At 46.0% G+C, this 140,724-nt stretch overlaps 8 protein-coding genes and 1 long non-coding RNA gene across 10 annotated transcripts in view; 4 read left to right on the top strand and 5 right to left on the bottom strand.

The window, feature by feature from the left end:
* LOC140283059 (ADP-ribosylation factor 4) overlaps positions 1-9,701 on the top strand; it is an 11,330-nt gene extending 1,629 nt beyond the window's left edge. The window contains exons 3-6 of the mRNA XM_072377701.1: positions 250-359; positions 8,803-8,874; positions 8,957-9,082; positions 9,215-9,701. Of these exons, the coding sequence (XP_072233802.1) occupies positions 250-359; positions 8,803-8,874; positions 8,957-9,082; positions 9,215-9,301 (395 nt within the window). The 3' untranslated portion in view covers positions 9,302-9,701. The remainder of the gene's footprint in view (positions 1-249; positions 360-8,802; positions 8,875-8,956; positions 9,083-9,214) is intronic.
* A 161-nt stretch (positions 9,702-9,862) lies between these two features.
* lamtor4 (late endosomal/lysosomal adaptor, MAPK and MTOR activator 4) lies at positions 9,863-10,802 on the bottom strand. The gene is made up of 4 exons (XM_072377643.1): positions 10,675-10,802; positions 10,475-10,558; positions 10,152-10,269; positions 9,863-10,078 (listed from the first exon to the last, which is right to left on the bottom strand). Exons 1-4 carry the CDS (start codon positions 10,675-10,677, stop codon positions 9,981-9,983), a joined length of 303 nt encoding a protein of 100 aa, XP_072233744.1. The 5' UTR covers positions 10,678-10,802; the 3' UTR covers positions 9,863-9,980.
* Positions 10,803-11,137: 335 nt separating this feature from the next.
* Positions 11,138-12,776, top strand: atp6v1f (ATPase H+ transporting V1 subunit F). Its single transcript, XM_072377642.1, has 2 exons — positions 11,138-11,378; positions 12,325-12,776. The coding sequence occupies exons 1-2, from the start codon at positions 11,221-11,223 to the stop codon at positions 12,524-12,526; spliced, it is 360 nt and encodes a 119-aa protein (XP_072233743.1). The 5' UTR covers positions 11,138-11,220; the 3' UTR covers positions 12,527-12,776.
* Positions 12,777-23,270: 10,494 nt separating this feature from the next.
* On the top strand, positions 23,271-32,256 carry calua (calumenin a). The gene is made up of 7 exons (XM_072377952.1): positions 23,271-23,352; positions 25,626-25,841; positions 29,923-30,116; positions 30,193-30,359; positions 30,434-30,494; positions 31,519-31,718; positions 31,797-32,256. The coding sequence occupies exons 2-7, from the start codon at positions 25,627-25,629 to the stop codon at positions 31,899-31,901; spliced, it is 942 nt and encodes a 313-aa protein (XP_072234053.1). The 5' UTR covers positions 23,271-23,352; position 25,626; the 3' UTR covers positions 31,902-32,256.
* Positions 32,257-32,536: 280 nt separating this feature from the next.
* Positions 32,537-33,966, bottom strand: opn1sw1 (opsin 1 (cone pigments), short-wave-sensitive 1). The gene is made up of 5 exons (XM_072377953.1): positions 33,627-33,966; positions 33,382-33,550; positions 33,141-33,306; positions 32,768-33,007; positions 32,537-32,629 (listed from the first exon to the last, which is right to left on the bottom strand). The coding sequence occupies exons 1-5, from the start codon at positions 33,964-33,966 to the stop codon at positions 32,537-32,539; spliced, it is 1,008 nt and encodes a 335-aa protein (XP_072234054.1).
* A 3,452-nt stretch (positions 33,967-37,418) lies between these two features.
* On the top strand, positions 37,419-61,550 carry tnpo3 (transportin 3). Of its 2 annotated transcripts, XM_072377104.1 has the most exons (23): positions 37,420-37,681; positions 39,314-39,514; positions 43,558-43,631; positions 43,716-43,872; positions 44,004-44,147; positions 44,225-44,400; positions 44,483-44,621; positions 45,181-45,327; positions 45,450-45,557; positions 45,630-45,721; positions 45,823-45,962; positions 46,076-46,271; positions 52,231-52,318; positions 52,406-52,482; positions 52,561-52,621; positions 52,721-52,861; positions 53,024-53,140; positions 55,011-55,105; positions 57,546-57,702; positions 57,778-57,945; positions 58,018-58,130; positions 58,832-58,915; positions 60,970-61,550. In XM_072377104.1, the coding sequence occupies exons 1-22, from the start codon at positions 37,562-37,564 to the stop codon at positions 58,890-58,892; spliced, it is 2,772 nt and encodes a 923-aa protein (XP_072233205.1). In that variant the 5' UTR covers positions 37,420-37,561; the 3' UTR covers positions 58,893-58,915; positions 60,970-61,550. The 2 variants fall into 2 exon arrangements, with proteins under 2 accessions (XP_072233204.1, XP_072233205.1); XM_072377103.1 differs by having other exon boundaries at positions 37,419-37,681; positions 43,558-43,872.
* A 2,467-nt stretch (positions 61,551-64,017) lies between these two features.
* Positions 64,018-72,497, bottom strand: irf5 (interferon regulatory factor 5). Its single transcript, XM_072377413.1, has 9 exons — positions 72,302-72,497; positions 70,317-70,508; positions 69,643-69,829; positions 67,679-67,704; positions 67,570-67,597; positions 67,172-67,495; positions 66,141-66,530; positions 64,789-64,907; positions 64,018-64,703 (listed from the first exon to the last, which is right to left on the bottom strand). Exons 2-9 carry the CDS (start codon positions 70,488-70,490, stop codon positions 64,515-64,517), a joined length of 1,437 nt encoding a protein of 478 aa, XP_072233514.1. The 5' UTR covers positions 70,491-70,508; positions 72,302-72,497; the 3' UTR covers positions 64,018-64,514.
* Positions 72,498-80,583: 8,086 nt separating this feature from the next.
* LOC140282720 (uncharacterized) lies at positions 80,584-84,773 on the bottom strand. The gene is made up of 3 exons (XR_011909945.1): positions 84,578-84,773; positions 84,381-84,503; positions 80,584-80,660 (listed from the first exon to the last, which is right to left on the bottom strand). It is a non-coding gene; the product is annotated as an uncharacterized lncRNA (long non-coding RNA).
* Positions 84,774-101,714: 16,941 nt separating this feature from the next.
* drd4-rs (dopamine receptor D4 related sequence) lies at positions 101,715-122,550 on the bottom strand. The gene is made up of 6 exons (XM_072377897.1): positions 122,325-122,550; positions 115,259-115,370; positions 114,908-115,185; positions 111,745-111,857; positions 109,541-110,187; positions 101,715-102,590 (listed from the first exon to the last, which is right to left on the bottom strand). Exons 3-6 carry the CDS (start codon positions 115,145-115,147, stop codon positions 102,388-102,390), a joined length of 1,203 nt encoding a protein of 400 aa, XP_072233998.1. The 5' UTR covers positions 115,148-115,185; positions 115,259-115,370; positions 122,325-122,550; the 3' UTR covers positions 101,715-102,387.
* Positions 122,551-140,724: the final 18,174 nt, after the last annotated feature.

Below are 140,724 nucleotides of genomic sequence, written 5' to 3'. Positions count from 1 at the left end.
TGGAAACAGTGTAGTTACTGAGCTGGAAAACACCTGTTACACCTGCAGAGATGAATGATTGATTGATTGATTGATTGATCCCAAGGGAAATTCGAGCATGAAAGTGGCCTCAGAGTGGAACCCTGAGGAGCCCCAGAGTGTGTTCAGTACTCTGTAAACTACAGGAAGAGGAGAAGAAGACTCACATTTAAACTGCTGGTCTGCACATGCTCAGTAGGCGTTTTGCATGTGACCTGCTGTGTGTTTCAGGTTTTAACGTGGAGACGGTGGAGTACAAGAACATCTGCTTCACAGTGTGGGACGTCGGTGGTCAGGACAAGATCCGGCCTCTGTGGAGACACTACTTCCAGAACACGCAGGTGGGTGAGACTCTGGTGCTGATCCAAGGTCAAACCTTTGTCCATTTCTATAGGACAATCATAGGAGACCCGGCGCCCCGTGTCGTTAAGGGACTTGAGAGGAGACCCGGCGTCCCGTGTCGATAAGAGACTTGATAGGAGACCCGGCGCCCCGTGTCGTTAAGAGACTTGATAGGAGACCCGGCGCCCCGTGTCGTTAAGAGACTTGATAGGAGACCCGGCGCCCCGTGTCGTTAAGAGACTTGAGAGGAGACCCGGCGCCCCGTGTCGTTAAGAGACTTGATAGGAGACCCGGCGCCCCGTGTCGTTAAGAGACTTGATAGGAGACCCGGCGCCCCGTGTCGTTAAGAGACTTGAGAGGAGACCCGGCGTCCCGTGTCGATAAGAGACTTGATAGGAGACCCGGCGCCCCGTGTCGTTAAGGGACTTGATAGGAGACCCGGTTCCCCGTGTCGTTAAGAGACTTGATAGGAGACCCGGCGCCCCGTGTCGATAAGAGACTTGATAGGAGACCCGGCGCCCCGTGTCGTTAAGAGACTTGATAGGAGACCCGGCGCCCCGTGTCGTTAAGAGACTTGAGAGGAGACCCGGCGCCCCGTGTCGTTAAGAGACTCGAAGGAGACCCGGCGTCCCGTGTCGATAGGACACTCGAAGGAGACCCGGCGCCCCGTGTCGATAGGACACTCGAAGGAGACCCGGCGCCCCGTGTCGTTAAGAGACTCGATAGGAGACCCGGCGCCCCGTGTCGTTAAGAGACTCGAAGGAGACCCGGCGCGCCGTGTCGTTAAGAGACTCGAAGGAGACCCGGCGCGCCGTGTCGTTAAGAGACTCGAAGGAGACCCGGCGCGCCGTGTCGTTAAGAGACTCGAAGGAGACCCGGCGCGCCGTGTCGTTAAGAGACTCGAAGGAGACCCGGCGCGCCGTGTCGTTAAGAGACTCGAAGGAGACCCGGCGCCCCGTGTCGTTAAGAGACTTGATGGGAGACCCGGCGTCCCGTGTCGTTAAGAGACTCGAAGGAGACCCGGCGCGCCGTGTCGTTAAGAGACTTGAGAGGAGACCCGGTTCCCCGTGTCGTTAAGAGACTTGATAGGAGACCCGGCGCCCCGTGTCGTTAAGAGACTCGAAGGAGACCCGGTTCCCCGTGTCGTTAAGAGACTTGATAGGAGACCCGGCGTCCCGTGTCGTTAAGAGACTCGAAGGAGACCCGGTTCCCCGTGTCGTTAAGAGACTTGATAGGAGACCCGGCGCCCCGTGTCGTTAAGAGACTCGAAGGAGACCCGGCGCCCCGTGTCGTTAAGAGACTCGAAGGAGACCCGGCGCCCCGTGTCGTTAAGAGACTCGAAGGAGACCCGGCGTCCCGTGTCGATAAGAGACTTGAGAGGAGACCCGGTTCCCCGTGTCGTTAAGAGACTTGATAGGAGACCCGGCGCCCCGTGTCGTTAAGAGACTCGAAGGAGACCCGGCGTCCCGTGTCGATAAGAGACTTGAGAGGAGACCCGGTTCCCCGTGTCGTTAAGAGACTTGATAGGAGACCCGGCGTCCCGTGTCGTTAAGAGACTCGAAGGAGACCCGGTTCCCCGTGTCGTTAAGAGACTCGAAGGAGACCCGGTTCCCCGTGTCGTTAAGAGACTTGATAGGAGACCCGGCGCCCCGTGTCGTTAAGAGACTCGAAGGAGACCCGGTTCCCCGTGTCGTTAAGAGACTTGATAGGAGACCCGGCGCCCCGTGTCGTTAAGAGACTCGAAGGAGACCCGGCGTCCCGTGTCGATAAGAGACTTGAGAGGAGACCCGGTTCCCCGTGTCGTTAAGAGACTTGATAGGAGACCCGGCGTCCCGTGTCGTTAAGAGACTCGAAGGAGACCCGGTTCCCCGTGTCGTTAAGAGACTCGAAGGAGACCCGGTTCCCCGTGTCGTTAAGAGACTCGAAGGAGACCCGGTTCCCCGTGTCGTTAAGAGACTCGAAGGAGACCCGGTTCCCCGTGTCGTTAAGAGACTCGAAGGAGACCCGGTTCCCCGTGTCGTTAAGAGACTTGATAGGAGACCCGGCGCCCCGTGTCGTTAAGAGACTTGATAGGAGACCCGGCGTCCCGTGTCGTTAAGAGACTCGAAGGAGACCCGGTTCCCCGTGTCGTTAAGAGACTTGATAGGAGACCCGGCGTCCCGTGTCGTTAAGAGACTCGAAGGAGACCCGGTTCCCCGTGTCGTTAAGAGACTTGATAGGAGACCCGGCGCCCCGTGTCGTTAAGAGACTCGAAGGAGACCCGGCGCCCCGTGTCGTTAAGAGACTCGAAGGAGACCCGGCGTCCCGTGTCGATAAGAGACTTGAGAGGAGACCCGGTTCCCCGTGTCGTTAAGAGACTTGATAGGAGACCCGGCGCCCCGTGTCGTTAAGAGACTCGAAGGAGACCCGGTTCCCCGTGTCGTTAAGAGACTTGATAGGAGACCCGGCGTCCCGTGTCGTTAAGAGACTCGAAGGAGACCCGGTTCCCCGTGTCGTTAAGAGACTTGATAGGAGACCCGGCGCCCCGTGTCGTTAAGAGACTCGAAGGAGACCCGGCGTCCCGTGTCGATAAGAGACTTGAGAGGAGACCCGGTTCCCCGTGTCGTTAAGAGACTTGATAGGAGACCCGGCGTCCCGTGTCGTTAAGAGACTCGAAGGAGACCCGGTTCCCCGTGTCGTTAAGAGACTTGATAGGAGACCCGGCGCCCCGTGTCGTTAAGAGACTTGATAGGAGACCCGGCGCCCCGTGTCGTTAAGAGACTTGATAGGAGACCCGGCGCCCCGTGTCGTTAAGAGACTTGAGAGGAGACCCGGTTCCCCGTGTCGTTAAGAGACTTGATAGGAGACCCGTCGCCCCGTGTCGTTAAGAGACTCGAAGGAGACCCGGCGCCCCGTGTCGTTAAGAGACTTGAGAGGAGACCCGGTTCCCCGTGTCGTTAAGAGACTTGATAGGAGACCCGGCGCCCAGTGTCGTTAAGAGACTTGATAGGAGACCCGGCGCCCCGTGTCGTTAAGAGACTTGATAGGAGACCCGGCGCCCCGTGTCGTTAAGAGACTTGATAGGAGACCCGGCGCCCCGTGTCGTTAAGAGACTCGAAGGAGACCCGGCGTCCCGTGTCGTTAAGAGACTCGAAGGAGACCCGGCTGCCAGTGTCGTTAAGAGACTTGATAGGAGACCCGGCGCCCCGTGTCGTTAAGAGACTCGAAGGAGACCCGGCGTCCCGTGTCCTTAAGAGACTTGAGAGGAGACCCGGCTCCCCGTGTCGTTAAGAGACTTGAGAGGAGACCCGGCGCCCCGTGTCGTTAAGAGACTTGAGAGGAGACCCGGCGCGCCGTGTCGATAAGAGACTTGAGAGGAGACCCGGCCTCCCGTGTCGATAAGAGACTTGATAGGAGACCCGGCGCGCCGTGTCGATAAGAGACTTGAGAGGAGACCCGGCGTCCCGTGTCGATAAGAGACTTGATAGGAGACCCGGCTCCCAGTGTCGTTAAGAGACTTGATAGGAGACCCGGCTCCCAGTGTCGTTAAGAGACTTGATAGGAGACCCGGCGCCCCGTGTCGTTAAGAGACTCGAAGGAGACCCGGCGTCCCGTGTCCTTAAGAGACTTGAGAGGAGACCCGGCTCCCAGTGTCGTTAAGAGACTTGATAGGAGACCCGGCGCCCCGTGTCGTTAAGAGACTCGAAGGAGACCCGGCGTCCCGTGTCCTTAAGAGACTTGAGAGGAGACCCGGCTCCCAGTGTCGTTAAGAGACTTGAGAGGAGACCCGGCGCCCCGTGTCGTTAAGAGACTCGAAGGAGACCCGGCGCCCCGTGTCGTTAAGAGACTCGAAGGAGACCCGGCGTCCCGTGTCCTTAAGAGACTTGAGAGGAGACCCGGCTCCCAGTGTCGTTAAGAGACTTGAGAGGAGACCCGGCGCCCCGTGTCGTTAAGAGACTCGAAGGAGACCCGGCGCCCCGTGTCGTTAAGAGACTCGAAGGAGACCCGGCGCCCCGTGTCGTTAAGAGACTCGAAGGAGACCCGGCGCCCCGTGTCGTTAAGAGACTTGAGAGGAGACCCGGCTCCCAGTGTCGTTAAGAGACTTGAGAGGAGACCCGGCGTCCCGTGTCGATAAGAGACTTGATAGGAGACCCGGCGCCCCGTGTCGTTAAGAGACTTGAGAGGAGACCCGGCGCCCCGTGTCGTTAAGAGACTTGATAGGAGACCCGGCGCCCCGTGTCGTTAAGAGACTTGATAGGAGACCCGGCGCCCCGTGTCGTTAAGAGACTTGATAGGAGACCCGGCGCCCCGTGTCGTTAAGAGACTTGATAGGAGACCCGGCGCCCCGTGTCGTTAAGAGACTTGATAGGAGACCCGGCGCCCCGTGTCGTTAAGAGACTTGATAGGAGACCCGGCGCCCCGTGTCGTTAAGAGACTTGATAGGAGACCCGGCGCCCCGTGTCGTTAAGAGACTTGAGAGGAGACCCGGCGTCCCGTGTCCTTAAGAGACTCGAAGGAGACCCGGCGTCCCGTGTCCTTAAGAGACTTGATAGGAGACCCGGCGCCCCGTGTCGTTAAGAGACTTGATAGGAGACCCGGCGCCCCGTGTCGTTAAGAGACTCGAAGGAGACCCGGCGCCCCGTGTCGTTAAGAGACTCGAAGGAGACCCGGCGTCCCGTGTCCTTAAGAGACTTGATAGGAGACCCGGCGCCCCGTGTCGTTAAGAGACTTGATAGGAGACCCGGCGCCCCGTGTCGTTAAGAGACTCGAAGGAGACCCGGCGTCCCGTGTCCTTAAGAGACTTGAGAGGAGACCCGGTTCCCCGTGTCGTTAAGAGACTTGATAGGAGACCCGGCGCCCCGTGTCGTTAAGAGACTCGAAGGAGACCCGGCGTCCCGTGTCGTTAAGAGACTTGATAGGAGACCCGGCGCCCCGTGTCGTTAAGAGACTCGAAGGAGACCCGGCTCCCAGTGTCGTTAAGAGACTTGAGAGGAGACCCGGCGCCCCGTGTCGATAAGAGACTTGATAGGAGACCCGGCTCCCAGTGTCGTTAAGAGACTTGAGAGGAGACCCGGCGCCCCGTGTCGATAAGAGACTTGAGAGGAGACCCGGCGTCCCGTGTCGATAAGAGACTTGAGAGGAGACCCGGCGCCCCGTGTCGTTAAGAGACTCGATAGGAGACCCGGCGCCCCGTGTCGATAAGAGACTCGATAGGAGACCCGGCGCCCCGTGTCGATAAGAGACTCGATAGGAGACCCGGCGCCCCGTGTCGATAAGAGACTCGATAGGAGACCCGGCGCCCCGTGTCGATAAGAGACTCGATAGGAGACCCGGCGCCCCGTGTCGATAAGAGACTCGATAGGAGACCCGGCGCCCCGTGTCGTTAAGGGACTTGATAGGAGACCCGGCGTCCCGTGTCGTTAAGAGACTTGATAGGACACCCGGCGTCCCGTGTTGATAGGACACTCGAAGGAGACCCGGCGCCCCGTGTCGCTAAGAGACTTGATAGGAGACCCGGCTCCCAGTGTCGTTAAGGGACTTGATAGGAGACCCGGCGCCCCGTGTCGTTAAGAGACTTGATAGGAGACCCGGCGTCCCGTGTTGATAGGACACTCGAAGGAGACCCGGCGCCCCGTGTCGCTAAGAGACTTGATAGGAGACCCGGCGCCCCGTGTCGTTAAGAGACTCGATAGGAGACCCGGTTCCCCGTGTCGTTAAGAGACTCGATAGGAGACCCGGCGCCCCGTGTCGATAAGAGACTTGATAGGAGACCCGGCGCCCCGTGTCGTTAAGAGACTCGATGGGAGACCCGGCGCCCCGTGTCGTTAAGAGACTCGATGGGAGACCCGGCGCCCCGTGTCGTTAAGAGACTCGATGGGAGACCCGGCGCCCCGTGTCGATAAGAGACTTGATAGGAGACCTGGCGCCCCGTGTCGATAAGAGACTTGATAGGAGACCCGGCGCCCCGTGTCGATAAGAGACTCGATAGGAGACCCGGCGCCCCGTGTCGATAAGAGACTCGATAGGAGACCCGGCGCCCCGTGTCGTTAAGAGACTCGATAGGAGACCCGGCGCCCCGTGTCGTTAAGGGACTTGATAGGAGACCCGGCGTCCCGTGTCGTTAAGAGACTTGATAGGAGACCCGGCGTCCCGTGTTGATAGGACACTCGAAGGAGACCCGGCGCCCCGTGTCGCTAAGAGACTTGATAGGAGACCCGGCGCCCCGTGTCGTTAAGAGACTCGATAGGAGACCCGGTTCCCCGTGTCGTTAAGAGACTCGATAGGAGACCCGGCGCCCCGTGTCGATAAGAGACTTGATAGGAGACCCGGCGCCCCGTGTCGTTAAGAGACTCGATGGGAGACCCGGCGCCCCGTGTCGTTAAGAGACTCGATGGGAGACCCGGCGCCCCGTGTCGTTAAGAGACTCGATGGGAGACCCGGCGCCCCGTGTCGATAAGAGACTTGATAGGAGACCTGGCGCCCCGTGTCGATAAGAGACTTGATAGGAGACCCGGCGCCCCGTGTCGATAAGAGACTCGATAGGAGACCCGGCGCCCCGTGTCGATAAGAGACTCGATAGGAGACCCGGCGCCCCGTGTCGTTAAGAGACTCGATAGGAGACCCGGCGCCCCGTGTCGTTAAGGGACTTGATAGGAGACCCGGCGTCCCGTGTCGTTAAGAGACTTGATAGGACACCCGGTGTCCCGTGTTGATAGGACACTCGAAGGAGACCCGGCGCCCCGTGTCGCTAAGAGACTTGATAGGAGACCCGGCGCCCCGTGTCGTTAAGAGACTTGATAGGAGACCCGGTTCCCCGTGTCGTTAAGAGACTTGATAGGAGACCCTGTTCCCCGTGTCGTTAAGAGACTTGATGGGAGACCCGGCGCCCCGTGTCGCTAAGAGACTTGATGGGAGACCCGGCGCCCCGTGTCGCTAAGAGACTTGATGGGAGACCCGGCGCCCCGTGTCGTTAAGAGACTTGATGGGAGACCCGGCGCCCCGTGTCGCTAAGAGACTTGATGGGAGACCCGGCGCCCCGTGTCGCTAAGAGACTTGATGGGAGACCCGGCGTCCCGTGTCGATAAGAGACTTGATGGGAGACCCGGCGCCCCGTGTCGTTAAGACACTTGATGGGAGACCCGGCGCCCCGTGTCGTTAAGACACTTGATGGGAGACCCGGCGTCCCGTGTCCTTAAGAGACTTGATGGGTGACCCGGCGTCCCGTGTCGTTAAGAGACTTGATAGGAGACCCGGCGCCCCGTGTCGTTAAGAGACTTGATAGGAGACCCGGCTTTCCGTGTCGTTAAGAGACTTGATGGGAGACCCGGCGCCCCGTGTCGCTAAGAGACTTGATGGGAGACCCGGTTCCCCGTGTCGTTAAGAGACTCGATAGGAGACCCGGTTCCCCGTGTCGTTAAGAGACTTGATAGGAGACCCGGCTTTCCGTGTCGTTAAGAGACTTGATGGGAGACCCGGTTCCCCGTGTCGTTAAGAGACTTGATGGGAGACCCGGTTCCCCGTGTCGTTAAGAGACTTGATGGGAGACCCGGTTCCCCGTGTCGTTAAGAGACTTGATGGGAGACCCGGCGCCCCGTGTCGCTAAGAGACTTGATGGGAGACCCGGCGCCCTGTGTCGCTAAGAGACTTGAGAGGAGACCCGGTTCCCCGTGTCGCTAAGAGACTTGATGGGAGACCCGGTTCCCCGTGTCGTTAAGAGACTTGATGGGAGACCCGGCGCCCCGTGTCGTTAAGAGACTTGAGAGGAGACCCGGTTCCCCGTGTCGTTAAGAGACTTGAGAGGAGACCCGGTTCCCCGTGTCGTTAAGAGACTTGAGAGGAGACCCGGTTCCCCGTGTCCTTAAGAGACTTGAGAGGAGACCCGGTTCCCCGTGTCGTTAAGAGACTCGATAGGAGACCCGGCGCCCCGTGTCGTTAAGAGACTCGATAGGAGACCCGGCGCCCCGTGTCCTTAAGAGACTTGATAGGAGACCCGGCGCCCCGTGTCGCTAAGAGACTTGATGGGAGACCCGGCGTCCCGTGTCGTTAAGAGACTCGATAGGAGACCCGGCGCCCCGTGTCGTTAAGAGACTCGATAGGAGACCCGGCGCCCCGTGTCCTTAAGAGACTTGATAGGAGACCCGGCGCCCCGTGTCGCTAAGAGACTTGATAGGAGACCCGGCGCCCCGTGTCGTTAAGAGACTTGAGAGGAGACCCGGTTCCCCGTGTCGTTAAGAGACTTGAGAGGAGACCCGGTTCCCCGTGTCGTTAAGAGACTCGATAGGAGACCCGGTTCCCCGTGTCGTTAAGAGACTCGATAGGAGACCCGGCGCCCCGTGTCGTTAAGAGACTCGATAGGAGACCCGGCGCCCCGTGTCGTTAAGAGACTCGATAGGAGACCCGGCGTCCCTATCGACAGGAGACTTTTGACGGGTCTGAATTGATCAGTGAGTGGTTCCGTTGCAGGGTCTGATCTTCGTGGTGGACAGTAATGACAGAGAGAGAGTTGCTGAGTCAGCAGAGGAACTCTCCAAGATGGTGAGTTACAGTTTGATCTTTTAACAGATCTTAGCTTCATGGATCAGCAGCTCAGTCCAACTGAAATCACATGACTCCTCAGATCCAGGAGGATGAGCTGAAGGAGGCGGTGCTTCTGGTGTTTGCTAACAAACAGGATCTTCCCAACGCCATGGGGGTCAGTGAACTCACCGACAAACTGGGCCTGCACAGCCTGCGCAGCAGAACCGTAAGAACCAATCATCTGTCTGCATGTTTATGATACTTTTATCCCAGGGTGAGGTGAAGAACAGGTGGGGGGTTCCTCTGTGGAGAACTTCTTTATGGAGGACTCAAACGTGTTGTTTGCTTGTTGTTTCAGTGGCACGTCCAGGCCACCTGTGCCACTCAGGGTACCGGCCTGTACGAGGGTCTGGACTGGCTGTCCAATGAGCTGTCGAAACGTTAGACCAGCTGACAGGAAACAGGAAGCAGCAGAGTGATGTCACCGTGTACAAACAGGAGGAGGAGGAGCATTTCACAGGACTATTCCTGGTTTTTTCTTGTTTTTTTTTTAAATTATGTGTCTGTAGGAGGAAATGATGTCATGGACTCGGAGCTCGCCTGGTTTCCCATTGTTTTCTTCTTCTGCAGATGTTTGTTAGATCACTTTGTTTCCTTTTAATTTGCATGTTTTAGCTCCAGGTCATGTGATGGGATGTTGTGGGGGGGAGGGGCGGGGCTTATGGCAGGTGACAGTTTGACTCATTCCACAGAGCCGCACCTGACGGCCTCGTCATTCCTTATTAATGTGAAGAAGAAGAAATGCAGAGACGTTGATGATGCAATAAAGGTTTTTTTTCTTCTCACCCGTGTTTATGTGCTTTCTTATTCTGTTCTGGTGTAAATGCTTTTAATCGGACTGTTCACTGAGGTCTGTGGAGCCTTTAGTCTGAGTTGAACTGGTTCTGATCCAGTTTCAGCTCGTAAACAGATTGATTAAATTATTCCTGATCAATTGATCAGCTGCACTTAAAGTGATGAAGACTACAGAGTTTCAACTTGTTTATTTTACAGAAAGTTTACACAAACAAACAGAAATGACATCATCCACAGGTCCCATCTTCATCGTCCTCTTCATCACGGTTCTACACGCTGATTGGCTCGTGCTGGTTGTTGTGCCGTTTGACCACAAACACCTTCTGACCCGAGACCGTCACCGTGTAGACGAAGTCCTCCAGAACCACTGGGCACACATACAAAGGTGAGACGGTCTTTCAGGTGAGACACACCTGACGTCACAGTGTTTTTACCGTTACCTGACATGCGCTTGAAGGGCGGGTCAGCTGATCCAGGTAACCTGAAGCGGCTGGCTGTTCTGACCATCTGCATCATCACACCTGCCGTGTGTTCATCGTTCTCCAGCTCACCTGCAGACTGCACAGGTGAGGATCAATAACCGATCATTTAGCTCGAATAAAGCTCCAAACACTGCTGCTAAGCTTTAATGAAGCACACCGACCACTCTATTCAGAAAAACACCGTGTGACATCATCAATAATCAGTAATCACTTTGCCCAACACGGTCACAGCGTCACCGAACAGGTACACGGTCGGAACGTGACGTCATTTTTCCACTCACAGCCAGAACTCCGTCCTCACTGATGACCAGGTACCCGAGCTGGTCCGGAATCCGCTCCAGACCCGCAGTCAGCGCCGCCGTCGCCTGAAACCACAACAACAGGCTAACTGCTAACAGGCTAATTACGTCCCGTGAACGCCTCAGTGTAATAAATGTTGTGAAAATTTTAAAAAGTCACTCGTTAAACTTTAAAAACTAACCATTTTTCTTCTTCTGTTGCTTCTACAAACTGCGGCTCTGCTGCATTTCCGTCCGTGTGATCCTCACGTGACTGCTGACGCCTTCACGAGCTGTTGTAAAACAGAGGCACCCAGCAGGAGAGTCTTCAGTCTGAGTGTGCGTGTGGGCGCGCTGCTTGTTCGGAGCATATATGGTTTGGAGCTAGTTTGTGGGCGGAGTTGCACGGTCCCCTCCTTCAGGTCGCTGAGCGGCTGCTGGATGAGTGACGCTGTGAAGTTCAGATTTACATACAGCACTTGAATGCATCGTCATTGGTTGCTCAGGCTGAACGTGAAGATTAATTATAAACTCATCAGCAATTTAAAAATAACACCTTAATAGACGAGATCAGCGCGAGCGTTCTGCAGACGGTTAATTTAACGTCAGACATGATGTAAAAATAAGCTCCTCCCACGAGCGGCAGGCGGAAGTGGCAGTCAGCTGATCTGCTCACATGACCGCAAGCCGTCGGTCAGTAAAGCGTCTCTGCTCCGTGACACCGGACTCCAGTCTGTCATCTGTGCGTGATGGCGGGTCGCGGGAAGCTGATCGCCGTTATCGGTGACGAGGACACGTGCACGGGATTCCTGCTCGGCGGGATCGGTGAACTGAACAAGAACCGGAAACCCAACTTCCTGGTGGTGGAGAAGGACACGAGCATCACGGAGATCGAGGAGACGTTCAAGTTAGGCCCATCACATGCGCGCGCGCGCGCACGCACATCACATTATTTAGAAATCTGATTTTTAAGCGACTGTGGTCACGTGTTGTAGATCCGAAACTTGATAAGCAACATGAACGATGACGTCACTGCCGTAGTCTGCAGACCCGAGCGCGTTGTTTTGATGGAAATCTGAATTGTCCGATTTGTTTGGACCCAGCATGTCCTTCTGCTCTGTTACTGTGAGCAGTTCTAATCTCAGACCAGACTCCATTTAGAAATGTCGTGTTTTTAGAAGGACTCATCGGTTCAGGCTGATTGTAAACAGCACGGTGAGAGTCACAGGAATTTATTTCTGTCACTTCTCTGCTCCGCCAAACGCCATCAAAGAACAAAGCTTTTCAGTAGTCCTTCATGGCTGGTGCAGCTTTAGTGCTGATCAGTTTTACACCACCGTGTGCCTTTTAATCATTAGAAGCTAATGGTGATTTGGGTAAAACTTCAAGGCACTTTGGTGCTGTGTTAGTATGAAATTACTTGAAGATTTTCTTATTGTTGCACCTCATTGATTAACATGAGGACCACCAGGTCTGTGAACATGAACTCATCGTCTGCAGACAGTAGCACTGCAGGTGTGAAGATCTACTGACCTCTTTGATAACCATAACCCTGTCATTACATGACTATATAACACAAATACACTCTTTTCTTTAAGAATTGAGGTAATCTAAATAATGTTTGTGTAATTTAAAGATGTTTTCTGGTCTCATTTATACGAAACACACTTTGTTCACGGGATTGAGCCGTAGTCAGTTGTTCAGTTTTGTTCTTCAGCAGTTCTGGTTCTGGTTCCTGCGCTCTTTTTAATTCAAACTTGATTTAGACACGATTCACGTTCTGATAATTCGTCATGAACTGAACCAGCATAAATATTAGCCTGAAGTCTGGCTGAACCTCTTCCTCTCCTCAGGAGCTTCTTGGCACGAAATGACATCGGCATCATCCTGATCAACCAGTTCATCGCTGAGATGATCCGCCACGCCATCGACGCACATATGCAGTCGATCCCGGCTGTGCTGGAGATCCCGTCCAAAGAGCATCCCTACGACGCGTCCAAGGACTCCATCCTGCGCCGCGCCAAGGGCATGTTCTCTGCCGAGGACTTCCGTTAGAGCTCCTCCCACCTCCCAGATGCTTTGGTCTGCTGTCCATCCTCCTGCATGACGTCTCCCCTCAAAAACCAGCAGCTGGTCTCCAGGAAGTGACGGCTCAGCGGTCATGTGATTGATTCCCATTGTGCTGTTTTCAGGTCGATGTTTTCCTTCCTCTCACATCAAACCTGCTGTTGTTGCCCAGAGTTTGTTCCAGATGTGTTAACTTATAAGAGATGTTGGATGAAATAAAAATGTTCCTGGTTGTGAAGTTCTGTGGTTTTCTTAGTCTAAAGGGAGGCTGAGTTCTCCTAAATGAGTCAGTAAGACAGGAGGAAACCAGCTTCTAAATTAAACCCTAACCCAGCTTGGCTGGAATACAGGAAATGGAAATAAGATAAATGTGAGCTAAAGACAGAAAGCAGAAGCAATAAAAAGATTAAAAATGAATAAACTCACCTAGACGAACAGATTAAATCTTTTTCCTTCTTGAACTTCAGAGAAATGGAAAACGGGTTCACGCCTTTAAGCAGAGATGAACGCCTCAAAGCTACAATAAAGCACAAGTTGTGCCTTTAAGAGGTCATCTTGTTTTGCACCGTCCATTTATTCTGACTGACGTGTTTGGGAGCCGTTTCCATAGCAACGCAAACATCGCGTCAGATGAAACAACAAATGGACGAGGTTGGAGCTGCTGACGATTGATTACTGAAACAACACAGAGTCGCCTTCGGCTGCCGGCCCTCGGCTGCCGGCCCTCGGCTGCCGGCCCCGGCCGGCGGCTGCCGGCCCCCGGCTGCCGGCCCTCGGCTGCCGGCCCCCGGCTGCCGGCCCTCGGCTGACGGCCCTCGGCTGACGGCCCTCGGCTGACGGCCCCCGGCTGACGGCCCTCGGCTGCCGGCCCTCGGCTGCCGGCCCTCGGCTGACGGCCCTCGGCTGACGGCCCTCGGCTGACGGCCCTCGGCTGACGGCCCTCGGCTGACGGCCCCCGGCTGACGGCCTTCGGCTGACGGCCCTCGGCTGCCGGCCTTCGGCTGCCGGCCCTCGGCTGCCGGCCCCCGGCTGACGGCCCTCGGCTGCCGGCCCCCGGCTGACGGCCTTCGGCTGACGGCCCTCGGCTGCCGGCCCCCGGCTGCCGGCCCTCGGCTGCCGGCCCTCGGCTGCCGGCCTTCGGCCACATTGGATGGCGTTGGTGAGGAAGGGGTTAACGGTTAACCCAACCCAACCCTAACCCTTTCCTTTCGCCATGCGGTCGGCAGCAGGTTGACATGCTGATGAAAAGCCGTCACATTTGACATTATTGAACAAAGTGTCTGTAATCTAATAAACTGAGTTTCCGGCTGCATCACTCTGGGCCCACCAGCCTCTGTAGAATCATTAATGAGCTCTTATTTTACCGTAGATCTACAACGAGATTATTCTAAAGGTCCTGGTTGCATTCAGACCTCCTGAAACGGTTCTTTTCTTACTCCTTGTTCATGAAATGAAAACTCATCATTTCACACCTGTTCTTGTTTTACTTGGTTTTAAACTGGAGGAGAAACATATCGATTCTCTCATAAGTTTTTAGAATTTCTATTGATGTGAAACTTTGATGTGAAATTGAGTTTTAGTCTTGACCAAAAGGAGGAGGCGTCTCCTTCTGAAACCTTCAGATAAAGGCAATAAAAACAGCTCAGCGACCCTGACTGAAGGAGAGAAAACACAAAGCTGGTCCCAGCTGACCTCGGAGCAGCCGCTGACAGTATAAAAGCGGAGCTTGGTCTGTCTGAGGAAACGTTCGGCCGCTGTTTCTGACCGTGATGATGATGGTGACCATGCTGATGGCGGTGGCCTGCGTCTCTGCTGGGCCGCTTCCCTCCTCGCCTGAACACTCCAGGTGAGATCTGACCCTAACCCATCTGAGGATCCAGTCCAGACCACTGAAGCGTTGTTCTGTTTGCAGGCGTGACGAGCCGTCCACTGACGACCGGACAAACGCCACCAGGTGGGTCAGCGTTACATTCTCCATCTTTGACTGAAAACAGTGAGATGATGAAAACATCTGTAAAAACAACGTTTTGGGTCAGTTGTTCCGAAGCTTCCCATCGTGTGTCTGGACCAATGAGGATGCTTGTTTTGACGGATCACATGACCCAAAAGGTTGCATGTTTGGAACCACCTCCTGATTGGTTCAGCCACACAGATGCAGCAGTTTGCTTTTGGTGGGTATGATGGACTGAGCTTTGCTTTCTGAAGGCTCATAAAATCCAACTGAAACTCTGGAAATGATCAGATTTATGACCTAAAACATATCTTAGAACCAAACTGCAGTCAGAGGCGTTTTAAACGCACTTCAACAAACACCCTGGTTAGTTTCCCAGATCAGCTTTACCAACCTGTTCTGGTTCTGGTTTCAGATTCTCAGTCCAGTTTGAGCAGAATGTCAGCGACACATCGGATCCCGAGAGGTTGGTGTTCAGTCTGTAAACCTGAGGAACACAGAGGCTGGTGAGAAATGAATCCAGTTTGACATGTTTTCTCAGGGACTTTGGACCAGGACCGGGCCAGAAAGTGACCCCTGACATACTCACGTGAGTACGCTGCTCACCTGTGTGTCTCAGAGACCTCTGACCTCTGACCTCTGTCCGATTATCTCACAGCAGCAGGAAAATGTGACAGAAATAACCATAAAGATCCAAAGATAACAAAGCAGTTTAAAGACGAAATGAAACAAACAGAACCAACCAAACATGTTGTCAGGGAAACATGGCGTCCGGCTGCCTTCAGACGCCTCACATTCACATTCACATCGATGTTTCTTACAGGGGCTGAGGGTGGAGGGTTAGGGTGGGGGAGGGGGGCTGAGGGTGGGGGAGGGTGGAGGGAACATCTGAAGCAGTCGTGAAGGTCATGAAGGTGTCAGCCAATCACATTTTGCGACTGACTGCGGTCTGGGCGCCTCGTTTCTGTCGGTCCTCGGTTTGAACCACAACCAGGAAGTGGAAGCAGGTGAAGCACACTCCAGCAGGTCTGAGGTCAGCGACTGAATCTGATCATCATTACCTACATGACGATCAGCTGCGGTCCTCCTCCACTCATCTTCAGCTCAAACTTCCTGCTTCTGGCTGGCAGCGCTCCAACCGACCCATCTGGCACTGGAAAGAAATGAAGATGATTCTCCTCATCTTCTTCATGGAATCAGATGATTCTCCTCATCTTCATCATGGAATCAGATGATTCTCCTCATCTTCATCATGAAATCAGATGATTCTCCTCATCTTCATCATGGAATCAGATGATTCTCCTCATCTTCATCATGAAATCAGATGATTCTCCTCATCTTCTTCATGAAATCAGATGATTCTCCTCATCTTCTTCATGAAATCAGATGATTCTCCTCATCTTCATCATGGAATCAGATGATTCTCCTCATCTTCTTCATGAAATCAGATGATTCTCCTCATCTTCATCATGGAATCAGATGATTCTCCTCATCTTCATCATGAAATCAGATGATTCTCCTCATCTTCATCATGGAATCAGATGATTCTCCTCATCTTCATCATGAAATCAGATGATTCTCCTCATCTTCTTCATGAAATCAGATGATTCTCCTCATCTTCTTCATGAAATCAGATGATTCTCCTCATCTTCATCATGGAATCAGATGATTCTCCTCATCTTCTTCATGAAATCAGATGATTCTCCTCATCTTCATCATGGAATCAGATGATTCTCCTCATCTTCATCATGGAATCAGATGATTTTCCTCATCTTCATCATGAAATCAGATGATTCTCCTCATCTTCTTCATGAAATCAGATGATTCTCCTCATCTTCATCATGGAATCAGATGATTCTCCTCATCTTCATCATGGAATCAGATGATTCTCCTCATCTTCATCATGAAATCAGATGATTCTCCTCATCTTCTTCATGAAATCAGATGATTCTCCTCATCTTCATCATGGAATCAGATGATTCTCCTCATCTTCATCATGGAATCAGATGATTCTCCTCATCTTCATCATGAAATCAGATGATTCTCCTCATCTTCATCATGAAATCAGATGATTCTCCTCATCTTCATCATGGAATCAGATGATTCTCCTCATCTTCATCATAGAATCAGATGATTCTCCTCAACTCCAAACATTTCAATCCAAACACGAACACAACATGACCCTGAGGTTCACACAAAAACAAAAACCCTGAGCTCCATGCTGACCACGACTGGTTCAACAGCCAGAGTCTGAAAAAGTTCCAGCTTCAGGTGAAGATCTGAGCTTCAGGTGAAGATCTGAGCTTCAGGTGAAGATCTGAGCTTCAGGTGAAGATCTGCAGCTGAGCTTCAGGTGAAGATCTGCAGCCGAGCTTCAGGTGAAGATCTGAGCTTCAGGTGAAGATCTGAGCTGAGCTTCAGGTGAAGATCTGAGCTTCAGGTGAAGATCTGAGCTGAGCTTCAGGTGAAGATCTGAGCTTCAGGTGAAGATCTGAGCTTCAGGTGAAGATCTGAGCTTCAGATGAAGATCTGAGCTTCAGGTGAAGATCTGAGCTTCAGGTGAAGATCTGCAGCTGAGCTTCAGGTGAAGATCTGCAGCTGAGCTTCAGGTGAAGATCTGAGCTTCAGGTGAAGATCTGCAGCTGAGCTTCAGGTGAAGATCTGCAGCCGAGCTTCAGGTGAAGATCTGAGCTTCAGGTGAAGATCTGAGCTTCAGGTGAAGATCTGAGCTTCAGGTGAAGATCTGAGCTTCAGATGCTCCTCCTCACAGCTCCTTCATGTTCTGCAGCTGGATGCAGTGACTTAGGGAGGCCGCCAGGTGGCAGCATGACATCATCAGGCTCTCATACTACTGGCCCACGAGCCTCAGTTGCTGCTCCTGTGAATGAGACTTTAAAGTCTCATTAACTCCATGATAACTAACGGAGATGCTTCAGCCTTACAGGTCACATGACTCTCAGAGCTCATCTGAAACACCAACATCATGAAACCGGGAGGCTGTAAAACCATTTGTTCTGGTCTCCAGACCAGAACCAGGTGCTCTGACCCTCATGAACCAGTTCTGGTCAAACTAAATGAATAAAAATGAGTCAAACTGAGTGTTTGCTTGGATAATGTGTGGAAAGTTCCCCTCTGACTGAAGAGAATCTGACTGACAGCCATGATCAACAGCTGCTGGAATTCTCCAGCCTGGCTGTAGATATAAGAAAGATTACGCTTTGTGTGAATTACAGTGACGATGGACGCCATCCTGGAGCTTTAAGTGATGAACAATGAACATCTGGAGGGAAGGAGGAGGAAAAGTAGACTCAAAGTATTGTTCTGGTTCCAGGCTCCTGGTTAGGAGCTGTTGAATACATGATTATTTAGACTGTTGATGTCATCATGATCTGAACAGAGAACCAAAGGTTAACCCTCTGCAGCCTTTTCTTTCAGCTCTGACCATATTCATGACTGATGTACTGGTTTTGCAGGATGTCATATCTGGACCCCTGCAGGCTGGGTACTTGTGCTCTGGTGAATCTCGGTGACAATCTTCAGTCTGGAGGAGATGAAACAGCTGGGAAGTCTTCTTCTGATCCGTTTGGACCTGGGAAATGAGCTCTTAGACACGCCCACCTCTGGCTGACCAATCAGGTTTTGGTTTGTTGGTCCACAGAGAAACTAACTTCAAACTTGCCTGTTTATATCAATAAAGTTTGAACCTCACAGACATCATGTTTCCATCTCACCTAAAAAAACTCCTCAGCCGCCCTCATGGTGGGCGGTTCGCCCCTCTTTCTAAGCTCAGGTCCATCACCAGCGTCCTGGGAGCTCCTCAGGATCTGCTCCCAGAACTCTGATGCTGTTCCTGGGATCTGTTGGAGCCACTCTCCCAGTCTGGCTGTCATAGAGCTCCACTGGTACCACTGCTGCCTTCACCTCCAACATCTTTCCTCCTTCAGCCTCTGGTACTTTTGGAGTCACTGCAGCGATCACAGCCGCCTCCTCTGCAGTTTGTGAACCAATCACCTGCCTATAAGTCTGGATCTGGAAGTCCTGCAGGATCCCTCAGATATACATATATATATATATATATATTTGGCTAAATAAATAGGTTTATGACAACTCATTTATGTCGAATAAATCCAATTTCTGCTCTTAATTTGAAACTTTTGTGAATGTTGCTGTTTATATACGTTTCTCATTTTAATTTAATTTTTTATTTTGGAACAGGTTTCATTTCTTCTTTTGTTGATTTCTTAATCTTGTATTTGTTTCTGAATTCTTTTACTTTACATTGATCCATTTATTCTCTCTAAATTATTCAGTTCTTTATTTTATTTTGATTTTAATATACATTTTAAATATAAATTCTGTAATTCATTTGACTTATAGATGTATTTTCTTATTTATATGCCAAACCCATTTATCTTTTAATTCAATTCAATTTAGTTTATTTATAAAGCGCCAAATCACAACAAATGTCATCTCACGGCACTTTAATAATCCAGTCCAATTCAAGCTAATTAGAGTCCAGTTCATTGTAATCATAATCCAATCGAATCCAATTAATTAAATTCAGAATTAGTCCAATTCAAACATACAGAGTCCATTTAAACGAGTTAAGGAAACCAGCAGATTGCACCGAAACTTCTCTCTGATCCTGAGCTGCACGAGGCGACTGTGGAGAGAAAAAACTCCCTTTAACAGGAAGGAACCTCCATCAGAACCAGAACCAGGAAGAAACCTCCATCAGAACCAGAACCAGGAAGAAACCTCCATCAGAACCAGAACCAGGAAGGGTCCATCTGCCTGGACCAGCTGGGGCTGAGAGGACAGGAAAGAGGGGACAACAAGCAGCGTAACACCAGGCCAGAGACACCTGCTGAGAGAGAGAAACACAAGTTAATGACAGCAATGATGTCATCTGTACATGGAGGGAGGAGAGGTGCATCATGGGAGCTCCCCCAGCAGGCTGGGCCTATAGCAGCAGAACATGGAGGGAGGAGAGGTGCATCATGGGAGCTCCCCCAGCAGGCTGGGCCTACAGCAGCACAATCTAGAGTAACTATATAACTAGACAGTTTCTCCCTGAAGCGCTCAGGTCCAAAGAACAACTTCAGTTTTATCTGAGTTTAAAAGCAGAAAGTTCTGAGTCATCCAGGTCTTTATGTCTTTAAGACAGACTTGTAGCCTGACCAACCTGTAGGTTTCATCTGGTTTCATAGATAAGTTCAGCTGAGTATCGTACTCAGAAGCCTGCTATACTCACCATGGCTGCAAGTCGCAAGAGGAAAGGTTCTGACTGTTAAAACCAAACAGCAGTTCAGATTACCAAGCCTTCCTGGAGTCTCTGGGCTGGGTCCTGGAGCGGTCATCTGGAGATTTCATCGTTCTTTCAGGGGACTTCATTGATGAGGAGAAATGTGTTTTTCTCATGGAACAGAGAAGCAGATCTTTACCCTTTTGACCATCCAGTCTACATGTGTTTTGTAGACTTGGAAAAGGCTCACGGCTGTGTTCACCAACGGACTCTAGGGGATGCTGAGGGGTTTGGGTCCTGAAGTCACTTTTGAGCTGTATAACCAAAGCTGTATAACCAAAGCTGTATAACCAAAGCTGTATAACCAAAGCTGTATAACCAAAGCTGTATAACCAAAGCTGTATAACCAAAGCTGTATAACCAAAGCTGTATAACCAAAGCTATATAACCAAAGCTGTATAACCAAAGCTATATAACCAAAGCTGTATAACCAAAGCTGTATAACCAAAGCTATATAACCAAAGCTGTATAACCAAAGCTATATAACCAAAGCTGTATAACCAAAGCTGTATAACCAAAGCTGTATAACCAAAGCAAGAGCTGTGAATGCATTTTTAGCTGTAAGTCAAACTTAATTTCGGCCATCATGGTGAAGAAGGACCTAAGAGGCGAAGCTCTGGAGTTACTGGTCTATCTTTGGTCCAGTCCTCACCTGTGGACAAGAGAACTGCATCATGGACCATTTCTCTTCGCTTTTCTCCTTTCTCCCCATCTTCCTTTTCCCTTATCTGTCCTGTATTTTCTTCACGTCTTGTTCTGTCTCGTCTCAGACTTCGGTGCCTCTCTCAAAATTAAAATCATGAATTGGTCGACAGAATTTTCTCGATGAGAAGCTCGGGTTCGGGGGAACCCGCCTGCCCCGATGGAAAGTTCGCCGCTGGCTACAGGAGGGACTCCTGGGGGCAGAGGAGGGTCGTGTTCCTGCCGATTCTTTCCGCTGAGGACATCGAGGATCTTTACATATTCGAAACCATGGTAACGGGCTTTCTGCTGATTGGATTAGGCATCGCCCTGGTTTATCGGAAGTGGGAGACAGCGGTCAAAGGCCCCAATATGATGATGATATGATCCTGATATGATGGAAGCAGTGGGCGGAGCTATTGGCTCTCAGACTGAGGTCATTAACACCAACATGGAAACATCTTGGAGAAGCTGGTGGCTTTGAAAAGGCGTTTGGGTCGTTTTTGTGACCAGAATGGATTTGAGTTGGACACAGGCCTGATTAGTCAGACAGCCTTTATTCTGCAGGTTCGATATAAACACCGACCACAGCGCCATCTGGTGGACAAACTCAGCTGTGCACTTTTATTATTGCAGCACACTACATAGAGCCCAGAAAAGCAGGTCTGCGTGTGATTAATAAGCAGTGATGAGCTGTTCTGTCTCTATAGAAAAACGTCTTTCCTACTTCCAGATAACTAAAGAGAGGAATACTGTCACAGTTTGTGTTTTCTGTCACAGTTTGTTGGGATCTTCATGTTTTCAGGTTATGTTCTTGCCACCTGCTTCATTCTCAGCTGCACCTCATTCACTAATCACTGCCTCCACAGCATTTAGTCTCCTGGTTTCCTTTCATTCACTGCAGAATCCTCACCAACCCTTCATGTCACAGTTGTAAGTTAAGGCTGGTTATGCCTCATAGTCTTGCTCAAAGTATTTATTCATAGTTTTGTTTTCATAGCCTGTTTTCCATAGTTTAAGTATTTTTGAAATCCCGCTCTGCCTAACCTTTTGTTGGTGCTCATCGTCTTGGTTGGAATAAACCTTTTGATTTTTGAAAGTTCTGCACCTGGGTCCTACCTTCATCCACCGATCCTGAGACCTGATTAGAACTGGCGGCCGCCATCTTGGGACGAGGGAAGCTGTGTCCACTTCCTGAATTAATCAACCGAGCCAGAGGTCTATCAACCATTAAAATCACCACAACTCACACAATTTTCAACCGATTTTCAAGCTGTTAGGTTGAATATAAACTTCAGACATATATTTGTGATACAACTTAGATTCGTTTGTGTACGATTTTATTTATATCATATATACATTAGAAATGTGATTATTTAGACAAAGATTTCAGGTATTTAAGGATAACTCAATCATGGGTTTTTGTTTTAAAATACCAGTCTGTCTTCTCTGTTAATAGAATTAATAGAAGTGCATTTTAACATCAGGGAGGTGACACTGATGTTTTTAAAGGTTTATATGAGGGTTCATTACCCTAAAGAAACAACTTCTAATAGTGTATTTCATTATCATTTAGTGGGCGCTGCGTTGTGTTCGTGAAATATTAAGATTATATGAATTTATCATGACACGAACTTTGCAAAGACGGTCAGGAACATTAAAAAGTGACGGTTTCACTCCTTCCTTTAAACAGCTGAGTCCAGTCCTGTCAAAGTCTGCTTTAAAGTGACAGCTGCAGATGTCCTTTGGGATTAAACCTCTCCTCCTGAGTGCTGCTGCCCATGCCCGCCTCCCCCAGTTATCTTTTATAAACCTGCACAAAACAGCTCCATCTGAACAACGCTCAGCTCTCCGAGCTTCTGGAGCTACAGTTCAGGTTCAGAACTTACGTTCATGTTGGTGCTGTGGAACCGATTCAATAGATCATTTAGGAACAACACGGCCTGCAGTTATATTCTGTGGCTGATTTCCAAAAGTCCCTTTCATCATCTTACTGATGTCTTACTCACAAAAACAGCTTCTGTTTTCTTGTCCTGACGTAAGCTAGTAATAAGCTAGTTTAATGTATTTTATCTTAAGAGAAACATCAAATTAAACTCGATCATAACAGTTAAATAATATTAAAAACTTCTTACTTGTGAAATGTTTTTCCAAGTTTATTCATTTCGGCACAAAAGTCTGCACAGCTGTCAGAAACCCGTCCCAAGATAATAGCTGATATCTATGACATTTAATATTAATTTAACTTAATATCAGGAGCAGGAAGCTTTCACTGAATCCGTGTGAGATTCAGGGTAAAAATCTTAAGTTTTCCCCAGTTTGCCACGTGTGCACGTGCTGTTCACCTTGTTTATGTGGATATGAACATATATGGGTTCATGTGTGACAAACTGTCAGTCACGTGTTTATCACCACGTGGTCTAAAGAGTCTCAAAGTTTCATGCTCCTCGGTGAACTGAGCGCATTTCCAGCTTTTGGTGAGAGGAAGCTGCATCTGTGTGAATCTCAGAGCAGCTGCCGGATTATTGATCCGGATCGATCATTTCCCGGTTCCGTCCTGAGGACGTGGCAGTCCTGGGTCACGTTCCTCATCGATGACTCTTCCATTGGTCCTGACGCTGCATCCAGCCAATCAGAGGCGCGTGCGGTGACCCGGGCCTCTGACGTCATGCACAGATATGCGGTACTAGGCCATGTGGACCAATCACGTAGAGCGAGGTGTTCTGGGCAGCACGGGATTGGCTGCAGTGGACGCTGTGATGGGGTCAGGATGCGCGATGCTCGGTGTGCGCGCACACACTTCGGTGAAGTGAGCGCGTGAAGGAGACACGGCACGATCAGCTGAAGCCGCCAGGTGTGAGAGCGACACGCGCACAGGTAAGTCAGGGTTGTTTCTGCGGTTCGGGCTGAGCTGGGACCTGTTTCACGAACTTTGACAAGTTTTCAGGAAGAAACGGAACAACAGAAGCTTCATTCAGATCAGATCAGCTGCGAGTTTCTGCTTTTCATATTTAAATGGACTCATTGTGAGGATTTAAGGTGGTTATCTGAGAGTTTAATCCTCCATCCTCTGCTAAAAGATTCGGTTCTGATCCAGTTGAAGGTTTCAGTTCTGATCCTGTTGAAGGATTCAGTTCTGATCCTGTTGAATGATTCGGTTCTGATCCTGTTGAAGGTTTCAGTTCTGATCCTGTTGAATGATTCAGTTCTGATCCAGTTGAATGATTCAGTTCTGATTCTGTTGAATGATTCAGTTCTGATCCTGTTGAATGATTCAGTTCTGATCCTGTTGAATGATTCGGTTCTGATCCTGTTGAAGGTTTCAGTTCTGATCCAGTTGAATGATTCAGTTCTGATTCTGTTGAATGATTCGGTTCTGATCCAGTTGAAGGTTTCAGTTCTGATCCTGTTGAATGATTCAGTTCTGATCCAGTTGAAGGTTTCAGTTCTGATCCTGTTGAAGGATTCAGTTCTGATCCTGTTGAAGGATTCAGTTCTGATCCTGTTGAATGATTCGGTTCTGATCCTGTTGAAGGTTTCAGTTCTGATCCTGTTGAATGATTCAGTTCTGATCCTGTTGAAGGATTCAGTTCTGATCCAGTTGAATGATTCAGTTCTGATCCTGTTGAATGATTCGGTTCTGATCCTGTTGAAGGTTTCAGTTCTGATCCTGTTGAATGATTCAGTTCTGATCCTGTTGAATGATTCAGTTCTGATCCTGTTGAAGGTTTCAGTTCTGATCCTGTTGAATGATTCAGTTCTGATCCAGTTGAAGGTTTCAGTTCTGATCCAGTTGAATGATTCAGTTCTGATCCAGTTGAAGGTTTCAGTTCTGATCCAGTTGAATGATTCAGTTCTGATCCTGTTGAAGGTTTCAGTTCTGATCCTGTTGAATGATTCGGTTCTGATTCTGTGGAATGATTCAGTTCTGATCCAGTTGAATGATTCAGTTCTGATCCAGTTGAATGATTCAGTTCTGATCCTGTTGAAGGTTTCAGTTCTGATCCTGTTGAATGATTCGGTTCTGATCCTGTTGAATGATTCAGTTCTGATCCTGTTGAATGATTCGGTTCTGATTCTGTGGAATGATTCAGTTCTGATCCTGTTGAATGATTCAGTTCTGATCCAGTTGAAGGATTCAGTTCTGATCCTGTTGAATGATTCGGTTCTGATCCTGTTGAAGGTTTCAGTTCTGATCCTGTTGAAGGTTTCAGTTCTGATCCTGTTGAATGATTCAGTTCTGATCCTGTTGAATGATTCAGTTCTGATCCTGTTGAATGATTCGGTTCTGATCCTGTTGAAGGTTTCAGTTCTGATCCTGTTGAATGATTCAGTTCTGATCCTGTTGAATGATTCAGTTCTGATCCAGTTGAAGGATTCAGTTCTGATCCTGTTGAATGATTCGGTTCTGATCCTGTTGAAGGTTTCAGTTCTGATCCTGTTGAATGATTCAGTTCTGATCCAGTTGAATGATTCAGTTCTGATCCTGTTGAAGGTTTCAGTTCTGATCCTGTTGAATGATTCGGTTCTGATTCTGTGGAATGATTCAGTTCTGATCCAGTTGAATGATTCAGTTCTGATCCAGTTGAATGATTCAGTTCTGATCCAGTTGAGGAGAACAGAGCAGCCGGGCTCACCTTACAGGGATTTATTGCTCTCTGTCCAGGTGATGCAGCAGAGATCTCAGACCGTGGTGCCGGACAGAGACTGGGTTCTGGGTTCAGGGTTCAGGGTTCAGGGTTCAGGGTTCAGGGTTCAGGGTCCAGGGTCCAGGGTCCAGGGTTCAGGGTTCAGGCCACATTCTCACAGAATGATATCAGGAAGTATCAGAGCGTCTCACAAAGGTTTCCCCACAGTTCTGTTGGGTTAACCCTAACCTATGGGAATTCCCCACGACCTCGGTTTGTCAGGTCCTCTTATACTTCCTGGTACCAGTCTGGTACCATTCTGGTACCAGTCTGTGGCCTAAACCCAGTCTCTGTCCGGCACCACGGTCTGAGATCACTGCTGCATCTTCATCATCACCCAGACAGAGAATATTCTTCCTTCAGAACTTCTTTACAATCTGTGTAATGTTGGAATAAATCAGAACCAGAACCTCAGAAATGTTTCAGTTCTGGGTATTTTACTGCTGTGTCTCATTCTGACAGGATGATCCGTCTGGTTCTGGTTCTGGTGTTTTTCGTGCTCTATGGCAGCGGTAAGCCCACTGAGAAGAAGACTCGCATTCATCAGGAGGAACCTTTAAGTCAGTTCCAGCACAACGACGATAAAAACTTTGACTATGATCACGAAGCTTTTCTCGGACAAGATGAAGCCAAGACCTTCGACCAGCTGCCGGCAGAAGAGAGTAAACGGAGACTGAGGTGAGTTCAGGGTAACCTCCTCAGATGTGTGGTTCCCTCTGAGGACAGGTCAGCGGGTCCATCCTCAGCGGGTCCATCCTCAGCGGGTTAGGGTTAGGGCGGGTCCATCCTCAGCGGGTCCATCCTCAGCGGGTCCATCCTCAGCGGGTCCATCCTCAGCGGGTTAGGGCAGGTCCATCCTAAGGGGGTCCATCCTAAGGGGGTCCATCCTCAGCGGGTCCATCCTCAGCGGGTCCATCCTCAGCGGGTCCATCCTCAGCGGGTTAGGGTTAGGGCGGGTCCATCCTCGGCGGGTCCATCCTCGGCGGGTCCATCCTCAGCGGGTCCATCCTCAGCGGGTCCATCCTCAGCGGGTCCATCCTCGGCGGGTCCATCCTCAGCGGGTTAGGGTTAGGGCAGGTCCATCCTCAGCGGGTCCATCCTCAGCGGGTTAGGGTTAGGGCAGGTCCATCCTCAGCGGGTCCATCCTCAGCGGGTCCATCCTCAGCGGGTCCATCCTCAGCGGGTTAGGGTTAGGGCGGGTCCATCCTCGGCGGGTCCATCCTCAGCGGGTCCATCCTCAGCGGGTCCATCCTCAGCGGGTCCATCCTCGGCGGGTCCATCCTCAGCGGGTTAGGGTTAGGGCAGGTCCATCCTCAGCGGGTCCATCCTCAGCGGGTCCATCCTCAGCGGGTCCATCCTCAGCGGGTTAGGGTTAGGGCGGGTCCATCCTCAGCGGGTCCATCCTCAGCGGGTTAGGGCGGGTCCATCCTCAGCGGGTCCATCCTCAGCGGGTTAGGGTTAGGGCGGGTCCATCCTCAGCGGGTCCATCCTCAGCGGGTCCATCCTCAGCGGGTCCATCCTCAGCGGGTCAGGGTTAGGGCGGGTCTATCCTCCGCGGGTCCATCCTCAGCGGGTCCATCCTCAGCGGGTTAGGGTTAGGGCGGGTCCATCCTCAGCGGGTCCATCCTCAGCGGGTCCATCCTCAGCGGGTCCATCCTCAGCGGGTTAGGGTTAGGGCGGGTCCATCCTCAGCGGGTTAGGGTTAGGGCGGGTCCATCCTCAGCGGGTCCATCCTCGGCGGGTCCATCCTCAGCGGGTCCATCCTCGGCGGGTCCATCCTCAGCGGGTCCATCCTCGGCGGGTCCATCCTCAGCGGGTCCATCCTCAGCGGGTTAGGGTTAGGGCGGGTCCATCCTCAGCGGGTCCATCCTCGGCGGGTCCATCCTCAGCGGGTCCATCCTCAGCGGGTCCATCCTCAGCAGGTCCATCCTCAGCGGGTTAGGGTTAGGGCGGGTCCATCCTCAGCGGGTCCATCCTCAGCGGGTTAGGGTTAGGGCGGGTCCATCCTCAGCGGGTCCATCCTCAGCGGGTCCATCCTCAGCGGGTTAGGGTTAGGGCGGGTCCATCCTCAGCGGGTTAGGGTTAGGGCGGGTCCATCCTCAGCGGGTCCATCCTCAGCGGGTCCATCCTCAGCGGGTTAGGGTTAGGGCAGGTCCATCCTAAAGGGGTCCATCCTAAGGGGGTCCATCCTCAGCGGGTCCATCCTCAGCGGGTCCATCCTCAGCGGGTCCATCCTCAGCGGGTTAGGGCCTCCTCCACCAATGCGTTATAAACCTTATCACCTTATTTAAACCTGTTTAAATACCTCAGAGCAGAAATCGATGGGCTGACAGTAAAGAGTGTGAAAGGAAGCTGATAACAGCCAATGAACTGCTGCACGTCTACATTTGCTCTACCAACACCCTGTTTACATTTGATTTGCACTATTCAATATATTCATTTATTTATTGTATGTAATCTTTTTGCTGCTTTGCATTCTTGCAGAGAGCAAACTAAGTTTTTATCGTACAAGGAAATAGTTCCTTCTGTGTATATGACAGTAAACACCAGTGGGACAGAGCCGTCTAACAGCAGATAAACAGGAATCGTTAAGTTTTTATTTCCTGCTTTTATATCCAGAACAAGTTCAGCCTGTTTCTTCCACATATTTCCTCACATAGTGAAGCTGGATAAACCACATGGAATTCAACTTTTGTCGTTATTTAGAAAAGAAATATGGAAAACCTTCTCTCTGATAAACAAGATGGTTATTTAGGTAAAAAGAGAAAGTCTTTAAAGTGTCTTTAAAATTGACATATTCTGCCTTTAACAATTAGACAGTTTTCTGATGTCATATTCAGATCTATGGGACAGGCTTTGGTTTCTGTATATAGATACAGAAAGTCTATTGATCCCAGAGGGAGACAGGTTAGCAGTTAGCTGTAAGTTAGCAGTTAGTTGTAAGTTAGCAGTTAGCTGTAAGTTAGCAGTTAGTTGTAAGTTAGCATTTAGCTGTAAGTTAGCAGTTAGCTGTAAGTTAGCATTTAGCTGTAAGTTAGCAGTTAGCTGTAAGTTAGCAGCTAGCTGTAAGTTAGCAGCAGATGCTAGCAAACAATGCTTTCTCATCAACAGTAATGGACCAAGCCGGAGATGTGCACAGCGTAACTCGTAGTAATGCATGTGAACCGTTAATTACTGCGTTTAAACATTTTGGATTTATTAACCTCATTAAACAGTTGCACCTGGAGACCTACATCTTTATCAGAAACATAACGTTAGCACACCGAGAGTGAGGAGAGGACCGGTGCTGTGTTGGAAACACACCTTAAACACAGCTGCAGGTTGTCTGAGTCACAGAACGGAACCGTTCAGCTAGAAAGCTTCAGCTAACAAAGTAATGTGGGAACAATAATGTTCATCTTTCAGAAAGGAACAGCAGTAACTCCTTAGAAGTTGGTGTACGTCATCTTCATTAGCTAAGCTGTTAGCGTTAGCTGCTGCTAAAGGAAGAAATAAATCAGTAAATAAACCATGAGGAGTTATTTCATTAGCTAAGCTGTTAGCGTTAGCTTCAGCTAACAAAGTAATGTGGGAACAATAATGTTCATCTTTCAGAAAGGAGCAGCAGTAACTCCTTAGAAGTTGCTGTACGTCATCTTCATTAACTAAGCTGTTAGCGTTAGCTTCAGCTAACAAAGTAATGTGGGAACAATAATGTTCATCTTTCAGAAAGGAACAGCAGTAACTCCTTAGAAGTTGCTGTACGTCATCTTCATTAACTAAGCTGTTAGCGTTAGCTGCTGCTAAAGGAAGAAATAAATCAGTAAATAAACCATGAGGAGTTATTTCATTAGCTAAGCTGTTAGCGTTAGCTTCAGCTAACAAAGTAATGTGGGAACAATAATGTTCATCTTTCAGAAAGGAGCAGCAGTAACTCCTTAGAAGTTGCTGTACGTCATCTTCATTAACTAAGCTGTTAGCGTTAGCTGCTGCTAAAGGAAGAAATAAATCAGTAAATAAACCATGAGGAGTTATTTCATTAGCTAAGCTGTTAGCGTTAGCTTCAGCTAACAAAGTAATGTGGGAACAATAATGTTCATCTTTCAGAAAGGAACAGCAGTAACTCCTTAGAAGTTGGTGTACGTCATCTTCATTAGCTAAGCTGTTAGCATTAGCTTCAGCTAACAAAGTAATGTGGGAACAATAATGTTCATCTTTCAGAAAGGAACAGCAGTAACTCCTTAGAAGTTGGTGTACGTCATCTTCATTAGCTAAGCTGTTAGTGTTAGCTTCAGCTAACAAACTAATGTGGGAATATAATCTAATAAATAAGTCTTTAGCTAACTCTGCTGGAACATTAGCCTCAGATATAGTTTATCCACTGGGCTCTTATATCCTCTGAGGCTGCTGCTGGATGGAAGATGCATGCTCCTCAGTGCAGCTGACAGCAGAACATTTCCACCAGAAGCTGGCTTCATCCGTCCAGCAGGGTGGAGGTGAGTGGGCGGGGCTTAGCAGAGGAGGCGGAGCCAACTTAAGGAGTGACTTTAGAAAGGAAAATCAGAACGGCTCGTTAAAGGAGGAACTTTCACACAAAGGGAACTAAATAAACACCAGGGTTGTGTTTCTGGGGACCCTGATATATGCTCCCAGGAACAGGAAGAAGGAGTTTTACACAATATGTATTCTGTAAAGATGGATATGTGTCTATAATATGTGAATAGATGTTCCCTGAGATCAGTCATGGTGCCCATAGGTCTTCATCTGTGTGTTTCTGCAGCATCATCATAGGTAAAATGGACGGGAACAAGGATGGTTTCATTTCTGAGGAGGAGCTGAAGGTCTGGATAAAAAATGCTCAGAGGAGACACATCTATGAGAGCGTGGAGCATCAGTGGAACGACTTCGACCTCAACAAAGACGGCTTGATCAGCTGGGCAGAGTACAAGAATGTGACGTACAGCGGTTACCTGGGTGAGGACTCTGTGATGATCACACACCGCTGAATGAGTAACAAATCTTTAAAACTGTTGTGATCGGTGGCGTTTAGACGGCCCTCCGATGGACACGGAGTACAACTACACTCAGATGATGTGGCGAGACGAGCGGCGTTTCAGAGCGGCCGACACAAACGGAGACCTGATCGCAGATAAACAGGAGTTCACCGCCTTCCTTCATCCGGAGGATCACGACCACATGAAGGATGTCGTGGTGCAGGTGACCGTGATGTCACTGACGTCGTGTGATGTCATGTTTTTCTGCGTGCTCAACGTTTCTGTTTCCTGTCACAGGAGACAATGGAGGACATCGACAAAAACGGAGACGGCTTCATCGACCTGAACGAGTATATTGGTAAAAAACACCGCCGTCACAAAGTACTGAACATTAAGTTAATACGTTTAATTTATATAAAGAGAATAATGACTGCAGGGGGGCGTGTGGATGAAGTGGTCCCAGTAGAGTGCCTGTGTAGAAATCCCTCCGTTAGCTCTCCTATAGCTGCAAGTAGCCACATAACAGCAGCTATGAGCTAACAGCAGCTATGAGCTAACAGAGCTATGAGCTAACAGCAGCTATGAGCTAGCAGCAGAGCAGCTATGAGCTAACAGAGCTATGAGCTAACAGAGCTATGAGCTAACAGAGCTATGAGTTAACAGCAGCTATGAGCTAACAGAGCTATGAGCTAACAGAGCTATGAGCTAACAGCAGCTATGAGCTAACAGAGCTATGAGCTAACAGAGCTATGAGCTAACAGCAGCTATGAGCTAACAGAGCTATGAGCTAACAGAGCTATGAGCTAACAGCAGCTATGAGCTAACAGAGCTATGAGCTAACAGCAGCTATGAGCTAACAGCAGCTATGAGCTAACAGAGCTATGAGCTAACAGAGCTATGAGCTAACAGCAGCTATGAGCTAACAGAGCTATGAGCTAACAGCAGCTATGAGCTAACAGCAGCTATGAGCTAACAGAGCTATGAGCTAACAGAGCTATGAGCTAACAGCAGCTATGAGCTAACAGAGCTATAGCACACGTTCATTCATTCATTCTTCTTAAAGTATTGGTGAAATAAAGACAGATGATGCCTTATTTAGAGGCTGCATCCTCTAAGCCCCGTTCACTCCGTTATATGGATCTCCAGTTATCTAAATATCTTCCGAAGGACGCCGACTTTCACCAAACTGTTCTCTGTGAGCAGATGAACGTATTTCATGCCAGAAATAAGGTTTAAAAACACCGGAGTTCCCCTTTAAGGAGGAACCGCTCCTGAACTCGTCTCGTTGGGCTTTAGATGAAGTTGTGATTATAAACAGGACTGATCATGAGTGAAACCACTTTACAGACTCTCCCCTGCGCCTTTCTTCTTCTTGTGTTCAGGTGACATGTTCACAGCAGAGAATGGCGAAGAGGAGCCGGAGTGGTTAGCATCAGAGCGTCAGCAGTTTGCAGAGTTCAGGGACAAGAACAATGACGGCAAAATGGACAAAGAGGAAACTCTGGACTGGATTCTTCCTGCTGATTACGACCACGCTGTGGCCGAGGCCAAACACCTGCTGCAGGAGTCCGACGCCAACCAGGTGAGGCTGTGAGCCGCTCCGCTTTCCCCTGTGGACCTGGGTTTGTGTTTAACGCCTGAGCCTTTTGTCTCTGCTCAGGATGGAAAACTGACCAAGAAGGAAATCGTGGACAGGTACGACCTGTTCGTTGGAAGTCAGGTGACGGACTTCGGGGCGGCGCTGCTGCGACACGATGAGTTCTAGATCCTGAAGTCAGACGGAAAACTTCTGCTTTTATGGGCCCAGAGAGGAGGGAAGAGATCAGCTTCTGGTCATCCTGCAGCTTCCATCCAGGGTTTGATGCTCAGAGTCATTGAACCCAATCTGCTTTAATGTGCTTTATTCTGTCGTTCACTGTGACTTTTATACTTTGGGAAGATTCTCCTTTTTCCTCATGTTTATTTATTATTGTGTTTATGAAGCTATGAAGTCATTTAAAGGGTTCCAAGCTCTGGTTTTAAGGGGAAATAAAACTGTTTCACACCTGTTTTTCATGAATTTACACAAAGATAGATGATCCATGTTTTCCATCTTTCACAATAAAAGTGTTTTATATTAATTCTGATGGTTTCATTGTTCTGAAAGATGACTGAGAGCAAGCAGACGATATATTCAACATGTTTTTATTAGATTTTTGTTGCCTTTTATCTAAACAAATGCATTCTACAGTAAAATAAATATCAGCAGCAGAAGCTGAAGCCTCGTATATAAACTGTATTTACATGCTTTTCAGGAATCATTCTTTGACTTGACAGCAGATCCTCTAAAGTCAGACCTTTAAAAGTCCTTTTGGGAAGTCAAATGTCCTTCAGAGTTTGGTTTTATCTCTGGTCCAAACATTAGGAAGCTGTGGACACCTCAGTCTTTGAAGACACTTCAGATGCTTCCTCCATTTTCTTCCCAAACACCATTTCCATGATGCAGGCATTAAACTGGAGACGAAAGAAGTCACAGAGTTAACATTTCAGTCAAACACAGGTCTGAGTTTACATCCTGCCTTCAGAGGAAGTCGATGCAGACAAAAGACCGCGATGCACCACTTTAACTAAGATCAGGTGGGCTGTGCTTACCTGTTTGTTCATGAAGACGTAGATCAGTGGGTTGTAGACGCAGGAGCTCTTAGAGAAGAATGCTGGGATGGTGACCAGTCGGTAGTCTTTGTTCTCATCTGCTGAGAGGGCATACCAAAGCCCTGCTGCTGCATAGGGGCCATAGCAGGTGACGAAGGACCCCACCATCACGATGATCATCCGGGACACCTCCTTCTCGGCCTTCTGGGTGGAGGCTGACTCCGCCTGCTGGGCTGCGACCTGCAGGAGGCAGAGTGAGTGTTACACCTTCATCAGAACCCTCAGCAGACCCAGAGAAAAACAGCCGATCAGGCAGGACTCTTCTTCATTATTCTGCTGGACACCGGCGGGTTCTGATGGCGTTCCCACTCACCGCTCTCAGGGCGCCCAGGAGCTGGGAGTAGGAGAAGATGATGACTGTCAGAGGGAAGCAGAAGCACGACGTCAGCAGGAACCACATGTAGCTCTCACAGTTGCGGTCCACGCACTTCGTGTACCAGTCGGGTCCACAGGAGCAGCCCAGACCTTCAGGGATGTACCTGGAGACAAAGGCGGCGGCCATGACACCTCACACGATCTGAGCCGACCAGCTGAAATTCAGGGGAGTGACCTACCTGCTCCAGCCAAAGAAAGGTGGTGTGGCACAGCACACCCCCATGACCCAGGTAATGCCCACAGCGACCAGAGCGTGAGACGTGCCGAACTTAAAGGCGCCGAAGGGTTTGCAGATGACCAGGTACCTCTCAAAAGAGAGAACGGCCAGAGACCAGGACGTCACCAGACCTGCAGGGAGGAAGCAGACTCAGGTCACCGCACACCGGAGATTTCCCTCCGGAGGGCAGAGGTGGCGTTTCTGTACCTGCTATCGAGCCCACCATGGCCTCCAGGGCGCACAGGGTGAGGCCCAGGAAGTAATACCCTTTCATGGAGGCCAGGAACACCTGCCCCACGGAGAAGGTGACGAAGATGAACCCCGCGAAGGAGATGTTGACAAGGATGTAGTTGAGAGGAGACCTTAGCTTCTTGTATTTGGCGGTGGCCACCAGAACGACAAAGTTTAGAGGCGTGCCGAAGATGAAGACTAAGCCCATGAAGATGGTCTGCAGGTGGAAAGCCCACATGGGGGCCAGGTAATACTGCGGCCCCTCGAAGGGGCTCACATTGGAGACGTTCTCGTACAGGTGGAAATATTTCCCCATGGTGAAGCTGAACTGTGCCCCAGCAGATGCCTTCAGCCTCTTTATATACGCTCATAAACCACTTACACAAAGATAAGCTGCACGGCTTTCTCTAAACTTTACGGATTAGGAACATTTGTCTTCCTGCGCCGTAATCTTCTTACGGAGAGGATGCTCCACCAAACACAGACTCATATTTCAAACTTCTGATGCTCCAACGTCTGCTTCCAGGAGTTCTGTTCATGCTTCAGTATTTAGTTCAGCGGTTTCCAACTGAAACACTGAAACATGTTCAGCTTTCATGCAGCAAGAAGCTCGTTTCTGTGTTTGCTGATGATCTGAATGTTTAAAACATTCTTTATTGATGGAAATGTGTCACAGACACATTAACGTGAGGAAAAATGAATCCAAAGCAGCTCAGATCTGATGTTTGACAGTTTGTTTGCAGAAGAGTCTGTTAGTCTCCCCATGGAGCTGAATTAGCAGTGATTAAGAGCTGCTTTAACCCATTAACCTGCTCTGTGTGTGCATATCAACACCAAAAGACACGAAACACACAGACACATTAACCAAGTTACTCAATAATTACTTATTATCATGTTAACCATATTTCATTCAGATCATGTGACCCTCTTCATGTGAGACTGAGAAAACTTTCTGGAAATGCTTTAAAGCCTTCCTCAGTTCTGATTAAAGGTGAATGAATATTTCACCACATTTGTTTGGTCATATTTTCTCTCCACGTTTCTCTTAGAATTTTTACATTTGAGACTTTTTAAATATTAAATAAGTATTTTCTCCCGTTGAAGGCACCGATTGTTCACCTCATACTCAGATATTAATGCAGTTATATCATAATTCCAGCAGCTGCTGACGTCTCCGGTGAACTGGTGAAGAGGCTCAGTGTTGAAGAGCAGCAGGTGGCTGGCAGATAAAAACCCAATAAGAACCTTTACTTTTCCGTGACCGCAGCTTTAATCCGGATGCTTAAGATTTACCTGAGCGGGTCATCCTCGCCAATCCTCCAAATCCTGAAAACATCGTCACAGAATCAGATTACAGACATAATGACTCCACAGCTCAGACTCAGGGGTCCATCAGAGGATCAGTCTCCGCCGCTTCATCGCTTCTTCTTCACAGCTGAGACGGTAAAGCAGGAGTTTGGATGCGGGACCTCGGGTTTGGGCTGGTTTTATCTGCTGAGGACACACTGAAACTCTCTCTGGGGCTGATCAGACAGATGAGTGCCCTTCAGAGCGGGGGCTGTATCATAACCAGGCTGTGAGCAGGATAAGCATGGGTATGATACGACCTCAGTTTGGAGGGGTCTCACTTCAGCGGGACAGAGGAGCAGCTCCACTTCTTTTACTGACCTCTGGCTGGATTTCATCAGGAAACCTTCTGAACCCAGAGTTTGTGGTTTGTTTTGTCCGACTTTGAGTGTGTTTTTGTAAATGTTCACTTTGAATAAAGCTGAATCTAATCAACTTGTTTCGTTTGTGTGACGTGAATCTGACTGATTTTATTCACTTTAAATACTGAAATAACATTTATCTCCTGATTTAATCACTGGAAATCGTGTTAACTTTGGCGTAATGTAGCTGTTTGAAACTGTCGTCTTTAGAGAGAAATTATTAAAAATGATTAAAAACTAGGAGGAGGAAACAAAAGGGCTTGAGTTTAGATGTTTTATTAAAAGCAAATTTACATCAGAAGTCGTCTCAGGAAACCTTCCAGAGAAATCAAACTCATTCTATCAAATTAATCCAGTTTTTATATATATATAAAGTCACCTGCAAAGGACACCAGCAGATTTGATCTGTTCCTCAGCTTCATTCTGAGCAAACAGCTGAGCTGAGCTGACACCAGAACCAGCAGCCATCAGTGTGGTAAGTAAAGACATGGAAAGAGTTTGGAGCTTTGTCAGGAACCCTGTATTTGATCCGTGAGTTTGTGAGGCCTGTGCAACACCCACTTAATCAAAACTGTTCTTTAAAAACTGTTTTGTACGGTTGACACGTGTTTTCTGCCCCCTGGTGGACGAACCTGTGTTCTGCAGTTAAAAGCAGAACAAGGAAGTCATTTCCAAAATGTCTGCGTGTGGGAAAGTCTATAATTTATGTTGTAATTAATATTTAAAAAAACTGGAACAACATAAAATGACTTCATATGTCTTTGTTAAAATATTAGTAAAATTATCTAGGAAATCTGTGTCATTTATCCCAATCAATGCAAAAAACAAATATTTAATTTAAAAAATAAAAATACATTTCAGATTGAAATACTATATTTAAATATTTTGAATATTCTTTTATATGAAACCAATATTATGATGTTCATAATATTAATTAATCGTAATGAGTTTTTACAAGCACAAAATATCATAGAAATGTAATCTAATTATTCTGAGTACAAAAATATTTGCTTTCGCATGTTTTCAGTTGTTAAAACATTTTTCAAGACGTCATCAGAATGATTGTGGATGGAAATGAAAATGAAATCTCAGATGATAGTGATTAGGAAGATTTGAAAGACACTGACAAGATTATTGCTCATCAATAACAAATGAATTGGAAATGAAGTGGAAGGCCAAACAGAACAGGACACAGCAGCAAGTCTGACAGGGAAAGGAAAAGGAAAACTGGAGGAAAAAATGTGAAAAATCTGCTGAATTCAATGGATGTGTTGATGAATTCTTAAAATTATACAAGTATGGTGTCATAAACTGTTTTATTTCACCTAAAAATGTCATGAAAGGTTCCAGAAAGGAAAAAAAAAACATGAAATAATTAATAGTAATTAGTAAGTATAAATGAATAGTAAGTATATAAGTAGACAGTTTCTCAGGTCCAAAGAGAATAACTTCAGTTTTTGAAATCAGAAGCAGAAAGTTCTGAGTCATCCAGGTCTTTATGTCTTTAACTCATTGGTTTCATCTGGTTTATAAAACAGATTGCAGGACAAGACACTTGCTGCTTTTATCCACATTTCTTTCTTCTGTCATATTTGTGTGTGAACTGTTTCTGAGTATTTTTTTTTTCTTGGACTTGATCAATAAATAACCATTTATTTCTGTTCTTACTCTGAATAATCTACTTTTAATAGTTTAAATAGTCCTACAGTGGTGAGCTCTACTCTAAACCCCAGTCATAGATGTGGTGCTTAACATTAAACTCTGACAGAGTCACTTTACACAGATCTGACCTGGAGTCAGTCAGTTTTATTCATCCATTTGAACGCTGTAAACTGCTCTGAGAGCCACCAGCAGGGATCATTTCCTTTCGTTTGGACTTTGATATGAACCGGTTTTTTTTTTCTTTTCTGTTGTCTCATTTTTATTCAGTAAGAGTTTGGATAATTAAAGGTCCTCGGTGTGTGTCCTCCACCATTGTCGGGTTGATTTAGAGATTCCTCTTTCTTTATAAAGTTCGGTGGGAATATCCATGATTGTAGGGCGGAACAAACATTCCGGCCCGTGTTTCCTGTCGGAGCGTTATTGAGGTTGCATGCAGGAAGCCTGTGCGAGATGGCGGTCGACTCTCGGACCGTTTAGGACTCTTTCAGCTCCACTTCGCTGTGACCCGTCTGCCTTACCGGATCCTGCTTCTGACCCGTGATGGAGGGGGGTAAACCGAGCCTGGCGCTGGTCTACCAGGCGGTCCAGGCCCTGTACCACGACCCGGACCCGGCCGGGAAGGAGCGAGCCTCGCTGTGGCTCGGAGAGCTCCAGAGATCGGTGAGAAAATGGGAGCCGCCGGCGGACCGGACCGAGAGTCTAGTGTGGTTTAATGTGGTGTTTGTGGACCGGATTTCAGCGTTTCACCTGAGGGGCAAACGGACAGGTGGCGTAAAGTGCGCAGACTCAGAGGAGCCGCTGGTTCCTGTTAGCATCACAGCTAAGCTAATAAAATGAATGGATCCAAACAGGAACCGCAGATGCGCGTGGGGCTGGTGGTTGATACAAATAACCAATTAAAGACAGTCTGTAGGGTTTAACTAAAGTCCATTGCCCAATTTTTAGGCTATTACCTTATTTAACGTGGCAATATTGTGTTAATTTCAGCGGGCCCGGTGCTGTTAGCATGGCTAATGTAGCCGCTTGCCTTAATGCTGACAGCTCTGACCCAAACTCCGAAAAAACTCCCTAAAAAGTCCTTTTACAGAACCAAAAGATGGCCAGGGAGAGTATGTGTTCCCCAGAATGTTTAACACGGGTTATTTTTCAGAGTGACGTCACACAGGTGTTCACACTGTTGTGGTAGCTGGTGTGACGTCGTGCTGTGGAAGGAGGGCGGGTCTCTGGTTCGCTGCAGTCAGAATCTCTGGTGTCAGCATGAGGTTCTGTTTGAACGGGTCCAGAGTCAGAGGGAGTTAGGCGTGGTGGAGTGTTAGAGGAGTTCCCTGAAGATGCCTCTTTGCTGTGATAGCGTCTGGGAGCTGGTTCCACCATCATGGAACCACACATTAGAGCAGTCTGGACTGAGACTGCCTGGTTTGGATGGATGGCAGAACCAGACGAGATTCCCGGGAGGTCCAGAAAGAGCATAAGCCTCTAAGTCTGAGTTTAAGCAGCTGCTGCAGACCCAGAAGTCTCTCTGCAGGCAGCACCGGGGACTGGATCTGCTTCAGGCAGCTCTGGGCAGCCAGTGGAGGTCCATGAGGAGGGTCATGTGACCTTTGGTTTATTGAACAGCAGATGCAGTGCCAGGTTCTGGACCATCTGATGGGGGTTCTGCAGCAGGACCTGGTGTCAGACTGAGACTTTCAGTGCTGTTGCAGCCTCTCAGTGTCTGAAGGTCCAATAGAGAGGATCAGTGGGTTCTGAAAGCAGCTTCAGGTTCAGCTCAGGATTCTCACCTCTTACCAGATGCTGTCACCATGGTAACGGATCAGGAGCAGGTTGAGTTTACGTTGTGATCGTTCCCCTCAGATGGGAACGTTTCTGTGGCCTAAAACTCTGAAAGTTTGGAACATTTGTGTTTTTAAATAAAATCAAACCTGTGAAATTAGTTTGTTTCCACAGCCTCTGAAACTCTCTGAATTGTTTAATTTAGAGAGTTTTAAACAGTTTAAAAAGTTCTTACAGTCACCAACAGCTAAAAGTCTTTGAATTAAAGTTTTAGAGGCAGAGATGACCTCAGACTGTTACTTTGAGCCCTCTGACCAGATGTTTGTCCATGTGGGAGGAGTCTGATGGCGCCAAATCACGACAACTTTCAGCCCAACATTTCGGTCCCGTTCACATCAGACCGACTCTGATCCAGAACCAGAACCCCTGGGCTGACTAACAGAGTGGATTTGGTTAACCCAGACCTCCTAAAGATGACCAGGATAACTGTAATGACATCACTTCCTGTCTCTCCCACAGATGTATGCGTGGGAGATCTCCGACCAGCTGCTGCAGCTCAAGCAGGACGTGGAGTCCTGTTACTTTGCAGCTCAGACCATGAAGATGAAGATCCAAACATCCTTCTACGAGCTTCCTCCTGAGACCCACAATGCACTGCGGGACTCCCTGCTGACCCACATCCAGAACCTCAAAGACCTGTCGCCCATCATCGTCACACAGGTGAGTTTGTGCAGCTAACAGCAGCTGATTGGGGGCTGGAAACACTGTTGTTCTCCTGGGGGAGAAAGTTGGAGCCTGTCTCAGTTTAACTAACAGTTGGTTAGTTTCTCAGATTCATCCTAAACGCAGCTACAGCAACTTAACCCTAACCCACATACTGGTTAGTCATCTCCTCCCAGGTTCATCTGTTACCTGGACAGGACTGAGTCCATTTGTTCAGCCTCCTGCTGGTTCTGAGGCTGCTTCTGTAAAAGAGATAGTTGGAGGATCCTCCTCCTGTGTTTCTGAACCGTCGGGTCCTGGTCCAACAGAGTGTTCAGAACCATCCAAACTGAGTGAAATGAGCTGGAAGTATGAGAGCAGCAGCCAGAGCTGTCTGAATCCTCCAAATACCAAGGAAAGGAGCCCCGACGCTTCCTTAAGGATCTCCTTTAGGAAACACCGGACCGTCCTTCCTGAGAGAAAGGACCTCCGACGCTTCCTTAAGGATCTCCTTTAGGAAACACCGGACCGTCCTTCAGGAGAGAAAGGAGCTCCGACGCTTCCTTAAGGATCTCCTTTAGGAAACACCGGACCGTCCTTCCTGAGAGAAAGGAGCTCAGACGCTTCCTTAAGGATCTCCTTCATGAGAGAAAGGAGCTCCGACGCTTCCTTAAGGATCTCCTTTAGGAAACACCGGACCGTCCTTCCTGAGAGAAAGGAGCTCCGACGCTTCCTTAAGGATCTCCTTTAGGAAACACCGGACCGTCCTTCCTGAGAGAAAGGAGCTCCGACGCTTCCTTAAGGATCTCCTTTAGGAAACACCGGACCGTCCTTCATGAGAGAAAGGAGCTCCGACGCTTCCTTAAGGATCTCCTTTAGGAAACACCGGACCGTCCTTCCTGAGAGAAAGGAGCTCCGACGCTTCCTTAAGGATCTCCTTTAGGAAACACCGGACCGTCCTTTAGGAGAGAAAGGAGCTCCGACGCTTCCTTAAGGATCTCCTTTAGGAAACACCGGACCGTCCTTCCTGAGAGAAAGGAGCTCCGACGCTTCCTTAAGGATCTCCTTTAGGAAACACCGGACCGTCCTTCCTGAGAGAAAGGAGCTCCGACGCTTCCTTAAGGATCTCCTTTAGGAAACACCGGACCGTCCTTCATGAGAGAAAGGAGCTCCGACGCTTCCTTAAGGATCTCCTTTAGGAAACACCGGACCGTCCTTCCTGAGAGAAAGGAGCTCCGACGCTTCCTTAAGGATCTCCTTTAGGAAACACCGGACCGTCCTTCCTGAGAGAAAGGAGCTCCGACGCTTCCTTAAGGATCTCCTTTAGGAAACACCGGACCGTCCTTCCTGAGAGAAAGGAGCTCCGACGCTTCCTTAAGGATCTCCTTTAGGAAACACCGGACCGTCCTTCCTGAGAGAAAGGAGCTCCGACGCCTCCTTAAGGATCTCCTTTAGGAAACACCGGACCGTCCTTCCTGAGAGAAAGGAGCTCCGACGCTTCCTTAAGGATCTCCTTTAGGAAACACCGGACCGTCCTTCAGGAGAGAAAGGAGCTCCGACGCTTCCTTAAGGATCTCCTTTAGGAAACACCGGACCGTCCTTCCTGAGAGAAAGGAGCCCCGACGCTTCCTTAAGGATCTCCTTTAGGAAACACCGGACCGTCCTTCCTGAGAGAAAGGAGCTCCGACGCTTCCTTAAGGATCTCCTTTAGGAAACACCGGACCGTCCTTCCTGAGAGAAAGGAGCTCCGACGCTTCCTTAAGGATCTCCTTTAGGAAACACCGGACCGTCCTTCCTGAGAGAAAGGAGCTCCAACGCTTCCTTAAGGATCTCCTTTAGGAAACACCGGACCGTCCTTCCTGAGAGAAAGGAGCTCAGACGCTTCCTTAAGGATCTCCTTTAGGAGAGAAAGGAGCTCCGACGCTTCCTTAAGGATCTCCTTTAGGAAACACCGGACCGTCCTTCATGAGAGAAAGGAGCTCCGACGCTTCCTTAAGGAAACACCGGACCGTCCTTCCTGAGAGAAAGGAGCTCCGACGCTTCCTTAAGGAAACACCGGACCGTCCTTCAGGAGAGAAAGGAGCTCAGACGCTTCCTTAAGGATCTCCTTTAGGAAACACCGGACCGTCCTTCATGAGAGAAAGGAGCTCCGACGCTTCCTTAAGGATCTCCTTTAGGAGAGAAAGGAGCTCCGACGCTTCCTTAAGGATCTCCTTTAGGAGAGAAAGGAGCTCCGACGCTTCCTTAAGGATCTCCTTTAGGAAACACCGGACCGTCCTTCAGGAGAGAAAGGAGCTCCGACGCTTCCTTAAGGATCTCCTTTAGGAAACACCGGACCGTCCTTCATGAGAGAAAGGAGCTCCGACGCTTCCTTAAGGAAACACCGGACCGTCCTTCCTGAGAGAAAGGAGCTCCGACGCTTCCTTAAGGAAACACCGGACCGTCCTTCAGGAGAGAAAGGAGCTCCGACGCTTCCTTAAGGATCTCCTTTAGGAAACACCGGACCGTCCTTCCTGAGAGAAAGGAGCTCCGACGCTTCCTTAAGGATCTCCTTTAGGAAACACCGGACCGTCCTTCCTGAGAGAAAGGAGCTCCGACGCTTCCTTAAGGATCTCCTTTAGGAAACACCGGACCGTCCTTCCTGAGAGAAAGGAGCTCCGACGCTTCCTTAAGGATCTCCTTTAGGAAACACCGGACCGTCCTTCAGGAGAGAAAGGAGCTCCAACGCTTCCTTAAGGATCTCCTTTAGGAAACACCGGACCGTCCTTCCTGAGAGAAAGGAGCTCCGACGCTTCCTTAAGGATCTCCTTTAGGAAACACCGGACCGTCCTTCATGAGAGAAAGGAGCTCCGACGCTTCCTTAAGGATCTCCTTTAGGAAACACCGGACCTTCCTTCATGAGAGAAAGGAGCTCCGACGCTTCCTTAAGGATCTCCTTTAGGAAACACCGGACCGTCCTTCATGAGAGAAAGGAGCTCCGACGCCTCCTTAAGGATCTCCTTTAGGAAACACCGGACCGTCCTTCCTGAGAGAAAGGAGCTCCGACGCTTCCTTAAGGATCTCCTTTAGGAAACACCGGACCGTCCTTCCTGAGAGAAAGGAGCTCCGACGCTTCCTTAAGGATCTCCTTTAGGAAACACCGGACCGTCCTTCAGGAGAGAAAGGAGCTCCAACGCTTCCTTAAGGATCTCCTTTAGGAAACACCGGACCGTCCTTCCTGAGAGAAAGGAGCTCCGACGCTTCCTTAAGGATCTCCTTTAGGAAACACCGGACCGTCCTTCCTGAGAGAAAGGAGCTCCGACGCTTCCTTAAGGATCTCCTTTAGGAAACACCGGACCGTCCTTCATGAGAGAAAGGAGCTCCGACGCTTCCTTAAGGATCTCCTTTAGGAAACACCGGACCGTCCTTCCTGAGAGAAAGGAGCTCCGACGCTTCCTTAAGGATCTCCTTTAGGAAACACCGGACCGTCCTTCATGAGAGAAAGGAGCTCCGACGCTTCCTTAACGATCTCCTTGAGAAAGGACTCTGATAATAAAGTAATATTCTATATTATCTGGAGATAAAGGAATTTTCCTCCATCTGACTTTAACCCTGAGATGGTTTCCACCAAAGTGAAGGAGAAGATAAGAGCGCGTTTTTGACTATGTGACCAGAGCCCAGCTTCTCTCAAAGGGGGCAAAGTCTCAAAGAGCTTCTTTAATAACTGTCCAGATCAGACCGTTAGTGAACTCTGAGAACCGGCATCCTGTTGGGTGGAGTTAGAAGGATCAGAACATTACTGATCAGGCTGTCTGAGAGCAGGAAGCCTCCACCTGTTACATCACTTATCAACTCGAAGTTTTCTTACACCAGCTTCTGGTATTTAACCCAACTGGGAAATCAGGAAGTTTGAAAACCCGTTTCAAAAGAGGAAATAGTTTCTGTAAGATGCCTGAAACATTCACTTTCTTTAGGAGTGGCTCAGAGGTTAGAGTGGGTCATAGAGTGGGTCAGGTTGGTGTGTTTTTGTGTGGAAGCGTTACAATAAAGATCGGATCTTAATCTTAACCTCTTTTTTTCAGCTGGCTCTGGCGATTGCTGACCTCGCTCTTCAGATGGCTTCGTGGAAAGGATGCGTTCACACACTCATAGAAAAGTGGGTATTCTCACCATCTTCTGACCCTGAAAACCAGAATCTGCCTGATGACTCACCTGGTGTCTCCGTGTCTCCGCCCCTCAGGTACAACAATGACATCAGCTCAATGCCCTTCCTCATAGAGATTCTGACGGTTCTTCCCGAGGAGGTCCACAGCCGGTCTTTACGGATCGGTGCCAATCGCAGGACAGAAATCATCGAGGATCTGGCGTTTTACTCGAGCACCGTGGTCACTCTGCTGGTTAGACCAAACTCAGTGTGTCTGTCTGTGTTCTGGTTCTGGTCCAGACCCTGTTGGGTTTGGGGTGCAGTCTTGATGAAACCCTTTAGATCTTGAGGACTATGAACATCGTTTATTTCCTCTTTCTGTAGACGACCTGCGTGGAGAAGACGGGCAGCGATGAGAAGATGCTCATCAAGGTGTTTCGGTGTCTGGGAAGCTGGTTCAACCTGGGAGTCCTGGACTGCAACTTCATGGCCAGTAACCAGCTGCTCATGGTCCTGTTTCAAGTTCTGGTGAGGTTCACACTCTCATGTCGGGTGGCTGCAGGATGGGAGGCGCCGGTTCTCATGGTCCGTGTGTTTGTGTTCAGCAGAGGGACGAAACCTCGACTAACCTCCACGAAGCGGCGTCGGACTGCGTCTGCTCGGCTCTCTACGCCATAGAAAACGTGGACACCAACATGCCGTTGGCTCTGCAGCTGTTCCAGGGTGTCCTGACCCTGGAGACGGCCTATCACATGGCTGTGGCCCGAGAAGACCTTGACAAGTGAGAACGCGGGACGCGGGTTTGACTGCGGCGGTGCTGTTTGCGAGGCTCAGTCCCATTTATGGTTGATGTCTGTCCTCAGGGTGCTGAACTACTGCAGGATCTTCACTGAACTCTGTGAGACGTTTTTAGAGACCACGGTTCGGAGTCCGGGTCAGGGAATGGGAGACCTGAGGACGCTGGAGCTGCTGCTGATCTGTGCAGGACACCCACAGTACGAGGTACCAGAACCACCACAACTCGCCCCTTTATGAAGGCTTTAGATGCTGCATCAGCCCACAGACGAGTCAAAACCTGGTCCTCTATTGAAATTCCACTATAACCTCTTTATTTATGCCTGCCTGTGCTCAACCAGTCACTTTAGGCCCAGAAGGTGATTGGTGCTGCTGCTCTGTGGTAAAAAGATCCTACGGTCGTCCTCAGTTCCTACAGAGCAGAAAGCAAAGGATTGACTGAAGTTTCTGAATCCAGTCCCAGTTTTGTTGTCCAGTGGTCAGAAAGCTCTGTTTCCGGACTTCTCCTTGTCTCTCGATTTGGGATTCCACCTTTCATGATTTCCACCTTTCATGTGGGAGATCTGGGTTCAGAACCCCTGTATGAAAGGGTTTTGATACAGCCCATATAACCTAATAATAGGGTTATATAACCCTAACCCTACTATCTCCAGTAGGGGTCCTTAGGCAAGGCCCCCTTACCCTGCCTACCTGTAAGTTAGATAGAAGCGTCTCTAAATGCATAAACAGAACATAACGGATGATGATTCTGGTCTCTGTGGTCCAGGTTGTGGAGATTTCCTTTAACTTCTGGTATCGTCTTGGAGAACATCTGTATAAGATTAACGACGCGGCCCTTCATACCATCTTCAGACCGTACATCCAGAGACTCCTGCACTGTTTGGCCCGACACTGCCAGCTGGATCCAGACCACGTAAGAGTCCAGTCTCCACAGAACCTCCTCTGCCCGGCTGGTCTAATGACTCCACCACGACCTGTAAATATTCTTCAGGTTACTGATTCTTGACCTTTGGTCGTGTTGTTCTGACCTGACAGGAGGGAATCCCAGAGGACACCGATGACTTTGGGGAGTTCAGGATGAGAGTCTCAGATCTGGTTAAAGACGTCATTTTTCTAGTTGGATCCATGGAGTGCTTCTCTCAGGTATTATGATCTACTTTATCTGTTTAAGTGTGCTTCATTTAGTATGAAATTTATCTTTCATTCTGTCCTCAGTTGTATTCGACATTAAAAGATGGGAATCCTCCCTGGGAGGTGACGGAGGCTGTTCTCTTCATTATGGCTTCCATCGCAAAAAGTGTTGATCCGTGAGTGTCTGAAGAGGCCCAGAAGCAGCGCTTTGATTCAAAGCTGTTCCCTGTGCTGGTTTGTGGTGGTTCTGTGAGCAGATTTATCCTCCATGTTTCAGTGAGAACAACCCAACGCTGTCCGAGGTGCTGCAGCAGGTGGTCCTACTTCCAGAAAGCGTCCACATGGCAGTTCGGTACACAAGCATCGAGCTGGTTGGAGAGATGAGCGAGGTCGTGGACAGGAACCCCCGATTCCTGGGTACAGATGCTTTACTGATGTTGTCTCAGATTCCATTAGATGTTTACTTCCTGCTGAAAGTCCTCCTGTTGGCGCTGAAGTTAAGATCTGCTTGTTTGCTTCTCCTCGGTCAGACCCAGTGTTGAACTACCTGATGAAAGGCCTCAGAGAGAAACCGCTGGCGTCTGCAGCGGCGAAGGCCATCCACAACATCTGCTCCGTGTGCAGAGATCACATGGCCCAACATTTCCAGGGGCTGCTCGACATCGCTCGGGCTCTGGACTCCTTTGCTCTTTCCACTGAGGCTGCTGTGGGACTGCTCAAAGGTACCTGCTTTACACCTGAAACAGACTCATATGAGTACCTGATTGGTTGAAGCTTTGAGCCTCAGAACTCAAAGTTGACCCCAAAACTGTCATAAAAACCAGAATACAGCCGGTCTGTGTGGGGATGATCCCAGAAGAGTTGGATGGTTAAAGGGTGTCGGTCCAGGGTTTGATTGGTATTAGTGGTGGTGCTGGACCAGCTGTAATCTGTTCAGAACAGTTTGAGTGTTGATTAGAATCAGCTCGATGGAAGGAAATGAACTGAATTAGTTTTTGATGAATAGAAGAAAGGTGCTAATTATTAAAACCAAAACAAACCAGTGTGGATGAGTTCTGGGACGTGAATGGAGCGGATCAATAAACTAATCAAGTGAAGGGCCTCTGATTTATAGAACCTGCGAGTGTTTTATAAGTGTGATGATGGTTGAATACTGCAGTGTGACACCAGCAGGAGAACTTTGTAATGCTTAAAATTATTATCTGATTTTGAGTCCAGCCATCTTGGTTCTGTGGCTTTGCTGGACCGACTTCTTTCTAAGTTCTTCTGGTTTTATGTCTGGACCTTTTGGACCACACCAGCCTATTTTATGATGAGACGGACGTCTCTCTGGTCCTTCTCTTGGCTCCAGCTGATGATGAAAAAGACCAGAGCTGCTTCTGCCAGTATGACAACGGGCCATAAACCGAAATAAATGCAAATTATCTTCTGACTACTTATGACATTTTTAAAACCTTGTGAGGCAAAGCTGTAAAGCTGATGGACGAAGCAAGTCTTTAATTATTATTATTAAACCTAAATAAAGGACTAAAAACACATATTTTTTATATAATGCATCGTTTATTAGCTTTGAACATAGGAAAATGTACATCAGTGGTCACTGCCATACATCCATTGTCTTCCACTTATCCGAGGTCGGGTCAGAGCCAACAGGTCCAGGAAGGAAACCCAAACATCCCTCTCCCCAGCAACACTCTCCCAGTTGGACATGCCCAAAAATCCTCCAAAGGTAGGCCACCAAGAGATCAGCCAACAACCAGATGAAGCACCTCAGCTGACTCTTTTCTATGAGGAGGAACAGCAGCTCTCCTCCCAGCTCAGGTCAGAGTGACCTCAGGTGAGGGTTGGAGCAAAGATGGAGCAGGAACCTGAAAGCTTCTCCTTCAGGCTCAGCTTCACCAAACGGACCGGAGCAGCGCCCTCATTACTGCTGACAGAGCCCCGATCCGTCGGTCCATCTCTGATCCAACTCACCATCACTCAGAACCAGAACCAGAGATGCTGAAACTGCTCCAGCTGAGGCAGAGACTCAGCCCGACCCGGAGGGTCAGAACCAGGTCCAGAGAGGCTGAAACTGCTCCAGCTGAGGCAGAGACTCAGCCCGACCCGGAGGTTCAGAACCAGGTCCAGAGAGGCTGAAACTGCTCCAGCTGAGGCAGAGACTCACCCCGACCCGGAGGGTCAGAACCAGAGATGCTGAAACTGCTCCAGCTGAGGCAGAGACTCATCCCGACCCGGAGGGAGCTCCAGATCCATGAAAACCACAAACAGGATCAGTGACCAGGGGCAGCCCTGGAGGAGTCCAACACCGACGTAATCAGCTCCACTTTGTACCAAGAATGAGGACGAAGCTCTTACTTTGGTTCTTCGGGGCCAAACTTGCTTGCAAAAGTGACTCTGGCCCTCCGTAATCCTGCAGCACCCTTCACAGAATCCCTCGGGTCGTAAGCCCACTCAGTCCACAACATACAGACTGGATGGTCAAACTCTTATGACCCTCTCAGTAACTCTGTGAGGGTAAAGATCTGGTCCACTGTTCCAGAGCCTAGTGAAAATCACACAGCTCCTCCTGAATCTACAGCAGTTGTTTGGAGCCTTTCCCGGGCAATCTGAGTAGTTTATCCCCATGTTGTTGGAACACACTCTCTGGTCCCCTTTCTTAAAAATGGGAACCACCACCCCAGTCTGCTACTCCACTGATGTTGCCCCAGATCTCAATGCAACATTACAAATATGTGTAAACCATGACAGCCCCACAATGTCCAGAGCCTTTAGCATCTCAGGGTGAATTCCCCACAGAGTTTTAGCTTCAGCAACCACCAATATTCCAACTCTTTTGGCCACTCTGTACCTGTTAGCTGTTTCATGTAACCGGGACAACCACGCTGAAAGGCCTCCTTCTTCAGTTTAATGGCTTCCCTCCCTGCTGGCGTCCAGCAGCGGTTCCTCTGGTTACCACCACGACAGGCGCTGACAGTGGAGGTCCTGAACATGGTTTGTGCAGATTCCATGTTCCCAACCTCCCCCAGCAGTCCTGGACGTGTGATTGAAGATCCTGTGGACAGGTTCCCAGTTCACCGTCACAATCCTTGTTGTGCTTACTTGGTCTGTCCCGCTGTCCTCCCCGCTTACTGATCCAACCCATCAGCAGGCGGTGATCCTAACCCTAACCCTGCCCCTCTCTTTATCAGAGAGTCCAAGACATGCGGCTGCAGGTCTGACTATATGAGCATAAAGCTGATCCTCGACCTCTCGCCTAAGGTGGCCTGATACCATGTACCCTTATGAACCACCTTCAACATGTTGTTGGTGATGAACAATCCATGACCAGCACAAAAGTCCAAAAATAAAAGCAGCTCAGGTTCAGATCAGGCAGCCTGTTCCCTCCAGGTCACCATTGCCCACATGGGCATTAAAGCCCCCCAGTCAGAATCTTCCCTTCAGCCGCAGTGAGGCGACCCTCTCATTCACCAGGTAATACTCCAACAATGAGCGTTAGGCTGAGGGCTTGTGAGTACCCCCACAAAAGCCTGACGCCTCTCCCTGGATCCTACTTTGTAGTATGAGACAATGAGTCGATTCCCTCTCCAGGAGTTTGGATCCACAGACTGAACTAAGGTCTGCCGTCATGCATTTCAACCACGATTAGCGTGTTTTCTTTGTGAAACTTTGAAATTGTAAAGCAACAGGTTTGTTCATTCAGTAGGATCTAGAGTATACTCCTATCTATTATGCTCCTTATCTGAGGGTAATTATCCTTGGATATATGGCGCTGAATGAATGGAATCACTGGCACAAAGCGTGTCATACCCCGGTACCATAGGTGGCGCTGTCCCCATTTCAGCTATCGCTAATAGAGCCACTTCCTGTTGGCGTCTTCACCGCCAACAACAACAAACTCAGGCATTCAGAAAGATGGAGAACGCAGAGCGAGATGAAGCTGCGTCCCTCTCCATCTGTGATGAGCTGGTTATGGAACAGAGATGCACAACGTTCTCCATCACCTTGTTTCTTTCTTTCTGACAACAGCAACAGGAATATCGTCTCCTTCGAATCCCGGGAAAAAATCTTGAGCATGCTCAGAACGCTCAATCCGATCGACCACGTGCTTCTGCACGTTCAGTTGGATCGAGTTATCTCAGGGGCTTAATTCGATCGTGAGTAGGACCACGATTAGTCGACTCGTCACAATTGTGTCGACTTTTAAAATCGTCAGCGACTAATTTAATAGTCTATTTATTTTTTTATTTTATTTTTTTTCAAACTTTGTTTTTCTCTCAAAGCTGCTGCAGCACCTTCCATGGCTACCCGGCAACGGAGCTCAAAAGTGTGGGAGCATTTTGAGAAAACTAAAGACAAATGTGTGCAATACAGTATCTGTAAGGCAGAACTTGGCTTCCACAGCAGCACAACGACGATGCACCTGAAAAGGAAGCATGTTGTTGTGGCTGATTGTGAAGAGGGACCGTCATCTTGGTAAGCTAACTGGCTAGTTAGCTGCTAAAATTAGCAAACGGAGAGTTAACTGGCTACTTACTCATATTGGCCACGTTTCCCAGATTCGCTAAGAAGCTCTTAGCGATAAGAGCTTCTTAGGAGCGGTCTAAGTTAGCGCTCCTTGAGTCTCGCTGACTCGAATATAACACCAACATGTTCAGTTTGGACTCAGTCAGGATATTTGCTTGCTGAGGTGTGCATGTAGCTTTGTAACAAAGCCGTCCATTGAAGAGATGAACGTACTTTTTTAGCACTGAAACATAACGTTAGAAAACATTAGTGTTCCTATTCAAACACATCACTGTTGTAACGTTACGGAAAACACATGAAATATGTGATTTAAGGCTAATTAATCAAATGTTAACGTTTACAACTGGCCGCATTTCCCAGATTCGCTAAGAAGCTCTTAGAGCTTAGAGTTAGCATCACCTTAAACACTCCAAGCTGAAAGATAATGATGGTTACATAAGAGCAGCTGCATCCTGGTTTGATAAGCTGTATGTTTTACATTCAATATACGTATGATCCGATGAGTCGACTAATGGAAAAAAATAATCGGTGATTAGTCGACTCTTAAAATAATCGTTTGTGGCAGCCCTGATCGCGAGTAACCCGATCCGATCCGTTTTTTTTGTCAGATTAAGGTGTCTACATGAACTGAATAAGTTCGATGGCACTCATGTGACCCCACTGACTGTAACACCAACGCCACCAAAGGCTCGTCTGGTGACAGCAGTGATGATGCATAGCGCTCTTCTTGACGTCTCCAACATCGTTGGCGGCCATCATGTGTTCTCAACATGAATAGACTTTCATCAAAGAACAGCACTGAGTCCCACTGGGGGGTTATCCCTAACCCATGGACCATAAAACCGATGACACCTGTGCCTGGTGGTGTTGTCAGGTACCCTTACAGGTCGTCTGACACGCAGACCACGCTGATGTAAGCACTTTTGAATGGTCTGACGTGACACTTCCCTTAAATGTGCCTGGAGTTGAGTGGCAGTCATCATCCATTTCCGGGGCACTTTTCACAATGAATCATCAGTGTGGGATGTAGCCAAAGGACGTCCACTTCTATGCCTTTCTGTGACCCTACCAGTCTCTCTGTATCTCTGTTGCAACCTGCTGATGACTCTCTGAGCTCAGTGGCCACATCCGTCTGATAACATCCTGTTTGAAGCCTCGCTATGGCGAGGTGCTGTTGATCGATCGTTTGGTGTCGTCTTGGTCTCATGATGTCAGAATGTGAAAAGCATGATGAGATACCAATTATACCAATTCTAATTGAACCAGGAAATGTATTGGTCGATTAATGGATCAAACACCTGTTCCTCCTTGTTAGAGAACAGCAACTTGTGCAGAAAGAACTGAAACACTGAACAGTTAGTTAACCCAACCCTGGACACATTAAGTTCACCTGTAATAATGTGTTTTAGGTACATCCTGAATTTCACCCAAAAGCCGAATATTCCTAACTTTTTGTGAGGGGTGTATGTTTCCATATTACCATGGTAATAACCCCTGTAAAGGGTTTGTTTCCTGATAGCGAGTAGTGATGATGCCAGTGAGGAGAATCTTTGTGCCACTTCCCTTCTCAACAGTTTATATCTAATAAAGTAGTAATGATTAACTTTACGCCCCACATGCATAAAGATGTAACTAAATTAAATGAATACATACCTAATTAGATCAGTAAACACAAATAAACAGATATGACTTGTCCTGAACGCTTCAGTGACCAGATGTTGGATTAAAGTTGATTGGTGGAGTAAAATGTGGTTCAATGTGGTGTATTTGGTTCGGAAACTGATGTTTCCTTGGCTGACATGTCAGGATGTGCTAAAATTAAAGTGTAACCACAGGTGTTCATCAACCAAAGGTTAATGTTCAGTCCAGGGATCTGTAAAGTCTTTCAATCTAAACTCTAAAGGACAGATAACACAAAGGTGAGATGCTTATATTACAAGGAGGAGGAGGAATCATCACCTCCAGTTTGTTTGAGAATCTGTTGTAAAGTCCCACTGGTGCTGATTGGTTCTGCATCCAGTAGAACAGCTAACTTGACCTTTGTCTCTGGATGTCCTAACATCCAGAGATGAGAGGGGATGTCTTTCTGCGCTGCAGGCCTCTCTGTAGCCTCTGATCCGTGTGGTAAACCGTGGCGTTTTGTTCCCTGCACAGGTACGGCGCTGGTCCTGGCGCGTCTTCCTCTGGAGAAGATCTCAGAGTGTCTCAGCGACCTCTGTGCGGTTCAGGTCCTGGCTCTGAAAAAGGTGAGCGTCTGTTTCTGCGTTAATTCATGTTGTTGCGTGTCTCAGCTCTCAGAAGGTAAAACTTTCCTTCTGAACTCTTTGTTTCAGCTTCTGACTGAAGAATCTATAAACGGCAAATCGGCTGATCCGACCGTCTGGCTCGACAGGCTGGCTGTTATCTTCAGGTGAGGTCACCTGTCTGTTTACCTGTCCTAACACTTTATTAAGCGCATTTTTAAATGAAGCCACTTGTTGTTCCTCAGACATACTAACCCCATCGTGGAAAACGGACAGACTCATCCCTGTCAGAAAGTCATCCAGGAGGTAAACACCTGAATGCACCTGTGGTTCATCCAGGGGACTCATTTGAATATCTGCAAATGAGGTGTATGAATAACCCTAACTCACCTGTCTAACCTGTAGATCTGGCCTGTGCTCTCGGAGACGCTGAACACTCACCAGGCTGATAACCGGATCGTGGAGCGGTGCTGTCGCTGCCTCAGGTTTGCTGTACGCTGTGTTGGAAAAGGCTCCGCCTCCCTGCTGCAGCCACTCGTTACTCAGGTAAAACACACCTGAGCTGTCTGTCTTCAGTGTTATTTTAAGGAATATTTGAAATGTTGACTGTCTGATCATTCACAGAAACTGGTGCTCTATTGGCTCTGTATTACATAATTATTATATCTGTTGTCATGGAAACATTGACCCCTTGTTTGTTGTCACCAGATGGTAAGTGTGTACCAGGTGTATCCACACTCCTGCTTCCTGTACCTGGGCAGCATACTGGTGGATGAGTACGGCATGGAAGAGGGCTGCAGGCAGGGACTTCTGGACATGCTGCAGGTAAACACTCACCTGAGAACCCGCAAACCCTCACCTGTGAACCCACAAACCCTCACCTGTGAACCCGTAAACCCTCACCTGTGAACCCGCAAACCCTCACCTGCGAACCCGTAAACCCTCACCTGTGAACCCGTAAACCCTCACCTGGGAACCCGCAAACCCTCACCTGTGAACCCGCAAACCCTCACCTGTGAACCCGCAAACCCTCACCTGGGAACCCGCAAACCCTCACCTGTGAACCCATAAAACCCTCACCTGTGAACCCGCAAACCCTCACCTGTGAACCCGCAAACCCTCACCTGTGAACCCGCAAACCCTCACCTGGGAACCCGCAAACCCTCACCTGTGAACCCGTAAACCCTCACCTGTGAACCCGTAAACCCTCACCTGTGAACCCGTAAACCCTCACCTGTGAACCCGTAAACCCTCACCTGTGAACCCGTAAACCCTCACCTGTGAACCCGCAAACCCTCACCTGTGAACCCGCAAACCCTCACCTGTGAACCCGTAAACCCTCACCTGTGAACCCGTAAACCCTCACCTGTGAACCCGTAAACCCTCACCTGCGAACCCGTAAACCCTCACCTGTGAACCCGTAAACCCTCACCTGCGAACCCGTAAACCCTCACCTGTGAACCCGTAAACCCTCACCTGTGAACCCGTAAACCCTCACCTGTGAACCCGTAAACCCTCACCTGTGAACCCGTAAACCCTCACCTGTGAACCCAGAAACCCTCACCTGTGAACCCAGAAACCCTCACCTGTGAACCCAGAAACCCTCACCTGTGAACCCAGAAACCCTCACCTGTGAACCCAGAAACCCTCACCTGTGAACCCGTAAAACCATCACCTGTGAACCCGTAAACCCTCACCTGTGAACCTGTGAACCCATAAAACCCTCACCTGTGAACCCGTAAACCCTCACCTGTGAACCCGTAAACCCTCACCTGTGAACCCGTAAACCCTCACCTGTGAACCCGTAAACCCTCACCTGTGAACCCAGAAACCCTCACCTGTGAACCCAGAAACCCTCACCTGTGAACCCAGAAACCCTCACCTGTGAACCCGTAAACCCTCACCTGGGAACCCGTAAACCCTCACCTGGGAACCCGCAAACCCTCACCTGTGAACCCGTAAACCCTCACCTGTGAACCCGTAAACCCTCACCTGTGAACCCGTAAACCCTCACCTGTGAACCCAGAAACCCTCACCTGTGAACCCAGAAACCCTCACCTGTGAACCCAGAAACCCTCACCTGTGAACCCAGAAACCCTCACCTGTGAACCCAGAAACCCTCACCTGTGAACCCGTAAAACCATCACCTGTGAACCCGTAAAACCATCACCTGTGAACCCGTAAACCCTCACCTGTGAACCCGTAAACCCTCACCTGTGAACCCGTAAACCCTCACCTGTGAACCCGTAAACCCTCACCTGGGAACCCGTAAACCCTCACCTGGGAACCCGTAAACCCTCGCCTGGGAACCCGTAAACCCTCGCCTGGGAACCCGTAAACCCTCACCTGGGAACCCGTAAACCCTCACCTGGGAACCCGTAAACCCTCACCTGGGAACCCGTAAACCCTCACCTGTGAACCTGTGAACCCGTAAACCCTCACCTGGGAACCCGTAAAACCCTCACCTGTGAACCCGTAAACCCTCACCTGGGAACCCGTAAAACCCTCACCTGTGAACCTCTGAACCCTCACCTGTGAACCCACACTTTTAATCCCACAAATGCCTTTATTTCTTGTGTTCCCTCATGAGTGTTGACGCCATTCAGAGGCCCCGCCTCCTCTCCTGACCTGCAGTGATGTCATCAGAGCGTAAAAGCGTTTTAGTGGTGATGATGACCTGCTCTTCCTCTTCCAGGCTCTGTGTATGCCCACCTTCCAGCTGTTGGAGCAGCCAAATGGCCTGAGGAATCACCCAGACACCGTGGACGACCTGTTCAGACTGGCCACCAGGTGAGTTCACCCAAACACACCTGGTTCAGGAAGCTCATTATTACCCAGCATGCACCTCTGTGTGACCGGCCGTTCTCTCTGTCATGATCCTCTTTCATGTCGGCCTTATCCCGCTGGCTCTGACGTCATGTGATCAGGTCCAGATGTGAAGCAGCGGTCAGAGTCACTGACACGCCTCTGAGCCGTAAGGCAGGCGGTAACACGGGCCAAATGGTCCGACCTGGTGTGTGATGTCATGTGATCAGGTCCAGATGTGAAGCAGCGGTCAGAGTCACTGACACGCCTCTGAGCCGTAAGGCAGGTGGTAACACGGGCCAAATGGTCCGACCTGGTGTGTGACGTCATGCATCAAACCAGCAGAACGCAGCGCTCTGACAGTAAAGGTGCTCCCTTTACTCAGCTGACTCCAGATGTGTGACAGCAAACAGTGATGCTGAACCGCCTCTTATTGGCATGTGTGGAACAACGGCAGCTTAACCAGGTTAACCAGCTTAACCAGGTTAACCAGGTTAAGACTGAAAGAGAACGTGTTAAAGAGGCGAAAGAGGCTTCGACTTGTCCACTTCCTGTGTAGCTCACAGCTGGACTTTTAAAAATGGTGACAGAATACAGACCTTCAGATACAGCTGAGAGAGGAAATGGAATCAGATGATGATGGGTTTTACTAAAGGCTGATCCACAGAGCTGTGGTTCTGGTTCTGAGGGCGATCTGCACACAGAACGTGTTTTTAGGTCCTCATCATGTGAATGATGCAGAGACTGACTCTGACCCTCTCAGATAAATCAGCAGGTTGGAATACTGAAGGTGATCTGAAGGGAGCGTTTTCTGTCTCTGACGGTTGTAGAAAACATCAGAACCTGATCGACCCGTCATGGTGTTGTCCAGTGGGAGCCGTTTGGGATGTTTTACGAGTTGAGTTCATCTCATTTGGTGCTTTTGGTTTTCAGCTCAGTCTTTCTCTCATCATCAGAGGTGGAAAATATTTAGATCCTTAGAAAATAAGACAAAATCTGATGGTTGGCCTCAGAAGAAAAAAACAACAACCTAAATCACACGAATCAAAGAAAACCTTCAGGTTTGGACATGTTCTGCCTAAATATGACCCAACAAGCCGAAACATGAGTTATATTTTAAGCACATTTTAAGGGTTTGGCTCTCTGTGGTTCTGACCTCACATTTCTCTTTCTTCACTTCAAACTTTTCAGGTTCTGTATATTTAAGATGCTTCCTGAAGGTTTTGTTCATATCTCAACAAAATACAACAAAAACCTTGAACCAGGAAACAAATGGGGCCATTTCTGTCTTTTTGTCACCTGAAAACTTAAAAAACCAACAAACTGTCTCCAGTGATGGAGTGAAAAGGTGTGACAGCTGGCTGTTAAACATTTTAAAGTAACTTAGTTTAACACCAGTTGGTCCACAGAATATGAAATAAATGGTTCTTTTCTTTGCAGTATGTTGACTGTGTGACTGATCCAAGCAGATCTAAGATCTGACCGTCATTCAGGTCTGAAAGTGCGTTTTTAACAAATAAACCACGGTTACCTTGGTAACCCAAAGAGCCGAGTGAAGTCAGGGCAACGGTCAGCTGCAGGAACACGACGACACGTAGATTTAATGTCCCTGCCGGCTGTTAGGAGACTATCTGGCCTCAGATTGTTGTTCGGTCAGTGATTTGATGACAGTGAAACTTGTATAAACTGAGGATGACGTTCAGGAGGATGTGCAGCTTGACCCGGGCTGTTTTCCACAGTTATTGTTCAACACAGCTGGAGGTCAACACTCTCACTTATGTGTTGAGTTCTGCATGAATCTGCACATGTCCACAGTAAACTGAGCAGGAAGGACAAACTAACACAGCGGATAATCCAGAATATTTATGGACACAATCACCTCACCTGCTGATGTTACAGAGGGTTAACTCTGAGGACCGGGCGGAAAAAGTCCGCCACAAGTCTGCAGTTTGTGTTTCAGAACCAAAGCTCCTGAATATTTGAGTTTCTTAGTTCTTTTTTAAAGTGATCTGGTCTTTATTCAGCAGCAGGAGGACATGCTTGGGTCTCAGGTTGGGGCTCGAATCGGGCCGGCAGCATTGAGGAGCTAAACGGCGCCCGGTGACTCTGATTTCTGTGTGAAACGTGACGAAATGTTTAAATCTGGAGCTCCTCGAACAGTGAAAACAGAGTTTGGTTAGTTTTATGCTGGAACCATCGTTACTGATCAATGTTAAAGAATGTGCTCTTAGATCCTGACTGTGAGCATGAATCAGTATCTGGGTGTTGCTTTTCTTCCATCACTCCAGTCAGACTGGCGCTGATCGGACCTGACGGCGTTTCTGGCCGCTGTTGACCATCTGAGCTGCTTCTCTGCCAGCAGCGGCGTACAGTTTAACACCTGGTCTGATCCATCCTCACCTGGTGTCTGTCTCTCTGTGTCCAGGTTTGTCCAGAGGAGTCCCATCACTTTACTCAGCAGCAGCATCATCGTTCACATCATCCAATGCGCCATCGCTGCCACCTCATTGGATCACCGAGACGCCAACTGCAGCGTCATGAAGTTTGTGCGGGACCTCATCCACACTGGCATTGCCAACGATGTGAGTCCCCAGAACCAAAATAGGCTGGTGAGAAGGTTTCAGGTGACTCTGTATAAACTGTGTGTCCGTCTGCAGCACGAGGAGGACTTTGAGGTGAGGAAGCGTCTGATTGGTCAGGCCATGGAGCAGCACGGCCAGCAGCTCATCAGCCAGCTGATGCACTCGTGTTGTTTCTGTCTGCCGCCGTACACGCTGCCCGACGTCGCTGAGGTGCTGTGGGAGATCATGTTGTTCGACAGGCCCGTAAGTACACCTGTTGACACCTGCTGAGGTGTGTCACCTGGAGCCGCTGCTGACGTCCAGCCTTTGTTTCAGATGTTCTGCCGCTGGTTAGAAAACGCTCTGAAAGCGTTACCGAAGGAGACGTCAGGAGGAGCTGTGACAGTCACGCACAAACAGCTGACAGACTTCCACAAACAGGTGACCAGGTGAGGCATGACTCCTGGTCCAACCCTTCCACGCCACTCTGAACACTCAGAGCACATGTGTGTGTGTGCTGTTCACTGACTCAGAAATACCAGCTGAAACATTCACATCTTGTTTCCTTCCACTGGAAATCTGATCAAACTTCACAGATAATCGGTTAATTCAGTTCAAACCGGACTAACTGAAAGTGGCTTTGAAAACAGACAAACACCCACTCAGACAATCCATAAATGCTCTGGCTGTGACTCACCTGGCAGCCAGCAGTTGTGAGGCGTTCAGGGACACCACAGGCTGACGGTAAGACGTTCAGGGACAGAATTAAAGCTTAAAACATCAGGCGTGTTTTTGTTGAGACTCGCCTATCTGAAGGTAGAACATAGACAAACTGGAGCCCAGACGGAGCAAGTTCAGACATGTCTGAAATCAGGCAACTTCTAAGCTTTGAGGAACCTAACCCCGAGGAAACTGGAAACTCTCCCGAGGAAACTCACCTGAGCTCCAACAGAGAAAAGTTTTTTTTAAATTAAGACAGTTTTATTAGAGAAACAAACAGGTTTTATGATGAACAGCGCCACCCTCAACAACGCACACAAACCAGACAGGCTCATGGTTAACGGTGATTGTTACCATAACAACGTTTGTCCCAACACCAAAAGAGAGATTAACTTGTATAAAGGAGTGTTTCTTCTTCTCTTGTGTGCAGTGCGGAGGAGTGTAAGCAGGTGTGCTGGGCCATCAGAGAGTTCACCAGACTGTTTCGATAGCTGCAAACTTCACACAACGCCAGGTAAGATTACACGAGTAACCGTGCACACAGGTAACCCCACGCACGGGTAACCGTACCCATGAGTAACCCTGCACACGGGTAACAGTACCCACGAGTAACCCTGCACACGAGTAACCGTACCCACGAGTAACCCTGCACACGGGTAACCGTACCCACGAGTAACCCTGCACACGGGTAACCGTACCCACGAGTAACCCTGCACACGAGTAACCGTACCCACGAGTAACCCTGCACACGGGTAACCGTACCCACGAGTAACCCTGCACACGGGTAACCCTGCACACGGGTAACCGTACCCACGAGTAACCCTGCACACGGGTAACCGTACCCACGAGTAACCCTGCCCACGAGTAACCGTACCCACGAGTAACCGTACCCACGAGTAACCGTACCCACGAGTAACCGTGCACACGAGTAACCCTGCACACGAGTAACCGTACCCACGAGTAACGGTACCCACGGGTAACGGTACCCACGAGTAACGGTACCCACGGGTAACGGTACCCACGAGTAACGGTACACACGGGTAACCGTACCCACGGGTAACCCTGCACACGAGTAACCCTGCCCACGGGTAACCGTACCCACGAGTAACCCTGCCCACGAGTAACGGTACCCACGAGTAACGGTACCCACGAGTAACCCTACACACGGGTAACCGTACCCACGAGTAACCGTACCCACGAGTAACCCTGCACACGAGTAACGGTACCCACGAGTAACCCTGCACACGAGTAACGGTACCCACGAGTAACGGTACACACGAGTAACGGTACCCACGAGTAACGGTACACACGGGTAACGGTACCCACGAGTAACGGTACACACGGGTAACCGTACCCACGAGTAACGGTACCCATGAGTAACGGTACCCACGAGTAACGGTACCCACGAGTAACGGTACCCACGAGTAACCCTGCACACGGGTAACCCTGCACACGAGTAACCGTACCCACGGGTAACCTTACCCACGAGTAACCCTGCACACGAGTAACCGTACCCACGGGTAACCGTACCCACGAGTAACCCTACGCACGGGTAACCGTACCCACGAGTAACCCTACGCACGGGTAACCGTACCCACGAGTAACCCTACGCACGGGTAACCGTACCCACGAGTAACGGTACCCACGAGTAACCCTGCACACGAGTAACCGTACCCACGGGAAACCCTACGCACGGGTAACCGTACCCACGAGTAACCCTACGCACGGGTAACCGTACCCACGAGTAACCCTACGCACGGGTAACCGTACCCACGAGTAACCCTACGCACGGGTAACGGTACCCACGAGTAACGGTACACACGGGTAACCGTACCCACGAGTAACGGTACCCACGAGTAACGGTACCCACGAGTAACGGTACCCACGAGTAACGGTACCCACGAGTAACCCTGCACACGGGTAACCCTGCACACGAGTAACCGTACCCACGGGTAACCTTACCCACGAGTAACCCTGCACACGAGTAACCGTACCCACGGGTAACCGTACCCACGAGTAACCCTACGCACGGGTAACCGTACCCACGAGTAACCCTACGCACGGGTAACCGTACCCACGAGTAACCCTACGCACGGGTAACCGTACCCACGAGTAACGGTACCCACGAGTAACCCTGCACACGAGTAACCCTGCACACGGGTAACCGTACCCACGGGTAACCGTACCCACGAGTAACCCTACGCACGGGTAACCGTACCCACGAGTAACGGTACCCACGAGTAACCCTGCACACGAGTAACCGTACCCACGGGAAACCCTGCACACGAGTAACCCTGCACACGAGTAACAGTACCCACGAGTAACCCTGCACACGAGTAACCGTACCCACGAGTAACGCTGCACACGAGTAACCGTACCCACGAGTAACCCTGCACACGAGTAACCGTACCCACGGGTAACCCTACGCACGAGTAACCGTACCCACGAGTAACCCTGCACACGAGTAACCCTGCACACGAGTAACACTTCAAACGGGTTATGCAACACACAGCTGACACTTCACTCAGGTTTTCTCCTTCAGGTGTTAACAGGTATTTTCTTCTTCAGGTTAAATCTTTAGTTGACCAACATTCAGAGGTGACGGCAAAAAGCTGCGACTGCAGACGAGGATCCAAAGGGATGAAGAAGAAAAGGAGGATGGAGGACTTTGAATGTGACTCTGACTCACTGATGGAGAGAAGACTGATTAGACAGACTGAGTCCACCCCAGCTGACCTGACCGTACCTGCAGCAGGTAGTGGTGGGCGGGGCCAGGACTGGGGGAAGTTCACCTGATGACTGATGCGGGTCGGTCCTGTTGGATCTTCAGGGGCGATGAATCCGAGGACGTGCCTGGTCAACAGTTTTTAAGAGATTTATTTTTGGGACTTTGGTCGTGATGTTTTTTTGTCCGTGCCATAAAAAGAGCCAAAATTTTTCCCATGATGCTCTTGGCTGAGCGGCGGCGTGAAGAGGCGTAATGCTGAAGAATTTGGCGTCACCTTTGACCTTTTTAACTTTGGTTTAATTTTAGTTGTTTTTGCATAAAATGAGACAGAGTGAACTCTGGGTAATGGGGCGGAGACTCTCACCGTGACATCACTGGTGATGTAGCTTTGTTGTAAACAATAAACAACTGAAACAACAAAGTTCTGGTTCCGTGTTTACACTTATTCATGGGTCAGCACTGCAGACGAGGTCATGTTCCAGAACCAGAACCCAAAGACCTGTTACAACCGGTAACCTCTGAGATTTCTGTTCACGCCACACCTCCTGAGTGCCGGTGTCTCCGTAATCTGACACCATGTGATCAGTGTGAACAGGTGATGTCACCACCGCTCTGTCCTTTGTGAGGAGCTTACCTGCAGACAGCCCTCTGCTGGGACTTCTGGACAAACTGGTTTTTCATTGTGGGCACCGAACACTGGCACCTGACCCAGAGATGCAGCCCGGTTGTTTTTTATAATGATCCCAAAATGCCCGACCGCCTGGGCCTCTCAGTAACATTAAAGCGTAAATGTTCATCAGGGAACAAACCATCCTAAAAACGATACTGGATAGTATAGTGGTATGATTGCCACCTTTCGTGTGGGAGATCTGGGTTCAAATGTATGAAAGGTATTACCTCCAGTAGGGGTCCTTAGGCAAGACCCCCTTACCCTACCTGTAAGTCGCTTTGGATAAAAGCGTCTGATAAATGCAGAAACATAAACATAACAAAACAACTGAGAGGAAACTTTGTACAAACTCAAACCCAGAGAGCATCAGTTTACTGAGAAATGATACAACTTCCCACTGTGACGTGTCCATCCTGTTTCTGTGGCTAACTAGCGGTTAGCATGTAGCAGTGTAGCCTCTGAGTTTCTGCTCATGAAGTCTTCTGTGGACAGTCGTCTCTGACAGAGACACACCTGCCTCCTGAAGATGGTTCTGATCTGTTGGACGGGCCTTTGAGGATTCTTCTGTCTTCAATGATCTTCCAGACAACTGATGTTGGTAATCCTGTAGTGTCAGAAGCGCTTTGAGTGGTCAGTTATACTAACCCTATACAAGTATAGTCCATTTACCATTTAATCCTAAGGTTTGACCCATGTCTGATGGTTTTATTCTGGTTTTTCGGCCTCATAACAGCTTCTCTCCAACTACAGACTCCAAACTGTAGAAATAAGCCAAGGTGTCTTATCCCTGCGCTGAAGCAGTGAAACATACCTGAAAGACACCTGTCCCAAACATTATGGAGCCTGAAATGAGGGTACTGTGTAGAAAAAGTGTTGTCATTTCTACATGGTGGAACTGAAATGTAGGAAAATGACTTTGAATTAAAGTCTGGAATATGACTTTAATCACGTCTAAATTCACCTCTGTGGGTCTTTAAATGTTGAGGAATCAAACATGATCAAACGGACTGACAGCAGGTGAAAACCAGACTGACAGCAGGTGAGAAACGGACTGACAGCAGGTGAAAACCAGACTGACAGCAGGTGAGAAACGGACTGACAGCAGGTGAGAAACGGACTGACAGCAGGTGAGAAACAGACTGACAGCAGGTGAGAAACGGACTGACAGCAGGTGAAAACCAGACTGACAGCAGGTGAGAAACGGACTGACAGCAGGTGAGAAACGGACTGACAGCAGGTGAGAAACGGACTGACAGCAGGTGAGAAACGGACTGACAGCAGGTGAGAAACGGACTGACAGCAGGTGAGAAACGGACTGACAGCAGGTGAGAAACGGACTGACAGCAGGTGAAAAAACGGACTGACAGCAGGTGAGAAACGGACTGACAGCAGGTGAGAAACGGACTGACAGCAGGTGAGAAACGGACTGACAGCAGGTGAGAAACGGACTGACAGCAGGTGAAAAAACGGACTGACAGCAGGTGAGAAACGGACTGACAGCAGGTGAGAAACGGACTGACAGCAGGTGAGAAACGGACTGACAGCAGGTGAGAAACGGACTGACAGCAGGTGAGAAACGGACTGACAGCAGGTGAGAAACGGACTGACAGCAGGTGAGAAACGGACTGACAGCAGGTGAGAAACGGACTGACAGCAGGTGAGAAACGGACTGACAGCAGGTGAGAAACGGACTGACAGCAGGTGAGAAACGGACTGACAGCAGGTGAGAAACGGACTGACAGCAGGTGAAAACCGGACTGACAGCAGGTGAGAAACGGACTGACAGCAGGTGAGAAACGGACTGACAGCAGGTGAGAAACGGACTGACAGCAGGTGAGAAACGGACTGACAGCAGGTGAGAAACGGACTGACAGCAGGTGAGAAACGGACTGACAGCAGGTGAGAAACGGACTGACAGCAGGTGAGAAACGGACTGACAGCAGGTGAGAAACGGACTGACAGCAGGTGAAAAAACGGACTGACAGCAGGTGAGAAACGGACTGACAGCAGGTGAGAAACGGACTGACAGCAGGTGAGAAACGGACTGACAGCAGGTGAGAAACGGACTGACAGCAGGTGAGAAACGGACTGACAGCAGGTGAGAAACGGACTGACAGCAGGTGAGAAACGGACTGACAGCAGGTGAGAAACGGACTGACAGCAGGTGAGAAACGGACTGACAGCAGGTGTGAGAAAATACTGCGGCGGTGTTTATTGAAATCCTGAACGCACTGATGATATCAGAACAGTGATCATGTCAGACCTTTAGGGACAGATTTGAGTTTTTCAGTTGGAGCTGAAGCTTTTATAAAGTTATTTCAGTTTATTCTTCCTCATTTGGAGTCAGCAGTTCCACCTGTCAGGTGGAGGAAGCCAGGAGTTTCCCTGCTGAGATAGAAAACATGTGACAGGAGCTGCTCAGTTGAAATGGTCCAGAACCACAGTGTCACACTGTCACATCGCCCTGGTGCAGGAGGAGGAGCCACCTGAGACGGGTCACCTGGTTTAAGGTTCAAACAGCCGATGTTTTACATTTTAAACATGAATTTGGGTCATTTAAAGTTTCAGATCCAGTTAAATAATCAGAACTGGACTCATCAGAACTTCAGTGTCAGGAATTAAAGGTCCAGCTCAGAGTACAGGAACAGGAAGGTTGGTCCTTGTCCTGGTTCTAGAGCTGGCAGAACTTTCATCTCCCTGACAAAGAGGTTCTGCTTAGTGTCCGCTGGGGGTCCAGGGCCCCTGGATGTGCTGGTTCTGAAGCAGCCTCTGCAGCTCCTTGAACTGCTCCACCGTCTGGTCCTTCACGTCCGGGTTGGAGATCTGCAGCCGGATGCTATCAGTGGACCAGCTCAGCTCTCCGGAGAACATCTCTGTCAGAATCCGGGCCACCACAGGAACAACCTAAGCCCGACACCAGACCCCCTGTTACAGGGCAGCCAGAACCAGAACCAGAACTGGGTGAAAGCAGAGAAAACGTTTGTCTGACCTGGACGATGATGAGCTTCTTCTCTTTGGGTTTCCGGTCGGGCCAGTCCTCCCCGAAGCAGAAGTAGATCTCAAAGGGAGGTGGGTTCTGGGCCTCTCCTTTCTGGAACAGAATCAGCCCTGCAGACAGAATGAGTTCTGGTGAACCTCAGCAAAGGCCCGGGTCGGGACACCACACAAACCTTTGAACAGTTAACAGTGTCTTAAATGAACATTTTTTAATAACTTTTGAGTTTACATTACTTGAAGAATTCTACATATAGAAGGAGTCTGTCAGAGAATGCTGTAACCAGATTTAAAGAGTTGATTTTATCCTCCTTTTCTTCACTGCCATGTGCTGATATGACAGAGGACGGCTACCTAAAGTTTACTCCAGTAGAACTTGACTCTCTTGTTGACAGCACTATAGCTTCAATGCGTACAACACTGGACAATGTTGCCCCTCTGAAAAGGAAGGTAATCAGTCAGAAGAGGTTGGCTCCTTGGTATAATTCACAGCTGCTTTAAAGCAGACTGAAGAAAGCTGGAGAGACAGTGGCGTTCCTCTAATTTAGAAGAGTCTCAATTAGTCTGGAAAGATAGTTTAATAACGTATAAGAAAGCCCTTCGTAAAGCTAGAACTGCTTATTATTCATTATTGATAGAAGAGAATAAGAATAATCCCAGGTTTCTTTTCAGCACTGCTGCCAGGCTGACAAAGAGTCCGAGCTCTGTTGAGCCATGTATTCCTTTAACTCTCAGCAGTGATGATTTCATGAGATTCTTTATCAATAAAATTTCTGTTGTTATCTTTGGACCCAAGTGCTTCAGGCAAAAACTTTCTAGTTATATAGTTACTCTAGATGGTGCTGCTATAGGCCCAGCCTGCTGGGGGAGCTCCCATGATGCACCTCTCCTCCCTCCATGTACAGATGACATCATTGCTGTCATTAACTTGTGTTTCTCTCTCTCAGCAGGTGTCTCTGGCCTGGTGTTACGCTGCTTGTTGTCCCCTCTTTCCTGTCCTCTCAGCCCCAGCTGGTCCAGGCAGATGGACCCTTCCTGGTTCTGGTTCTGATGGAGGTTTCTTCCTGGTTCTGGTTCTGATGGAGGTTTCTTCCTGTTAAAAGGAGTTTTTTCTCTCCACAGTCGCCTCAGGCAGCTCCATAAGAGAGTTTGGATCAAAGAGAAGTTTCGGTGCAATCTGTTTCTTAGCTCGTAAATTGTTTTTAAATGGACTCTGTATGTTTGAATTGGACTAATTATGAATTTAATTAACTGGATTTAATTGGATTACGATTACAATGAATTGGATTCTAATTATCTTGAATTGGACTGGATTATTAAAGTGAATTGAACTGAATTGGCTCTGACCTTGCAGGAAGTCGTTGAGGCTGAATACTCGGATCTTCCTCTCCCTCTCCATGGGGTTAGGCGGGCCCTGCTCCGGCATGCCCTGACCGGACCAGAACACCTTGCACTGACACAGCCGGATGGCGTAGATGTCCTGCTCCACGATCTCCAGGATCAGACCTCGGTCCATCACGTCCAGCAGGGCATCGGTGTAGAACCGCTGCTTCTGGTTCTGGATCTCAGCCGTGCCCGGGAACAGAACCTGCTGCAGGCTGACGGGCCCGAACAGGTCCACCTGCTCAGGGGTCGGCTCCAGGTGTCCATAGTACAGCCGGCAGCCCTGAGGGTTACTGACCGTCAGGGAACCCATCGTTCTGCCCCGATACTGGAACTTCAGGTCCAGATCTGTCACTATGACAACGATAGGGAGAGGACGGGTTACAGGGGTCACTACGGCAACAGAAAGGTCAAAGGTGAACAAGATCGGTTCGAGTTCCGCTCATGAAAATGCAAACTGGATGGGCAATAGGAACCAGGAAGCCAGGTTCAGGTCCAGAAGTCCAGTGGCCGTATTCACAAAGGATCTCAGGGCTAAAAGTAGCTCCTAACTGGCAAATTTAGGAGAAACTATCATGGGATCTACCCATGATTCGTGTATTTTAATGGTCTGAGTTAAGCGGTCTGAGGCAGCTTTTTGAGCGGCGCCATGTACCAGTTGGCTGTCACTTGCTGGGTGACAGTTGCTATCCCTGCAAGACGTGGCTCTGAGACCCTCTCAATCCACCCAGGAGCACAGTTAAAGTATAACATGTAGCTTAGCCCTAACCCTAAAACATAGTATTGGCTCATTGTCGCCTTTTATTTTATTTGAATCCATATTTATTATTGTTTACTGTTTATTATTATTACTTTACTTTTTGATAAAGCACATAGTTCGGTAAACCCTTGAAACAGATTTGGATTCAGTTAAAATTTGTTGGACAGAATAATTTTTTCTCTTTGACCATGACTCTTTAAGCACAAACGGAGCTGAACTCAGAGGTCAGACTTACATGGGACGCTGCTCAGTAGGTCATACTTGCACGCTTGCTGGTTCTCAGCATCCTCCTGGTCCTGGACTGCCCCCATGTTGCTGGCCTCCATTGGGTCTGGTACCTGGTGAGTGGTGGCAGTTGTGGAGGGCAGCGGGTTCAGGTCCTGGAGTCTGTTTGGGAGCCTGACGGATTGGACAAAGCCACCCTGATCCACCATCGGAGTCTGAGCCTGGGAGTCGGTCAACGGTAGCAGAGGCATAGGGATCACCTGAGAAGGCTCAAACGTCCCGTTGGAGGACAAACCGAAGGGGACAAAGGGGGCTGGGTCACTGATCCGGGGGTCTGAGGAGACATGACATCATCAGGTGGTAGTCGCAGCATCGTCGTGGCAACACTGATCAAAATCTGTCACTTACTGATCGTCAGGTCCATCAGGTTGGGCATCTATGGGGTGGGGGGGTTAAAGTTCAAGTCAGTCTGGTGACCAGAAAAATGACAGCTGTTTGTTTACAACACATTCCTTACCTCCTCGTCATCATCCTCAGCACCATCTGAAACAGGAAGAGGCAGACGTGCGATCACATGACTGTCACATGGCCAACAGGAAGTTAATCTGACCCGCACCACATGGCCAACAGGAAGTTAATCTGACCCGCACCACATGGCCAACAGGAAGTTAATCTGACCCGTACCACATGGCCAACAGGAAGTTGATCTGACCCGTACCACATGGCCAACAGGAAGTTAATCTGACCCGTACCACATGGCCAACAGGAAGTTAATCTGACCCGCACCACATGGCCAACAGGAAGTTAATCTGACCCGTACCACATGGCCAACAGGAAGTTGATCTGACCCGTACCACATGGCCAACAGGAAGTTAATCTGACCCGTACCACGTGGCCAACAGGAAGTTGATCTGACCCGTACCACATGGCCAACAGGAAGTTGATCTGACCCGTACCACATGGCCAACAGGAAGTTAATCTGACCCGTACCACATGGCCAACAGGAAGTTAATCTGACCCGTACCACATGGCCAACAGGAAGTTAATCTGACCCGTACCACATGGCCAACAGGAAGTTAATCTGACCCGTACCACATGGCCAACAGGAAGTTAATCTGACCCGTACCACATGGCCAACAGGAAGTTAATCAGACCCGTACCACGTGGCCAACAGGAAGTTAATCTGACCCGTACCACGTGGCCAACAGGAAGTTGATCTGACCCGTACCACATGGCCAACAGGAAGTTGATCTGACCCGTACCACATGGCCAACAGGAAGTTAATCTGACCCGTACCACGTGGCCAACAGGAAGTTAATCAGACCCGTACCACGTGGCCAACAGGAAGTTGATCTGACCCGTACCACATGGCCAACAGGAAGTTAATCTGACCCGTACCACATGGCCAACAGGAAGTTAATCTGACCCGTACCACATGGCCAACAGGAAGTTAATCAGACCCGTACCACGTGGCCAACAGGAAGTTAATCTGACCCGTACCACATGGCCAACAGGAAGTTGATCTGACCCGTACCACATGGCCAACAGGAAGTTAATCTGACCCGTACCACATGGCCAACAGGAAGTTAATCTGACCCGTACCACACGGCCAACAGGAAGTTAATCTGACCCGTACCACATGGCCAACAGGAAGTTGATCTGACCTGTACCACATGGCCAACAGGAAGTTGATCTGACCCGTACCACATGGCCAACAGGAAGTTAATCTGACCCGTACCACATGGCCAACAGGAAGTTAATCTGACCCGTACCACATGGCCAACAGGAAGTTAATCTGACCCGTACCACATGGCCAACAGGAAGTTGATCTGACCTGTACCACATGGCCAACAGGAAGTTGATCTGACCCGTACCACATGGCCAACAGGAAGTTAATCTGACCCGTACCACATGGCCAACAGGAAGTTAATCTGACCCGCACCACATGGCCAACAGGAAGTTAATCTGACCCGCACCACATGGCCAACAGGAAGTTAATCTGACCCGTACCACACGGCCAACAGGAAGTTAATCTGACCCGTACCACATGGCCAACAGGAAGTTAATCTGACCCGTACCACATGGCCAACAGGAAGTTAATCTGACCCGCACCACATGGCCAACAGGAAGTTGATCTGACCCGCACCACATGGCCAACAGGAAGTTGATCTGACCCGTACCACATGGCCAACAGGAAGTTAATCTGACCCGTACCACATGGCCAACAGGAAGTTAATCTGACCCGTACCACATGGCCAACAGGAAGTTAATCTGACCCGCACCACATGGCCAACAGGAAGTTGATCTGACCCGCACCACATGGCCAACAGGAAGTTGATCTGACCCGTACCACATGGCCAACAGGAAGTTAATCTGACCCGTACCACGTGGCCAACAGGAAGTTAATCTGACCCGTACCACATGGCCAACAGGAAGTTGATCAGACCCAAACAGTGTGAGCCGGCCCAGGCGTGTCCTCACCTGTGTTCGCAGGGTGCTCGCACACCTCGTAGATCTTGTATGGTTGGACCGGCGTCTCCTTGGTGCCATCGTACTTCAGCTGAAACTCTCGGCTTTTGTTCAGAGCGCAGCGCAGGTTTGCCTTCCACTTAGCGGGGTCGGGCTCATCCACGCCCTCCTGATACTTACCGGTCTCCACAGCCCACGCCTGTAAGACACGAGACAGGGAAAAGGTCATGGTGCACTGCAGCTGGCGGAGGCGTGGGGCGGGTTTCAGAATGGTTTGGGGAACCAGGATCATGTGCCTTCCTGCTCACGCTCAGAGAAGGATTCTGTTCGGTTTCAGTTCTGAAACGAGTTCCTGACAGTCGCTGAGCTGAAACTGAACAGAGAACACGATGTTCCAGCTGGGTGAAGCCGGTCCGGCATGTTCTGACCCAGCAGCAATATGGGCTGATATTTGGACCTAACTCTATCTGATCTGTGTCAGCTTTACCTAACATCTGAGTCAGTTCAAAAGAGGAAGCAGCAAGCTGTGAAAGAGGAAGTGACATCATCAGTTATTCAGAAAGTGTGAAATGAAACTTCAGCAGGAAGTCAAGCAGATCAGGGTCCTGGGGTCAGGACTTCATCCTGTAAAAGGTCACATAAACATGACTTTAGACGTGTAAATCCACAGCGAGACATCATCAAACCTTAAATATGGTGTTCTCCTCGTCCGACACAGGCGTGTGGCGTGTGGCGTGCTTCCAGGGGATCTGGAAGAGGCTGTGGTCCGGACTGAGCCACTGCAGACCCGGATACCTGCTGCTGTTCACCTGGGCCAGCAGCCAGGGCTTTAGGCGGATCCTCCGGGGCTGAACGCTCATGACCGCTGAGGCTGGGAGCTACAGGTGGACGGCACAACGGGTCAGAACCTCAGACAGACGATCCTCTGGTTCAGTGATAATCATAAAGATCCAGTTTATTTCTATGCTCACTGGAACCAACACCTCACTGGTGGTTCCAGGCTGTTGCCCACCCACCCTTTAAACCCAAACTGGATCCTCCTCTTCTCAAATTTCCATTTTTCTTGCTAAGATTTTGGAAAATGTGCCGATTCAGCAGCACCATCCTACAGAAACAGCTATTTTTAGTCTCAGAGACATCCTGATGCTCAGGGAGGCAGGAGGATGTTCTGTTCTGCTGATGCTGCAGACGGACACACTGGGTGGGGGGGTTAGGGTCTGCTTTGGAGCGGTTCCCCTTATCTATCTGAACCATTATTTTCTGTGGCTGACTCTCAGTGCAGCCCCTCTTCCACTTCTCTTTTCTACGGTGTCCCACAGGGTTCAGTTCTGGGGCCTTTATGGTTCCTGTTCTATCTGCTCCCTCTTTAAGGACGAATCCTCTCACTATGCCGATGACATGCAGCTGTATTTCTCTTTAAGATGTTTCTAAGCTACACATCTTTCTCAGCTGCTCAGACTCGGTTAAAGGCTGGATGTCTGACAGCTTTCTCCACCTTAATGAACAGAAAACCCACAGATCAGCGAAACTCTGGGTCCTCTATCGGGAATCTTGGGGTAACTTTCCACTCAGCTTTTACTTTTAGATAAAAAGCTGCTAAAAACTGTGGTATTTAACTTTAAAGGTGCTAAACAAATACAATTTTATTCTACAATAATAATAATAATGATGATAAAAATAATAATAATAATAATGATGATGATAATTATGATAATTATGCTCTATGGCAGGGACGTTCACATCCGGTCCTGGAGGGCCGCTGTCCTGCAGGTTTTAGATGTTTCTCTGCTCCAACACACCTGGTTCAGATCATCAGCAGGCTGCTGCAGGACTTAATCTTTTGAAGAGATCCATTTAATCTGAACCAGGTGAGCTGAAGCAGGGAACATCTAAAACCTGCAGGACAGCGGCCTCCAGGACCGACTTTGGACATCCCTGCTCTATGGGAAACCCAGATACCATAGCAAGGAGTAAAAACACTCATGTTCTGGATCAGTTTAATATCAGGCGCTTCCATAGGTCGATGCCCTTTTGGTTTTAATGTCAGAACATTCAGAACCCAAACATCTCTGTGGTCCTCCTCAGAACCTCAGAGTTCTGTCTGAGGGTCCAGACGGGTTCAAGGTGCTCTGTGGAGGAAACTTAAACGGGTTCTTATCAGAAACTGAACCTGACCTGTACTGAAATGAAGGGTTCGGGTTCAGGAACCTGCAGCGGGTCTCTGGGACCAACTGGGTCCAAAAACGGGTTAAAAATCCCTCTGGACTCCATCTGGACCACCAGAGTTATCGGACTTATTCTGGTTTCTAAGAATAAGTTTGTGATTGATTCTGCTGATCAAACTGAATGTGATCTGATTCAGAACCAGACCCAAACGCACCCACTGATCTGAGATCTGCGGTTCCCAGCCCAGTTGTCATCCTCCGAGTCAACATCCACTCAGTTTAACAGGTTAACTACCCGGTTAACCGATTAGTTAACCAGTTAGCTGTCGTCACTGGGTTTTCTTCTTCGAGTTTTTGTTCCTTGAACTTCTGGGAAGTCCCCGGCTCTCGTTCAGATTTCTGATCAGATCAAACAGCTCTTTTCATTCACACGCGCACATCTAATGGAGTCACGGGCTCGCGGATTACACTACCTGCGCGCGCGGTCTAACTAATGATGGACTCACCTGATCTGGTCCTGGTTCTGGATCGGACTCCACGCGGCGTGGCAGAGAGCCGCGTGTAGAGCTTTGAGTTCTTCACGTCACGGTGACGCAAACAAACAATTAAACAAACAAACAAACAACCCACTAACAAGGGCGGAAACAAACCGCGCGGCAGAAAAGTGCGAGGAGACAGAAAGCCGTTTGTCAAACTGATGACGTCAAGTGAGACCGAGTGACAACTACTTCCTGTCAGCAAAATAAAAGCCTCAGTTCAGACTTCTGTTTGTTTACTTCTGCTGTTGTCTGTTCAAAGGGAATTATAACAGCACTGAGATATGTTTTTAATGAATAAATACTGACATATCTCATTCATTCTGCTGCAGAGTTTTGTTTAAAGTGTTTTTACAGGTTTGTTTTTTAAATAGTTTTCAGAGAAAGTTTTATTGTAAAGGTAGCGGTTTCCGGTTTGTGACGTCACCCGTATAAAAAAACAGCTCACCTGCATGTGGAATAATCTCGTGTTGAATAAACCTGAAAGTTCCTCTGGGCAGCTGCTGATGGAACTGTATGAAAGTGTAAAACAGAGTAAAGCAGCCCTTACCCCGTTACCACGCTGCTGTCTGATGGTGAATTTCACTTTAAGTTGTCTTTGATCTGCCGGCACATCAGTTTTCCTCCAGATGAAACCTGCTGCTTTCAGGGTGTTAATCCTAAATCACATTCTCCACTCTTACACCTGAGCAGTCAGAGCAGAATGTGGCAGCAGGTGTAGGAGGACCTTCTGTCTCAGCTCAGGAATGTATCCCAGGCAGGTAAACATGAGTCACGGCACTCAGTGTGGTCAGAGCCTGGAAAAGGCTTGTTCCTGACATGGTGTTTGTATGATTCAGGCTCCTTCTCCCCCAGGGTTATCATGGAGGCCGCCTGCCGTTGTCTGAGTGGAGGAGCGTGGTTCTCTCCATTTGTGGGGTCTTTAGAGCGAATACCACATTTAATGCCTTCATGGATAGACTTAACCTTGAAGATATTTGGAGAGTAAACTATCCCCACAAAAGGCCATTCACATGGAGCAATGAAACAAGTCCGACAAGTTTGGATTTCTGGCTAATTTCTGACAGTTTTAACAAAACATTTACGTAGTTGTATGAGCCACTCCTTTCCCAGATCACAAAACTGTATACATCTAAATAAAATGGTCTTCCTCTACAGAACGTACTGCCACTCAGTGTTCTGGAAACTTAGCTATGCTCTGCTACAAAATGAAGAAGAAGTCATTTCAGGATTTATTTCCCATTTCCAAAGACAGAGAAGATAAACAGTTTGGGAATAACTGGGAAATTCTAAAGTTTGAAATTGGTCAATTTTCAAGAAGGTTTGGTCGCCTCAAAGCCAAATGTCATAGATCTGAAGAGGCAAAGATCACATCAAGGATTACTCAGTTATCTATTAAACAAACTTAAGTACTGTTGCACTGAATGGGAAAGGCTACTCCAGCTCCCAGTATCTAGTCTAGTAGAGGAGTTTAAATGTTCGGACAGAGCTCCTGTTAGCTGGGAGTAAAGATGTGGTAGTTAGTAATGTGGGTCCAAACCCAAGCAAGGGGAGGAAATGGAATCCAAGAACAGCAGCTCAGGAGGCAGAAGAAACTCTTAGACATACAGAGACTGTGGGTAATGTTCAAATAGGCCGGGGAGGCTTGGAGCCTGGCCCAGTCAAACCAGTGGAGTAGAGCAGGTCCCAAGGAGAAGAGAAAGCTAGTTGTTGAGCAGGTTCGTAGACAGGCTCAGGCTAAGCAGGGACAGTAGTTGAATTGGGAAGGTGTTAGAGGAGAAAAAGCTTAGTTGGAAAGAGCTGTGGATTATGGAGGAAAGGAGTACTAGATTTTTGATGCAACATATGATGTATTGCCAACTCCCCAGAACCTAAAACTCCGGGTAAATGGAGACCCGCTATGTTCAGGTTTTTAGTTTTTTCATACTTTAAATCATACATTTTAGACAAAATGTCTGAAACAGCTGATCAGAAACCATACCCTATACCTTCTCATGTTCTATCTAAGCTTAAACTTTTGTCTTGTTTGTAATTTTAACATCAATAAAAATCCCTGTGAAAATGTCTGCTTTTCACCACCAGGCTTGCTTTTCATGGCCCCTCATCTACAAACACAATTCTAGTCTTTACAGGGACCTTTTGCACTAAAGGAAATCCATTTTCCTGGAATATTGGTTTGATAATAATATTGTTTTGGTAGATCAGCTATGAAACAGAGACAGCCTTTAGTTTTATTATGAAGACTATAATATTGCTGTCACTCCAGGAGATTATGCCAAAGTGTTTGATGCAATACCCTTTGGAGTTTGTTTGTTATTTAAACATCAGCTGAGACTTAATGCCAAACATTGATCTCCATTACATTCTCCTATTTATAAAATGTGTTTCTCTGGTAACTCTAGAAATAATAACAGATCTATGAAATCTTTATTTCAGAGAAACATTTCAGCATTACCAAATACAGTTTCTTTTTTGGAACCTGGCTACTACCTAATCAATATGTAATTACTAGCAAAATGAAGGAAATCTCTCTTAAACTCATAGATTTTTTACAGGTGTGTTACAGGTGTGACCTCAGTGAGACTCTGACCCCGCCTCCCTGATCTGTCATTTCCACACACAGTTAAACAGACCTGATGAGGACAACAGCAGGAAAGAAGAAGCCCAGTTTCACCGAACATGAACTCAGTTTTATTTGGTGACAGAACAAATCCTGCTGAACTAAAAAAGATTCTGACTTCCTCTGTGGGAGATCATGGAGCATGTAAGTACAGCTGAATTCAGTGCACAGACGCCGTCTTTAAGTTAATTTAATGGTGATTCTGTCAGATGAGGCTGTGGTTATACAATCAGGATTTTATTAGAGCAGATGGGCGGATTTTCAGTCTTAGTTTCTGACAAAAGAAACAGAAAAACATGTGAAAGAGAGCAGCTTTTTGGGGAATTCAGCTGGATTAATAAACACTTTACTGTTTTTACTAAAAGATGCAGAAAGATGGAAGTTTGTAGCCTGAACAGAGCAGCTGGACCATCTGAGTCCAGCTGAGAGTTTCCATGCAGGAGGGATTCAAAGCAGCTGGATGATCTGGGGGTTCTGGTCCGGTTTCAGTCAGACTGTTTACATGTAGTTTAATGAATTAAAGAAAAGCTAATCTCATCAGATGGAAGATAAAACTGCGAAGAGAAGAACAAACTTTGTGAGGAAGTTCCAGACTTCAGTCACGATATTTGACACAAAAAAATCAAAATTATTACTGATATTTTACTGATAATTCTACCAAATGAATGACTTTCACACATTGAAACGCTCTACAGTCTCCTGACAGCTGAGCTGCTAAAGTCATCTCTCACTGCCAGCCTGGTTCTGATCAAAAGACAGCAGACAGCTCCGCCCACAGAGGAAGGATGGAGGTGAGGCTCCTCGCTCTGTTACCCTGGTTTGGGTTGAGACCAGCACCCCCTGCTGGTGGATGTGCGAAACACAGGCTGCTGGTATTGATCTACGTGAATCAGTTTATTCTGATTGGTTTGGAAAATGTCTTTAAAGTAAAATCACTGCGACATCAGGATGATGATGAGACTCACCTCTGTTCATAGAAACAGAAACAAAGTCAACATACTGATTGGCCAGCAGGTCACATTGATTAGTTCCTGCTTTCTGATTGGTTGGAAAGACGATCCTTTAAGTTTGGTCCGTCTTCATGTTGTCGTCTCTCTAAGGAGTCACAGCGCTCCGTGCTGTGATGTGTCACCACAAACATGTGTGGAGTCACCTGTGGACTGCACACCTGTGATGTCAGGTGTCTCCCAGGTGGCTTCGCCTTCAGGTTTCTCCAGAACCATAAACAGGGGATGTGCGGCCGGATCACAGAGGCCGGTGTCTGATGGAGGCGACTGTGGCAGAGACTGCCTCCTGGTGTACACTCCGTATCTGCCGTGGAAACTGCCCAACTGTGAGGAGGACTGACGGCTGAAAGCTCTGCTGTGGTACGAGGACTCGTCCACGAAGACAGGTGGACTGGTGGTCACCTGAGAACCAGAGGAGAGTTCAGGGATCAGTCCGAGACGAGACCAAGAGTCCAAGAGCTGCCGGGAAACTGGACCACGGTGTCAGGAAGCATGACCCACCACAACAAGGGAAACTACAGACACTGACACGATGCACAAGATGCACAAAGAGTCCTGATCCAGAGTCCCTGGAGAACTATTCCTGAAGACTACTTAAAGAAATGACAGAAAGCTTGTCTAAGAGGGTTCAGGCTGTGTTGGAGAATAAAGGAGCTCAGAACAAATACTCACTTTCACGCTCCTTAGAACTGTACAAACTCATATTCTGTATCTATATTTACACTATACTGCCAAAAGTATTCACTCAACTATCCAAATAATTAGATTTAGGTGTTATACCATGTATAAATTCAAGCACCGAGGCATGCAGACTGCTTCTACAAACATCTGTGAAAGAACGGCTCGCTCTCAGGAGCTCAGTGAATTCCAGCGTGGTACCGTGATAGGGTTAGGGTTAGGATCCCTGATAGGGTTAGGATCCCTGATAGGGTTAGGGTTAGGATCCCTGATAGGGTTAGGGTTAGGATCCCTGATAGGGTTAGGGTTAGGATCCCTGATAGGGTTAGGGTTAGGATCCCTGGTAGGGTTAGGGTTAGGATCCCTGATAGGGTTAGGGTTAGGATCCCTGATAGGGTTAGGGTTAGGATCCCTGATAGGGTTAGGGTTAGGATCCCTGATAGGGTTAGGTTAGGATCCCTGATAGGGTTAGGGTTAGGATCCCTGATAGGGTTAGGGTTAGGATCCCTGATAGGGTTAGGGTTAGGATCCCTGATAGGGTTAGGGTTAGGATCCCTGATAGGGTTAGGGTTAGGATCCCTGATAGGGTTAGGGTTAGGATCCATGATAGGGTTAGGGTTAGGATCCCTGATAGGGTTAGGGTTAGGATCCCTGATAGGAAGCCACCTGTGCAACAAGTCCATTTGTGACATTTCCTTGCTGCTCAATATATTCCACAGTCAGCTGTCAGTGGTATTATAACAAAGCAGAAGGGTTAGGGAACGGCAGCCACTCAGTCACGAAGTGGTCGGCTACATAAAATGATGAAGCGGATACTAAGGCTCATAGTGAGCAGATGTCAACAACTTTCTGCTGAGTCTACAGACCTCCAAACTTCACGTGGCCTTCAGATCAGCTCAAGAACAGTGAGCAGAGAGCTTCATGGAATGGGTTTCCATGGTAACTGCATCCAAGCCACACATCATCAAGTGCGATGCAAAGCGTTGGATGCAGTGGAATAAAGCTGCTGCCACTGGACTCTACAGCAGTGGAGACGCTTTCTCTGGAGTGAGGAATTACGCTTCTCCATCTGGCAACCTGATGGAGGAGTCTGGGTTTGGCCCCTTAGTTCCAGTGAAAGGAACTCTAAATCCTTCAGATACCAAGAGATTTTGGACAATTTCATGCTCCCAACTCTGTGGAAACAGTTTGGGGATGAACCCTTCCTGTTCCAACATGACTGCGCACCAGAGCACAAAGCAAGGTCCATGAAGACATGGATGAGCCAGTTTGGTGTGGAAGAACCTGACCTCAACCTGATAGAACACCTTTGGGATGAATTAGAGCAGAGACTGAGAGCCAGGTCAAAAATCCCATAAACACACTCTTAAACCTTGTGTAATGGTGTTTTGGTGCTTGTTGTCCCTCTTTTTTTCCTCTCTAACCCCACCTGGTCGAGGCGGATGGCCATCCTACCTGGTTCTGGTTCTGCCAGAGGTTTATTTCTGTTAAAATGGAGTCGTTCCTTTCCACAGTCCCTCAGGCTCAGGACGAGAGATCGGACCGAAGAGAAGTTTCGGTGCAATCTGTTGGTTTCCTTAGCTAGGAAGTTGTTTTTGAATTGGTTCTGTATGTAGGAATTGGACTAATTTTGAATTTAATTAAATGGATTTGATTGGATTATGATTACAATGGAATTAATTCCAACTAGTTTGAATTGGACTGTATTATTGAAATGTCTTGAGATGACATTTGTTGTAATTTGGCACTATATAAATAAAACTGAAATGAATTGAATTGTGGAAAACTTGCCCAGAAGAGTTTAAACTCTGTGGATTAAGATTGGGATGACACTTAAATTCATATGCATGTAAAGGTAGATGAGTGAATACTTATAGTGTACAATATAGTGTACGTTTGACCATGTTTCAATAAATCACTGCAACTGCTTCCAGTTTTACTGGAAATATGTAAAGAAATGAGATCTGTATGAGGACGAGACATCAAAGTGACAACAAGACATTGATGCTAACAGAGGAGCAGCTATAAACTCTGAAACCACAGTAACTTCTGCAGGTGAGACCACCGAGCATCACGGGACTGTGAACTAACACTGAACTGGGTATTTAATCTGAAGTGAAGTCAGTGAACTGTGTTCACCTGCTGAGGAGCTCTTTCCCTGAAGCCCTTTCCACAGCTACAGCGTTAAACTACCAGAAACTATGATCTGTATCCATGTTTACAAGCAGCTTCACAAACAGAAGCACTGAAAGGCTTCAGATAACTCTCAGCATGCATGCAGGTGTGTGTGCTTCAGTTCACACCACGCTGGGATGTTTGCCGACGGCTTCACGTTGGCCAGAGTCCTGCGGTCGTCTTCTCCGGACGGTTCGAAGCAGCACAAACAGAACCGCCGACAGAAACATGAGGAGAACCATCACTGCGAGTCCTCCTGCGAGCCTGCTGTCCATGTCTCCCAGCAGCTGCTGCTCAGTGAACGCACCACGGGGCACTGAAACACACAGGGACAGGTCAGTGAATGCACCACGAGGTACAGAAACACACAGGGACAGGTCAGTGAATGCACCACGGGGCACTGAAACACACAGGGACAGGTCAGTGAATGCACCACGGGGCACTGAAACACACAGGGACAGGTCAGTGAATGCACCACGGGGCACTGAAACACACAGGGACAGGTCAGTGAATGCACCACGGGGCACTGAAACACACAGGGACAGGTCAGTGAATGCACCACGGGGCACTGAAACACAGGGGCAGGTCAGTGAATGCACCATGAGGTACAGAAACACAGGGACAGGTCATGAATGCACCACGGGGCACTGAAACACACAGGGACAGGTCAGTGAATGCACCACGAGGTACAGAAACACACAGGGACAGGTCAGTGAATGCACCATGAGGTAAAGAAACACAGGGACAGGTCATGAATATACCACGGGGCACTGAAACACAGGGAAGGGTCATGAATGCACCACGAGGTACAGAAACACAGGGACAGGTGATGAATGCACCACGAGGTACAGAAACACACAGGGACAGGTCAGTGAATGCACCACGGGGCACTGAAACACACAGGGACAGGTCAGTGAATGCACCACGAGGTACAGAAACACAGGGAAGGGTCATGAATGCACCACGGGGCACTGAAACACACAGGGACAGGTCAGTGAATGCACCACGAGGTACAGAAACACAGGGACAGGTTTGTGAACGCACCACGGGGCACTGAAACACACAGGGACAGGTCAGTGAATGCACCACGAGGTACAGAAACACAGGGAAGGGTCATGAATGCACCACGGGGCACTGAAACACACAGGGGTAGGTCAGTGAATGCAACACGAGGAGAAACAGAAGTTAATCTAAGAAAAAGCACCACGAGGCACTGCAACACACAGGGACAGGTCAGTGAATGCACCACGAGGTACAGAAACACAGGGAAGGGACTGTGAACGCACCACAAGGAGAAACAGAAGTTAATGTAAGTAAAAGCCCCACGAGGCACTGCAACACAGCGACAGGATGATCTGTTCTCTGATCAGTCATCAAGTATTCAGATAGATCACCTCAGATGGGTTTTATGAGTGTTTAGATTGAGATTGAGATCAGATTTATTGTCATACATACACACAGAATTTGCCCTCCGCTTTAACCCAGGTTGGCATGTGTTGAACGTGCACACGCACAGGGTCACACACTCATAGAGACAAATGCCATACACTGGAGTGGTGGACAGCCATTCACAGCACAGTGCCTTGCTCAAGGGCACCTCGGCCATGACAAGGACGTGGATTGACACCCCTCCAGCGGTCAGTTTCACCAATCTTTTTCAGTGGCGAGAGTGGGAATCAAAGCGCCAACCTTCCGGTTACTGAACAACCCACTCTAACCACTGAGTCACGCTTTGTCAAACACATGACCGGGTCGAGTGAATGTCCTCACCTGCCTGTCCTCGCTGCAGGACTTCCACATCCACAGAGGCTGAAACTTCCTCTCCTGATTCTTCATCTCTGGCCACGACCTGCAGAGTGAACATCCAGAAGATCCTGTTACAGTTTGGACCCGCAGAATCCTCTACAACCATAACCCAAATCATGAATATCATCTGCAGGAAATCTGCTGTTCAGCTGGTTTCCTCTCAGAGATGAAGCCTCTGATAGTTGTAATTCCTGCCTGAAGTGGACACAAACTGTGAAGCTTTTAGCTTTAATCTTCACTTAGGTGCTCCTGCTGGTTCTGCTGTTGGACTTTACCTCCAGCTGAGAGCCACCTGAACACCTCAGCCATCACACATGGGCTCTTACTCTGGCTGTTTAAACTGAACTGGCCCATGTGCATGTAAGACAGGTGCAGTTCACAGCTGTCGCTCTGTTACAGTTATTCAAATGAGTATATTTGAACATTTTCTGTTAATTTATTTATGTATTTATATGAATGGTTAAATGCACATATGATCATTTATCTGACGTTATCATGTATGTGAGCTATCAGAGCAATCGATTTGCTCCTGTTGCAGCAGTTTTTTTGCACTTTATGTTACCTCAAATTAAGAGAAAACAAACCTTCAGCCTTTCGTGTGACAAAACCTCTTCTCTGGGTAATAGATATAACAAGTAAAAAACAAATAAAATAGCTCAGGACAAAAATAATGCCAAATGAGTCAATTTAAAGATGTATGATAACAAAATTCAATGATTTAAAGCACTCTTCTAATACTGTTTAATCAAACTTTTATAATCATGTCCATTACACTGATTAGATAACTTAATCCATGTAAAGATACTGACTGAAAATGATTCTTCTCCCTTATTCTTCTGAATTTCATTAATGTAAAATCTTTTACTACAGTGGGAAGAGCTGACCTCTGGAGCGGGAAGCAAAGAGGAACCCTCAGATGCATCTGGTCTCTGTCTTGTGTCCTGTTTTGAGTTACGTTTTGTCTTGTTTTCAGGTTTCTTGGTTAATTTCTGGACATGTCTTTTCCCCCCTCACTTAGTTTCACTCAAGTCACCTGTTTTCGTCCACAGCTGCCCTCCATCACCAATCACCTCCCACAGTATTTAGGCTCCTGGTGGCCCTCAGTCACAGTAGAATCCTCACTTCCCATGGACTGAGTCTCGTTTGATCACGCTTTGCCAGGTCAGGTTTTGCCTCACAGTCTCTTGTTTTCAGTTACCCATAGTCTTGTGTTGTTTTATTTCCACAGTTAAGATTTTTGATACCCGGCTCAGCTGCACTTTTTGTAAATAAATCTTCTTCTTCTACTCTTCTACACAGGCACAGATCAGCTGTCGTAACATTTAGTTGTTCAGCCATTAATAACATAAATGTTCATAATTTTTGATGCTGGGTTTTGTTATGACAAATGTTGATAGATGTACTTATATTATTATCTATGATCAAAAATGTATCTTTTTGTTTTTTTTGTGAAGACATGTTCCAAAAAGTGAAATGAACAGAGTAAAGCATATGTTGCCCTTCTGAAATAAATGATTTATTTTGACATTTGCACACATCTCTCACTAGTTCTTTCCAGAGTCTTTGAGATCTTTTGCTTCCTACCTCTGCCAGACTTGTTCTGTACTCTTTGAATTTCTTGATGATACTTCTCACTCCACTTCGTGACACTTGGAAACGATGTGATAACTTTGTCCTTTATCCTTCATATCAATTTCATAGGGGGGATTCATACCAGATGGGGGATTTCTACACCAAACAAGAGAAATTTACACCAACCTTTGCCCACAAAAGCATTTTGGGTAAGTTTTCTCATCCCCTCTTTCCACAGACCTGTGCCATAAATTTATGTAAATGCATTAATAGCTTAGTGCTAACTAAGCTGAACAAACGGACCCTCTCAGGAGAGTATTGGGGAAAACCAGAACAGGACACTTCTGACCCTATCTGGGTCAAAGTAAACAATGGTGACAGTTTGTCCTGACTCTGACTCAAGCCAGAGACAGTCTGCATGGACCTCTCAAAAGGATCTCACCCAGAATCACTTTTTAGCTGCATCTTGAAACTGTATTAAATGTGCTTTATATCTTTGATATGTGATATCACAAGCTGCATTTAAGACCTTTTTCATGATCGTACGTGGAACGATACGGAAGATATTATTATTTTGGAAAATTACTATTCAGCTTATGGAGCCACAGTGCCCCCCCGAGTGGTTCATAGTACTGAATAGTTAAATCCAAAATTAAGTCAACAACTTGCATATGACATGTGACATTTATATGAAATAATGCAACTATTAACCAATAATCAGCTGTTTCTTATTGTATTCTGTGTTTAACACAGGAAAATAACATTGTTTGGTTCATTATTCATACTTCATAACTTTACAGATATCCATCTGAATTTTGAGACTCATAACCGTTATGTTATGTTATGTTATGTTGGTTTTTTTTGTCTTTATATCCTAAGTCTATGCTATATCTTTACCCTTTATATCTTAACAAGTTATGGTGTTTTTAGAATCCTCTGAACAAATGTTTATGAGATGGAAGAATGCAGGAGTTGCTTTGAGGCAAACCTCTCTGCAGGTCGCCTTACAAAATACGCCCAGGCAGACGTCACAACAGTTTCAGGCATACCATTGGCTGAAAGTGTAGCATAGGCCTACGTCATGCCCCACCTCCGCAAATCAAACTCCGGAGAATAGAGATGAAATGAGAAGATGAAGAGCAGAGAGTTTTAAGATTGATGGAATGAGAGTCTGGCGGAGAATCTTTGGAAATGGCAGGAGAGGAAGATGAATGCATTAATAGCTGAGTGGAAGAAGTTTTTGTTCATGCATCATCCCGTCTCCTCTCTATAGCACGTTTTAAACTCTGCTGCTGCAGCTTCCTCACCTATTTTTGATCAGAAAAAGGAGCCAGCGTTCAGCTTGTCAACCTTTTTTGTCAATCTTTTGTGAATTTAAGTTCACCTCATCAGAGTTGGTCAGCAACCAAAACCAACTCCACCCTTGGACAATTTTATCATTATTTGCAGTGAGTTCAGACTCACCACCCGTTCGTCTTCAAGCTACCAGAAGGAACCCAGGAAAGCGACCGGTCCAGTCCCTGAAAGTCAACCACAACGAAGGCCGCGAGACGCGGAACCGAGAGAGATCCAGTTGGACCCGCTGCCTTTACCTGTGGTTCGGAGCTGACCTAACAGTAAGATCTGCCCTGTTCTTACATTTCAGACGGTATGCGGTGGGTGTCGAGAGAATTCACTATTAAAATGATAAATTAACCAAAGTTGTTAGCCTTTAAATTCAAATAGTAACAAAGCTCGACTATTTGAATGATTCCAGTATCTATCCATCCCCTCCCCTTTAGTTCTTTTCAATTCACTGTTTCTTATATAATCATCCATATTCAAAGCATTTCTCCTGTTGTCTTAAGGTTCATGTCTTTGGTCATATCATTTTAATTAATGGTTCATATATATATATATATGAAATCAACCGGTCTTTACGTATTTGAGTCCAACAAAACGAGAATTCACGAGTAGCGACTATATGAGACTCTAATTGATTAATTAAAAACGACTTCATCCTGCAGAGCTGATCTTTCAGCTGCTGAGCAAGAAAGATTGAACCTTATTGATGAAAGCTGCTGTTTTTATAAGTAAACCTCAGAGGAGCTGAAACTGAGTTTGGTTCATGGTTTCATCATTTCTTATCCATTTGTTTTAGAAAGTTGAGCTGAGTGCATCCTCTTCAGGGGCTTCTTACAGGTAAGCTCACCTGCAGGATGTGTCTGTCGAAGGCGCGCAGCTGGTCTGTCCTCGCGATCAGAACCCCATCCTGGGTGACCTGGTACAGGTGGGATGGAGGACTGAGGAGGTAGTGGACGTTGGGATTCACGCCCTGTTGGGAATGGCGTGGTGAGTCACCAGGTGAGCTGGAGGTGATCATACAGGTAGTGCAGCGTGTGGTCTTACATCAGAGAAGTCACGGTCTGACACCTGGACCTGGAGCACCTGGTTCCCAAAGGTGGAGACGATGGAGGCGGGGCTTGAGCTCTGGATAATGAATCCTTTAAAGGTGGTTCTGTTGAAGGCTGGAGGGAACTTGTTCTCAGACAGAACTCTGACCAGAACAGACGCCACGCTGTACTTCAGCCGGTCATCTACCTGGCACACCTGGACAGGAGAGGGACAGTGGAGCGTCTCAGAGGTTTTTTTACAGCAGAAGGAAGGAAACGGGAGGCAACGACTTTACCATGACGCTGAGAGTGAAGTTGGCTGCTGGCCGTTGGTCGTCCACAGTTCTTGTCAGCCTGATCTCACCGGTCCTGTTGTTGATCACAAACCTGCCCTGATCGTCACCTGTGGGGTTAGACACACACACACCTGTCCACACCTGTTCACACTCAGTTTGACCACCTGCGTCCTCACACTGATGATAACCTGAGAGGATGGTGTAGCTGAGAGGAGAGTTGATCCCTCTGTCTCCATCCTCTGCTCTGATTGGACCAGGAGAAAAGTTCAGAACGACATCCTGAAAGAGAAAAAAAACACCTTCAGGTACAACCTCGATCCATGGATACAAAGAGGTAAATACACCTCAGAGGAGTCCAGGTTCTACACGGCTTCCACATCCTGATGTGATGGAAAGGACAGACGTTAACGACAGGGTTAACCCCAACCCAGAGGGCGTATAAAACCTCTGCTGCTCTTTTCTGACCAGACAAAAGGACTTCATAGAACACTAACATCACCAGCTCTGTGAACATCTGACACTGCATCCTCAGGGCATGGAGCAAAGGGAAATACTTCCCACAGGAGAGTGATTCGCGCCATTAAAATGGCATTAAGCTGGCAGTAAATCAGGGCCAAATTAAAACCAGATTGAGCTTCATCACCAGATGAAGACATCCAATATGAACTCTGGAGCTGTTTGTTTCAGACTGTTTCCCACAGAACATGTTCTGACTTCTGAACCAGTCCCTTTGTGAGAAAATGGTATCTTTATTTGGAGAAGAGTTGTTGCAGAGTTTGGATTGATGATGAGTTTATGCTCTGAACTGAATTCTGCAGTGGAGCTCCTAACTTGTAGCAGGTGTTGGCTGCGTGTTTACCTGGTGTCTCTGTGTGATGTTAGCGCTGTAGGTTGGGTTCATGCAGACTGGAACACCTGGAGTCACAGGTGTGCAGGGCAGGAAGTGAGGATACATGTCGTCACCATCCTCAACCTTCACAGTGAGGACAGCAGATGTGTTGAACTTCTCCACAGTGTTTGATTCCTGAGTGGTTCATTGTGGCGGAAACCGAAAGGTCAGATTTAAAACAAAATGTAATCTTTTAATTGCATAAAATCCATGTGAAAGAAGAGCAGATATGACAGATCTGCACTCCAGTCTGAGTTAATTCTGTTTTCTTTCTAGAGTTGAGATAAAACAGAAGTTTTGGAAACCATAAAGTTGATAATCTGGGCTCAGATGTCAGCTTTATGGATCAGTGGAGTTACCTGGGCCCACATGACGAGCTGCAGGCGAGTTCTGCTCTCGTAGTCGAGAGGTTTGTTAAGAACCACATTTCCAGTGTTCGGCAGGTCAATTCTGAAGAACCATGCATCTTCCTGCAGGTACCAGAGAACAGGATGAAGAACATGATGACAGACGGCTCGTACACAGACATATGTGGACATCTTACTGATGACTGATCGATGCTGTAACTGATCACATCTCCATCTGCATCGAATGCCTTCATGGTGAAGATCACAGAGTTCAGTGCTGTTAGCTGCAGAGAGAGGACAGAACCATGAGGATAACCTCAGAAATGGCAGCAGGTGGATCCCAGCAGCTGTGAACACTCAGGTCGACCCTCTTGGACAGTCTGCTGAGTTTGTTACCTCCATGTTTTACCTCACTGATGCTTAGCTGCTGAGACGGTCCCTGCAGGAAGTTTGGTCTGTTGTCGTTTTCATTCAGAATCTCCACCAGGATCCTGTAGTGACTCTGAAACGGGTCAATATCGTTTTTTGATTCTGAAGCGTCACCTGTGTCTACTGCTGATGTTAGTTTCCTGAGAACTTACCTGAATAACGTCTTCTTCATAACAGGTGAGCTCTGCTATCAAAACTGGCCCCAGAACCTGAGGGAAACACACATCTTAATGATTAATCTGATCTCTCACATGTATGGGTGTGTGTTTCCGGGTCTACCTCTCGGTCAAGGACTCTGGACGCAGAGGAGTTTAGTCTGATGGATCGACCCTCTAAATAGAACCAATCTGCGTTCAGTCCAGTCAGACACAGGCGGATGACGTTGGCTCCTGGATCGGCGCTGATGCTGATGTTTGAGATGAACTGACCCATTGGACTGTTCTCTCTCACTGAAGCAAAGATGTCCGAGCCGCTGAGACACAGGCTGGCTGAGGATGAGACAGACAGCTGGCAGCCAGCAGCAATAACTGGTGGTATTGATGATCTTATTGATCACAGAGAACCAGACTCTCTCTTCAATGAAAACAGGAGCTTCAGACTGGGCTCAGCCTGCTGCTCGACCTCCAGTTTCCATCAGTAAGAATGTGACTGAGGGAGGTATGAATGTGAAACCATCTTACCTGTAACGACATGACAGGACACTCTGAGAGCCACCTGCCACAGGAGCAGCCTGCAGAGTCTGAACATCTTCCTGCTCCACCTGATCAATACACAATCAGTTTGATTAGAAGTCTGTAAAAAGCTGGGTGGTTCAAACAGACAAAACTAGAGTTTTCATCTAAAATGTACCGGGGCCTGTACTCTGAAGCAGGATCAGGAGGTAACTTCAGGGTCACCTCTGAATTTTCAGCGTCATGAAGCCAGTTCACTTCTTATCTTATCATCATGGCAACTGATGCTGGAAACTAAGACATGACATATAAAATGTTATATATTATATATATTAATGTGAGCACCTACAGTTTGAGTTAAAGAAACACTGTCGTAGAACCTGTTACCTTCTGGTTTTGCTGAGTGGCACCGGGACCAGAAATTTAGTGGTGTTAGTTGTTATTTATCATAGTGAGTTGGTGTTGATTAGTTTGTATTTGTGTTGGTTTGTCTCCCAGATTATGCTCACATTGTTTCAATTAAATTTAATTCAATTTTATTTATATAGCGCCAAATTACAACAAATGTCATCTCAAGGCACTTCAATAATATAGTCTAATTCGAGCCAATTGGAATTCAATTAATTGCAATCGAAATCCAATTAATTAATGTTAAAATAATCTAATTAATTCATATAGACACCATAACACCATTCAAAGGATACCTGTTGGAACAGGGAAACACAAGTTAATGACAACAATAATGTCACATGGACATAAAATCATTTGAGAAATTAAAAAGGGGGAAAAGAGAGCAAAGTGAGGAAAGGTGTGACAGATGAGCTCCCCCAGCAGTCTAAGCCTATAGCAGCAGAACTATGGGATGTTTCAGGCTCACCTGAGCTTTATATGTGAGGAGAAGAATCTTAAATTAAATTAATTTAATAAAAATTATTTTTACTTTATTTACTTAAACAAAGTGAAAAGAATTGGTCCAAGCACAGAACCCTGAGGAACTCCATGACTTACTCTGGTGTGTGAGGAAGATTCTTCATTTCCAAGAACAAACTGGAATCTATCAGATAAATATGCCTTAAACCAGCCTAATGCAGTTCCTTTAATCCCAATAACATGTTCAAGTCTCTGTAACAGAATGCTGTGATCGATCGTATCAAATGCAGCTCTGAGATCCAACAGGACAAGAAACAAGTCCGCTATCAGAGGCTAAGAGGAGATCATTGGTAACTTTCACCAGTGCTGTTTCTGTGCTATGATGCACTCTGAATCCTGACTGAAACTCTTCAAACAGATTATTTCTATGGAAATGATCACAAAGTTGAACTTTAGACAAAAAAGGGAGATTGGATATAGGTCGATAATTAGCCAACACTTCTGAATCAAGAGTAGGTTTTTTAAGTAAAGGTTTAATTACAGCAACCTTAAAAGTCTGAGGTACATATCCTGTCAACAAAGACCGATTGATCAAATCCAATATGGAAGTATTGATTAAGGGGAAAACCTCCTTGAACAGTCTGGTTGGGATTGGGTCTAAAATCGGGTGGGTTTGCCTTGCTCAAGGGCACCTCAGCCGTGAGGAGGGGAACTGCCACCCCTCCAGCTGCCAGTTCGTCCATTTTTGAGCGGTGAGAGTGGGAATCGAACCGCCAACCTTCAGGTTGTTGTCCCTATTGTATCTACATGAACATTAAAGTCACCCACTGCAATGACTTTATCTGTACTCGGCACTAACAGATATATAAAATCTGTTTGATGTCCACACTCTGACTCCACATCCTCTCTTCTAAATCTGAGAATCACAAAAATGTCTAATTATCCATTGTCTTCTTTATTTGTAGGTTTATGAAATGTGATCTAAATATCATATCAGTGAGCATGTTATGGTAAGTCCTTCTTCTTTGTTTAATGTGTTTTTATTTGTATTTTTAGGACTTTAGGAAAAATTATAATGGTAACCTATAAAGAGTTCACAGACAGAATCCTACTAAAGGTCATTGTGTTGAGAGGAAACTGTTGTCCTGAGGTGAAAACATGCAGAGGTCAAAGCAACAACAATCTGAACGTGACCAAACTGAAAAATGAGTCGTAGCACAGCGAGCGGGACGAAACGCTCACAGCTCAGTAACTCTAACTTTGAACTGATACCCAAAAAGCATCACTGATGTTCTGTTTCTAACAGATTAATATGTGCTGAGAATATGAACCTTTATCCATTCCTCAGACATGTTTTTTATCTGACATAAAGGAGAGGAAACATGAAAATAAATCTGTTCCAGGCAGCTTGCTCAGAATGACAGAGATTATGTGGATTTATTTTTATATAAAGGATATTAAATAATTGTTTATCTGGATGATTGTTGTGATTTTCTGCCACAAGAATCCAACTGATTTATGGCTTTGTTTTGTCACTGTGACCAAAAAAACTAACTGATGCTCCCATAATTTATCTCTGGAGGGTCGACCGAAGCTCATACAAGACATCCTGTCATATGTATGTTTCTCTGCTTGACTAAAACACGATCCATGGTTGGAAACGTATCCCTCGGTTGTTGTGTTCATGTGACATGAAGGAATTCTGACTGGAAACAGTTTGTGACGGTTTTTCATACAGCCTGTCACTTAATTTTCAGCATTTGTGGCCAAATAAGCAGCAGAAAGACGTCGTTACACTGAAACAGGTGCTTTCTTTGTGTCTATTTACAGTAGCTGTGGTGCAATCTGTGTTTTTATACACTAATGACTAATCAGCTGTGTCGGCTTCCACGCTTTGCTGAACAGTGGAAATAAAGTTTGTGTGAGTATACAGCTTCACAATAACAGATTTATAACAGAGAACCGTACTCAGGTGATGTTACAGCTTATTGTGTCTCCAGAGCAGCTGTGACATGATGTCACTTAAAGGCTGGCGGACCTCTGTCAGTCTGTACAAGCTTTCTGTTGTGATGCTTTCTGTTCTGATGCTTTCTGTTCTGATGCTTTCTGCTGTGATGCTTTCTGTTCTGATGCTTTCTGTTGTGATGCTTTCTGTTGTGATGCTTTCTGTTGTGATGCTTTCTGCTGTGATGCTTTCTGCTGTGATGCTTTCTGTTCTGATGCTTTCTGCTGTGATGCTTTCTGTTGTGATGCTTTCTGTTGTGATGCTTTCTGTTGTGATGCTTTCTGTTCTGATGCTTTCTGTTCTGATGCTTTCTGTTCTGATGCTTTCTGTTCTGATGCTTTCTGTTCTGATGCTTTCTGTTCTGATGCTTTCTGTTGTGATGCTTTCTGTTGTGATGCTTTCTGTTGTGATGCTTTCTGTTGTGATGCTTTCTGTTGTGATGCTTTCTGTTGTGATGCTTTCTGTTCTGATGCTTTCTGCTGTGATGCTTTCTGTTGTGATGCTTTCTGTTGTGATGCTTTCTGTTGTGATGCTTTCTGTTCTGATGCTTTCTGTTCTGATGCTTTCTGTTGTGATGCTTTCTGTTGTGATGCTTTCTGTTGTGATGCTTTCTGTTGTGATGCTTTCTGTTGTGATGCTTTCTGTTGTGATGCTTTCTGTTGTGATGCTTTCTGTTCTGATGCTTTCTGTTCTGATGCTTTCTGTTCTGATGCTTTCTGTTCTGATGCTTTCTGTTCTGATGCTTTCTGTTCTGATGCTTTCTGTTGCTTACTTTAACGCAGTGGATCCATGAGGCATTTACTGCCCCCTGAATGTTTGAACTGTGATGTGTTCACCTTTTACCGTAGTTCAGGCTGGCTCAGAGGAAGGTGAAGATCCAGCAGCAGGAGCTCAGGCCTTGATCCAGACGTGAGTTTTCCTCCAACTTCAGAATGAACCTGATCCTGCAGCAGCTGTTTCACATTCTTCCATTTAAAGCTAAAAAAAAAGTGTTTAAACAGCTTCAATGAACAGAAATTACTTATTTGCCTCCATGGAAGTGTAGAAACTCTCTAAAAACGACTTCAGCTCAGTGTTTTAATGTCTGAAAAACTTGGTTGTAACAGAAGGACAAATGTTTAAATGCAAACAGCAGCAGCTTTTCCAATGATCTAATTTCACAGTTCTGTGTTGTCTGACTCAGACTGTGGTTTTTGTTCTGGAGCAGCTTGTTTAATTTCTTCAGTACTTGCTCCATTAATGCAGTAAAGCCCTGAGCAAATCAGCTTCCACCAGCAGACACAATGGTTTAAACTGGTGGAGTTTAAACTCTGAACACTCACCTCTTTCTCCTGCTGGCCTACAGATGGCCGGTGTCTCTGATTCTGGTCGAGTTCGGACCTGATTTCAGCGTCATGCTGTCTCAGATTTTATATTTCCATGTTCCAGTAGCAGAGCTTCAGTTTGTAGATCGGCTGTTATGTCCTCAGCCGCCTGACCACGGTGTTAGTGTGTGTTAGTATGTGTTAGTGTGTGTTTGTGTGTGTGTGTGTGTGTGTTAGTGTGTGTTGATGTGTGTGAGCATTAGAGGGCTTATGCAGAATTAATGAACAGGATAAGTAGGCCAACATGCTGCAGGACCTTCGACCAACAGGAGCCTGTTAGTTCCACCTGCTGCTGCTGTGTTCGTTAGCAGCTGCTAATCTGCTGAAGGCTGACTCCTTCACATCTTAATTAAACACAAAGTGAACCCCACTGATTCATCCCTGTTTGAATCTTTCTCACCAAAGACTGAGAGGGTTAATCAGAGTTTAGTTTCAGCTCATGTTAACACATAATTACTATAAATATGTGAAGAAACGAGATGAGATTAACTTTAATGTCCCCCAAAGGAAGTTTGTCTTGGACAACAGTGCTACACTGTATTCACAGTCAGTCACACGGAGTCACAAACATACAGGACGATTAACACAGCTCAGATTATAAACTTCCTCATGTAGAGCAGGCCTGAGCCACACTCCTCCCACAGACTGAATAAATGAAACACCGATAATATAAAGGTCAGTAGATTAAAACAACAAAAAGACAAACACTGAGCTGTTTAAGGACCGGTTGTTTTTCAGCAGTGTTACAGAAGCTGGACTTTAAAACCAGTCCTCCTGTATTTGATGGTCCTGTAGCATCTCTCAGATGGTAATAATTCATATTCTTAGCACAGACCATGCGAAGGGTCAGAATTTAAAACAACACTCTCGTATAAAGATGGAGGGACTGGTGAGTATCACTGATGATCACTTGGTTTTACTCTGTTCTGGTAATCAGTTTAACTTTCTGCTCTGTAACTTCTTTGCTTCCTGTTTTATTTTGTAGTTTGCCCTCATGTCTATTCTGTTGTTTTTGCTTCCTGTTCACACCTGGTTTTCTGTTACTGAGTGCCACACCTGATCCTTGTTTGTTAGCACCTCCCTCAGTACATATCCTTCAGACTTTACTTTGTTCCATCCCAGATCATCTTATATTGTTCATGGCTGTTGCAGTTGTCCCTGTTGTGGTCAGTTCATCCTTCCTTTGCTCTGTTTCAGTTGACAGAATAGAAGTGCAGTAGAGGGGGGAGGGAAGTACAAGGTAAGTGCTGGGATAGGAGATGCTCTCTTAGAGCTGGGTTTTCAGGAGCTTCTTGAAGATAGACAGGGACGCCCCTGTTCTGGTAGCGCTCGGTAGGTCATTCCACCATCGTGGGACGACACATGAACAGAGTTTGGATTGTCTTAGGCGTGGTGTAGGAGCTGCTAGACGACAATCCTGGGACCAACGGAGGGACCCAGTTGGGACAGAAGCCTTTGCAAGAGCAGGTAGAAGGGAGCCGTTCCGTTTTGTACTTTGTAGGCTAACATCAGTGTCTTGAATTGAACTGGTCACTTATGTCGCTCACAACGTGTCGCCTGCAGTCACTGCACACCAACTTAAAGGACCAAAGCAACCGAAGGGGCGGGGCTTTCAAACAGCAGACATATATAATAATCCATCTATACATCGGTTCCCTCTTTCACCATGGATGGCACTCTGAGCGGTCTTCTTTGTGTTGCATCTGCATATTAACGATGGAAACAGGGGCCATTGCCATCGGTCAATCTGGGTCTAAATAAATTTAGAATAAAAATATGAAAATGTTCTTGCATGAGGCCCAATGTCTTGTTGTGTTAAACAACATCAGGTTGAATACTGATTCTGGTTATGTTTCAGTCCTGGTTCTGTTGGATCTCAGCGCTGCATTTGAGACTGTAGATCACAGAATCCTGTTGCACAGGCTGGAAAACTGGGCTGGACTTTCTGGTCCATAACTGGTTCAGGTCCTATTTAGAAGGCCGGAGTTATTTTGTTACAATTGGCAGCTATGAATCTGAGCAAGTGGCCATGACTTGTGGAGTCCCCCTGGGGTCAATTCTTGGACCTCTTCTGTTTAACTTGTACATGCTTCCTTTGGGTCAGATATTGCAGAACTTTAACATCAATTATCACAGTTATGCAGATGATACACAGCTTTATGTCTCTGTCACCAGATGACTGCAGCCCAGCAGACGCACTGTGTCCGTGTCTGGAGGAAATAAACTCCTGGATGAGAGAATTTTCTACAATTAAATGAAGACAAAACTGAGATCGTTCTGTTTGGTAGCAAAGAGAAGAGGGTCAGCATTGGTAGATATCTTGAGACTCGGGCCCTTACAATCACTGACCAAGTTGGTAACCTTGGAGTGTTGATAGACTCAGATCTGACTTTCAGCAGCCACATCAAAGCTGTCACCAAGGCAGCTTTTTACCAACTCAGAAACATCAGCAGAATTAAAGGTTTTCTCTCCCAAAAAGACCAGGAGAAACTCATCCATGCATTCCTCTCCAAAAAGAGCTGCTGCTAGATTTTAAAGTTTTAAAATCTTTACACTGGCTTCCAGTCAGTCACAGAATAGATTTTAAAGGTCTACTGATGGTTTATAAATCCCAGAATCTGTGATATGTTCAGAGAATATAAACCCAGCAGAGCTCTGAGATCCAAGGCCTCAGGTCAGCTGGTCCAGTCCAGAGTCCAGACTAAACCTGGAGAAGCAGCATTTAGCTGCTATGCTGCAAACAAGTGGAACAAACTGCCAGAGATAGGGTTAGGTTAGATTAACCCAGAGATTAAACTGTCACCAAATGGAGACATTTTTAAATGCAGGTTAAAAACACTTTTCTCATGGGTCTATGTATGAAACATGCAGGATATGCTGCAATGCTTTTATTTTCTGTAAAGCACTTTGAATGGTTTCATGAAATGTGCTTCAAATTGACTTGATTAGATGGCATTTCGTAAGTCAAGCTTGGTAAAGACTGAAGAAGTATATATGTGTGTGTATGTATATAATAATAATACATAATAACAGAATCATATATTATGTTGAATATGTGTGAAAGTTTGCAGGAAAGAGTTTCTCCAAAGTAAGAATCTGTAAGATAAAGTCTGAAGTTTCTGAGAGTGAAAGCATATCTAATGTGATGTTTTATCTTTTAAAATCTTGTGTGACTTTGACTCTCATCCCAGGTCAGTTCAGTCTGATTATGAGGTGAAGGTAATGTCCACGAGCCGTGAAGCCTTTGGAGGGAACGATGAAGGTGAGTGGTTTCAGCTAAGCTGCAGCAGTTCATATTGGGTTATATGACAGTTGGTTTAACATTTTATATTTCCTTCAGTTTTCATTTGAACCATCACCTCTGTAAGCAGCTAGTTTTCCTTCTCATGAACTCTGTGTGGCGTCACTCTGAAAAATAACCTCTTCATCATCGTAATGTGCTCAGTTTGATTTGTACAGGATGATCTGTGTTAGAGATACTCTGTGGTCCAGCAGGTGACTCAGCGAGGTGGATCATGGTAATCATCAGAGTGGAAACGACCTGTTGAACACAGTCAGGTGTGAATCCTGCGATAAAAACACTGACTGTCTCCATCTGCTCATCCTCACATTTAAAATCTCCTTTTAAACCCACCAGCCTCCTCTTCCTCACCCTCCTTTTTCCATCTTCGGCCTGTCGGTGTTATTTAAAGGTTAATTTGTCCAACTGACCTTTTGTGTCTCGGCTCAGTCTTTGTTCTGCTGCTGTGACCTTTGCCTGACTCTCAGGATGAAGTCTCACTGACCTGAGATCTGTTTCTGATCCGCCTCTTCAATTAAAAGCTCACCGACCTGGACAGAAGTCTCAGATTTGAATGTTCCTCCTGCAGAAATGTGGAAAAGGGTTAGTCTGTGGCTGAAATGGTGAGATTACACGCAAGAACATGACGCTCCGTCCCAGTTTCTGTAATGAAAGGCTGAGAAAGTGAAGTGGCTTTATTTACACAGAGGCTGTTCCAGGTTCAGCAGAAACAAGTTATTCTTTATTTCCAAGTTATTCTTCTGCTGCTCATACAGCAGCAGGTGAAATTAATGTTTCTGTGAGGGTTTTATCTTTCTGTATCTTTGGATCCAGACCCTAGGAGCCATAAACAGTTCAGTGTTTAGGATATGTAAGAGTACAACTGTCCTTCAACTGACTTTGAATAGTGAACACATAAATGTAGTATTGACCATAAACACACCAAATCAAGTTTATTTGTATAGCCCTGTACAATGCCCAAAAGGTACCCACAGTGCTTTACATGCAAGTCATGGGGCATGGGGCCTTCCTGTGTGGAGTCTGCAGGTTCTCCCTGTATGTGTGGGTTCTCTCCGGCTTCCTCCCACTGTCCAAAAACATGCATGTTAGGGTTAGATTAATTGGTGACTCTAAAACTGTCCTTAGGAGTGAGTGTGGTTGTTTGTCTCTGTGTGGCCCTGTGATGGACTGGCGACCCGTCCAGGGTGTACCCCACCTCTCGCCCGATGACTGCTGGGATAGGCGACCGACAGACTTAAGCAGTTATAGAAAAAGGATGGAGAGCCGCTCCTTCCAAAGTGGGATGGATGCCGTCTCTCCTCATCAGACCAGGTTTTCTCCAGAAAGATTGCCAATTATCCATGTAGCCCACGTTGTTTGCTGGACACCATCTAGACAACCAGCGATTGAATGAGGACATGCGGCTAAACATGTCATCACTGGTCAGATTTGGCAGGGGTCCAGAGAAAGCTACGGAGTCCGACATTGTTTTGGCAAAATTACACACCGATGCAACGTTAATTTTAGTGACCTCCGATTGGCGTAACCGGGTGTCATTACCGCCGACGTGAATAACTATTTTACCGTATTTACGTTTATCCTTAGCCAGCAGTTTTAAATAGGATTCTATGTCGCCCGCTCTGGCCCCTGGAATGCATTTGACTGGTCGCTGGTGTCTCTAATGCCACGTTTCTGACTATAGAGCTGCCAATTACCAGGGTTTTGTCCTCAGCGGGTGTGTCGCTGAGTGGGGGAAATCCATTTGAAACGTGGACAGGTTGATGGTGAACCATGGGCTTGACTTTAGGACTATGACTCCTCTTCCTGATCATAACCCAGATAGCCGGGGGTCCGGGCTGCTTTGGTTCTGCTAAGGGGCGGCTAGATACACTAGTTGGCTCCGCACTGACTAAAGGGGCCTGGCTCGCTATCGGGTGGTTTTCAACAGTGCAGAGCCGAGCTTCCAATTCAGATAACCATGCCTCCAAAACTACAAAAAGACTACATTTGTTACATGAACCATTACCACTAAAGGAGGCAGAGGAGTAACTAAACATCTGACACATGGAGCAGGTGAAAGCAGGAGATGGAGGAAGAGAACTGGTAGCCATGCTAAGCTAGAGAACCAAATACATCATTCACAAGTGAAAATAAACACCAAAGATCTGTGAGAGTCTGTAATTGAGTGATTTTTATTTTTTTTTAATGGTCCAAGAGCAGCAAGAAGTTCCACAGAACACAAACAAAGTAACAGGAAGTGATGCAATATGTCTCACCGTAAAGCGGCAGAGCGTCCAGCTGTAAAATCCAACTTGATTTCTTGTCCGGTGTTTTGGGCCAACACTTTATCTCTTCTTCTCACTTCCTGTTATGGTGTTGTCTTGGGTCTAAACTTATTTTGTTCACAGAAGTGTCTTTTTCCCCATTCATTAGCTTTATCATGGTGAAAGGGTGTTTGCCAACATTCATGGGTTTTTGTGTTTTGGTTCTGTTCCTGTTTAAGTTCTGATTCTCTATTTTAGTTTTCAGGTCTGAGATATAGATTCTGTTGGTGTTCTGTTTAGTCTCCGGTTACTCAGTCTTTGGGTTTTAGTCCTCAGTAGTTGTGGTCTCATTCGCACCTGTTTTCACTCAGCTCATCAACCCTCCCAGTATTTATAGCTTTCTGTTATTGCTGTGGCTAAAATATTTTAAATAAAAGTATTTTATATTGTATTTTTCTTGTGATGTCTCTTCCTTGTTAGTTTCCTGCAGTCAATTCTTTTCTTGTTTGTTCTAGTGGGGATTTCTTAGCTTGTTCTTGCACTTTCTGTTAATAGTTTTGCTTATCCTGCCCCTGCAGCGCCTTGTGTTTAGTTTAGATAAAACCATTGTTCATCTTACTAGCTGTTGTCTCCTGATGGTCTGTTAGTCCTGTGTCTTCCTGCAACCTCACATTGTGAATCATGACAGAAACAAGCGATGACTGGACAATGGATGCCTTCATTAACAGCTACAGATATATGTTTATGTATTTAGGAGACGCTTTTATCCAAAGCGACTTACAAATGAAGATATAACAGCTATATAAAAAGCTAACAATAAACTACATAGAGGGGAAACCACTGGTCAGAGGTGACAGAGTAGAGATAGAGCTATCGAAGGAGCTGTGCATCAGCTAAAAGGTGTTCAATGAACACATTTTGTAGGAACCAGGTGAGAGTTTCTCAGTTACTCAAATGAAAATGTGCTCGCCCCCTCCGTTCTTCAGACCACGAGTACACACTTTTATGTCACTGTAACGCTGAGGAGATAGAAAAAACACACTCTAATATGACTATAAAGACTATTTCATCATACTTTATGACAATAGTTGTTTTCTGTTGTGGTTTTTCATCAGTCATTGTTGTAATGACTGATGTAACTTAAGTTCCTTTAGCTGTAAAGCTGTGTGTCAGAGTGGTTTATGATGTCAGTGGAAGATCTTGTTTAGAAGGCTTCTAAGGGTTGTTTAAGAAAAAAGGAAACACACCATCATCAGTATGAAGCTCTGATTCTGTCTGATTCTGTGTGAGCTGATGAGCGTTTGTTTCTTTTTACCTCTGCAGGTTGTTTCCTCTGAGCTCACAGAGCTGATCTCTTCTTACTGCTTTAATTCAGCGGTTTCTATTATGTTTCTGATCACAGATCACCAAATCAGCCTGATTTATTTCCTCTGTTTATATTCAGTTAAAGTAAGCTTCTCTGTCATCTTCAGGTCTGTTTAACTGTGGCACAAACTAAGTCTTCATGTGTAAATTATAACTGTCTGTGTCCCTTCATGGCTACAAATGGAATGGAAATCAGGTTTCTGCCTCTGTTGTCCTGATATTTGGGTGTTAGTAATTTAGTTTTACTCTGACTGTTGTGAGATTGCAGTTACTGCTGCATTACAGCTTTATGCTGATGTATTAAAGCCATTTTTCAAATTTCTTGCTGTGTGTAAATGTTAAATGGACTGCATTATTAACACAGTGTTCTATCTTATTGGCCACTTATTGCAGTGCTTAGACGCATGTTGATGAAAGCATTGGAAGCAATGTGGAGTCTGACATGTGGATTAAGGAGAGCTGGGGGTTGAATAAGCAACCTTTCATCGGCAGACGCTCTATTTCCTGAGCTATAGCCACCGGTACAGATAAATAGTCAATCTGTTTGATTTAGAAAAGCTAAATGTGTATCAGTTGATAGACATCTTATCAAATTTAAGGTAAAAATGCAGTTGGACACTCAGAGATGAGCTGTGTTAGAAAGGAATCCAGACTGCAGGGGAGCAGCCACCTCTGAAAGGGTTCTGCTGATGTTGAAGCTGTTCACAGGTCCTTAAAAGGACTCTAATGGACCTAAGAACCTCTTTACATGACAACCTGTCAATGAGTGAATGATTTTTCTTGTGATTTATTAGATTTAAACAAGCAAAATGCATGTTAAACAGCTTGTTAAAGCATTTGTGATGAAGCAGTTTTCTTGATGGTTTGAGCACACTAACAGAACTGTGATGAATAAGCTGCATAAACACACTTATACTGCCTTATTGGACAAAGACTGAAATGTTTGCAGTTGGGCAGAAGACCCCCCCCACTCATGTGTTATCAGTCTGATACAAAGGTGAATTAACAATTTTACCGACAAGCCAACAGTAGCCTGAACACACATGATTCTCCAACCAGTTGAAAGAGTTTTCAGTGTCAGGATGTCCATGGTAACTGATGCTGATCATATGCTCTCAGGGAGGTTTCAGATTAAATCAGCCGTAGGAAGAGCCACCATGTCACCAACGCTCTTCTCACAGTGGCCACCCTAGTGTCAAAACAGGGCCTCATCAGGGTAGTGGGATGGTTGTTGGGACTATTCAGTTCGTCATTCTGAGCAATCAGAGGTGACGTTTCAGCATGTGCTTTCAGATTGCAAACCAGCGTCATGGAATCAACTGAGTAACAGCAGGAATGTGTGACTACCCTCCATAACTGCATCGTCTTTACGTTCAGATCCAGTAACGATCAGTTTTATTATCAGCAGCTGCCAGTTGAACTCAGTCTGGTATAAATCTGCAAAAACTACTTCTGATTTATGATCCTCTTCAGAAACTCGTAACACACCAGTAAAAGGTTCAAGCCCACCTCTGATGGAGCAGACATTAACAGTAATAACATGATTTGTTTTTGACTTTTTGTTCAGATTTCTTCCTGTTAAAAAGGAGATTTTCTCTCCACTCAGGCACGCTCAGGATGGGGGATCGGATCAATGCAATCTGTTGGCTTTCCTTATCTGTTTTCGTTAACCTTGGGTGACCTTGGTTGTGACTTGGTGCTCAAATTGAATTAAACTGGTGTAAACTAACCCTTTTTAAAAAGGATTTAGAGTTGAACCAGCTCTGAATTGTCTCCAGCACAAACTCAGCACCATGTGGAGGTTGGTCCTAAAGGAATATGAGGGATTATGTTAAACTGTTGAGTGGTGGCTTGGTAAGTATATTTGATACTGATTTGCTGTATTGTGTGTTTTGGAACACAGATAAGAAGATTGATTAGTCTTTTTGTTTTCATCTCAGAGAATATTCAATCGGTTACATTAGTTTAATTTTGATTTGGCTATAAACTATAGAGATTTCTACGAGTCATAAGCCAAACTGCTTATAGTCGTCTCTTTCACTTTAAACATACTCCTGCTTCTCCTGTGGGATCCCCAACTGATCTCAGACCAGCTGGAAGATAAAATCCCACTAGCAAGTCCTGGTTTTACTTAATTTACCCTGGAGCCTCCCCTCAGGTGTCGTCCTTATGTAACGTCACATCCCTAAAGGATCCCCTCTGTCTGAAGGAGCAGCAGGAGCCAATCACAAAATAAACTTGTGTTCATGATCCTGCTTTTGGTCATTATTTATTTAAATTCCATAACACTTTATTAATCCCTGTATTATTATTATTAAAGATCCGCTCTTGTTATAAATAGACAAATATATACTGTGTATATATATTAGCTGACAAACGTAGAAAGTTGAAGTGAAGCAGAGTGGAAGGTGTGGTAGAAATCTTCAGAGGTCTCCATTTGTAGGTTGGCCTGTTGTTTCTGTAGCTTAGCAACAACTCAGCTGATGATGTCACCCACAGCTCCAGGATTCCACCATCTGTTGTTAACCAGCTCTGTGATCCTCCTCCTTTACTGTTAGCGCTCTGTCTGCAGTCTCTGTCTGCCCGGATAGTCTTAAAGCTGAGCAGAGAGCTGTTAGAGCTGTTCCTGCAGCCAGGTCCAGGATTCCACCATCTGTTGTTAACCAGCTCTGTGATCCTCCTCCTTTACTGTTAGCGCTCTGTCTGCAGTCTCTGTCTGCCCGGATAGTCTTAAAGCTGAGCAGAGAGCTGTTAGAGTTGTTCCTGCAGCCAGGTCCAGGATTCCACCATCTGTTGTTAACCAGCTCTGTGATCCTCCTCCTTTACTGTTAGCGCTCTGTCTGCAGTCTCTGTCTGCCCGGATAGTCTTAAAGCTGAGCAGAGAGCTGTTAGAGTTGTTCCTGCAGCCAGGTCTCTTCCTGATATTCCTGCTGTCCTCATCAGGGCTCCAAGCTTGTCCATGTTATCGGCCAGTGATGTCACATTTCCCCTGATGATCAAGGGAAGAAATGGTATAAACTTCCTCCTCCTTTTCCTCCATTTTGTTCCTGGTCTGTATCCTAGACATCTTCTCTTCAACTCATGTTGATTTGGGGTCTTATTCCAGGCATTACTTGGGCTTTGGAAAGCTCAGGTAGCTGCTCCAACAGGTTAACAACTTTCCTGTTACCATTGGTTACGCATCATAACAGATGCAAAAAACTGCCAGATTTCCCAGCTGAAGGCCTTCCAGCAGCTCAGCATCCAAACCAGCTCAGAAACAGGTTTCAGTATTCTGTGTTTTTCGAGAAAGAGTTTGTTAGAAAATCTGAAGAAGTTTCAAGGAACGACACAATGTGTCCAGTATTGAATAATGATCTAAAGTTCGTGGCCATCAAACGACTGATAAATTTAGAGCTTCTTCACCACAAAGATTTGGCACAGTAACAACTTACAGTAGCTCTTATGTCCAGTTTCCCATCACTAGGAACCCTGAGTAACCTAAAGTCCTCCATCTTCAAATGGAGGGAATATGCCATCTTCCCAGGCACGCACTTGACTGTTTTCATCAAAAAAAGTCAAATTTAAAGTCTTTGTTTAATTTTATTGACAAGGATGGTTCCTGTTTCAGCTTCATTTCATCACATTAACTGAATTAAAAATACTACAAACATAAAATTGTCATAGAAACATTCAGTTCTTTGTTTGTCCTCGTGTTTTTTATCATCTTCATGTTTCTGCAAAAGTCACAAAAATGTTCAACACTCCATCAATGTCAAAGCAACCAAAATACATCCACAACGGGTCTGTGGAACATTTAAAACATCAACATGAAAACACTCAGATATCAAAGAACAAAAAATGATGCACATTTTTATGCTTCTAGGCTATTGTGTGGATAGTAATCTGATTACTGCTCTGCTCATAAAAACTGACTGATAAGTTCTACATTTGGTTAAAAACGTTTGTCTTCTTGTTGGTGCTGAAGAGTCGATGGGTTCAGTCTCCAAATGTTTGACTTTGGAGGCGAGATGACAAACAGCTGAAAGTCTGAGGCTGCTTTCATTTCATGTCCGACAGCAGAGCAGCTTGTGAAAAACATTCCTGAATTCGGCATTGAAGGCGGTGTAGATGATCGGGTTGACGGCACTGTTGACGTAGCCTAGCCACGTTACCACAGAGATGAGGGTGGGGCCGATGTCACAGGACTGGCACAACACTTTGGTGACGTGAACAACAAAGAACGGTGTCCAACAAGCCAGAAACACACCTGAGACACAAAGAGATTCCGAGTCACATTCTTTACAAACTCAGTTTCTCTTCAGTAAAAAGACTATTTCTAACCTAATTCTAAGGAAGACATCCAGGATATATTTAAGTGGAGGGTGTGGCCCATGTGAGCCTTTTTAAACCAGACGGGCATTTTTGGTAAGTTGGCCTGTATGGCTTTGTTTTTGCTGGCATTTTTAGTGATTGTGGGACTGTTTAAGGTGAGTTTATCTGCTGAATCTGCTAGTGTGTCTTGTCCTGCCTCCACCTCTGGCACCCTCTATACTTTCATTACCCCCTACCCAAACCAGGGTTTGAATCCCCACCCCATTATGACTGGTGTGCATTTGGTGAGAGGCTGGGGTAGCTTGTGGTTGTCGAGGAAAAGATGGTTGTTGTGGTGTGAGGAGCAGTGATGGCTGGCATTAGGAGTGACTCTGGGATGCCAGTGATCACTGTCTAGCCTCCTGAAAGTGTCGTGGGTTCCCACCTGATGACCCCAATGACCTGTTGGTCAGCACTGCTCACTGGTCTGTAGGGATTATAGGGAATTATTCACTGAGTCTGGTCCATTTTTTCTTTAGCACAAGTTTACCTTGAATCTAAAGGTCAGAAAATAGAGGTGTGTTGTTTTGATTGGTCTCACACTTATAACAAGGACTAGATAAATAAATCTGATATTACAGCTTTCAAATCAAAACTCCTCATTAAAACTCCTCATTTGTTCTCCTTGATTTGTTGTTCCTGCTTTTACACAATCTGTATTTTAAGAGTGTGAGTGTTAAAAGCAGCCTGGTGTGAACGCGCTGCTGAGAGGTAAAGTGGTTTCTATTTTTACTAAAAGGATCACAGCTCCACAGTGTTGAAGTAAAAGATGAAGAAGAGTTGGTGTGAAGAACATGTCTCGTAGACCCAAAATCTTCACAAATGTCTTCTCAGTCAATCTTATTCTCTGCTTTTATTACATACAATCGTCTTAATTTGAATTCATCAACACTGCCTGCAGCTCCTTGTGTGCAATGACTTTATATTAAATTCTACTTTAGTCTAAATGACCATTTATATAATATCCTCACTTTACTATAATCTACATTCATGTTAAATGTTTAGACATAAAATGCATACCCTCATTTGTCAGTTTCCTTTTATTACATGGATATCAGGTTATTTTCAGTCTCAAAAGTTTCTTTATTTGGAATAAAGAGTACTTGCTGGTTGAATTATACTGACCTACATTTGCTGTGTAATTATTAAACTGGACACCATCAGAGCAGCCACGGCAACTGAGGACTGAGAACAGAATCAGGAACCATGGACAAACTAAAACGTTCCATCCATCAGTGACACTCTCCAGCCCCTTCTGCAGTGTTTTATCTACTTTAACTTCACTGCTCCGCTTCTCTGCTGCTCGTCCGGCGCGGTTACATCTTGCCGCTGCCTTGCAGCCACACTGTCTTTGTCTGCCTGGCCTCCAAAGTGGTTGAGAAATGCATACATGCCTGGAGCTGGGTTTAGGCTGTTATTCAACAGTGTGAATGTTTTCTTAATTTTCTTTTAAATAAATTGTTTGTCTTGAGTTTGAATTTTCTTTTGTTCCTTTTGTTAATTGTGGTTTGTTATGGAATCGGTTCATTATTTTTAATTTTATTTCGGCAGTTCCTCATTTTTATATTTCTTTCTGTTGCGGGTGTCTCGGTGGGATCATCCCTCTTCTGTTCTGTTTGCTGCGTTTGGGACGCGGATCTACTTAAGTGTGTGTGTCGGCCACATGGGTGATTTTTGGTTGCTTTTCTTAATATGGCAACTTAATTCTCTGGGTGCAATTCCCAGGGTGGCGTTGTTGGTTTTCCTTGTTTTCTCTTTAGTTAAGTCTAGTTTTATTTGGTTCCTCTTCCTCGCCACATGTACTTTTAGGTGACAGGAGAAATGCGGCCCAGTCAAAACACAGAGTTGCACTCTAAAAGATCTTTAAAATAAGCATACCTTGTGTGCCACAGACTGCTCCCAAAGACGAGGGGGCAAATAATACCCCTAAAACACTTAAGTTGGCTTTATAAAATGTTAGGTCTTTAGCTAGGAAAACATTCTTAATTCATGATTTTATCCCTGAGCACACCCTGGATTTTATGTTTTCAACTGAAACTTGGTTAGACCAAAATAACAGTGCTGCTGTTCTCATTGAGTCGACCTCTCCTGGTTACAGTTTTATCAGCGAGGCCAGAGTGAGCAGGAGAGGAGGGGGGGTCGCAGTCTTATTCAATGAATCATTTCAATGTAAGCAGTTATCTCCTGGAAGTTTTCAGTCCTTTGAATATATGGCTATACAGCTGAAGGCCTCACCCAGAGTCCTGTTTCTGAATGTTTACAGGCCCCCTAAATACTGTGCAGATTTTTCTGATGACCTCAGTGAACTGCTGTCTATGATCTGTGAAATTGACTGTAATTATTGTTGGTGATTTTAACATCCATATTGACAACCCTCAGGACAAAGGGACTAAAGACCTGAAAAACACTCTGAACAACTTTGGGCTGACTCAGCATGTAACAGAGGCCACGCACAATAGGGGGCACACTCTAGACTTAAGCCGCATTCGGACAGGGACGTGCTAAGAATGCAGTTATAAGAACTGCCCTTCCCCAGAGGAACTGTTTCATTTTGCATTCACATGAGTCGGGGACCTCGACAGGGACTGATGTGACGCAGCCGTCTGCGACAGACGTGTTACTTTAGTGCCACTCGACAACAAAACAAAACCCGGGAAAAGCAAGGAGAGAAGAAAACAACAGCACCAAGAAGCTAATATGGAGAGCGAGGAGGCCACCGTGTTCATGGGCTGCATAACGGTGATATTAATCATGTATTAATCACATCAGGCGTCTAAGATGGAGGCTGGAAGAGCGCACAGCGAGAGTCAGTAGACGGAGAATCCAGCAGCAGGCGATACTTCTTCGTTTCATGGAGGAAAGAAGGAGAGCAGAGCGCCGCAGACAAAGGAGACGAAGTTTAACTTATTAAACAGGCGCCGGTTGGGTCCGTGTCGTATGAGTAAACATTTCAGACAAGGGGCGTAGCTACCAACCACCAAACACCTACATCATATGTGTTCCTATGGAACCCAGAAAAGACCCTGCCTCAGAGAAGGAGCTAAAATGGTTACAGGAACTGAGGGCTGTGGTCCTGACTTCCTGTATGTACGAATGCGCAAAAAAAGCCAACCTATTCCTGAAAAGGTTATAGGAACTGCAAAAGGTTCCTACAGTGGGACTGCGCCTTTACTGATCTCTAAGGGTCTCAGCATTTCAATGATTTCTGTGTCTGATGTGGGCCTGTCTGATCATTCCTGTGTTTTCTTTGAGAGAACGATTTCAGGGCACACAAATGTCTCAACAGCAGTGAGATCTTTAACCAGGTCTTCTTTTAACAACTGCCCTGTCCGGGGGTTCAGTTAGTGAGCTCGTTAGTAGCTTCAATACTAAAATGTTAAATGTTATGGATACTATTGCTCCCATTAAGGTGAAGGTTATCTCTGGAAGGAAGAAGTCTCCATGGCGAAATTCGACACTGGTGAAAAATGAGAAAAGAGATGGAGAAAAACAAATCTCCAGGTTCATTATGACATCTACAAAGAGAAACTTCACTCCTATAATTTACATCTGAGAAATGCATGGAAGCCCTGCTTCTGACATCATCACCAAAAACAGTCATAATGCTCAGGCCTGCTACAGTTGACAGGCTAACAAACCCTCCTGTGTCAGTGGCAACTGAACTTCATTCCACCATGGCCTGCAATGACTTTGCCAAATTCTTCATAGACAAAGTCCAAAATATTAGACAAGCAGTTGGTAAATCAGCAGCAGGTTCAGCATATGTACCGTGTCCACCAAAAACTGGTTTAAACACCATGACACTGTTTCAACCCATTAACAGTACCTGGAGGACATCTTACATCAGTTCTGCTTTTGATACAGTTGACCACAATATATTACTCAAACAACTGGAGAACTGGGCTGGTCTTTCCGGAACTGTACTAAACTGGTTCAAAACATACTTAGAGAACAGGAAGTACTTTGTGTCAATAGGTAACTTTACATCTGATCAGACAAGAATCCCATGTGGAGTTCCCCAAGGTTCCATTCTGGGACCTCTTCTGTTTAACATCTACATGCTCCCACTGGCACGGATTATAAAAAACTACCATAGCTATGCAGATGACACGCAGATATATATTACAATGTCACCAGGAGACCGAGACCCTGTAAGGTCCTTGGTAAATGCATTGAGGAGATTAATGACTGGATGTGCCACAACTTTCTCCAGCTAAACAAAATCAAAACTGAGGTAATTGTCTTTGGAGTCAAAGAGAAACAATTACAGGTCACCACAGAGCTTCAATCTATACACCTAAAAACTACCAACAGGCCAGTAATCTGGGCATAGTGATGGATTTGGAAAAACACAAAGGCAATAACAAAGTCAGCCTACTATCACCTTAAGAATATATCAAGGTTAAAAGATCTGATGTCTCAGCAGGACCTTGAAAAACTAGTCCATGCATTCATCTTTAGTAGGCTTGATTATTGTAACAGCATCTTTACAGGTCTATCTAAAAAGTCAGTTAGACAACTGCAGCTCATCCAGAGCTGCTCGAGTCCTCACCAAGACCAAAAAAGTGGACCGCATCAGTCCAGCTCTGAGGTGTTTACACTGGCTGCCTGCCCATAGAGGATAGACTTTAAAGTTCTGATGCTGGTCTATAGAGCTCTAAATGGTCTAGGATCAAAATAAATCAGTGATCTCCTGACCCAGTATGAAACTTCCAGTCCCATCAGGTCATCTGGATACAGTTTTATCTTTTGCTCTTATTACTTTCTTTTTTGTTTAAAATTTAAATCATGCTTTTTATTTCTAATGTTTTAATGTCCCTGTAAAGCACTTTGAATCACCTCGTTGGTCAAACTCAGTGTACTCTGTGAAGGTGAAGATCTTGTACACTGTTCAATCACCTGGGTGAAAACCACACTGCAAAAATTGTCCGGAGCCCTCTCCAACACCATAGAGTAAACTTTCCCAGGGAAGCTGAGTAGTGTGATCCTCCTGAAGATGGAACACACTCTCTGGTCCCCTTTCTTAAAAAAATGGGAACCACCCCCGGGCTGGCATTCCACAGGTGTTTTCCCAGATCTTCATGTGGCATTGAAGAGGCATTTCAGCCAAAGCAGCCCCATCATGCCCAGATCATTTTGGGGAGAATCTTGTCCAAAATTATTTTAAAAATCCTCCTTTTTAAATTTGACAGCTTCCCTCACTGCCATTGTCCAGCACCAGGTCCTCCAGCTGCTACTATAACAGGCACCAACAACCTTCAGGCCATAGCCCCTGGAAGCTGTATCTGAGTGAAGGTCCTGAACATGCTCCATTTGGATTCCTAACCCAACCTCCCCCGGTGTGTGAGAAACTCTCCTGGAGGTTTGAGTTGAAGAGCTCACTGACAGGGAAGTTAATGATCATGTAACGGATAATCCATGACTAGCACAGAAGTCCAAAAAATAAACACTACTTAGGTTAAGATCAGGAAGGCCGTTCTTCATAGTTATGCCTCTCCAGGTCAATCCACCATTGCCCAAATGGGAGTTGAAGTCCTCCAGAAGAACTATGGAATCCCTATGTATATATATATATATCCCTATCCCTATCCTCCAGGACAGCACCCAGAGACTCCAAGAAGGCTGGGTGGTCTGAGCTTCTGTTTGGTGCATACGCAAAAGCAACAGTTGGAACCTTCCGTCCCACAACTCGAAGGCGAAGTAAACCGACCCTCTTGCTCACAGGGGAGAACTCAAACACCGAGGTACCCAGCCTTATATCAACAAATATTACAGATGTTTGTCCACACCTGGGTTATTTAGACAAAATCAATTTACCCCTCAGAAACCTGATATATTGCTTTCATTATGCATCTATTAATTGTTTTGGTTTCATATCAAGAGTATAACTGAATGGAACAGGGAAATAAAAGGTTCCAGGCCTGAATCCAAATCAGGATGGAAAGACAAGCTTAATTCTGCCTCTTTTACAGTTTCCTATATGACCTCCTTGCCCTGCATTCAAGATATTGTTCCCACTCGGCTACTTAAAGACTTTTCACAATAGCCCAGTTATCCTAAATAAGACTATATGTCTTTGGGCTCTGGCTTGTTTCTGCACAATTTAAAAAATGTTCATCCACTAAAGAACCAAAGTATGACCCCTTATCTTTTACTAACTACAGACTTATTTCTTTACAGTCTTTTCTAATCTAATTCTCTGAGGAAAGCCATTTCTGCTCAGCTGATATAATTCATGAATTTTTATCAGTGTCTGTCTGTCGGTCGGTCGAGACAGCTCTCGTAAAGGTGACTGATGACCTGTGCAGATGGAGGAGGTGGCTCAGTTTCAGCTCTGTTAGATTTTAAATGCTGCCTTTGATGCGGTCCAACATCCCCCTGAGTCATAGGTTGGGATAAAAAAAACAGTTTATTGTTTAGAGGTATGAGTGAATTGGATTCATATCTCTCTAACAGAACCTCTTTGGTCACTCTGAATAACTCAGCTGACCCATGGTGTACCACAGGGCTCAGTCCTCGGCCCCCTTCTGTTCTCTATTTACATGCTGAATTTTGGGCAAATTATTCAGGACTGTAATGGATGGAAACATTTTACCCTGATAACCCTATCCCACAGATCTACAGCTAGTATTTCTCACATTAAATCTTGGACCAAAATTTTGTTGAAATTTAAAAAAGTCAGAGGTCATTCTGTCTGGGTCCATCAGCTCTGATGAGCTCTGCAGTCTGTCAGATAATATCAGCCAGGCTTCAGGAATCCAGGAATAAGCATTTGATTTTAACCTCAGTTTTGATGCTCTGGTTAAACAGACCTTATCCTATCTTGGTTCTGGTGCTGTTACTCACCAACGACAACTGGCAAGACCTTCATGGCCTTACGCTCCCGCCCGCTGACCCTGCTGGTCTTGCTGGTTCTCCGCCCTCTCTTTGCAGCGCTACGTTTTAGACCATTTTCTCTGCAGCTGCCTCCTTCACCCTTCTCTATGGGCTCGCCATCCGACACGCTGTCCATCTGAGTCGTCATTGGGTCGCTCTCAGCTGCCACCACTGGTACTTCCTGGTGTTCCTCCATCACTGGGGTTGGCATGGAGATGGTGGATGGAGAGGTGGGGCTAAGCCCACACGGTGCTGCGTACGTGTCTTTAGCTCGATGCAGAGCCTTGCCGAGACGCAGAGAAAAATCTCGATGACCAGTTCGAGCTGCCTGAGAGTGGCTCCGTCCGCTCCACCGCCGCAGGCCCCGAAACATCCAGTAATACAGGAAAAGCATGACGGGACAAGGCACGAAGAAGGAGCAGACCGATGAATAGACCACAAAGCGATCATCCTCAAGTTTACAAATGGTGGGATCACGATCTGGCACCTGGTTCAGACCAAAGATGACCGGACTCGCCACGCCCAGAGACAGGACCCAGGTTGCAGTGATGAGAGCCAGCTGACGAACACTGAACTGGTTCCGGTTGTACTTCAGAGGCACCACCACAGCTATGTACCTGTAGTATGAACGCAAAGGGGAGAGGAGAGCAAAGCTGCCAATAATGAATGAACAAAACTGAATTAGTTTTTATTAAGTCTTTTTGCTTGAGTGGGTGAAAGGTGTTTAGATATTGGCCCTAATTTAATTAATTAAGTGTTCAAATACGTGCTTAATGTTGTATAACACTACAGCCTCTGGTGGGTTTGGTGCCTTACAATATAGACTATAGAGTGATTAAAAATATATTTGCTGCCTGAAGTCTCAGTCATGTTTCAGTCACTGAAGTGTTTAATTACTTTTTCTCAACACTCTAAAAACTGTTGATTGGATCATGAACATGCAGAAAAATCTGGATATGATCTCAGTAAAGATGTTCCCACTGCAGCTCCATAATCAGAGCAGCTCCACATAAAACAGACAACACGTCTTTTCTCTGCCTCGTAAACATATCAGAGTAACAAAGATAACAAAGATAACAATAACAGATGGGCAGAAAACAATGTAGTGACTGATGCATGTTTTATGGACTTTATGATCAAGGTTTATCAAAATCTTTATAAAAAGCGACATTTCCAGCAAGATCAAGGATCACCACAGGAGGATTCTTGGAAGGGAAATATGCCCCATCTAACGTGAAAATGTGAATAATGATTGCTGCCAATGTGCTGCTCATCAAATCAAATAAGATGGAGGTTACCAGGCAGTAACAAGAGATCAAAATTTAACAACATTTCTGAAATTCATATTTGCAACCAAAAGCAATATGGAAAACAAAGTCCACCCTCTCTCAGGTCTAAAGTTTGGCATATCAGGGCATGATGATTCCTGGCATGATAAACACAACATATTGATATGTAAACAGCTACAATAGTAAATATGATGAAGAGCTAGCTGTGGGTGAGGGATATTTTGACCCACCAATAATTTCTTTATAGTTTACCTTATCCATTTCAGTTAAGTTTTATATATAAAGCACCAAATTCCAACAGATGTGATCTCAAATCACTTCAAAGATACAGTCCAGTTCAAGCCAGTTACAATCCAATTAATTGTAATACAATAATTATCTGACCATAATAAATTTAAATAGAATCAAATAGAGAGAATAATAATAGTTGCCTAGCTAAGGACTTAACAGATTGCATCAAAACTTCTCTTTGATCAAATCCTCAGTCCAAGCATTCACGAGGCAACAGTGGAGCCAAACCTTTGTCATCGTTTTGCTTGTTAGAAAAGAAGCTGTTTTAAAATCTTAAGTCACTTTGTTACAAGAAGCCTGTTACAAAGACATCATTTGTTAATGATGTCAATTAAGTTCTCTTAGTTTTTCACACACTGCTTCTGTGTTTTGTCACAGCTTTTCTTCGAGAAATAATAACACAGTGTAATATGTCATGTGCTGTTGTACATCTGAGATTTATTTGACTTGTAACACCTGCTGAGGAGCTGAAAATGTCCTGTTATGTAAAACACAAGAACTGAAAGAAGGTGACCTTTTTTTTAATACTGTGATTGTATTATTGTGGATCTGTTACAGAAGCTGCAGAAGGAGCAAAAGAGCTGTTAGACTCACCTGTCCACGCTAATGGCGCACAGATTCAGGATGGAGGCGGTGCACAGCATCACATCCATCGTCATCAGAGCGTCACAGATGGAAGTGCTCAGAGTCCAGATTCCTCCCAGAAACTAAACACCAACAGAGTCATTAGGGAATGTCTGAGCCATCAGTCCACATAAACATCTGTTCTGGTTCTGTTCTGTAATCTCGCACTGATCTCAGATCCGACAGCAGCCCATCTGTTCTGGTTCTGTAACCTCTCACTGATCTCAGATCCGACAGCAGCCCATCTGTTCTGGTTCTGTAACCTCTCACTGACCTCAGATCCGACAGCAGCCCATCTGTTCTGGTTCTGTAACCTCTCACTGACATCAGATAAGACATTAGCCCATCTGTTCTGGTTCTGTAACCTCTCACTGATCTCAGATCCGACAGCAGCCCATCTGTTCTGGTTCTGTAACCTCTCACTGACATCAGATAAGACATTAGCCCATCTGTTCTGGTTCTGTAACCTCTCACTGACCTCAGATCCGACAGCAGCCCATCTGTTTTAGTGCTGTAACCTCTTACTGACATGATATCAGACAGTAGGCTGTCTGTTTTATGCGTTTGATCACAGCATTTTTGGGATTAAAGGAACTGGATGAGGCTGTTTTAAGTCATGTTTATCTGATAGATTCCACTTTGTTCATGTAAATGCAGAATCTTTAACGCATACAAGAGTAGGTTATGGTGTTCCACAGGGTTCTGTGCTTGGACCAATTGTACAAGTACCTGGGCGTCCACATAGACAACAAACTGGACTGGACTAAAAACATAAGTGCCGTATTCAAGAAAGGTCAGAACCACACATATTTTCCCAGGAGACTCAGAACTTTCAACATCTGCAGAACCATGCTACAAATGTTCTATCACTCAGTGGTGTCCAGCGTCATCTTCTACGCTGTGGTGTGCTGGGGTAGCAGACTGAAGGCAGGTTCTGTCCTGGTAGTAGAACTTGAGTCATTAGTGGAGGTGTCAGAGAGGAGGATGCAGAGGAAACTGCTCAGTATTATATATAACGCCACAGGAGGTCTTTTCTACCTGTGACCATCAACTCCTCTCCTTTTTGGAGAAAGGAAAACTGACACCTGAATGAGAATACCAACACCAATATTATGTTCAGTATTACCTCTAACAATACTGGGTGACCGTCGGACTGTCAACAACAGCTACAGATCCGGGTCATCCAGTCGAGCCTCGGATTCAGAAGGTGCAGTGTGGCTTTCGTCCTGGCCGTGGAACAGTGGACCAGCTCTATACCCTCGGCAGGATCCTGGAGGGTGCATGGGAGTTCGACCAACCAGTCTACATGTGTTTTGTGGACTTGGAGAAAGCGTTCGACCGTGTCCCTCGTGGAGTCCTGTGGGGGGTGCTCCGGGAATATGGAGTGCCGGAGCCCTTGATAGGGGGCGTTCGGTCTCTGTATGACCGGTGCCAGAGTTTGGTCCGCATTGCCGGCAGTAAGTCGGATATGTTTCCGGTGAAGGTTGGACTCCGTCACGGCTGCCCTTTGTCCCCGATTCTGTTCCTAACTTTTATGGACAGAATTTCTAGGCGGAGCCAGGGCGTTGAGGGGGTCCGATTTGGTGACCTCAGAATCGGGTCTTTGCTTTTTGTGGATGATGTGGTTCTGTTAGCGTCGTCAGGCCGTGACCTTCAGCTCTCACAGTACCTTGAAATGACATTTGTTGTGATTTGGTGCAATATAAATAAACTGAATGGAATTGAACTGAACAGGACAATGAGAATCAGCGCCCCCAAATCCGAGACTATGGTTCTCAGCCGGAAGAGGGTGGAATGCTCTCTCCGGGTCGGGAATGAGATCCTTCCCCAAGTGGAGGAGTTCAAGTATCTCGGGGTCTTGTTCACAGTGAGGGACGAATGGAGCGTGAGGTTGACGGGCGGATCGGTGCGGCGTCTACAGTGTTGCTCTGCACCGACCCGTCGTTGTGAAGAAGGAGCTGAGCCAGAAGGCGAAGCGCTCTATTTACTGGTCAGTCTACGTTCCCATCCTCACCGATGGTCCCGAGTTGTGGGTAGAGACCGAAAGAACGAGATCGCGAATACAAGCAGCCGAAATGGGTTTCCTCCGCAGGGTGTCTGGGCTCTCCCTTAGAGATAGGGTGAGAAGCTCGGCCATCCGGGAGGGGCTCGGAGTAGAACTGCTGCTCCTCCGCATTGAGAGGAGTCAGATGAGGTGGCTCGAGCTTCTGGTTAGGATGCACCCTGGACGCCTCCCTGGTGTTCCACGTCCCACTGGGAGGAGACCCCGGGGAAAACCCAGGACACGTAGGAGAGACTATGTCTCTCGGCTGGCCTGGGAAAGCCTCGGGGTACCCCTGGAAGAGCTGGAGGAAGTGGCCGGGGACAGGGACGTCTGGGTTTCTCTGTTAAAGCTGCTGCCCCCGCGACTCCACCCCTGGATAAGCGGTAGATGATGGATGGATGCATAAAAGAAACCTTTAAAAACTTAAAGAAAACTTTAAAAACCAAAACAACCCTTTAAAAACCAGGATAAATCTTAGAAACCTGAGCAAACATTTAAAAACCAAAACAACCTTTAAAAATGAGGACAAACCTTTAGATACCAAAACAAACTTTTGGTATCTAAAGGTGGTAGATCTGGTGGTAGATGATGGATGGATGGATGGATGGATGGATGCTTTTGGATGGTGGGAGGAAGCCAGAGTACCCAGAGAGAACCCATGCATACCCTGGGAAAACATGCAAACTCCCCACAGAAAGGCCCCAGCTGGGAATTGAACCTTGAACCCTCTTGCTGTGAGGCGACGGTGCTAACCACCACAATAGCCCCTCCTCAGATATAATATTTTTTATTGAATTTTTATGTATGTATTAGATGAATTGGATTTGATTGGATTATGATTGGATTACAATGAATCTGATTGTAATTGGCTTGAATTGGATTGTATCTTTGAATTGCCTTGAGATGATACTTGTTATTTCGCACTATATAAATAAAATTGAATTGAATTGAATTCAACTGTTCTGGTTATGTAACCTCTCATTGACCTTGGTTCAGACACCAGGCCCTCTGTTTGGGTTCTGTTGGGTTCTCACTATCCTCAGATCAGACGACAGAACACCTGTTCTTGTTCTGTGACCTCTCACTGACCTCAGAGTAGACGTAGAGCGGCAGGACCAGTACCGCCAGCAGCAGGTCGGCCACCGCCAGGCTTATGATGAAGTAGTTGGTGGCGGTCTTCAGGGAGCGCTCTGTGAGCACGCTCAAACACACCAGGACATTCCCCAGAATGATGATGAGGATCAGGGGGATGCCGAGGACAAGGGCCAAGTAGTTGTAGTCCCTCAGGTGTGACTCACCTGGAGTTTCAGGTGTCACACCGTCCATCATAGGGAGGCTGAACACAGCTGCTGATCTGCACTCAACATCTGGACACAGCAGAGTTACTCTGGAGTGACACTTCATACACACTCATACTGTGGGCACAGCACAGGTATGCACCTTTATGCTACCTACTCCAGGTGTTGGCTCAGGCGTGTCTCAGTCCCAGGGACTGATTTCAGGGACTTCTCTTCTCTCATTTTACCTCCTGGTTGTTTCCCTCTGTCACTGTCTGCAACAAACAGAAAACTGTGGTTAAAATTCAGTGTGGCTCATGTACACCTGCGTACTAAATTCAGTTCAGTCCAATTCACTGTCTAACCTGTTTTATATGTGGGTCACAGGACAGATCCTGGTCAGAAATAACTCCAAGGTTCCTCAGTGTAGTACTAAAAGCAGAGGAAATGCCATCTAGAGTAAGTTTGTAATCAGAAAGTTTCTTCTTGAACCGCTGAAGTCCAAAGGCAACAACTTCAGTTTTGTCTGAATTTAGAAGCAGAGAATTCTAAGTCATGCTGGTCTTTTTGTCTTTAAGATATGCTTGTAGTTTAACCAACTGATTGGTTACATCCGATTTCATAGATAGGTATAGCTAAAGTGTTGGGTTTCTCCCCATGACTCTTTAGTTCTGCGAGTTAGCTTATGATGTGCTTTGGTGCTACAAAAGGTAAACTTGTTTTGGGGTAACCTTTTTTGACTCTGACATGAATCCAGACAGACTGACGAGGAGAAAGTTGTTGATGTTTCTCTGATCAGAGGAGTGATACATGAGCAGGTTCAGCAGCTTTTGTGATAATCAGTCATTTCTAAATCAGAGTGATTGGACATGAGCTGTCGGTTCATGAGTCAGTTGTTTGATGTGTTTGTGTTTATGGAGCCGAGCCATCTTCTTCTGGACATTACATAAAGAAATGGAGCAGCTTGTTTTAAATGTCAGAGATATTGTTTGGTGAAGAGTCTCCTCTCAGACAGCTGCTCTCATCCTTTAATGCTGCTCCCCAACGGCTTCATTGTTGCCTTGACTACCCCAACATCACATGTAAACAGAAAACCTGCATGAAAAAATACTGAGGAGTGAATCTGATTTGATTTAACGTAACCATGACCAGGGTCACCCTTTTTACAAACTCCGAAACAACCTGATTCCTAAATGGTTACATAAACTGACACTGTTTGTTCAGTTGCTGTTAAAGTATCCATACAGTTGAAATCAGAAGGTTAAATCCATGTGAGAAAAAAACACCAGCCTTTTTCTCCTCTCCGTCGGTCATTAAATCGGTGTAAACATTTTCTGTTTCGGGTCAGTTAGGATCACCAACATGTTCTGTACATCCCCTCCTCAGGACTTGTCGGTGTTATATTGAAACTGTTGACTTGGGCCAAATGTTTTGGTTTCCTTCCACAAGCTTCTCACATTAGTTTTCTGGAATTTTGACCTGTTCCTCTTGACAGAACCGGTGCAACGGGATCAGGTTTGTAGGCCTACTCTCTCACATGCCTTTTCAGTGCCGCCCACAGATTTTCTGTAGGACTTATGTCAGGGCTCTATAATGGCCACTCCAATATCTTGACTTTGTTGACCTTCAGCCTATTTTGGAGCTAATTATGAGTTATGTTTGGGGTCATTGTCCATTTGGAAGAATTACTGGCTGATGTCTTCAGATGTTGCTTCAATTTATCCACATTATCTCTCTCACCAGTCCTTCCTGCAGCAGAGCAGCCCATAGCATAATGCTGCCACCCCGTACTTCATGGTTGGGATGGTGTTCTGAGACTTGCACCCTCCCCCTTCTTCCTCCAAAATCCCGTTGATCATTGTTGTCAAAACAGTTTAGTTTTAGTTCCAACAGACAAGTCTCCAAATATTAAAATCTTTGTTCCCATGTCTGGCTTGTTCCTGGTTGCATTCACCGGGCTGATTGTCCTTTCTGCTCATGTTTTACTGTGGATAATCAGACTGTCTGATCAATTTCTGCATCTTCACAAGGTCTTTCACACCAAAACCCATTCATGTCTGGGACTCAGAATCTGTCTCCTTCCTGAATGGTATGACGGCTGTACACTCCCATGGCGGTTATACGTGGGTATTATTGTTTGAATGGATGAACGTGGCACAATCGGGCATTTGAAAAAGAAAGAAGCTTCTAAAGCTCAGACTGGAATCATCTGGAATGTTCCATGTTGTTTAAAGACATCATAAACTTAGTGTATGAGAACTTCTGACTTTCATGATATATCTCTATTCTGACATAAGATACAAAAAAGGAGGGCACATGTTGAAATGGAGAATAGTTTTTCAGTGACGAAGATGTAGTAGTATTCTCAGACAGCAGATGCCAGATAAAGATTGGGTTTGGGCCACATACACACAGAATGTTGTCAAGAGGTAAAAGAAGATCTCACAGACTAAGGTCATTGGGAATTTCCATGCATGCTGCCAGCTACATGTCTCTGTGTCATGCTGATCAATAAATTACCCATAAGAGGCTGCAAAGATATGTCTGACTACTCTTTTCTGTTTTTTCAAAGTGCTTTATGAATAAAGTTGGTTTGGCTTGGCTTTATGCATCAGTAGTTTACCTCAGTTCCCCTGTTTAGTCCTCAGCTCCACTCACCTGTTCATTGTCAATCAGCATTGTAACATGCAGCTACTCTCAAGATCCTATGTTGTATAAAAATAAATTGGTGAGTTAAAATTTTTGCACAGTTCCTACATGAATATTAAAGTCACCCACTACAATGACTGTCTGTACTCAGCACTAACTGTGGGGAAAACAAATCTGAGAATTCAGACAGAAAATCAAAATAAGGGCCAGGTGGACGAAACACAACAAATACAAGAGGTTTTTGTGAGTTCCACTTTGGGGAGAAAAACTGAGAGTCAAAGATTCAAAAGAGCTAAAACTAATCTTGGGTCTAGGACTGATGAGTAACCCTGATCTGAAGATAGCTGCCACTCCTCCTCCTCTGCCTGTGGTTGGAGGAACGTGAACATTTAAATAGTCAGAGGGAGTTGATTCATTAATGCTAACATGATCCTCCTGCTGCAGCCAGGTTTCTGTAAGAAAAAATATGTCAAAATGATGATCACCAATCAAATGACATCCTTAACAGTTTGTTGGGTTGCTCCTTCTCCTCATATTTACACGATTCATCCATCTGTTCTGTGTGCAGATGTCTTCAACATGACCAATGAGACAATTAGGACAGACATTAGATGACTTCCAATAAACTGATGTTCAGTTCGCTGCCTCCTGCTGCTTCACAGCCTCCACTCATCATCACTCTGCCATTAACAGCATGTCTAATGTCTCAATGGAGCCCTCAGTGAGCACAGAGCATGCTGAGAGACATTAACCACAGCGCCGGAGCAGAGGCTTTCATCAGGCAGTCATGTGCAGATAAATGGAAGTGTTTATGGAGGTGATTCAGATAAAAGCACTGTTGCGTTTGTTGTTTGGCTGTCAGTCAGTAATTTCTCTATCTCAGTTCATCAACCTGTCACCTGATGGCAGCAGAGACACCTGAGCATCATCCAGCAGTCAGAGATTAGTCACATCAGGATGGGATCATTCGCCAGAAACAGAACATCCAGCAGCTCTGGTTCCACTGGTTCTGCTTTAGTCACAACAGCAGAACTGGTTCCACTGGTTTAGCTCTATATGAGTAAGCTAGCTTGTTATGTGAAAACTCTTTAAGTGGTCAGCTTGATTAGAAAAACATCAAAGCCAATTTCCTGGTTTGCACTGTTTTTCTTTTGCTTTGTTCTGCTTTTGAAGATTTGTCCTGGTTTTTAAAGGTTTGTTTGGGTTTTTAATTGTTTGTTCTGGTATCTAAAGGTTTGTCCTCATTTTTACAAGTTGTTTTGGTTTTTAAATGTTTGCTCAGGTTTCAAAGATTTTTCCTGTTTTTTAAAGGGTTGTTTTGGTTTTTAAATGTTTGCTCAGGTTTCAAAGATTTATCCTGTTTTTTAAAGGGTTGTTTTGTTTTTTAAAGTTTTCTTTAAGTTTTTAAAGTTTTCTTTTATGCATCCATCCATCATCTACCGCTTATCCAGGGGTCGGGTCGCGGGGGCAGCAGCTTTAACAGAGAAACCCAGACGTCCCTGTCCCCGGCCACTTCCTCCAGCTCTTCCAGGGGTACCCCGAGGCTTTCCCAGGCCAGCCGAGAGACATAGTCTCTCCTGTGTGTCCTGGGTCTTCCCCGGGTCTCCTCCCAGTGGGACGGGCCCAGAACACCTCCCCAGGGAGGCGTCCAGGGGGAATCCTAACCAGATGCCCGATGTTTCTTTTATTTATTTATTTTTTTCTGGTTTGTCCTAAAGATTTGTTCTGGCTTTTAAAGGTTTGTTGTGATTTTTAAAGGTTTGTTTTGTTTGTTTCTCTCGTCCATGTGGTCCAGTAATCACCACGGTACCATCATCATGTGATTATTCTGAACTACCTTCACCAACAACAGTGACCACAGTTAAAAACACAGTTGTTGAGTACCTGAAGCTTTCATTCTTAACCTTGGTACAGCTGATTAGATAGATGATAACCACCATTCACGTCAGATTCAGACGATGTGTTCATCTGCTGATGATTAACTCACAGTTGGAGCGATGAGGTCATCAGGTTGTGTGGTTTGTAGATCACATGATACAGAGGCAAGGTATAATCCCAAATCCATTAATCAAATAGAAATGATGAAGAACATCTGTCATATCAGTGATCTGATGAAGTGCAGCGAGGACAGCTGGCCAGAGGTCATCCTCATGTTTCCACTATCGGAGTTTCTTCCAGGGCCTAAAACATTCTGAGTTTACATCTGCAGCTCCATCGGATCACTTACATATCCCATCAATCACTTATTTAAAACAATGAGCTGCATTCTGTTCATCAGCTCAACGGTTTAAATGAAGAACAACCGTCGGCATGAGTTTGAAAATCAACCGCAAATAAAAATATTTTCCTTTCTCTGGGTTTCTGTTTTTTTTCAGGTTTAGTTTTTCCCTTGTCTCTTTAATTCTGTTTTTCTCTGGCTTGATAATTGGTTAGCTTTACTTCCTGTCTTATTTGGTATTTTTTGGCTTCCTGGTTTTACACCAGATGCTGCAGCCTGTTATTCATCACCTCCTTGGTGTATAAGCTCCTTGTTTCCATTGTTCACTTTCTGATTGTCATTTTTAGGTTTGGTCATTTTCTTTCTCTGTTTTGCTGCTACTTTGTACTCTGATCTGTTGAACTTTTTATTCATATATCAAAGTTTTTAAACTCTATTTTCCAGCACTCTGTTTGAATGCATATCAGGTAGTCCGCACACTCTCCACCACATTTCCCTGCTTTATACACCATATGTAATCAATGAAAGAAATCAGGAAGCTGTAGAAGCTGAACAACATGTATCCAAAGGCTACAAAACCAGAGTAACTGCAGTCAAACACCTACCATGAACTATTCACTCTGTACTGATTGTTTGATTGTGTACTGTTCAGTACTGACTGTTTATAGAGCTGGAAATAAAATGCAAAGATCAGCTTAAGTTTGAAGAAGAAATAACTAAAGGATTAAAATGAGTTGAACATCTGTGTAACCAGTCAAAGTGACTGTCCTTCATGCTGTTGGAGTTTCAGCTCTGGTCAAGTTTTCTATTGGTGTTCCACCAACACCCTAACATCTTGGGAGCATTCAGTCTCTGCAGACCTGCAAGGATAGAAACCTAAAACCTGGGTGGACATACCATTCTCTGAGCCACCAGGGTTAATAAAAACAGAAATAATCAAAGAGATGCACTCTGATACAGAAACTGTGATCCAGTCTCAGAGCAAACTCTGAAATATTCACCTAACACAAAACTTTGTACTCAAGCCATCAAGCATGACCTCTAAGAATGAACTTCAGCATGGCGTCTGTTCTCATTGACCATGTAACTCCATCTTCCTCCTCCAACCTCTAAATCTGGACTTTTCACAACAGTAAAAACACAACTATGTCACAAAAAGCTGAATCTGTTACTTTGTAGATAAAAAAAACAGCAAACATAAAGTCTGTGCACATCAATCAATGGGTTAATGAGCTGGAAGTGTGAGAGCAGCAGCCATGATCAGAGCTGTCTGAATCCTCCAAATATTAAGGAAAGGAGCTTCAATGCTTCCTTAAGGATCTCCTTTAGGAAACACCGGACCGTCCTTTATGAGAGAAAGGAGCTCATTCTGTCCCACAATTTCTTGCAGCTGCAGCTTTTATAGCGACGCTCCATCATTTTCATCCAGTCGTACTAACTGTGATTCATAAATATGAGGACAGGAGGATAGGTGTGAGCAGCCCGTGACAGCACTATATTTACCTTTTTATCTTTATTTTTCACTTCCAAACTCTGATGATAAAGTAATATTCTATATTATCTCTGATATATGAGATAACCTTCCTGTAACAATATGATCAGATCCCATCAGATGAAGCATCTGAACATCTGGAGTTTTAAACCCACGTCACAGCTGAGTGTTTTCCTGAACCTCATCATGTTTTCCATCCAAATCAAAGGGAAATAGGATAGATAAAGACAAAGGAAGGTTTTATTTTTTGACTGTTTGACTGTTGTTGCCTGGGTCTCAGCCCCCTAACCAGCCTGCTGCTGGCTGTGGGAATGGTCAAAGTCTCTCTGCTCCAGTAGGAAGAAAAAGGGTTTAAGTAAAAGGTCTTTCTGTTGGTTTTGGTTGTACTTTAGGTTCAGACTGTGTTAGAAGAATACATTTGTGTGTCATGAAGTCAGTTTTTTTCTTTCTGCGTTGTTCTGCAGAATCTTTGGCTCTGGAGCTTCTTTTTTCTAACATGAACACTGTCAAACCTCTCTGACTCTGGATCTGTTCATTCTTCTTCTCACTGACATCATGGGCTGTTCAGAGGAATATTTTTTATTTCTGAGAGTTTTAAAGGTGCTCATGGATCATCATATTTATGTTTAAACAGTGGCTCTGAGTGATTTGTTGGAGTCCTTTTCTCGTCAGAGAAGAGACAGAAGGCTCTGCTGGAATCTGACATGATGTCACCTGGTTCTGGAGGGAACACATCAGTCATCAGAGGCTGCTAAACCCCAAAAATCATAAACTCCCTATGACCCAACAGATGTGTGCAGGTGTTTTTCTTAGTGCCTGAATGAAATATACGAAGACTTAAGGAGTTGAAAATTCTGGATTCAGACTCACAGTTTAGAGATGAAGATGACTCAGAGGGATGAGCCTCCTCTTCCTCCTCCGCAGCTTCAGGCTTTAAAATGCTCTCTCTCTTCAAATGCTCTCAGCCTCACCTCCTGTTATCTCTTTTTTTTATCCCTGCACCTCCTCCTTCCTCTGCCTTTCAGTATGATCCTCCTCCTGTGTTTCTTCTTCTTTCCTTTATCTGTTGTCCACCTGTAGCTCCTCTTGTGTTTTCCCCGACTCCTCTACTCTCATCTGAAAAACTTTTTCTTTCCGTCTATAAAAGGATTCACCATCCAAACACCTCCTCCCTCTCTCATAGCTGCTGTACTGTGATTGGCTGATGATGAGCAGTGATGCAGACACCCTCCTCCTCTGTTCTTAGTCTCTTTTCCTCTTCAGCAGTAATTTCGTCCTATCAGATGTTGTTGCGATAAATTAGTCTTTTCATGAGATTGAGGCTGACTGACATCATCATCCTGTGAACCAATCACAGATCATTCTGACTCTGAACGTTCTCAGGCATTTTTCTCCGGCAAACTGCTTCAATAATCACCTGTCTGACCTTTTCCCGCCACCTGATCGATGAGCAGCCTAAGGCCACTTGTTTCAATCAGCTGAAGCTCCACAGCAGGTTTTATGCTCAAAACAAATTCTTACACCTTTAAAGAAGCGACTCAGCTGGAAAAAAAATCATGTTTTAACTCTTCCAATTCAGCTTTTCCTGCTAATCTAAACAACAGACTCATGTACAAATACTTACTGTAATGGGTTTGGTTTGGACCCAATAGCAGCACAAAGACAGGCAGGTACAGTTGGTAACAAACTTTATTAGCACTTGTCCAGGAAACAATGGCAGCAGGCAAAACTGTCTTCTGGCCGCTGGCCTTTAACAGTCTTTAGTGAGGATTGGAGGTTAGGCCCAGCCGACCCAGACCAGGACACTGGTGAGTAATGTCTGTGAAACTCAGTCTTGTACTCACTCAGTGAAGGAATGATCAGAGTCCCAGAACTGCAGGAAGCCACAGAGGAGACAGGAGTAACACTCACTCTGTAGAGCTGAATCAGGTAATCACCGGATAGCCAAGGGAGCAGACAGGCAGAATCCAGAAAGGGACAGACGAGGATCGTGGTCGGGGACGGAAGGCTGAGGTTATTTCCTCAACACTTTAAATGGTGTGCTGCAAGGTTCCGTCTTAGGACCCACTCTTTTTATTATTTATGTGAATGGGGTAGGCCAAAACATAAATGCATCTGTACATCTTTATGCTGATGATACTGTTGTCTATTGTTGTGCATCTTCTACCCCCTACAGATCACTGCACTTTGTACTCTCTCTCTCTGACTTCACTTCACTTTCCATGCGCAGAACCAGCCACTGGTATCTGTTTATCTATAAATCCATCATTAGACTACTCTCCTCCTATTTGTCCACATACTTGACACGGAAACAGTCTGACCATAGCCTCCGGTCCCTGGATTACATCGCATTTGCCCCTCAGTCCGTACTGAACTGCTGATGCTGCGCCTGTAACATGGAACAGGCTCCAACAGAAGCTGAAGCTGTCCACTTTTGTTTCACTAGAGGACGTCAAATTACTTGTAGGAAGGCTGGTGAGACAGTCAGTGGGGGTCTGCACATGTACTGTACTGAACTAGGTCTCTCTTGCAAATGAGACCCTGGGTCTCAGTGAGATTTTACCTGTATAAATAAAGGTTAATAATAATATATAACAAATTTCCAGGAGATCCGTGATGCAGGATAGTCGGAGGCAAGCAAGGTCGAAACCGGGAGATCAGGCAGAGAAACGGTGGAGAGTCTGATGCAAGCATTGAGAACAATCTGGCAATGAGTGAGTGTTGAGCTGGAGCTTAAATACAGCCAGAGCAGAGCAGAGAGCACAGGTGAGTGGAGTTGGCTTGATGAGAGGGGTGTGTCTGATTGGTTGATTGAAGCAGGCAGGTGCAGAGTGGTGAGGCGGAGATGAACTGTGACACCAAATGCCCTCCCATGCACAAAAATATCCGGATGTATGAATCTGTGCGTACGCATGAATCCAAGCACATTTCCTTTGTACATCCCAATCAACGTGGAATTGAGCGCACATGTCGGACTACCCGACTCCTCCCTGTCCACTCCCCTACTTAAATAAATATTTTATTTATATAGCGCCAAATTACAACAAATGTCATCTCAAGGCACTTAAACAATATAGTCCAATTCAAACCATTTGGAATTCAATTCATTGTAATCATAATCCAATGAAATCCAATTAATTCATTTAAAAATAATCCAAGTCATTCATATAGAGCCAATTCAAAAATAATATCCAGCTAAGGAAACCAACAGATTGCACCGAAACTTGTCTTCAGTCCAATCTCCCGTCCTGAGCCTGTGGGACTGTGGAAAGGAACAATTCCCTTTAACAGGAAGAAACCTCTGGCAGAACCAGAACCAGGAAGAAACCTCTGGCAGAACCAGAACCAGGAAGAAACCTCTGGCAGAACCAGAACCAGGAAGAAACCTCTGGCAGAACCAGACTCAGGAAGGGTGGCCATCCGCCTGGACCAGCTGGGGTTTGAGAAGACAGAAAAGAGGGGCGAAAAACACCATAACGCCATTCAAAGGATATCTGTTGGAACAGAGAAACACAAGTTAATAACCACAATAATGTCACATGGACATAAAATCATTTGTGAAATTAAACAGGGGGAAAAAGAGAGCAAAGTGAGGAAAGGTGTGACAGATGAGGTCCCCCAGCAGTCTAAGCCTATAGCAGCTTAACTATGGGATGTTTCAGGATTACCTGAGCCATCCCTAACTATAAGCTTTATCAAAGAGGAAAGTTTTAAACCTAATCTTAAAAGTGGAAAGGGTGTCTGCTTCCCGGACATTTACTGGCAGCTTTGTTGCCAGTGGTTGGGATCAGCTGACTATCAGCTGATCTAGTTTGTAAATATGTAAATATAGATCGGTGTGTTTTGGTGTTTTTTTTCCCCCGTAATATTGATAAGATAAAAAATAATATTACAATTATAACATAATTTATAAAGTGTGTTTTAGCTACCAATGGCTAATTTTAAATGTTAACGGCTACAGCGTTAGCAGTATTGCCGGTGAATCAGCTGACTATCAGCTAATCCAGTTTGTGATTATAGATAGGTGTGTTTTGTTTTGTTTTTACTCTATATTAATAATACAAATGATATTATAATCAAATGATAACATAACATAATTTAGAAGGTGTGTTTTAGCAGAAAGCAGGGCTGGTTTCTCCCAATACGTACTATCAAATGGGGAATCTGCAAAATCTTAAATATAAGAATATTTATGAACTTGACAGGGTCTGAAACTTTAAGTTAGGAGTGAGTGTCACAGCCTAAAGTGCAGACCCCAGTGTGGCCACAGAGTCAGGAGAAGCAAACTTTTAGTTCAAACAAAGTTTAGAGAAACCTGGCCTGGTGAGCAGAGAAGTCAGCCAGCAGGAAAACAAACAAAAAAAAACGTGGTACTCCAAGAACTGAAAATAATCCACAAAAACGCTAAAGGTCAAGATCAAGGGTTATTAACCAAACAGGCATAGCAAAAACATTAACACACTTACGAAGAATGGCAGAGAAGACCAGGCATTTGAACTAATGGGGCAATCAAGAGAAGATAGAACACAGGTGAGTCAAGGACCAGGCGTCACAGCAGTGGTTGTGACACTGAGTCTGTGTGCCTGAGCCTGAGCGCAGGGCCCCTGTTGATCCCAATGACTTCAGACTTCAGTGCTGTTTGTGATTAAAATGTTCTTAACATTCCAACACTTGAAATGTCATTTTATCTCAGTTTTCAATTAAAGGATGAAGACACATGGTATCCTCCTCCAAGAAGCCCCCTCTTATGTTTAAAGCAACCCATTTTTAGGGGATTGTGGGGTGGCTGTGGCTCAGGTGGGAGGATGGTAATTTTCTAGTTGGACAATTGGTGGTTTGATTCCCAGTTTCTCCACATGTTGAAGTATCTCTTGTTATGTTCATCAGCATGTGACTGTGGAGAAAACAGAGCACATGTGTGATGATAACTGTTTGCGTGAGTGAGAAACATAATTTGAAATAATTTGCAGAACCTCAGTAATGATGAAATTTGCAATACAGTCTGGACCATTTAGATGTCCTCCAGGTTACCATGGAGACTGGCGCAGGCCACAGTCCTCTGTTCCTTAATATATGTCTTCATTGTAATAATGAACAGTCACCGTCAACAGGAGAATAATTTAGTGCTGAACAAAATGTTTCCAGCTTTCAGCCTGATGTTGGTGATTAAAGACAAACAGGAAGCTTCTTAACCAAAGAAATTAATCACAGTTATGTGTAAAAAAGCAGGGTGTGACAGCAGATTGTTGAGGTTTAATTATTTAGTTAGGACACTCACACGGAAAATCCAACGGTCCTGTCCGTGAAGCATTGGGTGAGCATCACGTATTTGGTCCGTCCTCCACACGGCGTCAACACCCACGGGAGCTTTTAAAAAGTGATGCTTTTAAAAAGTGACGCTTTTAAAAAGTGACACGTTTAAAAAGTGACGCGTTTAAAAAGTGACGCGTCTTGCAAGTGTCACAGTGTTTAACTTTTGTCCGACAGTGTTTACTTGCTGATTTGATGGCTGCATGCATCCTTCACAAATTTCTGCTTTCCTCCAGTGACAACCAGAGGTTGCTCAATGAGGAGCAACAGCTCGGGACAACATGACAACAGTCAAGAATATGGGTGGAAATAGGGCACACGAGAGGCCTGTGCTGTGAGGTAGGTCTTCTCCACTTTCTTTAACTCCCCAGAAGGAAGTGTGTCATGGCAAGATTGGACGGTGTAAAACAGTTGTGTACTGAAAGACTATAAATATCTGTAAATATTTCTGTGTTATTGTTGTTTTTTGGCATAATGATGCTTATTAGTGAAAACAGAAAGTATTTCTTATTATGTTTTCATTTATCTTTTGATTTTTAACTAGTTTTAATAAACTTTAAAGTGAACTTTTGAAGAACGGTGTCTGGGAACTTATTGCCCACATAGGCTCCCATCTACCTAAACTCTTTACTGCCTTTGCCTTAATTATTTGAAATTTTTCTTAATTTATTACAAACTTTCTATCACTTAATTTCCCTCTACTTATTAAGATACTTCTAGTAGGCCAGCCCACTTTAGATTTTTATTAAGTCTCTCTAGTGTTCTCTTCATACATGGCACTGTTGTAGTCACCAACGTGATATCATCCACGACGGCCCTAACTGGTGTAAGGCGCATGCCATCCTGACGTCTCTCTTCACCTACAACCCACTTGGAAGCTCTAATAATTATCTCCATCGCCATTGTAAACACTAATGGGGAAATCGTACACTCTGCCATAATGCCTATTTCTAGCCTCTGCCAACCTGTTGTGAAACCTTTATATCCTGGGGTTATGGGTTACTATATAATATCCTGAAAATAAGCTCTTACTAAGTTAAGAACTACTACAGGCACTCTAAAATAATCAAATGCTTTCCAAATAAGGTTATGTGGCACTGAACCAAACGCATTTGCTAGGTCCAGAAATATAACGTGCCAGGATTCGTGGTGCAAAAAGGGAGGACCCAGATGCACCTAACCTAAAAAGAAAGGGTTTATTCCAAACAGCACAAAGCAAGACCAAAAGGCGCAGCTGAGCTGGATATCCAAATACCAAAAAATGAGACTATGAAAAAACAAAGCAAGACAAGACTATGGCATAACTAATAAGACCAAACTATGAATTTAAAAAAACAAGACTATGGATTTACCTTGACTATGGGACTATGAGGCAAAACCTGATTTAACATTCGTGGCGTGAACATGGAAGGAAGTGAAGTGAGGATTTCGCCTTGACTGATGGAAACTACATACTGTGGGAGGTGATTGGTGACAAGGTGGAGCTGTGAAACAGAAAACAGGTGACTTTAGTGAAGCTAAGTGGGGAAAAAACATGACAAGAAACCTAGAAATCTGAAAACATGATAAAGAACCTGAAAACAAGATAATCAAAACATAAAACATGACAACATGCAAGTCTTTTTTCAAAATCTTGGCTGCCTGAATCTGATGCCAAATCGTGCTAGTGTGCTTTAAAAACCCTGTGAAACCTCGTATTCCCTCCTTCTGCACAGTAGTATATATTAAGCTATTCTTTTCTAAATAACTAGCTAATCTCTGTGCAACTACAATAAAGAAAATCTGGCCCTCTACATTTAGGAGAGAGAGTCCGAGGGCTCTTTCTCCTTTGGAATAAGAACGCCTCCTTCCCTACGCCATGCTCTAGGAATAAACTGTTTCTCCTAAACTATTCTTAATTGCCTGTACAAAAACTTTAAGATATCAGGTGCACTTTTATAAACCCAGTAGGGGACTCCATTTGGCCCTGGGGCCGACAAAGCCTTTGCACGCCTGACTAACACTAACCCTCAAGCTTATTTACCTTTAGCCTACCACTTTTATTTTCTCCAGCTACACGCTCTTTGCTCTGAGAACTATTATGCCCAGTTCTAGCCCTAGAGAATAGGTCCATGCCCCTATCCTTCCCTGAGTCACATCTCCACCTCATAGTCATGTTCGTTCCAGTGTCAGTTGCCATGTAGTCTGCCTGTGAGTCATCTTCTGCCCCTGCTCTCGCTGACCCTAGGAGTATTCTCCTTAATTTACTTGTAGCTTATGCTGGTTGTAACAAGGCTGCTAGGCCTCACTACTGCTACCATGGATTGCTAGCCCATAGCAGCACCTTTGGGGACTTTGCCTCCTGTCATTTGGCTAAGACACAAAGACCACTACAGTAACAGCGTTCTGGAAGATTCTCCAATCACCAGATTGGGTGTCAGGATAGGGTATAAAAGGAGCTTCCACCAAAGGTTTAGTCTTTTCAACAAGGATGGGTCGTGGCTCACCACTTTGTGCCAAACTCCATCAGAGAATCATCAATAAGTTCAGGAAATATTTCTCAGAGTCAGACTGGAAAGAACTTTGGTCTTTCAGCATCTACAGAGCAGGATATTGGGAACAGATTCAGGGAGTCTGGGGAAACCTCAGTGTGGAAAGGCCAAGGACAGAAAGCCCTGTTGGATGAGCTCGGAGCCCTCAGACAGCACTGCAGGAGAAACCGTCAGGCCACCATGATCCATACAGCCACATGGGCTCAGGAGGAGCTGGAAAAAGCATTTCCACTCAACACAGTCCACGGCTGCATCCAGAAATGTGAGCTGAAGCTGCATCACACCAGGAGGAAGCCATATATCAGCTCTGAGCAGAACCACGGCCCAGTTCTCTGGACTCCAGCTCATCTCAGATGGATTGAAAGACAGTGGACCCATGTTCTGTGGTGAGATGAGTCCACGTTTCAGCTCTCCTATTTAAAATGTACGGAGCATCACAAAGAGGAGAATCCAACAACAACAACAACCACAGAGTGTTGACCAGCTGAAATCTTGGATTCAGCAAGAATTGACTCAGATTCCACTGAAAAACTGTAACAATTACTATCCTCGGTTCCCAAACCATTAAAAAAAACTGTCATTAAAAAATAATCTGGTGGAACACAATGGTTTATATGTCTCAGATCTGACTGAGTCCACTCTGAGGAGGAGCTTCATCAGCTACTGTTAGTTTCTCTTCGGCACCTCACTTGTAACTAAGCCATTATTCTGCTTTGATTGAATTTAGTCACTTTCAGGAAATGAAGAGTAAATCCATGGTGTGTGTCATGCAGATCAGCTGAATCTTCCATCTAAAACTTAATCAAATGTGTGAGTGGGTTCATGTGCATCTCATTAGCGTGCGCTCATGTCTGTGGTATAATTATGGAGTCTATTATTTAAATGAATCCAGCAGATTTTTCTGTCTGTACGGCAGCAGTTTGGTAAATTGTTGAAAAGTCTCTGATATGTTATTAAAATGGTTTTAGTAAGATTTGAATTCCCCACATAGAGATCCCAGATGAATAATGTATGAAACATATATCCAGCAGCAGCATCAGCATGAATGAGGATAAAAGGGCAATTCTGCTGCTTCCTCTCACAAATGCTAATGACACACAACTAATTAACATCAGCAGCATCACTCATCTCTCAGCTCATTATGAGGCTCCACACACAAAACAATCATGTGTTTTATAACAAAACACAGAGAAGGGGTCACTCTGACATTCAGCCACCCGATTTCTGTCCAAAAACATATGAATTTATCACGTGGAAAAGTTTACATGATCAGGATGAAAATATGGATTTAGTGACTTCTCTGATTTCTCAGCTGAATTCACGCAAATATATGATCAAGTTTTAATTGTTTGTGGATTTTGATATTCATGTTTGCTGTCCCAGAAGCCTCTGGTGGAAGACATTTTACATTTGGTGGACTCTTTTAATTTAATCCAGTTTGTAGATTAGTCCTACTCAGGATCGTGGACACACAATGGACTTGTTGCTGTGAAAGCTGCGAGATTCAACCAAAAGATTCACATTTCAATGCTCGAGCTGTGGGTCAAACAAAGGATACCAAACGGTACCAAAGATAAAAGCCACTTTCTTTGCCTCCTGAGGGCTGTTATGACGTATGAATGTTTAGATCTCCCTTTGTTCTAAGTCTTTGTTCACCGTGACCGCTGAGGTTTAGATTGACCTTTTCTTTACAGACAAAATAAAACTTTGTTGGCTGGCAGAAGTCCATTTTTCATTCTTCACCAGAAGTAACAGGAAAAACTTCCACAACACTGGCTCAGCTCTTAACTGGTTTAGATCGTACCTCTCGGTCAGAGGCTTCTGTGTAAGCATTGACACTTTTACCTCCACCTCTGCTGTTCTCCCCTGGGGGGGTACCACAAGGCTCCATTGTAGGATCTCTATTATTATCTCGCTACCTGCTTCCACTTGGCTCTAACCCCACCACCCTAATCCCTAACCCTATCCCTAACCCCTAACCCATTACCTCCAACGGAAAGATCATCTCTTCACTTGTTGAATGCGCACATCATACGCAATATACCATATATTGTGGGCTTGAACGATGTGTATTTTCAAAAAGAATCTGACAACATACATTGGACTAGACAGACCGCCCAAAAGATGCTGGAGCATTGGACATCTTATTTAAACTTAAAGGCCCCATAAGCCCTGTGGCGGAGGGGATTAAGGGTTTCAAAAATGTCATAGTTTTGGCAGACTGTGATTTCAAGGGATCGCAGGCACAGTGGAGTTTGTTGAACCGGGGTTTGACTTTCGTTCCCACCATTAATCTGTATAAAAATCTAAGAAAGCAATTTCAGTTGGATATTCAAAATTATCACAGGAGGGTTAAATTAGCAGCTTATTTTGACAGTAGGGATAATAAACGGAAATCACCAGTATTCATGCCATGGTCACCTCCACTTGATAAGTTGCCCCAGAGGTTAATGCCTCAATTAGAGAAGATCAAAAGAATTTTAACAAACATTTCAGAACTCAAATGGAAAATCCCAATTTGTCGTGGGAGTAAGACAAAGCCCTCAAGGAATTGGTTCAAAATAAAAATATTATCATTAAGCCAGCAGATAAAGGGAGTTCTATTATGATTTTAGGTAGAGATCAATATATCACAAAGTTAATCGCCAATTGAATGACAAAACGTATTATACAAAATTAGACAAACCAATTTATTTGGATACAGTACCATTAGTACATGACATTCTTAACAAATTATGTAAAAACAAAGTAATTAATAAAAAACAATTAAGTTATTTAAAAGGTGAACTGGAACCACGACCTGGGCGGTTTTATATCCTACCTAAAATCCATAAAGAACCAGAGAAGTGGACAATACCTTTCAAGGTTCCCCCAGGAAGGCCAATTGTTGCCGATTGTGGCAGTGAGACCTACCAAACTGCAGAATTCATTGATTATTTTCTGAATCCCTTATCTGTTAAACATCCCTCTTATTTAAAAGATACTTACCATTTCATCAGTATTATTAAGGACTTGAACATACCGATAGATTCATTTTTCTTTACAATTGACATAGATAGTTTATACACAAATATTGACACTGGATTAAAAGCAGTTAAGAAACTGTTTATTCTGGTTACATGCTGCCATTCCGACATTGGCCTCCAATTGTCGCACAGAGGCATGCGTAAAACCAATTTTGACCGCTTCATGCTGTTTATTTGCTTTCTTTTAGTTAACTTTCGTTTCTTTTGGATTCTTGTGCGTGTTATGGAGCCGTTTCGGTCCATGTTTGTAAGCCTTTTTTTCCTGGATTAAATTTTCAGAAGTTGAAACAAGTGGCAGTGTGATTGAAAACCACCACGGCCCCCTCCTCCAGTTGCCGAGACTTTGTGTTTTTAATAACGCTTATCTGTAAACATGTGTTAAACATATAAATTGCATAAACAGAAAGAAGAGACTCACCTGTTGAGTAACGCACATTTCCTTATACGGAAAGCTTTGCCGGAATGGGTGTTGCCACCCGTTTATCAGATACCATGCAAGAAAAAGACTAGATAAAGACATTTTACAGTTATTGGAAATAAATTCAACAAAAAACGATTTCGAATTTAATGGGGAATTTTATTTACAAGTTAAGGGGACGGCAATGGGGAAGAGGTTTGCCTACGCAAACTTTTTCATGGCGGATTGGGAAGAGAACGCTTTAAATAGGTGCAGTAAGAAACCTCTCCTCTATTTGAGATATTTGGACACACTCCGTGGAAGAATTTCAACAATTTATTCAAATTCTTGACACTTTTGATCCTTCCATCCGATTAAAATACAATTTTCATAGACAATCTATTATTTTTTTGGATACAACCGTGTATAAAGGAAGAGACTTTCAACAAAGCCACAGGTTGAATATAAAGGTGTATTTTAAAGAAACTGATACTCATGCACTTTTATTTAAAACAAGTTTTCATCCCAGACACACTTACAAAGGACTGATCAAATCACAACTTATTAGATTTAGCCGTATCTGTATCCAAAATGAGGATTTTGAAGAAGCTGTGGGAATTCTTTTTGCAGCATTGAGAAAGAGGGGATATTCCCAATCCTTTCTTCGTCAATGTCGGAATCAATTTCTAACCCCTACTTTAAAACAAGGAGAGGAGAAACAATTGATTCCTCTTATCATTCATTTTTCCCCTGTAGGGGCTACACTTGATAGAAAAATTAAAGATAATTTCACAAACATGATTAAAAATCAGGGATTATTAAAAAAAATTATCAAGTAATTTTGGCATACAGGAGAAACAAAAATTTGCGAGACTATTTGGTAAGAGCGAAATTACAACCCATGCAATTAAATAAGAAAAAGCGAACATTTTCAGAAAAATTTATTCAATTGGAATATGTGCTTAATAGAAAAAAGAAATGTATTTTTAAAATTCCAGTTTTCAATTTGGACACTAGAAATTGTGTGTACATGATAACTTGCCAAAAATGCAGAATACAGTACATTGGTGAGACTAAAAATTCAATTTCAATTAGGATGAATCAGTATAAATACAATATCAAACATAAAAAGGAGACACACACACTCTTTTAGTTAAACATTTTATTGAGCATTGCTGGTGGAATTTGAAGATCTCAGGAATGCAGAGTAATTCTTCTTGGTTGGATCAGGATAGGAAGATTAAAGAAAGGCAGTGGATTTATCTGATGTACACTAAACAACCATTTGGTTTGAATATTAGATATTCTTGATTCAAAATGTATTGACATCTTTATCGGATTCTAACCCTCAATTTTCACTTGCCCTCTCTTCTTGAGTCATTATTCTAACCCTAACCATTACTCCTTTTATGACTTCTAACCCTAACCCTACCCTTTGAGATTTTAGAGTCTTATTGAAGCCTGACCTGGTTATTATCCTAACCCTAACCATTAGTTGTTTTATGGGTTTAATTCTAATTTTGCCTAACCCTAAATTAAGCCTGATCTGGCTACCATTCTAACCCTAATTATTAGTATTTTAGGAGTTTTAATTCTTGTCTTTTCAACCCTAACTAAACCTAATCTGGTCATTATTCTAACCCTAACCATTGGTATTTTATTGCTTTCATTTTAATCTTGCCTAACCCTAAAGGGAGAAATTTAAAAACATTTTTTATTATGATTTAATTCATTTGTGTAAACCTTTAAGGAAAATAAAAAACTAAGATGGTTTATTGGGGTTTACAAAAGAGTAAAAAAAACTTCAAAAGTTAAAATATAATTAAGATTTAATTAGGTATTGATAAAATAATTAATTCACAAAAAAGAAGGGAATACTTATCGTTTTGAAACACCAAATTTAAAAAGTAATATTTGAATATTCCCTTGAAAATAACTCCGGTCTTCGAAACACAGGGTTTCGAAGAAAACAGGGAGGGGAGGGGCTGGTATAAAGGGAGTGGAAGGAGGGAAAGAGCTCATTCTGCTTCGAACTCTCATACAGACAACATCTCTGTCTCTGTATTGATTGCCAGCCAGCCTATAGTTGTTTTTTGTGCTCTAGTGGCCTGAAGAAGACCTTTTAAGGTCTAAACGTTGCCTGAGCACATTATTCATTTTGATTTATTTGAAATTAAATAAATAATTTTTTTAATAATAATTTTTTTATTTTTTGTGAAAAACAAAGATTTTCTTTTGGATATTTTTCTTTTCTTTTATTGAATAACTATTTAGTTCATAACAAAGTTTAAAAAGCATTTATTAATATATAACTAAGGTGAACCAGTTTATTAATTAAATAACAAAGGCTACATTAAAACTAATTGAATAAAAAGAAAAATAACACCCAATACGGGTGACCAGTGGGTCACGGTGCGGTATGGGAGGAGGCGTCAGCGCCCTCCCCAACTCAACCGTAGCTGGGATTGTGGCTTCCACCGGGGGATGGCCCCTGCCCCGCCTGACCTCTATGGAGGAAGGGCCCAAACCTTTCGCCCTAACCCTTAATCTCAATAAGTTTTGACCTTATGGCTTCAGGAAAAGAAACTCAACGAGTTTAATTTGATTAATTTGTTTTATAAAATACACCTAAAATAGTCTTGAAACAATGTCCAATTCTAACCTTACTTTTCACTCTAATTGGCATTCATTTTTAATGTAATAACGCTTGCCCAAGTACCTAATCCTAACCATAGTACCCTAATTAGTCCTAATAACTCCAATCCAGATGCCTAACCCTAACCCTAACCCACACCAGGGGGCCAGCAGCCCCCCAGCCACCACAGACCCCGAACCAGCAGAACAATTAATTAATCCTCTTGGCCCCTCCCGCCCCGAGCAGCAACCAGGAAGCAGGGGTGTGGGAAGAAGACCCCTCCCCTCACCCTTCTGGCTCTTCAATATTTTCTAATAGTGAGCGATTAAAATTGAGGGTCAGCCAAACTTGTAGAACTGGGAGCGCGGCCCTCTGGGCAGCCTACATACCCAAAGAGCCCCGCCCACCAGATGCCACTCAGTGTAACCACCCCCCAAGACCTAATGTGTGTGTGTGAGTGTGTTTGATAAGTAGTAATGTCTAAGGTGTAATTAAAACAGGGGCGGGGAACTGCAGCCACCCCCGTTCCAACGGCACCATGCCAGAGTCTCTACGACGTAGGTAAGTGGGTGTAACTTCAAAAACTGCCTTGAACGACAATGTCCCACAGACTAAATCTATGTGTCTACTTGTTCGTCAGGAGGACACCATTCGATGGACACCAGAACATCTTTTGGTGATTTTTTGGGGCCCTTATTTATGTTGCCAAACGTGTCTTGTATGCTAATAAGTGAGAATATGGAATGCTTCCAAGTTACATGCTAATAGACGAGAATATGGAATGCTTCCAAGTTACATGCTAATAGACGAGAATATGGAATGCTTCCAAAAGACGCACTTCCAAGTCCAAACTGTCCATAATCTGGAAGTTGCCCCAAGTCTAACCTTTTCACTGGCGAGAATATGGAAGGGTGGAAGCACACGTTACTCACCAAGACCTGGTATCGACTGCCATCCATCCAGACGTCTGCATTAGCCACATGCTCCTTAAGCATGCTTGTGAGGACTACCGATCTGTGGCCACTGATTATGCAGAGATATCCCATCAAGTAGCCCATCAACATGGAATGGTCATTATGTGAAAATTTGTCGGTGACCAAGACATCTAGAAACGTACACACACACACAAAACATCAGCGGCAGGTAGATTAAAAACATGCACAGTCGCCGAGGAGGTCCACTTACTCATCAGCTGCTGGATTCTTCCCTTGGCAGTGCTTAGGAAAGCAAGCTCTTGCTCTGAATCCAGCTGGGTAACTGTGGAGACGGGAGGAGGATTAGCCCCTGCCAAAAGCGGCCCCTTTTGGAAGGTCCCAAAAAAACAAAAACATAACTCAGTCTTTTTCTGTTTGACCTTCTGTTGGCGAACCTCCACATCCCTGCGGATGTATCTAAGTAAATTGGTTTCTTTAATTTGGAATAATATGTCTCATTTCTCAATTGTTTGTATCCTTCCCACAAATACTGCTTTGTGTCCATCACCACTACTACACTGCCTTTGTCGGCTGGTTTGATGATGATATTTCTATTTTGTTATAGTTCTTGGAGGGCCATGTTCTCTAAATTTGGTCTAATTCGGGGAATTTGGAAAAAATTTTGGAAGAAGGTAAGGTCTAATTGGATCAGGTGTTTCAAATGTGGGGGCAAATTAACATCTGGGGGAGCCCAATTGGAGGCCGTAGTAAAAGGTTGTTTGATTGAGCTTCCTCTGTCTTTATAATAATCCATCATTTTTAGTCTCCTGTGGTAATTTTGTAAATGTAATCTGGTTTGTTGTCTAATATTCTTGTTACTGTCCCTGGTGGGAATAAAATTTAAACCTCTGTTGAGCAGAGTAAGTTGGGGGATTGTTAATTTAGTAATTTTTTGCAAGAACCATTCCATTTTTAAACCCCTCCTGATAAAACAGGCTATCGGGGACACTCAGTTTACCTGAGTCATCCAGTGCTTGAGCATGCTGTTGGCGGTGTGGTGGGACCAGTGGACTCCGTCCCTCTCCGTCCTGAAGTCCTGGCTGGGGAGCTGAGGGATGTAATCACAGTTGGTGGTGATAAAAGTGTTCAGGACTCTGAGGTTTGACTTTTCTTTGTGGGGAAGAGAGTCAGAAAAGTTAAGTTCAGGGACAAGAATGGTGGCCTCAGGAAATTTTCTCTTTGCCACCCTCAGAGCTCCCTGGAGCTGTTTGATGGTCGTGCTGTGGGGTTTCTGGTTCCTGCTGTTGATCCCGAAGGCCAAGATCACAGTTTTCACCGCCCTGTTGCTGAGTCCTTTGCGGAGAATGGACTCAGCGTGGCGGAAAGTGGCCCCCGGGTAACTTTCAATCTGCAGATCCTGGTGCTGAAATGGAGGGAGTCTGGACAGATTAGAGTCACCTAGAATGAAGTTAGTTTTTCTCACACACAGACCCCAATCCTGCAATTTCCTGTTTGTGTTAACATGCCTGAAGGGCCTTCGTGTGTCAGGTGGGGACCGTGAGAACAGCTGCTGGAAGAACCCCTGGCTCTGTGTAGCCGGCTGTGGGGGAGCCATGGAAGGTGGTGTGGCAGCCACCTGTGGAGCAGTAGCATGCTCATCCTCCTGTGGTGCGGCAGGACAAAGTGAAGCCTGCAATGAGCTCCTGACGCCCATAGGTCCAAGTCGCATGCTGCGAAGTTGTGGCCCAGGCCTTGGGCTGGGTGCTGCGGACCTGGTGTCGTCCTCAGACAAAGCGAAGATGCCTGGCTCCTCATGGACCACGCATGGATTGTTCCAGTTTCCTTCTGCACCGTTACTGTGGGTGCTTGGTTTGTCCGTGGTTTGTTATGGTTTGGGAACTACCGCTTTCAGTCCTGTCCATTTGTTGAATGAAAGTTATTTCTATTATTCCGCTGTAGTTCAACTCGGTCCTTCCGGGTTATTGTAGAATTGTGGGTGTTATTGTTTTCCTGTATCCCTTATTAATTTCTGAGTTTTCCCTTTCCTTGGGTGTCCGCTGGTCATTTCAGCTTTATGGTGGGTGTGGCTGTTGATCACTCCTGAGAACTAGTATGCCTTCGTACCATCTTTCCGAGTCCTGGGGTTGGTCTGTGTTTTGTATAATATTATTGGGGTTCGAGATCATCTGCTTCTAGCCAAATTCCCTTGTTGGTTGTACATTCTTCTTGTGGTCCAACATCTGTCCCGGTCTTTCTGAGTTGTTGTGAGGTCGCCAGTAGTGTTTTTCCTGTAGGATTTCTCCAAATTTTGTAGCTTACCTTTATCTATTTTCCAGGGTGTGAGCTGAACTGGAGTCTAATGGGTGGGGTTTTGTAGTGGGCGTGATTGCATATTATTGCTGTTTGTGTGGTACCGTTACTGTTGTGTTTTGGGCCCGGGGTTAGGTGTTCGTTCGAGTTTGGTGTTTTTTGGGCATCCCCTGTGTTTGGGGAGGTCTGTGTTGAAAGTTCTTCTTTTTCTGGGATTCTGATGGGTTTATCCTGTTTTTGGGAATGAGAGAAAGAGAGAGAGAGATGGATGGATGGGCAGATGGGAAAATGGAGGGAGACAGAGTAGTTAACAGACAAGGAGGGGGTTTTTTGAGTTTGTGTGTGGGTATCGTTGGATGCATTCCATCAGTGTGCATTTGTGGTATTCTGGTTTAAGCCAAAAATACCTGAGCAGGCCCAGTTCAACCGAGAGAAGAAAGAAGAAGGGATGGGTTGTGTTTTTGAGTTGTGGTGCTGAAAAAATTGCCCCCGACCTTTAGATCTAGGCTTAATGAGCGGTGTGAGTTTTGCCTTTATCAGATAATCCCAAAGATTCCTGTTCCTTTTAAAAACTGCCATAACCATCTGATATGTGAGCATCTGTGTATTCTGAGTCAGGCTCTGAGAAGTGTTTTCAATTACTCTCACCCTTTAATGGATGGATGGAGAAAACCTGGTTAAAAAAAGGTGAACTAGGGGACACATTTATAGGTTTAGTCTGTCAAAATGATTTAAAACACTGTCTTATAAAGGAGTGACAGTACCCCCTTGTGGCCAATACTGAGAATCGCTTTTGTGGCTGCCTTAAAATCAGATTGATGGCTGCAAATCCTGTAAATTCTAAATAGTTGTTATTTAATTAACCCAACAAAAGTGTGTTTGGGGTAGAAACTAGTTTTAAACAGGAGCGCCTGTGTGTCTGTCAGTTTAAAGAAAACTATAATGACCAGTGTCTGTCTGATGGAAGAATAACGGTTGTTCAGAGTTCTTAAAAATACTTAAAAATCCTGTTCATAATGTGCCCATATGCCCCAAATGTCATCCACAAAACAATAATCATATAGAAGTTTTTTTATGACTCAGTTAATATAATCATTCCAATGCTGCAACATAGCCATAGCTGTTTTTTTGGACCAGTGGACATTATCACCTTCAGTCTCAAAATTAGCAGTTAACAAAGGAATATGTTCCTCCAAACCTGTGATCACATCGTTCATGTGTTGGAGAGTGGCCTGCTCCCTCTGAGGGAGAGCCTGGGAGAAGTTGATGGTTGGGATGTAGATCTCGGCCTCCGGAAATCGTTCTGGAGCCGCCGTTAATGCTCTTTTCATTTCGAACACGGGCATTTTCTTGTCCTTCTGCGACCTATTGTTCAAACCAAAGGACAGAATGAGTTTCTCAAGTGTGGTGTCACAGGTGGCTTTACCCAGCAAGGCCTCTGCGTGGAACCATTTGGCCCCCGGGAAGCTGTCTATTTGGACGTCACGTGCTGCGAAGAACGGCATCCTGGCCACGTTGGAGTCCCCCATGATGACCCATTTCTCTCTGATGTGGAGGTTCCAGTCCTGCAGTTTTCTGGGTGTGTTGGGGTGCCTCGTGGGTGCACATACCTGTGGTTCTGGTGCAGGAGGTGAAGATGGGGGGTTCTCTGGCCTTTTGACCTGCAGGCGGGTCTGGACGCTGGCCTTCAATCTGTGCAGGTTGGAGGGAATCAGGCTGTAAGGGATTGCAGAGCCTGCCTTAACAGTTGTCTTTGTTCCCTAGGGTTAGGTTAGGGCAGGGTTAGGAAATGAGAATTATTCCCTCTGTGAACGGAAGGGCTGGGCACGGTCCATCCCGTCCTCGGACCACCCGTACGTCCGATCCCTTCTAGGCTGCTGGCGGGGCTGGGTAGGGTTAGGGTTAGGTAATTGACGTCCCTCCAGCCAGGTGTGCCCAGCCTTGACGTTTCGGCCTGATTCAGGCCTTCTTCAGGTGGAAGCACACTGTTGTGGGGATGGCTCTGGAGCTCTCTATATGGAGCTGTGCTCTCTCTGACGCTCTGAGAGAGAATGAAGCAAAACCAAGAGTTATCGAGCTTTTATACCCCGCCCCCTGGTAGCGAACCTGTGTGTTTTTATGTGTTTAATAAATTGAGCCCTGTATTT

Source organism: Leuresthes tenuis, unplaced genomic scaffold (assembly GCF_036924035.1).
Source record: "Leuresthes tenuis unplaced genomic scaffold, fLeuTen1.0.hap1 SCAF_23, whole genome shotgun sequence".
Classification (NCBI taxonomy): Eukaryota; Metazoa; Chordata; class Actinopteri; order Atheriniformes; family Atherinopsidae; genus Leuresthes; species Leuresthes tenuis.
Note: the sequence above shows the minus strand (reverse complement) of the source record. Positions and strands in the feature narration are given on the sequence as shown.

Excerpts from the sequence above, each read along its gene's own strand:
- lamtor4 (XM_072377643.1), bottom strand. Across the intron at positions 10,270-10,474 it reads GTGAGGACGGAGTTCTGGCT|TCTGCAGGTGAGCTGGAGAA; the intron begins GTGAGTGGAAAA and ends TCACCTGTGCAG. Across the intron at positions 10,079-10,151 it reads GCCCTTCAAGCGCATGTCAG|TGGTTCTGGAGGACTTCGTC; the intron begins GTAACGGTAAAA and ends ATGTGTGCCCAG.
- atp6v1f (XM_072377642.1), top strand. The coding sequence starts at position 11,221 with ATGGCGGGTCGCGGGAAGCTGATCGCCGTTATCGGTGACGAGGACACG. Across the intron at positions 11,379-12,324 it reads GAGATCGAGGAGACGTTCAA|GAGCTTCTTGGCACGAAATG; the intron begins GTTAGGCCCATC and ends TCCTCTCCTCAG.
- calua (XM_072377952.1), top strand. The coding sequence starts at position 25,627 with ATGATCCGTCTGGTTCTGGTTCTGGTGTTTTTCGTGCTCTATGGCAGC. Across the intron at positions 30,360-30,433 it reads TGAAGGATGTCGTGGTGCAG|GAGACAATGGAGGACATCGA; the intron begins GTGACCGTGATG and ends TTCCTGTCACAG. Across the intron at positions 31,719-31,796 it reads AGGAGTCCGACGCCAACCAG|GATGGAAAACTGACCAAGAA; the intron begins GTGAGGCTGTGA and ends GTCTCTGCTCAG.
- opn1sw1 (XM_072377953.1), bottom strand. The coding sequence starts at position 33,966 with ATGGGGAAATATTTCCACCTGTACGAGAACGTCTCCAATGTGAGCCCC. Across the intron at positions 33,008-33,140 it reads TCCTGGGCGCCCTGAGAGCG|GTCGCAGCCCAGCAGGCGGA; the intron begins GTGAGTGGGAAC and ends TGCCTCCTGCAG. Across the intron at positions 32,630-32,767 it reads ACGTCTTCATGAACAAACAG|TTTAATGCCTGCATCATGGA; the intron begins GTAAGCACAGCC and ends TTTCGTCTCCAG.
- tnpo3 (XM_072377103.1), top strand. The coding sequence starts at position 37,562 with ATGGAGGGGGGTAAACCGAGCCTGGCGCTGGTCTACCAGGCGGTCCAG. Across the intron at positions 45,328-45,449 it reads GCCAGCTGGATCCAGACCAC|GAGGGAATCCCAGAGGACAC; the intron begins GTAAGAGTCCAG and ends CTGACCTGACAG. Across the intron at positions 52,319-52,405 it reads AGGTCCTGGCTCTGAAAAAG|CTTCTGACTGAAGAATCTAT; the intron begins GTGAGCGTCTGT and ends TCTTTGTTTCAG.
- irf5 (XM_072377413.1), bottom strand. The coding sequence starts at position 70,490 with ATGAGCGTTCAGCCCCGGAGGATCCGCCTAAAGCCCTGGCTGCTGGCC. Across the intron at positions 67,496-67,569 it reads CCTGATGGACCTGACGATCA|ACCCCCGGATCAGTGACCCA; the intron begins GTAAGTGACAGA and ends ATGTCTCCTCAG. Across the intron at positions 64,704-64,788 it reads AGAAGCTCATCATCGTCCAG|GTTGTTCCTGTGGTGGCCCG; the intron begins GTCAGACAAACG and ends TGTCGGGCTTAG.
- drd4-rs (XM_072377897.1), bottom strand. The coding sequence starts at position 115,147 with ATGATGGACGGTGTGACACCTGAAACTCCAGGTGAGTCACACCTGAGG. Across the intron at positions 110,188-111,744 it reads TGCGCCATTAGCGTGGACAG|GTACATAGCTGTGGTGGTGC; the intron begins GTGAGTCTAACA and ends TTCATACTACAG. Across the intron at positions 102,591-109,540 it reads GGTCTTGCCAGTTGTCGTTG|GTGTGTTTCTGGCTTGTTGG; the intron begins GTGAGTAACAGC and ends TTTGTGTCTCAG.